Raw genomic sequence first — 144,179 nt, forward strand, 5'->3', positions numbered from 1 at the left:
TACTTCAAAAAGGACGATTTTCTTATTAAAGATTAAAATGGTGCAAAGCCTTTTAAAATGATGAAGGTTCAGAAAATATAAAGTGCACTACATTAACCCATGAAAAAAGTGTGCTTTGCTCCCGTAATTTGAAGAGGCTGGCTGATTTGTGCCGCTTTAGCCAGCAGAAAAAACAAACAAACAAACAAATTAACCAACTCAGGAAAGGGCGAAGAAAGCGCCAAAAGCTCTTTTGAAAGTATAAAGACTTAGAACATATTCCAATAGCAGGAGGTGTGTCGATCTTTTATAAGGCAGTCCTTTAAACCCGTCAAGCCTCGTGTTTAGATGACATCAACTGTCAGAGGCTTCAAACGTACGCCTCGCATATTTTTTTTTTCGGAGTAGAGTGTCTATTATTCCTCAGAAGAATAATGATTAGGAAAACGTTCGTTAATTGTACGGAACGCGATGAAAAAGGAGTGAGCGTAGGAAGCACGCACTCGCTTCAGGCAACCTATCTAGATCACGTTGGAAAATCTAAAAATTAGAGGGACACTGATGATCCGCAGTTAAGACGCTATAACGGTTCGCACATACAATGCTTGTCACTTTCCATTTTTTTATTTTTACAGTATTTACTCACCGATACTTAGCGTCTGCTAACCTTGTCTTTCTATTCTGAGCAGTACACCTCTTAACGCAGTTTTCAGTTTTTTCAACTATTTCAATTACTTAATCGATCAATTGCACACTCTGAAATTTACTTAATTAGCATGATAGAGGATTGGCTTCCATTCTGAGCATCCTGACACCATTGAACCGCCTTTTTTATATACTTTTTCAATTCCTTTAATTCTACGTTCAATTAGCTTCAGTGATTTTGTTAACTCACTATCGTCTACCACAAACCAATCGGTCATCAATCACTAGAACTATAAGGATTATCACGGTACGATTTCTTTTACTCAGGCCCCCTTCTATTTCCGAAGCGCGGTGCGAAATATAACTTCTACGTCGACAAATTTTCGACCGGAGTACTTGCATATCGCTTAACACCTAACGCGACTGTCCAAATTGAATCACCGTTAAGTGTTTGAGTTTGAGCACGCGATGAAATGCACACGCAAAAAAGTGATTATTCTGCCCAAAGCGATAATTATCGCCGACACCCATTTTGTTTCTAAGTGCCAATTGTCCTTACTGTCACGGCACTCAAATCTATAAACCTATAAATCGCAGATAATGACGCCACAAAGCGCGAGAAACGTTTAAGAGCAGTTCGGGAAGCAGAGTGGAGCGCGGCGCTTCTGTAGCAGACGACGCTCTTCCTTGCGCAAAGGTCGACACTAGCGCCGCGGTGGCATGAGCAGCGGCGGGCCGACTTCTCCTTGCAGGCGTGCCGAGGAAATGTGGAACTGAAAAGGATATATAAACGTGTTATAAACGTTATCTCTCCCTCAAGGCAAAACCGTGCTTTCACAAGCAAAAAAAAAAAAAAAAAAAAAAAAAAGACTCCGCGAGATACGCGTTTTTGAAAGTCCGTGACGTGACAGTTACGTCACCCATATGTCACGTGATTGCGCACCGACGATCTGCAAAAACATTCTCCCCCCGCGTCCCGGGCTGCACAGCCAGAGAAGGCTCTCCGGTTCAGCACCTCAAAAAGGGAGCATAGGAAATCCCGTCGCCCCTACGCCATCGTTTTGCAGAATCGGTAAGTCAGGGTCGCACGCCGTAAGTAGACTGCAGCCTCATCTCGTCGTTCATTATGCTGCTGTGATAGACGTCATAATCGACACCGCCCGCGTTACCAGCATCATGTGCTTAAGCTCTTCCTACCAACAATAGTGCTATGATGCGCTGCTTAGTGAGCAAAGAAAGCAGCGCTTTGTTATAGGCGTTGTGGTTGTTTTACACTATTACCTGCAGTATATTGTGTTTGATTGGCATGACCGCTCGTGCAGAAGCACGCATACTGCCGGTTTGTTTTGTAGGCAAGATCTGGTTATCTAACGCAGCATAAGGTTCACTGACAGTCGTGTACACAGTGCCGGGTTTGAAAACTGCCGGAGAAACGCACTGGGATTGTGGCGGATCTTGACCTTTTATGCGCCACGGCAGTCCTTCCTTAAAGTGGCTCGCTCGGACTAGTTCTTCCTCGACTGCGAGGAATGTTAGTTCGTCGCGCTTAGTTTATGGTAGCGAGAGCTACATTGGCCGGAAAGGGATTTTTGCTGTTACAGTGGCCTCCCGTGGTCGCACCGCCTACATCACATCTGGCGAACTACATCAGCGGTGCATTACTAATGACTGATGGCTAACCACCAACCAGTGCTAATGACTATCTAATCACTATCTCGTACTAATTAGTCATTAGTTATGATTAAATATTCGTGAGTAATGACAATTACTGGTTATGTCGTCATCACACGGTGACGTGATGACAGACTGTGACCTCATGATGACGTCACGACTGGTCATGACGCCACCAGACAGTTCACACATATACGAGCTGATCCGCCGGGCGTTCGATCCAAGCAACCCTACGGTGCCTTTGATTTGGCGCTTCCTCGAACGTCGCACCACACAGACCCTATTCACTATCAGGTTTAGCAGGCGGTTGCGGCAACTCTATTGCGGAGACGCCATAACGTTGGGCGGTTCGAAACTAAACGGCGTCTACCAGCGTCCTCCCTGCTGCGCGTTGTTGCTCATTTGTGGGATACTTTAGACGCCGTTTGGAATGCCGTCCAACCAGAGCTCGGATTCCACCGACGCAGTACCTGATTCGCCGTAGGCCCTCTCTCTCCCTTTCTTTCTCCCTCTGATGTTGCGTTATGCGTCCCATGGTGGCCAGGAAGGCTGCAAGGACGTCACGTGAATAAGCTCTCAGGCTTCAGCAGTGTTTCAGATTGGTTTACGGGAAAGAAAAGGCATAGTATCTCTCACAATTGTCTGTGGTTGCATAAACCGAGCCATAAGGAAAAGGAGGAGGGTCGGAGTGAAAAAAGTGAGGTGTCATAGTGGAGGGCTTCGGACTGCAGCAGAACAGGTGGTGGTGGTGTAAACGTTATTTGCCATTATGGATGTATGTATGTATAACTTTATTGAGATGCCGGCAAACGACGGTTTAATGCATGGGGACGCTGGCCAAGCGTCGACCCGGAGTTATGCCCTACTCTGCATTACCTCATTTTGGCACATTTGTAGTGGGCCGGGAGGCTGGTGCTTTTCGAGCGCACCTCGGGCTTGCTGGACGGCCAATAGTTGAATGTCCTTGTCTGTGCTTTTTACAGCACTTTGACATTCTGGCGGGTATGTCTTGGATGTAGCTTCGGTCAGGAACCTGGCACAGTGCCACATGATGTGCCATTGGTCCGCCGGACCCACTTGACCTGCACTGCATATGTCACTTGTGTAGATGTCTGGGTGGAGGACGTGTAGCATGCCGGGATGAGGAGTGACCCGGTTTGTATTTGCCTCAGGATGACCATCTCCTCCCGACTAAGTGCCGGTTGAGGCGGTGGCATTGTCCGTCGAGCTTGGTGTCATTCGGTCCTTTGTTTCGAACCACCACTCGGAACTGTCACTCGGTGGCGCGGAAGGTAAGCGCTCGTGCCGCCGAATGAGCCGTTTCGTTGTGATTCAGTGAGGATGCACACTCTCACGTGCGCCGGGAACCACTTGATGCGGATAGTGTTGCCGAGGTCCTGGAGCTGCAGCTTACCGATAATGGCGGCCGCCAGCGCGCACACTCGCGCCTTGGCGAAATTGTGCACAGCGTTCCTTCCCTATCGAAAAATGCAGTGCCACTGGGATACTGGGCAGTGTTTTCCAGTGTAAAGCAGTATATTTTCTACACTGGCAATACTGCGCCACACTGGCGTTTCACTTGGATCCGCTGGGCCACACTTGGATGGTACTGACGCTCGCAGTTTAGCACTTGGTCGCACTGGCACCTGCTGGACATCCACTGCAAGCTCACTGGTCTCAGCGTTTCACAGTGCCAAGCTACACCTTTCACACTGGGTCAAATGGACGTTCACTGCAAACTCACTGGTCCCAACACTGAGCAGCAAGCTGTGCCAGTGCCACACTGCACGCAGTTTGCACACTGGGACAGCGCCCGTCACATTCCCTGAGAAAATTCAGAGCGCTTATTAATGCTTAATTGCTGGAGAATTCATACCATGCATCTTATTGTAGGTATATAGCAGTTTTTAAAATGGGTCTAAATATGTGTCTGGCGCAAGTCCATGCAGCCAAAAGTCAGTGAATTAAAACGCCGGACGTCAACGCAGACATGTAGACCACGTCCTCCTCATGCATTATGCTATGTGCTCTTCCGGAATGACGCTAAATGCAGGAAAGCGTAGCCACCTGCTACTCTTTCTTTGCCTTGGAATCCAATCTGTTACCCTTAACAACCATCGGTTATCCTCTTTTTGCACTACCTGCCCTGCGCATGCCCTTTTCTTCTTCATTATTTCCTCTAGAATGTCATTTACTCGAGTTATTTCTCTGACCCACTCTACGTGCTTCCTTTTTCTTAACGTTACACCTACCATTTTTCCTTCCATAGCCCCCTTCGTTGTCCTCAACTTAAGAAGAACCCTTTTAGAGGGTATTCAGTGCAACACAAACACGCACAAGAAAGAGTTCAATATGGGTGCCCATGGTGTCCTCTTTCTTGTGTGTGTTTGTATTGCACTCAATACCTTGTAATTATGTGTGACAGCCAACTAGCTTAGCAGTTAACTCTCTTAAAGAACCCTTTTCGTTAGCCTCCACATTTCAGGTGAGTAAGGTAAGATGCAGCTGTTGTATAATTCCTGAGTGATACCAGTAAGCTGTTTGTCATAATCTGCAAATATTTGCCAAATGCGCTCCATCCCAATCTTATTCTCCTAGTTATTTCCCTTCCATGGTCTGGATATGTGGTTACTACCTGTCATAAGTAGACATATTCGCCTACTTCTTCCAGTGCTTCGCTACCTATTGTGAACTTCTGTTCCTTCCCGAGACTGTTGAACATTACCTTAGTCTTCTGCATATTGATTTTGAAGCCTACCTTTCTGCTATTCCTGTTTAGGTCATCAATCCTTCTTTGCAGTCAATCCCGAGAGCTACTTTGCAGATTACTGCGATTAGAGAATTGCAGATTACTGACATATTCTCCAACTGCCCTTATCAGCTGCTCCCATTCCAAGTCTCTGAATACTATCTCTAAGTAAACTGTGAACAGTACTGGGGAGGTCGTGCCTCCTTGCGTAATACCTTTTTTTTTATTGGAATTTTGTTACTTTCTTTATGCAGAGCTATGGTTACTGTGCAGTCGCTATAGATATCTTCCACTACTTTTACAAACGGCTCATCTGCAACCTGATTTCACAATGCCTGCATGATTGTCGAGGTTTTTACTAAGTCAAGTGCTTTTTCGTAATCAATGAATGCTATGTATAAGGGCTGGTTATATTCCTAGCATTTTTCTATCACATGATTGATGATATGGATATGACATTCCTGCTTCATCTTTTGCTTGATTGAAGTCTAAGATTGTCATAATTCTGTTAGTGATTTTGCGATTACGTTAGTAAACACCTTATATTTAACAGATATTAAGCTGATTGGTCTGTAATTTTGAACGCCGGTACAATCCACAATTTCAAACTTCTCGCCGCTCGGCTGCCAATGGTTCTTCTGGTTCCCATTGGTTGAAAGTAAAAGAAAACTTGTGCTTCATTTTTGGCTTTCAAAACCATTCAAAAACAGGCTCACTTTTTATTACATTATTGATAAAATGTTTGTAATTATTGCTGCATTTTTGTATATATATTCACTACTACTACTACTCACAAGTAACTGCTGCGCAGTTCGCATGTATGTGTATCAACCGCCTGTATGGGCCACGACGTACTGTATATTGGGTTATCTTTGTGTTATCTGCCGTATTTTACTTCCGCCTGCGTATCATGTTGGCATCAGCTGCTCCCTGACCACAGCGTGAGTCGTTTACTAACAGCGGTGGATCTGTCGTCGTCTCAAGTGTTTGTGTCGTCTCGGTATGCAGTCGAAGGCAGCGGGAGTACATCAGCGGTAAGCCTTTCTCCACTTCTGTATGCTCTCAAGCAGTGCTTAGGAGCACAAGGAGGTTAAGCAGAACAGTATATTGTGTTTCATTTCCGAAATTTTCATCGAGATACTGTTTGATTAAAGCGAGAAAAGAAATTATTTGAGCTCTATCGCCGCAAGTTGCTTTGTCTCTTGTCTCTTCACCGATGTGCAAGGCGCCGTCGACGCTAATACCGCTGCTACCAGGCGTTATTGTTCTTAATTAGGGTCTGCATGTCAGGCAAACATAGGAAAGATTAGTCAAACAGGTGTTCGTGATACTTCCCCACCCCCCTCATGCGAACGAGGCACCCTCCGCGCGAGCGAGCTACTGACCACAGCTGTGTGCACTTCGCACTGTCGCGTGCTCTGCTCTTCGACATTATTCGGATAAAAAGAAAGCACATGTGTGTTGGTACTTGTCTGGCCTTAAGTGTGCCATGACATGGCAGCTGGGCTCTGCGGTGAAGGGGCGCTAAACGACGACGCAACTTGCAGCGGTGAGCTCGACTTCAAAAATTATTTTCTCTCTTGGAGCAACAGTTAACTCGATGAAAAATTCAGAAATGAAAGATGATTAGCTGCTCTACCTAGCGCCGAACGTTCTTTTTTTACTGTAACCCTTCCAGGCTGACACTAACGTGTTCATGGTTCGACATGCATGTTTTTCTGCAAACTGTTTTTTTTTATTTCGATATACACTGATTTACTAGATGTAACATTGGTTAATAAATGACATCTAGGGAAGCAGTATGGTTATTTCCTAACTCCCAAAAGCCAGTTGACAGTTGTAACGAAATAAAAATTTATATACTTTCAGGATTTCTTACACAATCTTTAAGGAGAGATTTCGAAAAATTTAAATTCTTTATTGGTTATTGAATGTGATACTTGGTTTCTCGCTTTTTCGAAACATTTGAATTTTGCTCAACTCACAAAAATGTTTTGGAGTCATTTTAGGCTTTCAACCATGCCTTGGGATGAGTGAGTCACCGGGAAGTTTTTTGGACTAATCAGGTTGTTGAGTGCAACCTCCGAGACGTTTGGTGCAGAACGACCCTTGTTAGTTTTATATATCGGAAGAGCACAGTCAACCTGCCTGTACTCAAACAAGAGGACCTTTTAAGGAGGAAGTTTTAACTCATTTTTGCCTGTATGCTTATCGACAATCACATGTGGAAGGGAAACAGTTTCAAGACAAGACACGAACTTTATCATGTAGCTGCACACATTTATCCCTTACCACTTATAGTTTTGTGATTGCACATTTGACCTAATATGACAGAGCCCGAGTTCATAACTTTGCCATTACGAACAGCTCAGCAAACTTGGACAATGTGTTGGAGCAGTTTCACGAATTCTATACATCATGCACTTGTGTTCGTTTTGGATATCGTACCATATTAGTTTCTATCCACTTATATGGTTAAATGACATTTTCTTGTTTGCCAGGCATTTAACAAAAGGTTCTCTGTGAGCACCTTTCATGTCTCTTTTGTGTGTTGTCATGCAGAAGGTCTCTGAGAGCTGATGGCTTCTTTTAAGATATCGTGGACCCCAGTGCCAAGGCTGATTCTTGGCAAGGTCACCAAGTCTGCTAAGGTAAGGATTTTTCTGTCATCACGCCATGACCAGCTGCGCTCAAAAAAGCTGTACATAACAGTTTGGGTATTTATTAATTGCAGTTTTATTTGTGATGTGGGCCAGTTGGACAGTCCATTTCTTAAAGCAGTAGCCTGTGCATGCAACACTTATTATCAGGACGAGGGACCGGTTTAAAGTGTTCTGCAAGATGAGGCTATCATTTGTGCAGTATTAGATACATTGTGACTCTCTTAAGAGTAAGTGTAAGTGCATGAGCAATATCACTTGGGGTTGATTTTATTATAATAGTATGATTAGCTACCACCTCCTTGAGAATCACAAAGGTGCTTGCTGATTAACGGTTTTGCACTGTAGGGTCATTGCAAATTGGCTATTTTAGACATAACTATGTCTGCGGAGCAAGATTTATTGAAAGGAAGATAGATAGGTCGGCCGACTACTATAAGGGTGTCAGCAGAACGCTGGAGCTGATCAGCTGAGGGATGATCTATTAAGCTGCACGCTAATCTGTGAGTGACTTGTCTTCTTCCAAGGCCCCATAATGTCCACACGTAAAAGAAAAAAGGAAATGGAAGTGCCAGGCGAATCACATTGAGATGGAGAACATCCTCAAGGCATTCAAATCTTTCAAAACTCCCGATGAGGTATGTTATGTTCATAATTTGTCACCTCCTTGATAGTCAGTAAAGCGTGGTATAGCAGCTTATGGGGTGAGTTGGTGCATAATACTCAGAACTGCGGTGAAGCATAGACAAACACATAGAAAGAAACACGAAACAGGCACGCACTACAAACTAAGACAAAACTGTACCCGAACTTCCTCTTTCACGCTTGGCCACAACTTCCGCCTCTACTCTCAAGTACAGCACACTCGCACACATTTTTTATCCCAAGCAGATATGTCTGGCCAACAATAAATGTTAGCAAGGTAGCATCCAAGCGACAAATACAAGACCAAGACCGTCACTCATATGTCTAACAAGAGTTAAAACTCCCGTCACATAGGCACGAACTAAAAAAAAAAAAAGCACACATCTGCAGCTGCCAAGAATCAGGTTCACATTCACTCACAATACATCTGAACAACGAGTCCGGTTTGTAAGTTTCAACACAAAAAACATATGAAGGGAACCCTTATTTCAATTGCTGATCGCCTTGGCCAATCTGGTCAGCTGCAGTTCATTTCTTCTTCACAAGCATAAAATTTTTTTTAATTGCCTAAAGTCGCCTTATTAGGCAAGAGTTGGGTTAGGATTGCCAGAGAAATTTTTGAGGTGTTATAGATACAAAAGAAAGACAGCACATGTGTCATTGATGCCTCTTTGTTCTTGTGCAGAAATGAAATTTCAGTTCTTGAAGGCTGTTTGAGTTGTTGCGAGGGATGTGTGGTGGATGAGGAACGCTATTTGGATGGGCTTGAAGACTTGCTGCGGACTTCTCTGAAGATGAGCCTGGTATAGATAGAAGGTATTTACAAGTCTTGACTTTTTTTAGAGGAACAACCGTAGTCTTCTTCAAACTGACAAACAACGAGGCTTCGTAGCTCTGGCTGGCCTATACAAAAAGAAGGCGACCCAGGAAATTAAGAATTTTATGTTTGTGAGGAAGAAAGCTAGTGCAAAAGCAGTCATGTTTTGTAATGAACTACAGCTGACCACATTGGCCAAGGTGATCAGCGATTGAAAGAAGGGTTGCCTTGGTGTGTTTTTTTCTGTTGAAACTCAGAAAGCGGACTCATTTAGATGTATTGGGAGAAAATGTGAACCTGATTAGTGGCAGCTGCAGGTGTGATTTTTTTTTTTAAATTTGTGTCTGTGGCGAGAGTAGTGACTGTCTTGTTTGGACGATGTGAGTGATGACCTTGGTTTTGTATTTGTTGCTTGGACGCTACCTTGCTAACAGTTATTGTTGGCCAGACATATCTGCTTGGTATAGACCAGATTTTTTTACCCTCATGCGCAGGCTGCCAGCGCGCTCCTGCTCTAGACACCAGGCGACACATGTCGGGCGGGCCCGGCCAGAGGACTGCAAGACCACGGATCACACAGGCGCCTCGCGTTGAATATGCGTGTTCGTGAGCGATCATTGTTAAATTCTGAAGTTAACGCGCTCTACCACTTATGCATGTAGGTGTGTGCTATGTCTCGCTATTCAAATTTGTCCTTGTTCTACATAATACTACAGCATTTTGAAGCGCACTGTCCTCTCGACGCAATATACGAAGGTAGACTACCATGCAGGTTGCGAACTGTAAATCAGCGTTGATGCGCAGCAGTGGCATGTTTTTCTCGTATTGCTCTTCACAAGCATTGAATGCATATGTTTTGCTTTTTCGATTTTTTGATTCTGCGAATGAGAATGTAGAATTTTGGACCAGACTCCATGGTGTGAAATGTAACTGGATTGGCGGGCTTCACGCTAAAGGTTGCTTAGGCAAAGCATGTTTTCAGCCACCAGTGGTTCGTCTTCGTCTTTCGTTAGCCGTTCCTTAACGCGAGTGTAAGTCAGGCTATAAACAGACGCTTGGGCGAGTTGGGTAATCCACAAGTGCATATAGCGCAAAAGAAAAAAAAAATGTGGAGCTACGTTCTCGATTTTTTTCTGTTTTTGCTTGCGCGGTCTGCACTCCCAGTAACAGCAATCCAAATTTTTATTTCCTTATTTCAGGGAGAAGTCTACGTGAAAAATAATTGAGCGTAGTAGCTTTTTGTGATTTCTGCCTGAGACTTGTTAAATAGCTGTTAAGTAGCTAAAATGAACCTCTGTGTCCTTTTTTTATGCATTACATTTTGTACCGATGAAATCGCTGCGACAAGGCTTCGCACTCGGCCAGAAAGTGCGTTCCCCACAACATACTTCAATCAAAGTACTTTTCTGCGAGTGCACTTCACTTGTGGTGTTTAGCTTGGGCAAAGTGTACTTTTACGAAGTGCACTTACATAGGAAGAGTGACGCTATCGGTGCTCGCTGTCACACGGCAAAATCACGTGTCATTTTGAAATGATAGCAGTGCCGATGCGGACGCTGCAGCCCTATGTTTAAATTAATTAGTTTTCACGAAAATACCTTAAAACTCAATTTTATTTCAAGCACAATTACCTTAAGCTAATATTCAGCTTATTTGTGCATTTCAGTACATGGTTTTCTCTAAAGAAGCATCGCGATGTCGCACGCACTTTTCGCTAACATGCATGGTCACTGCTGTTTATAAGCAATACCGACCTTGTTTATGATATATACAGTAAAAGCTCGTTAATTCGAACTTCACGGGACCGGGAAAAAGTTCGAATTATCAAATGGCCTCGAAAAAACTGACCAAAACCATTTGTATTACGGTAAATGTACCGTATTTAGTCGCGTAACGAACTCGCTCCAACTCGCTCGCATAATGAACCAACCCAGCCCCGTTCGTGCCTATGAATCTGAAAAAAAAAAAATAATAATAATAAATGCATCAGTCGTTAGCGTGTCCGTCCCTCCGTTTCGAGCCGTCACGGTCCACAACACATTTCTTGGCAGTGCGCCAAGATGCTGCGCAGCGATAACGGCGTGTTTATCTTTTGACTTCAGCTCCGGCAGGGGGGAGGAAAGCGAGCTTGGCAAAGTGCCAGCGCTTGTCCAGTTGTGCAAGCCTCCTTTTCAGTACGTTCGCTCATGCTGGGACGGGCGGCGCCGTCTACGTGCGTCATGATCGCGGCTGACTTGCGTGCTTCCGTTGACGACTGATGGGTGGAAGGATAGATGGCTATCGCAAAAAAAAAAAAAAGTTTAACCCATAGTGCCCGTCCCAGATCATAGAGCCTTTTATGGGCGTTGGCTGGAACCGCGCCGATAGTACTCGTTCCTATTTCCAAATTAACAGGGTTGGAATTAACGAGTATTTAGTTGCGAGCTACCATAGTTGCGCAGAAGAGATAGCAGGAAGCCGCCGCTGCGCGGCCATGCACTGACCTTGCCGCGGCCGCCGTCCCCTCCCTCCAATGCTGCCGGCCAGCCGCCACGCCAGTCATGGTGCCATTTAAGTTTTACCCACTCTTCCATAGTTTTACCTGGTTCCATCTTCTGTCCCCGTTTTGGGCGTGCGCAGCCTCTAATTATTAAAGTCCCTTGATAAAACGAAAGTAGCGACTTTCTGTGAACTTTGCCGCCGCTCCGCGCCCCCTCGCAGATCCTCCTCTCTCAACTCTCCCATCGGCGCTCTTCTCAACGGTGATTGGCTCCGCGGGCCGTCGCCGGGAAAAGCGCGCGAAAAGTTCGCTCTTTTTGTGTTTTCATTTTTAGCCGGCGCCATTTTTTAGGCAGCCGCTGTTTGTAGGAGCGAGCTCCCCAGCATTTCGTTCTTGCACTTCGCGCTATTCGCGCTGTTTTAATGCAGCGCTATACCGAGCTGCTGCATATTTATTTGCACAAGCTGTCGTGAAAAAGGCTTCATTCTTTTCGCAATTCCGAGCGGAAAGAAGGCCACCATTCGAATAAAAAAGTGGTTCAACAACATCGGCCGCAAGCACTTCACCCCGACGAAGACTAGTCACCTCCGCTGCCTCTGCGACGTACTGTGCATTTGTTCCAAGCGACATGAAACTGCTTGCAAGCGCATCACAAAGCTGATAATCTCACTTAATTCACTGATCATTTTGCGCCGTTATGCGCGTTATTGTTTTGACTTCATGGTTCCGCTCAACGTGCAATATAATAGCGACAGCTGATGCATACAATGCGCATACAATAGCCGCTTTAATTTCTGAACTAAAGGTCTCGCTTTTCAGCGCTAACGCGTGCAATGAGGAAGATTGTTAATTCATTAATAGGTTTATGTCACAGGAGCGTGTAGAGGACTCTTTCGCAGAACTTGTCCACAGAGTGTATATATATCCGCTCCTCAGAATTTTGTCTCTTTAGACCCTCGAAATTAGACCTCGTCCTGATCTGGCGAAAACCGATGTTCAACCTAATTTGAATATTTACTGGTTACGTCCAAATTTCGGTGAGTCTCCCTCAGAATGTAGCCCCAGAAACCCCTTAAATTTGACCACTTCAAAAGGTGGCAAAATTAGTGACCAACCTCATTTGCGTAGTGCGAATTCAGGGATTACCTCCAAACCTAGGTGGGCCATTGCCAAAATTTAGCTCTCTGGACCCCCGAAGTTTGACCTCGTCCGATCTGACCAAAATTGGTCCAACCTAATTTGCGTATGGCGAATTGAGTGGTGGCCTCCAAACCTAGGTGGCCTATTCCCAAAATTTAGCTCTCTGGACCCCCGAAATTTGTCCTCGCCCCAATTTGACCAAAATTGGTGTCCGACCTATTTGAGTATGGGAAATTCAGTGGTAATCTACCAATCTAGGAGGGCCACCCCCGAAATGTGGCCCTCTGAATCCCCAAAATTTGTCCGAGTCTGACCGGAAATTGGTGTCTATAACCTAATTTGCGCATGGCCAACTCAGTCTTGACTTCCAAATTTAGGTGGGCCTCCTTAATTATTTGCCTAGTTAGCGGGCGTCATGTCCATTTTCGTAGCGTAGAGTAGCCGTCGCCCTTGGACCCGAGAGGTCTAGTGTGTACAAAGAAAACAATGCTGTTTGGTCTTCAGTTGACATAGGAGTATTTTGTACGTGCGCATCCTGTCGCAGTTATCAACATAAGGCCTGTACTTCTTCCACATTTTGCCACTAAAAAGTTGAAAGCGTTGTGGGTCACGTTTCTTTAGTCTAGTCAAAGCAAAGGAAAAAAATATTGGTCATACTAAAATTAGAGTTGACACCAATGTGGATGAACTTCCGACAAGGTGAAGTATCGGTGGTCGACAGGGCCAAATTTTGGGGTACGGACGACGGGAAATCGGTGTCCTGATCTTGGCTCTCGGTTTCGGCTCGACGTCAAATCAAGGCTGCCGACAGCAGGAGCTAGATCCGTTTCATTCTTAACAGAAAAAAGTTGATATTCGATCGTTTTCAAGCACCCGCCAAAATTTTTAACTACGAAAACAACTAAGCAGCTGCATGTGCACTGCGCGGTACCAAACTCAGTCTAAACCTTATTGAAAAATTTTAGGATGACCATCAAAGCATTTGTTCCAGCCTCTTGATAGCAACCATCGCATTAATGAAACTCCGCTCGTTAACAACTGCATAAACTTTAGTTTCGCTAAAATTAGTTTGAGGTGAAAATACATTTAACTCAGCATCGGTATGCTGAGAATATTCAGGAATGTTCAAATATATAGTAAATATTATGCTTAATATGCTATGACTGGTTGAGACACACGGTAATGAAAAGTCAAAAGGAACGTGAGGTGTATGCAGCAAGCGGTTTTTGTTCATGCGGCAAGCGCTCGTAATTTGCACTTTCATTGCGCGTACGAGACGCTAATTTATGTGGCTCGCGGTACAGTCAAGCAAGTCGCATGTCTTATTCGTGTCTTTATTCGATAACAGAGCGTGGAAAAAACGCAAACTTAAGAGCGCGCGCGCGTGCCAGCCAATTTGCCGGACGGCGAAGGAGCGCTGCCCAAAAAAGCGTGCCGTGTGCAGCGCGCGCAGGCGGCGGGTGAGGATATTCGAGGAGGAAAGTGACAGAGTGGAGGAGAGTGTCGCTACTTTCAAATTATCGAGGGACTTTACTAATTATGCCTACCGATCGCGGAGATGTTTCTTTACTTTTTTTTTTTTTTGCCGTGTGATGTGCGCCAAGCCGCCCAGACGCGGCGGCGCGTAGTTCGAATTATCCGTAGCGGAACCGACTCGCGTTCGAATTAACGGGCATTTTTATACACAGGTCTCTATGGAGCTTGGCCGGAATTATCCGGAAAATCGAATTATCGAGGTTCGAATTAATGAGCTTTCACTGTAGTTGTGCTACTAACTGCGGTTATCGTGAACTTAGCTTTGAGACTTTGATTTGCATCGTTAACCGAGAAAATGTCGGTAGCGCCTACTTATAGAACGGAGTCACCGGTGTTCGAGCGCAAAAAGTGCACGAGTTCTATGATTCAGAGCAGCGTGCATTTTTCACACGAAATCATGTACGACGGCGCTTCTATGCAGCCTAAAATGTCCAGCGGTGCAATACCACGCATGGCAGCATCGTCACGTCTTCACAGCATTTGCTTGGCGTGTAGTTGTACACAGCATCGAAAAATGTCCAGTTTCCGCAGCATCATGAAAGTAGGCGAGAAGTTTGCAGCGTTTACAGCACCGGATGCTACTAGCTGATGTTTAACCGGATGATGATGGATGATGGTTACCCGGCGGCACTGGGGATAGAACCTGGTACCTCCCGAATGAGAGGATTGCTAAATTGGTTAATTTACTGGACTATTTGGCATGGTCGTTAACTGAAGGTTGTAATTTTTCCTCTCTTCGGAAGAAGATAGTCGATGGTCGCTTAGGGTGACAAATTGGATTCCAATTAAAGCATTGCAGGGGGCAGCAGAAAGTTAGGTGAGTGGATGAATTTAAGAAGTTCACAGGGGTCAAGTGGATGCAGCTAGCAGAGAACCAGGTTCATCATCATCATCATCAACCTGATTATACCCACTGCAGGGCGAAGGCCTCTCCCATATTTCTCCACTTAACCCGGTTCTGTGCTAGCTGCATCCACTTGACCCCTGCGTAACCCGGTTCTGTGCTAGCTGCATCCACTTGACCCCTGCGAACTTCTTAATCTCATCCGCCCACCTAGCTTTCTGCCGACCCCTGCTACGCTTTCCTTCCCTTGGAATCCAGTTTGTTACCCTAAGCGACCATCGGTTATCCTCTCTTCGCACTACATGTCCTGCCCATGTCCATTTCTTCTTAATTTCCACTAGAATATCGGTAACTTGAGTTATTTCTCTGACCCACTCTGCACGCTTTCTATCTCTTAATGTTACCCCTACCATTTCTCGTTCCATAGCCCTCTGGGTTGTCCTCAACTTAAGTAGAACTCTCTTGGTTAGCCTCCACGTTTCAGCCCCATAGGTGAGTACAGGCAAGATGGAACTGCTGTATACTTTCCTCTTGAGCGATACCGGTAAGCTGCTAGTCATAATCTGCGAGTGCTTGCCAAATGCGCTCCATCCCAATCTTATTCTTCTTGTTATTTCCTTTTCATGGTCCGGATCTGCGGTTACTACCTGTCCTAAGTAGACATATTCGCCTACTACTTCCAGTATTTCGCTACCTAATGTAAACTGCTGTTCCTTCCCGAGGCTGTTGAACATTACCTTAGTCTTCTGCATATTGATTTTCAAGCCTACCTTTCTACTTTTTCTGTCTAGGTCATCAATCATTATTTGCAGTTCATCCCCCGAGTTGCTTAGCAAGGCAATGTCATCAGCAAATCGCAGATTACTGAGGTATTCTCCATCTACCCTTATCCCTAACTGCTCCCATTCCAAGTCTCTGAATACTTCCTCTAAACAAGCTGTGAATAGTACTGGGGAGATTGTGTCTCCTTGCCTAACACCTTTCTTTATGTGAATTTTGTTACTTTCTTTATGCAGAACTATAGTTGCTGTGCGGCCACTATATATATCTTCCAGCACTTTCATGTACGGCTCGTCTACCCCCTGATTTCGCAATGCCTGCGTCACCGCCGAGGTTTCAACTGAGTCAAGTGCTTTTTTGTAATCAATGAATGCTATGTATAAGGGCTGGTTATATTCCGAGCATTTTTCTATCACCTGATTGATGGTATGGATATGATCGATAGTAGAGTACCCTTTCCGAAACCCTGCTTGATCCTTTGCTTGATTGCAGTCTAAGGTTGTCCTGATTGTATTAGCGATTACCTTAGTAACTACCTTATACGTAACAGACAGTAAGCTGATTGGTGTGTAATTTTTAAGGTCCTTAGAATCCCCTTTCTTGTGAATGAGGATAATGTTTGCATTCTTCCATGGTTCCGGTACCGTCGATGACACCAGGCACTGCATATACAGGGTGGCCAGTTTTTCTAGCACGATATCCCCCCAGTCCTTCAGCAAATCTGTAGTTATCTGATCCTCTCCAGCTGATTTCCCCCTTTTCATAGTTTCTAGTGCTTTCTTGACCTCGTCCTTCGTCACTGGTAGAATGTCTGACTGTTTTTCCCTACCGCCAATCTCGTTACGGTCCTGACTACTTTGGCTACTGTAGGGATCTGTATAGAACTCCTCGGCTACTTTGACTATCTTGTCCACATTAGTGATGACGTTGCCCGCCTTGTCCCTTATCGCATACATCTGGTTTTTGCCTGTGCCCAATTTCTTCTTTGCCGCTTAAGGCTTCCCCTGTTCTCTACAGCATGCTCAATTTTCTCCATGTTATACTTCCTTATAACGGCCACCTAGCGCTTATTGATTAGCTTTGATATCTCGGCCAATTCGATCTGGTCTGTTGGATTGGAAGCTTTCATACCCTGGCATTTCTTAATCAAATCTTTTGTCTCCTTAGACAGCTTACCGGTATCCTCTCTAACTATCCTACCGCCTACTTCTACCACGCACTCAGTAATGATATCTCTGAAATTATTATTCCTTGCCTCTAGGGTAATGTCGCCATCCTCAGTTAGAGCTGAATACCTATTCTGTAGCGAGATCCTGAACTCTTCTGCCCTCCCCCTCACCGCTAATTCGTTGATGGGTTTCTTTCTTACTAATCTGCTGCTAATCTTACTTAATTTCTTACTAATCTCTTCAGATTTAGGCTAATTCGGGACCTCACCATCCTGTGGTCACTGCATCGCACTTTCCCGATTACCGCTACATCCTGCACAATGGCGGGGGTTGAACACATTATGAAGTCGATTTCATTTTTAGTCTCTCCGTTAGGACTTTTCCATGTCCATTTCCGGTTCTTCCGTTTGCTGAAGAAGGTATTCATGATTCGTAAGTTATTGCGCTCTGCAAACTCAACTAGTAACTCCCCCCTGCTATTCCTAGAACCCATGCCATAGTCACCTACTGCCTTGTGTCCTGCCTGTTTTTCCCTACCTTGGCATTGAAGTCGCCCATTAGTACAGTATACTGCGTCTTTACTTTTCTCATTGCCGATTCTACATCTTCATAGAAGCTTTCAACTGCCTGGTCATCATAACTACATGTAGGTGCATAGGCCTGTACAACCTTCAGTTTATACCGCTTATTAAGCCTAATTACGATGCCTGCAACCCTCTCATTAATGCTATAGAATTCATCTATATTACCCGCTATATACTTATTGACAAGGAAACCTACTCCTAGTTGTCGCCTCTCTGGCAAACCTCGATAACACAGTACATACCCATCCTTCAGTACAGTATGCCTCATTCGGCCTCCTAACCTCACTAAGCCCTATGATATCCCATTTCATGGCCTCTAGTTCGTCTAACTAGCTAAGGTTCTAGCATTAAACGTTGCCAGGGTCAGTTTCCAATGGCGGCCTGTCCAGCGGAGCCAGGCTTTCTTAGCACCCCCTGCTGCGTCACAGGTCTGACCGCCGCCGTGGTCAGTTGTTTCGCAGCCGCTGGTGACTGAGGGCCGGGGTTTTATGGAGCTTATCATAGGAGGTTGTGGCCAATTACTGCACCAAGGTGGCCAACTCCTGTTCTGGTGAGGGAGTGCGTTGCCGGAGGTGTTCACCGGCATCAGGTCGCACCCCAAACCTGTGTGTGCAATTCCATCGACACGCGGATTTTTTTTTTTTTCATCCGGTGGAGAATTGCGCGGCACCGGGATTTGAACCCCGGTCCTCTTGCATGCGAGGCGGATGTTCTACCGCTACGCCACCGCTGCACTGAGAACCAGGTCAATTGGAAGAATATGGAAGAGGCCTTTGGCCTGCAATGGGTATATCTCTGCTGATATAATTTTTCCAGAGCTGCTACTGGTGTTGATTTACTGTCTATTACATACACCCCATAATGCTTTTTGCACTATAAATACCTTGTTGCCTGTTTTTTGTCCTTTTGTACAAACTTGGCTACTTTATTAGAAGCAGGTGCCGTACATGTTGTTGTCATTGCGAAAGGTATCTGGAGTGCCACTTGCTAATGTCAGTCCAAACAACTATCTCATATTTGACCTGTATTCACCTTCCCTTTCAGTCAACATGGCTCATGTGGAAAGTTGGCAGCACCTTCCCCCGCCCCCCAGTCTCCCAGCCTCGTGTTCAGCTCTTTGAAGTCACTGGAAGAAATGTAAGCCCCCTAACAAAGCTAGAAGGCTGTGACATTTGATCGTTCAAGAGTATTATTTAACGTGAACGTGTGTATGTTGTATGACGTGACATGTTCTGCTTATCCTATTTAATGCAGTTACGTATGGCCTGGAAAACTAAAACTAATTAATATGGTGTGGTGCTAGCACAGATTTCATGTATTTTGACAGGTACATGGCTTTAAGGCATTTGTAAGATGAAACTATCAAGAAGTATCTTGTTTACTCATTCATAATATGCATCCGTGTATCACAGTGAGAAAAAAGTGGAATGGCTTGAATTTTACTGGGCACTGGATTTTCGTGGCCAAATCTCGATATTATGAATCATGTTAGGCTAAAATGGTTCATTGTTTTGAATTATCACGGTACTGAAAAGTTAGTGGTTATGAGGGAGTGACCTAATCTTGGCATGAAAATGATGTACCTTGGCAGTAGAGACATGCAGAAAAGCCAAATCTGAAATGAAAATGTTTCACGGACTTCAAAGCTGCTTGCTTTGAAGAAATAAGTTATTTTCTTCTACTGCGTGCAGCACGCGACTGAGAAAAAGCCTCTATACCTTCCGCTTTGTGCAGTGCTTCATCGGGGGCATACTTCATTGCAGCGACGCTCTCTATTTGCTAACATATATATGTTAGCGTGGTGTTTGTAGTAACGAGATTTGAGTGTACTTGAATGAAAACATAAATCTGGTCACTTGGAACAACCAGATTTATTGCGACCGCTCAACCTCAACACTTACAGTGATATAAATGGCGTCAAGAGATGAATCGCCTTTCTGACAGGTGGCTGGCTTTTCGCCTTCAAAGTGAAGTCCACATTTTGTTATGAAGTTCATAATTAAGAATCTCGATTGGCTTTGAACACTCTGCGTTAACCCTTTCTGCAGTCTGTTCTGTGCATGAAATGTATAACTTAATATCTCGACTCATCGCCCTGCTCCCCTTAAAATATTCAGGCGAAACCATAAGTCATTGCGAACCTCTAGGAAGAGTCAGTCACAGGCTGGATGACGTTCTCGCTCATCGGTTTTGTTTGCTTATTACGCATTTTCTTATCAGCTTTCGGCATAGCCCTTTTGTCTTTTGGTTGCTGTTTTTCTTTTTTTGTATTTGGTATTTGTTTGTGTTTTCTTTTGAACCAACATTGCTTTTTGTTTTTTGTTTGTACTGTGGTCACTTTTGGGCATAAGCTTCCAATTGAGCTCTTCCGGAGCTGCCCTTGCATGAGATAAACTGTAGATTTCGTAGACAGTAAAACGTTTTATGAGTCTTGCGAGCAAGATAAGATCCCATGATTAAGATCGTCAAACTGCACTAGATGCAGAAAGAGAGAATGAGTATTTTCTAGATTTTGCATTTTTATTCAGTCCCCGAAGTTTGAAAAATTAACCTCCTCGGGTTTATGGCTCACATTCCTTTCTTTCTTAGTGTGCTAGCATGCCTTGCAATACAAAATGCTTACTTACAAAAATAGGTACATGCCGGATTTTTAAAGGAAATATACTAAGTGCCGGCGATAGGTGGCCCTTTCTAGATTTCCTTTGGATCACATTCATACTGTTGATGTTTACATCTTTTCATTTTTTTGTGCCGAGAGTAATGTTTCCTCCCTGTTTAAGGGGGGAGGCTACCCTTGAACACCAACTTTTTTATTTCTTGAGGTATTTGAATGCAATTTTCAGGGTATGCTCATAGTACACACATTTGAAGAACTACCAAGTTTCATGGAGCTGGGCTCATCGGTTCTCAAATTAGAGGAGTATATCAAGATTGTTTACATAGGTCCCTAGGGGCGGGCCTGGAGAATTTGCAAAATGTGCTAGCAGTGTGAAATTTGTTATGGTCATTCCTGGATAGTTTCCCCAGGGCAAGACAATTCCCTTTTTCCAAATTTCCTCTCTGAAAAATTTTAGTACAGCCCCAAATTTAGTGTCTAAATTTACACCTGACTTAACGATATTTTAATTCACTGCCCCTAATTACACATGAAATATTTTGAAAAAAAATGAATTGTCTTGCCCTCAGAATTTTACTTAGGCATATAACAAAAAAACCTCATGAAAATCCAATAAGCGGTTCTTGAGCTATGACTTTCCCTAGCAACCACACTGTGCAAAAAATTGATTCTGAGAAAACGGCTGTCAAAGGTTGAGAGAACAATAACTTTATTGTTTCTCAAGTTATCATGATGAAATTTTCAAGACAGACTCGCGACATTAACAATTGAAAAACCACCAAGTTTCATAGGATTGTGCACGCTAGTTCTCAAGTTACAGAAGCATATCAAACTGGTTTGAATAGGTCCTTTATATCAAGCCTGGAGAAATTGTGAAAGGCACTGGCATTGTGCAATTTGTCATGCTGATTCTTAGATAGGTTCCTCAGGGCAAGACAAAGCCCTTTTTCTAAATTTTCTTGCTGAAAAATAGCATAGAATTGGATTTTTGTTATCAATTAGACCTATGTTGATTAACCAAAATAATTATGACAAATTCCAGACATAATATTTTGAATACATGGGCTTGCCTTGCCCTCAAAAATTTATTCAGGTACAGTCGAGCCCACTTATAACGGCCCCACTTAAGACGAACACTCGCGATTATCACGAACAAGTCCGGTGCGACCGTCAAAATATACATAGGGCTATGGCGCTCCATCGATCTCGGCTACAGCGAACATCTGTGCGACTAGCCGATCGGCTACAGCGAACGCCTTGGTGCCGCGGACCACTTTCCACATGCTGAGATCCGTCGATCCTGTGCTCTGCAAGCCGCGACAATCGGCATTCCCGATTCCCCCGCGGCATTTCGCCCTAGCATGATGAGCGGCGCCAGACGCAGCAAGCGGTTTCCCGGTTTATCTATCGCGGCACCTCGCCGGAGGAACGAGGAGCGGCCCAAACGCGACAAGCGACTTCCCGGGTTATCTTCCGTGGCATAAGCGCCGAAACGAAAAAAAAAAAAAAGCTAGCCAAGTCTGCACTGAATGCGTGTCGCACCTCGAGGCATCGTGAGCGACCACGCAACGTTTAACACGTTGCACGAAACCGTTCAGAGGGCACGACGAGAGATCGTAAATCCGGCGATCGCAAAAATGGCGAAAGGCGAACAGAACGTACGAAGTACAAAGGCAGCCTACAACGACAGCAAGCAAAGAGCCGTAGCAGACGACGCAGGGAGGCGGAGACTGACGCGTCAGCGGCCGCAGCAGCCAATAGTAGTCGCCCGATCCCCCGCGTTCTTGCGGAGCGCGCGTTTTGCCCAATCGCAGCCTTGAATTCGAGCGCGGGAAACTTGAAAGCCGCCTTGAGACTCTCAATCGGTAGCAAGCCACGCCTCGACCGCGCCGCCGTCGTCGCCGCCGAGCGCCGGCGCCGAGGGTGGCAGAAGAAAGCGCAAGAATTCACAAACAAAACAAGACCAAGATGGCGGCGCTTAGTTCGGCAGGAGAGGAATGGCGCGTGCGCGAAGTTTGGGAATTTTCGGCGCTTGCTCGCTGCTCCGCGGCTGCCGCCGCTTGTTAAATAATTAATTTAGAGTATTTCTACGGCGAGTTGGGTATTGATAATTACAGAAATGGTAGTTTATAAGACATACTACCGGAATATATAATCTTCCAAAAATCGACTGTTTCGCGATTTTTCGGTTTTCAAAGGTCGCGTCCCCCCTTAATGGCTCCAAAACTTCATGCTGCTGCTAAGTGCAGTTTTTTTCCATTGAGCTGCTGCAAATATGGATATTACTACTCCAAAAATTAGGATTTTTCTGCTCTTAAAATTGTTACAAATCCTATTTCAGCTGTTGCATCTCTGCATTTCTGTACTGTATTCTAACAACCGTATCATTTTGAGTTCATTTTTGCCCAAAAAAGGTGCACTTCACTATGTAGTGAATAAAGTAGTCAAATCCAAGAGGTGGTGTATACAGTCGAACCCGGATATATCGAACTCGAAGGGGATCGCGAAATAGTTCAATATATCAATAATTTGATATACAGAAATCGGCTTGTGACGGCTTTTACGATGCGAAAAAATGATACCGTATTTGTTGCGTAATCAACTCACTCGCATAATGAACCCACCCTCCACTTTTGCACCCAAGAATTTGAAAAAAAAAAAAATGCGTTAAGGCCAGCTCGCTCACATGCAAGCAACTGAGCGATCTCAGCGACGAGCGGCAGGCAGCGACAGAGCGAACATTTTCAAACTTGTTGGAACTGCGTCCCTCTCGCCGCTCGAGCCACCGCGGCAGCTCAAAACAAGGTTTCTGTGTCGCCGCGGCGGCAGAAATCGTGAACATTTTCGCTTGCATGTGGATGGCGCGCGTCAGTCCGTTTCGGTAGTCTCATCTACAGCTCATTGGCAGCGTGGCAAGAGCTGCGCAGCGATAACATCAGGGCGCGTTTATCTTTTGATCGCTCCTGTGGTGGCGGGGAGCGAACTTGGCAGAGTGCCGTGATGGCTTGATTGAACAAGCCTGGTTCGATTTATCACGCCGCGCTTGGGGCGGGCGTCATGATCGCAGCAGCTGACCGCGTGCTTTCGCTAATTCATACATGCGAGGATAAACGATTAAAAAATAAAATAAACATCCTCGCAAAAAAAAAAAGAAAAAACCCTGCCGCTTCTTAACGTCCGCAGCCGCCACATCTTATGCTAGCCGCACGTACAGCACAACGATAAGAAAGAATGACTCTCGCAAAAAAAAAAAGAAAGAGATAGAGAGAGAGAGAGAGCTGCCGCTTCTTAAAATTCGCAGATGCCATAGCCACTTCCGCCGCCGCGCCGCTGCACGCAGAGGGTTCGCAACACATGCTGGAGAAAGCGTCCGACGTCTTTCTGAAAATGGGCTGAGCTGGCTTGGCGCATGCGTAGCGCGTGCTGAAGGAGAGAGATAGCTCAGCAAAAGAATGGGCACACCCACGCACATGGCTTGCAAACTTCATGTGTTGGCACGCAGGAAACGACACCAGCAGATGCGCGCGCCTTTGGGAAATGGGTGCGGCGCTGCCCAGACCAGCTGTCGCCGAACTGTGCCCTCGCATTCCTTCCGCGCGTGGCTTGAAAACGTCACGCGGCAAACGGCCAAGGGTGATGCGATCGTCTTTGGGGCTTTCCAGTGCGTGGTGCGGAGTTCGATATATCGAACGACCGGTGAAATTGAGTTCGATATATGACGCGGCTTTCCTATACTTTTACATGGGATTTTCAAGGGGATATTTCGTGAGTTCGATATAACCAAAATTCGATATATTCGGGTATGATATAACTGGGTTCGACTGTAGTTGGAAATGCTGTATTTACTTATGTATAACTTGCCCCTGCATATAACCCTCACCCCTAACTTCGAACTCCGCGAAAAAAAGTTCTCGCGTATAACGCATGTTTATGTGAAAAAAAGGTACAAGAAAGGTGCAGCTGCGCACTCAGTGATCGCTTTGTTTTCAGAACATTTATTCAAACTATCGCCACAACATCGCTGATTATCTGATTCTCAATCGTCGCCGCTCTCACTGCTACCATCCAAGGCATCATGGCTACTCTCAAAGATGTAGTCATCCTCGAAACCACCCAAGCTGTTACTTACTGGTGGCAGATTTTTTTTGAAGCTCTTGCACACCAAGTCAGCCAGTATCGCTTTCCACGCGTCCACGATCCAATGGCAGTGCAATGAGCCTTCACACGCGTCCTGTCGGTGTGAAGGCGTACAGGCTGTCGACCATTCACTGGGGATATAGCCGCTTCACGTGTGCCCTGAACGGCTTGTTCAGGCATACGTTCAGTGGCTGTAGCATGGACGTCATGCCACCAGTATCACAAGGTCGGTGCTGGTCTCAGCGAGGTGAGACTTCATCACATCAGTGAAGTTGCTTCTGAAGGAATCCAGCACGAGCATCGGCCAGCGTGCCAGCAAGGAACCTGGTCTTTGTTCCCAGATTACTCGGATCCAGTCACCGACTAGGCCACTGTTCACCCAGAAATTTTCTTCTGCATGCATGATTCCTGGGGACAGTGGTGACCTAGATAGCATCTTGCCTTGAACATTACATACGGGCAAAGTTTCGTCCCGTCAGCCAAACCACATAACATCACTGTGCAGCGCGACTTGGCATTTCCACCGGTCAGCACGCTGACTGATTTGGATCCCTTTTTTCCCATAGTCATGTCCATCGGCATCCCAAAGTACACTGGGGTCTGATCTGCATTTCCTACCTGTGATGGCAAATGGCTATGCTGCTTCTGAAGTCCAGTTACGTATCGTTGAAAGCTCAACAGTATTTTCTCGTAAGCCTCAGGAAGCTGCTGGCACATTGTTCGCCGTCGCATCATAAATCTATGTATAGTGCCATAAAGCACTGAAGTCATGCACGGCTTGCACGAAGCTCGTGTGGAATGTTCATTTCCCGGGCCAGCTTCAGGGCTTCCATTTGAGCAATCTCTGTCGAAACGTGGCCAGTACTCCTCTGCTCCTCAATAAACTTGGCAAGCTGTGTTTCAAGAAAAGGGGGAGGGGGGCAGTGGAATCCAGTCTTCAGGCAACGAAACGCTTGTCTGTCTTGAGTAATTGTTTCAAGATTTTTTTTTTTCCTCCACTTGCGAATGCACAACTCTTCGACGTCATTTTGTTGTGCTGCAGCTTTGTTGCAGATTTCTCTGGCAGTGGCTATAGACCGGATTTATAGCTGCTCTCGTGCGCGGCCATTTTTTGCCGATGGGCGCGCTGCCACGCGGACACTTCCTTGGGGACTGCGCCTGTCCAGTAGCCAAATTCGGCTAGCATTCGGGTGCTAGACAATATTGCCAAAAATATTTTCATGCCACGATTGTATTGGAGCAAGTTTATTTGTATTGTCGTAGAGTTAAAATCGACTAGTTATTAGTGGGATTTGTTCAGCCACGTTAACTGTGTTTGATGCTCAGTATGCAACTGTGCTCCATTTTGGTACCTTACTGATGACAAAATGTCTGTGAACAGTTGCAAGCATTACTCTTGCACCCCGCCGGGGTGGCGCAGTGGTTATGGCGCTTGACTACTGTTCCCAAGGATGCGGGATCGTATCCCGGCCGCCGACGGCTGCTTTTCGATGGAGTCTAAAAGCAAGGCGCCCGTCTGCTGTGTGATGTCGGTGCCCGTTAAGAATCCCAGGTGCTCGAAATTTCCGGAGTCTTCCACTACGGCGTCTCTCGTAGCCCGAGTCGCTTTGGGACGTTAAACCCCACAAACCAAACCATTATTGTTGCGTACGACTCGCATATAATTTCACTTTCAGTGAGCTCTTCTTCTTCGTGCCAGTCATTTCGAACTTCATCAATTGCGCTATGTTGTCGTTTGCGTGGTGTGTGCCATTAACACCAACAAATCGCAGTGTGCGCATCTGAGTCGACAGGCTAACAGCAGGCAAGTTTTGTTGTGCTTTATGAATACCGCCACATTAGGATTGTTTCATTTTAGCCCTGGAAAATCTAGTGCCTATCAAATCGTAACGCCTGCGTTTCAAGCATGATACATTCTTTTTAAATCTTGCACGTGCATGCTTGTACATTGTTGTACATGCCAAAGGAAGAAACTGCAGCAAAGAAATGCTAGCTGGAGCATGACAACTCTGTTATCAGTGGTATATGGAGTTTAGTGTCCAAAAGTGGCTACGGCTATGGGGTACGCCGTAGTGAAGTGCTCCGTAAATTTTACAAATACCTAGGGTTTTTTAACTCGCGCTGACATCGCACACTACACAAGTATCTTCATCGAAGAGCGGCCATAGCTTCCGTGATCGAACCCATGTCTTCTGGCTCGGCAATGAAGAGCCCTATCCACAGAGCCACCGCTGGAGGACACAACGCAGTTTTTGTCTTTCAAGCTTTGAACAAATATTAACACAGTAGCAGCTGAATACAAGTATATTCTATTTCAATGCTTTCAGTGTGTGTGAGAGAGCTGTTTAGCCATTTGGGCCAGGTCACAGCATGTAATGAAATTGTGTTGTCTCGGGCAGATGCTAACAGCAAAAAGCTATTACGCTCAACCGTTTTGCACGCAGACTTCTATCTGTAATAAGGAAATAACAACTTGCATTGCTTATAGTCGGATTGCATACAGCACCAAAAAAAAATACAGTTACTTTTTTTGCGAGGTCTGCACTCGTGGATTACCAACTCTCCCATGCGTCTGTTATAGTTGGACTTACACTGCTGTTAAGGAACGGCAAACGAAAGCCAAAGACAAACCACTGGTGGCCGAAAACATGCGCTTTGCCTAAGCAACCTTCAGCGCGAAGCTCTCCGATCCAGTTACATCTCACATCATGGAGTCCGGCCCGAAATTCTACATTCTCATTCGCAGAATCAAAAAAGTAAAAAGCGAAATGTGGGAATTATGCGAAGGGCAGTCCGAGAAAAAAACGCCGCCACAGCGCATAAATGGAGATTTACAGTTTGCAACCTGTATGGTTGGCTACCTTTGTATATTGCGTCAAAAAAAGAACAGTGCGCTTAAAATGCTGTTGTACTTTCTGGAACAGGGACAAGTATGAGTAGCGAGGCACAGCATACACCTGCATGCATAAGCGGTACAGCGTGTAAACGACAGCATTGAAGAACGATCGCTCACAAACACGTACTCAACGCGAGGCATCCGCATGACCCACAGTCCTGTAGTCCCCTGTTCACGCGCGCCTGACAGATGTTGCCTGGTGTCAACAGCAGGAGCGCGCTAGCAGCCTGCGTGTGAGGGTAAAAAAACTGGTTTGTAACCTTTCGCTTGTTTTTCGCTGTGAAAGACTGCTGCCGAGTTGCATTCATGGCTCCAAAACAAAGGCCATCAGTGCGAACTGGGTCGATAGGGTGTTGAAACAGCACCTGACAAAAGGCCTAACAACTGCTGGCGGAACAAAGTGACCAATGGCATGGAGAATAAAGACTATGCTATGGATGTGGATTTGCTTATGCCTTCTGTTGGCTCCTTATCTGTTTGACAAGCGTTGATGACTATGGGAATGGCAGACTACATGGGCAGACTGTGCATTGTTTTGTAATGACCACTGCTCTCCCCCCCCCCTTCCCCCTGGAAAAAATTCGCAGATAACCTGCGCCCCCAAGCCTGCTTTATCGGTAAGGCAGGAACTAGAGCTGGGCACAGGCTGGGGCTGCTCGGAAGCCCTTGGGCTCGGTCCGGGCCCAGGTATATTTATCTTGGGTGGGCCGGGCCGGACACCGTGATCACAAACACATGCAACATCTGCGAAAGTGCGAATACAGCCATAGTGCGATAAGTGTCTAGAATGCACAGCATTTTCCCGCGCCATTCCCAAGCGAGACCTTGAGAGTTCTTTCTCGGCGTTGACCCACCTTCTCGCCACGAACGAATCTTTGATAGCCATCAATGACCGAGCAGAAGGGCAGCTTGTGGGCTATTTGGTTTCGAGTTCGCATCTCAGCTTTGGTAACACCAGCGCTGATGTTTAGGTATCAGTTTTGAAATTCGCTCCACGCTGTCGCCTATCACACATCGCTTGTGACTTACTCCCGCCTCGACATGGCCTCATTTGAAGCGGCACATAGCTCAAAGCATTTGCAGTGCAAGTGTTTCCTCTTGTTCCTGTTGCTGCAAAATGTTCGCGTGAAAGGCACATGGTGAGCCAGGCGAACTCACTGAGCACTTGGCCACAAAATCAACCCCCTTTCTAGCTTTAGAGCTAGCGCACTTTCCAAGAAGCAAACAAGTTGCTTACCGAAATCCTATCAAAGAATGTGTTAGTCGTTCCAGCCACAAGTTGTAGCACTGAAAGAAACTTCAGTGCCACCGGGTTCAATATCCAGGAGTGCCGCAAATGCCTCAATTCAATGGATAACTTTTTTTTTGTGCACTAAGTTAATTCTACGTATGTCTTGTGCCACATATATTCAGCAAATTTGTAATTTCAAATGTGACAACTCATTTAAGAGCTTGGATAAACTTATCATTGTGAAATTATTTTCTTCTTTTTCATCGCTTCAACTGCAATTATAGCATGACGGGCTGGGCTCAGGCTGAAAATTTCAGCCCGTGCACACCTTAGCAGGAACACAGGCCACATGAATTTGTAAACAAAACAGCACCAATAAGTAATCGATGCCAAAAATCAGTACAGGCGCCGACTGATTTTTCGGACTCCAAAAATTCGAACATACTCGATTATTCGGACTGCTTCGCGGCACCGTCACCCTTCCCATAGGCCGTAATGCATAACAAATACCGAAATTTTGGACACTTCGCAACCTCTCATTTGATTTTTCGAACCCTACTCGAGCCAACTTGATCGACAGCAGCTACCCACACTGACGCTGACTGAAGCGTGAAGCGCCATTTCTGTTTTGGAATGAGCCTCCTTACCGCCCCACAAGGTGGCGGTAGGGGTGGAGTCCACTCATCATCATCGTTTTTGTGTGTTCCGGCACAATGGTTAGTTTCGGTCTCACCCATCCAAATCCAGGTCAAATCCAGTAGCCGCTGGCCCAGTCGTCCCTTCTTTCTTCTTTGTGATGGCATGCGGTGTAGTTATAGTGTGCAGTGTTCATTCTACTTGTGTTGCTGGTGTATTGTGCACGCCTAGCAGTGAGACCAACGAAGCACACGGGAATGGCACCAACATCGGAGCAGTCAGCGCCGGGGAATTCAGCTAAGAAGCACGGCAAATACGCAATGATGACAATGGCGAAGAAGATCGTCGTGATCAAGTGCAGAATGGCCGCCTGCAGAGCGAAGTTGCCCGGGAGTTTGGCATCTCGAAGCAGACTGTGTCGGACTATATGAAAAACAAAATGAAGGTTTTGAACGAATCATTGAAGTCTTCTTCAGTGCTGGAAAGAAAAAATTTCAGAGAGGGCAGCCACCCGAAGCTCGAAGAAGCGCTCCACATGTGGCTGTGTGCGACAGTTGCAAAGAGGATCCCAGTGTCGGGCGATCTTCTGAAACAAAAGGCGGAGGCCCTCACACTGCGAATGAACATCGAAAGCTTTCAGTTTAGCGATGGCTAGCTCCGTAATTTTAAGAAGTACGACCTCACTTTCAAGAAGATGTGCGGCGAGAGTGGTGCCGTGGACCAGACTCTTGGTAACAAATTACCACTCCGATAGACTGGAGTCGCTGCTGGACCGATTTTCGCATGATGATGTCTTCAATCCGCCTTTTGTGCGAGTTTTCTGCGCATGTGCGAAGTCGTAGCGGCGACCGATGGAAACACATTGGACGGCGTCGACGGCGTTTCTCGGCGCCGGCAGTGCACGGGGGCTGGCGGCACCGGGCGGCACGGTGACCATCACAGGCTTGGCAAAGCGATGCCAACCACACCTGCCGCGTACGGTTGCCACTCTCTAAGCGTGCCGAGATGCAAGACGCGGTTTTTCAGGTTTCCTTCGGCGAGCTGTGACCAACAACGACGTGAAGCTTGAATTAGGGCCACCAAACGTCAAATGTGAATGGCCGACCATAGCAACCGACTGTGTACGCTCGACGGTGCGTTATAGGCTGGGTACAAACTCCAGTAGGTACTTTTCATCATGTATATTTCCTTTAGATGCATACATACCTGTAATATGTGTTTTTGCCGCTCGGAGCATAGGACGCACTTGACACTCTTGCGCGACGCACAGTATCTTTTTTTTACTTTAAAGGCTTGCCTTCGTGCACGCCAAAGCATTCGGATTTTGTTCTTTTGGTTTACGCACTCAGATGCACTTCGTTAGGAAGCTTGATAATCGTCGTCTTCGTCCAACCATTTGCAACGGCAAGGAAACCGCCCGACACAAATAAGCCTCCTGGTGGGTTCATGCTCGTTCACTTGCAGAGTGGATCACTCTGGACGTGAACAGGGTTGGTTCCTGACCGAGATGCGCATCCGATATGTAGGAGATGCACATGTGTCACCAAGTCGTTGATTCCGCAGAAATCGCGGCGGAGGCAGAAAGGTTATGGATCCTTTCACAACAAAATGACCGTTCGCTGTGCATTGAGAACCTTTTTACCACTGCGACCATATCTGTTCTGACTCCTGAGGGCAGAAATCGGCTACAGCGCTGGATCATCCGTTGCCAGAAAAATGCCGTGCGTTTCCTGCAGGTGTGCATTCTGGCCAGGACAATGCCCTTTTCAGGAGGTGTGTATAAGTGCCTCTCTGCCGAGCTTTGTAGATGAAATCCATGCTTGTAGATGACGCGAAGAGGAAGCGACGGCCATTGCACCATGCCGGTGCCGCGGTGACCGCATTGTGCTCGGTAACTCAAGACACCCCGCGCATATGCGCTGCTCGAAGTCGCAGGAGACGATTCCACCTAGCTGTGCTGCATCAACAAACCCCTCGCTGCTTTGCCCTTTGAGATCCCTCTCTCTGTCGCTCTGCCTCCGCGCTCTCCTGTCTGCCGAAAACCTGCACGCTGAGAGCGCCTCATTCTGTCATGTCGAACACGGCCCGCACTACACCCTCTTACAATACGAAGATAATATGTGCGTGCGTTATGAGTGGATTGTGAAAGCGCTGTACAATCTTCCATACTGCGTGAACATGATATACTTCAATCACTGTCACTACTTTCCGCCCTGAGCCCAAAAAGGGGGAGCTTTCACTTTCTACCTGCGTTGGCGTGGCCTTTCGTATGGTGCGCTTTCGCGCCATCTGCTACACTGCCGTCCAATGTGTTTCTCGCCCGCTCCCACATGATGGCACCACATCCTCCCGCAAAAGGCGGATTGTGATGAAACAGGCCTTTTTTATAAGATGTTACTCGAGAAGACACTGTCCGTGTCTGGCGACCCCTGCCACGGCAGAAGGCATAGCAAACCGGGTCACAGTGATGGTTGGCAGCAACATGTCGGGAAACGAAAAGCTCCCGATTTGTGATTGGGAAATCAAAGAGCCCGAGATGCTTCAAGGGGGTAAAAACATTGTCCGCGTGGTATGAAACCAACTCGAAGGCTTGGATTACGCAGCATCTTTTCGCTGCCTATGTACGCAAGCTGGACCGGAAATTCAAGGCCCATAATTGCAAGGTGTTACTCTTTGTGGATAATTGGGGTGCACATGTGGAATTCCTGCCACCAAGCACAACGAGCGTTCAACCCATGGACCAGGGTGTGATTAAAAATTTGAACGTGCTATACAGAGCACGCTTGCTGAGCCGCATGGTTCTGTGCATTGACGCCGGCAAACAGTATGCTATAACTCTGCTGTCGGCGATCAGCATGCTTGCTGATGCCTGGAAGGCAGTGATGGCAGCCACACTCCGAAACTGCTTTCGGCATGCTGGATTTGTTGGAGTTGGTGAAGCGGATGCCACGGCCCAGGATCTCCCGTCCGACATGCTTCCCTCAGATGGTGAACATGTGCTGCAAGACTTGAGCAGTGGCGGCAGGGTGATCCCAGACGCAGTCACCTTTGAGAACTTTTCAAATGCTGATAGTGCAGCACTCACATGCGCGGAGCTGGACGATGACGAGATAATTCGTCAGGTGTCTGCTGTTCCGCCTGACGACGAATCTGAGTCAGAGGACGACGCACCACCTGTTCCGCTGCCGTCGCACGCGGGCCTTGTGAATGCGGTGACGATGCTTGCAGCTGCCTACAGTGACAGCATGACCCTTTCCGAGATTCAAGCCGATCTGATTGCTCGCAAATGGAGGAGCGTCCAGCAGCGTATTCACGATTTTTTCCATCCAATTGTGGGGCCTGAGTAAGTGCATAGGGCATGCCAGTGCATAGAAATAGTTCTTTTTTTTTCTGATTTTGTTTTTTCGGACTCCTGTTTATTCGAATTTTTCGGTGGTCCCCGTGAGGTCCAAATAATTGGTTGGTGACTGTAGTTGTGAAAAAACGTTTGGCCATTTTTACTCAGCTGTCATGTGTACGCATATGTGTGTCCAGCAAACATCCACTGTCTAGTCTAGTCTCAGTTCTCTGTCGGCCACCTGACTGCGTGCAAGGAGCTAAAAAGCTGGGTTAGTTGCATTGATGCCAAGCTGCATGGGGAATGTTAATGAAATAACATTAAGCCATTTAAAGGAGCTAACATTTAAGTCGTAACCACGTGAAGCGACAATCCTTGGCGATGCGTCATGCCATCACTATGCTAACGCCTGTCATCACGGGTGCACACCGCACAAACAACGGTACTGCAACAGAGCGGCGCATTTTCAGCGTTGCTCTGTTACTGCTGCCTCGCGGTTTGGTCTTGGGAAGTACAGTTTAGGCTAATACTCTATTTCTAGCACTTAACAGCATGTAGTATGATATAACACTGATGAAATTTCATGTAACACATCGGGTTTCTAATGGAAACACCACATTAGTGCGTGGTGTGCTCTTACACATCGATGCAGACTTGCATTGCAAGCAGTGACTTCCTCCGGCTCTTTTCAAAAGTTTAAAATATCAAGCCACTCTATAACCTTTGTTTTCCTTTATTACCCTACCAATCAACAGACTCAATGCCCTTATATATGCATGGACGAAATGAAGTGATTGTTTGCAGGATCTTCCTTCGTCCAAAGTGGATTATAGAAAAACTTCACTCGCAAAAAAATCCAGAACGGAAGTTGAATACCCCAAAGCCTTCTGCAATTGGCTGTCTTGCGATCTGATTCCGGGCAACATGCAAAATTTACTAAAAACCCAGAACCTGAGTAACAGCAATGATCAGCATTGGTTGGCTGCCCTCAGCTCACTGTGCTATGCTTTCGCACAGCGTGTTGCCGCGAATTGTAGCCTCATGCGGTTACTGCTTAACGCAAGCATTTCAGAAGAATAATGTGATTGAATGCTCAAGTAGCGCTGTTGCAGTAACTCGGTGGTTAGGGTGCACGACTGCTGAACCCAAGGATGCAGGATCGAATTCCGGCGGCAGTGGGCACTTTTCGAAGTTGGTGAAAAGCAAGGCGCCACTGCGCTGTGCGATGCTTTCCATGTGAAAGAACCCTAGGTGGTATAAATTTCTGGAGCCTTCCACTGTGGTGTCTCTTATAGCCTGAGTCACTTTGTAACGTTAAATCACATAAACAGCCACTGAAGTACTTTTTGCAAGCATCTTAGTGTCGCAAATGTTCCTTATGGATGACTGTGCCTCGTTTTTCCACCCTCTATATGCATATTTTGTGTGCCGATTTTGTTTGCAGGTTGTCTTAGGGTCAGACCTGTACTTCGATGAGGGAAAACTTCAATTGATCACAAGCAAGAAAAATGAGGCAAAAGTGGAGCGGGAAATGGTAACGGTATTTCTGGACACCTGCGGAGTTGAGAGAGAAGCCTCACGGGCCAGCATTGCAGAAGGACTGCACGCAGTGTTCCAAAGAAGCCGGCAACCCCCGAGAAGAAAGTGACGGTAATCATGACTAAGTTTTGTGATATGCTTGTTGCTGAAATCAGGGGTGCAACAGCTGTGCCAGTTGCACCATTTTGATACAGCAGTATAATTCTGCGCCAAAATGCGCCAAACGGCCACAAAAGTTTGCCATGCTCAGGGACAACTTTCTGTGACCGTGATATAGCCAGTCGCGATGTTTCAGACACTCCAACGCGTCACTGGCCTTTTATTTTTATTTTGAGATGGCTTCATATTTTCCTTTCTAGCATTCACATGCTTCCTCCACTCTGAGTACGCTGCACTGTTGCGGTTTGAGGATGCTTCAATGCACGGTGCACTGTTGCGGTTTGAGGATGCTTCAATGCACGGGTCACGTTTCGTGCAGGGAAGTATCCTTTGAATGCAAAGGGGCTGTTTGTAACAAGGCACCACTGCTACTGCGTTGCACTGCGAAAAGGGCCATGGTAGTATTTCTGATTTTGGAGTAATACTTATATGCTTTGTTTTAAGCACCGCATGCTTTTAATGAGTGTATCTAGTTTTTTTTTATGTGGCTTTTGGAAGTTTTCTGTATTTTGTTGGGCCATTCATGTGCAGCAAGGTTGTTTTTATGCGGTCTAGTCGATAGATTCAAGACTCACTTTCTCGTCAGATAGTGCAGGAGAGGCATCAGTTATGGCTTCTGTTGTTGATAATATAACTTGAGGTGGTACATGTGTTATTTTCTTGCAGCACAATGCAGCCCAAGACTCAATTAGCATTTATGGATGCCGGAACATCTAAACACTGTAAAGTCTGCTCTGTGGACGAAATATATAGCCTAATATCCTGAGTCATTGCCCACCTCCCCATAATCAAAATATTGAGTCAAAACCAGAATCATCGCTAGCCCCTACAAAGCATATATATCACCAACCGAGGACACGTTTGCTCATCACTTTTCTTTGCTTACAACTTTCTTCCCTATCTGCTTTTGGCATTTGCCTTTTGGTCGCTATTTTTTGTTTGCTTTGAATCAAGATTTTTGTCTTTGGTACTGCGCTCACATTTAAGCACAGGCTGATAGCAGTTATGGCTTTGAATTGGGCTCTACCGGAGCTGTCGTCATGCGACACAAGCTGTGGATTTCGCAGACAGTAAAATATTGTTCTAAGAGTCTTGCAAGCAAAATCTGAATGAGATTGTCAAACCGTGCTAGATGAAAAAAGAGCACATTCTCTAGCTTTTGTATCTTTATTTTGTGCCGCGAAGTTTGAAAAATTAACCTTGGTTGTATGGCTAACACTGTTTTTTTTATACCACGCCTTGTGGTACAAAACGCTTACAGAAAGAGTCACGCCGAATTCCGGAACAAAATATGCCAAGCGCCTGGGATAGGTGGCCCTTGCCAGATTTCCTTTGGATCACATTCATTCATCCGATATTCATATTTTTTTGTTTGTCCCGAAGATAAGGTTTCTTCCCTGGTTAAAGGCTCCAAAATTTAAATTAATTCTGCAAAGTGCAGGTTTTTTTTCTCCGGTGAGCTGCTCCAAATACCAAAGTTTAATATTTTGCTGCTCCAAAAATTGCTACAAATCTTATTTCTTCTATTGTGCCCCTGTGAAATGAATGTTAAAATTAGTAGTGGTAGATCAACAGTGTAATTCTGAACCATGACCTTAAACACCACTTTTCTTCCATTACTTATGCATATCTTCTCTTTTTTTAGATCTAATACAAAAGGTGGTCACAGGAATCCCAAGTGATTTGTCGACTGCCAAAAGGATCTGGGACCGAAATGCCATTGGTAATATGTTTGAAGAAGTCAGTCGCGCAGACTGTCAGAAGGAAATGTGTGAAAATAAAATTGCCTATATCAGGCAAAGCTCTATGTTGGAGTCAATGCAAACAGGGCATCACCTGCTTCTTCGGTGCAGGGTGTACTCTGACCTACATGCTAGTATCATGCGTGGTCTAGTATCGCGTGCTGGCTAGCTACTGCCAGTGTGCCACTGCGCCAGCACAGTGTCGCCCAGTGTGCCAATGTCGCCCAGTACGCCAATGTCACCCAGTGTGCCAGTACCCAGTGTCCCAGTATCCAGTGCCACACTGGTCCGATGATCGGGTATGGCACTGGCCCAGTGTCTCCCAGTGGCATTGCATTTTCCAATAGCGTCGAGTCGATAAACACAGTGTGGCACTTGGCCTCCGAGATCGCCTGAGTGATGGCGACCTTGGCGTTTGTGGCATCCGTGCACCGCATGCTTGCTGCCGTTGCCTTGATGCCGGTAGTCATAAATCCAATGTTTCCTTTGCGGGGCCCCGAGAGCTACATTCGAACACATGCTCAGATGCCCAATTTCAAGCACCGGCCAAATGGGGCCTTACGGACGAGGGTTGGGAGATCACGGTCTCCAGATCAGAAACGGCTTCACATAGGAGACTGGTTGATGGGGCTGAAGCGGTCACAGTAAGCATGGCCTGCTGGCCAACACCCGGGATCAGGGGCCTGCCCAGCCCTTGTAACAAGTATTTCGCGGCTCCACCAAATAGTTTTTCATCACCACCACCAGCTGCGGCAACGGCCACTGCCACCAATCGTTCTCGCTTGTATTTGGCTGCGTCCACGTACCGGGCGTGCAGGTCCTCAGGGAGCACATGCCATCGGCCCAATAATGGGGATTGATTGGGGATTACTAGTCCACAAGTGGCCTAATGGTTCCAGTGAGCTACCAATAATGTGCAGCTACGCTATATCATCCCTTATTGGCCCAGTGAACTTCACCCATATCCGTTATTGGCATTACACCGGCTAACAGCGGTCAACAACGGCTTCTCAGTATTGAATATATCTAGGCATATAGTGGTCAATAATATCCAACCAACTTTGGCAGCTTCCTAACATTGTAATATCTAGTGGTCGATATTGTCTAATGAGCCTTAATGGCTGGCCAGCATTGCATATATCATAGCATAGGTTGGGCAACAATGCTCTGCCAATATGGCTGGCTTGTCAACTTTGAATATATATTGGCATACATTGGTCAATATTGTTCTGATGGTCGTGGTGGCCTGCCAACAACGTATACAGATCGTCTTATATTGGTCAATATTGTTTGATGAACTGTGATGGCTAGCCAGCATTGCACATATGGCAAGGTTGGCTAATATTGTCTGGTAATTATGGTTGTCTTGTGAACATTGAATATATCTTGGCATACATTGGTCAATATTGCCCCACCAGCTTTGGTGGCATCCTAACATTGTATATATCTTGGTTTATAGTGGTCAATATCGTCTAATGAACTTTGATGGCTGGCCAGCATTGCACATATAATTTCATAAATTGGTTAATATTGTCCAGCCATTATGGTTGTCTTGTCAGCAATAAATCTTGGCATATATTGGTCAATAGTGACCTGCCTGTCATGGCGGCCTGCCAACAATGTATACATATTGCATTATATTATTTAGTAGTCTTCGATGGTCTGATAACTAGCCAGCATTGCACCCTACTGGCGTAGGTTAGGCAATAATGTTCTACCAATATGGATGGCTTGAACATAATCAACATAGATTGGTCAATATTGTCCCATCAGCTTTGGTGGCATCCTAACATCGTATATATTGCCGCAAAACCTTCAAAACTGTTTTTTAACAGCCGCCGGCATAAAGGCTTATCACTCTGATTCTGGATCGCGTATCAGTTCCGTATTTGTCGTTTGTTAATGCTCGATGTCGCGAGTCATAACTTTATCAGTTTCGTAGTGCAAGATGCACCGAGATCTGTCTCGAAGATTCCGGCCACTCGTGTGTCTTTCTACAGTGTTCCAGCCTGTGCTGGTAGCGGTTTGCGACGTTATCTAGATTGTTCTGAGCAGCCTTTAAATTGACCATTGACGAGTGCGACGAGCATTCTTTGTTCAACGATCGACGAGCACGTTTGTTGCTATCGCCACCGCCGAGTTTCTTAGTTCTTTTGCGGGCGTAAGTCAGCCCAATAAAGAGTTAATTTCAGTACCATCGAGCCTGTGTCTTCTTTTGGTGTCAACAGCCTTGTCACCACTACGTTACAATATCTTGGTTTCTAGTGGTCGATATTGTCTAGTGAGCTTTGATGGCTGGTCATCATTGCATATTTCAAGCTGCTGTGGTGCTGAAAAAAACAGCAGAAGCAGCTCTGACCGACACACATTTTTCAATGTGCCTGTACCTAATATGACTGTTTTTGGGCTAATTTCGTCCCAACTAAATTTTTCACTGGCCCGGACGTCAGTCAACGTTCAACTGTAGAAGTTATACATACGCCATGTGTAATTTGGGCCAGCATAATGTTTATTGGGATTAATGTATAAATTGTCCTAAAATTGTTTGACTGAGCTGACCACAAAATGCACAGAAGCGCCCATCACAGAAAATGTAAAATATATTTTTCTGAATACATTTTCCGTGATTCGCTATTGCTGTGGATGACCTGCGATTATATTTGACAATTTTGGTAGAGAATTCTTTTATTTACAATTTTAGGCACGATTGATTGTTATGTAAAATTCTGCATACAATATCTTCGAGACAATTCCTACAGACTAGAGGGCCGGATATCGATCACTAGTGTGGACGTAATGAACACAGTGTTACAAACTTTAGCCAAGTGTTGAAACAATTCAGACAGTATGTGGAATCTACACTGCAGAAATTCGCAAAGGTGATGCACCATATGCTACTGCATACGGTGCATCACATATTATCGTTATCAACTAGACACAGTGCCATTACCATTGATGTCATCATTGTCATTATCACTAATTGCAGCGTCATTCTTGTCGCTATTCTCATGGTAGATAAGGAGAACTATATATGGTGCTAGTTTCGTGATCCAGGGTTTAGCGCAGTTAGTTAAAGCACTAGCTAGGCTAGGAGTTCGATTCCCGGTGGATACAGAATGTTTTTCTGATCTCGTCAAATCAGGATGATTGAAAACGATTGACACATCAGTGCACAGATCCGATGCACATATATCCATGCACAGATCCTGAACACATCTCGTGCACAACTCTCGCGCATGGGATTTCGTTCCACGTGCCTATATATACGCATACGAGTGCACAAGCATACGCGCACACTCAAGCACACCTCTGACAAGCAAAAGTGCGTGTCTGCGAAAGAACTCCAGCGCAGTCAAGAAACGCAAAGTACTCAAATGCAAAGAACGCAATAGAACATGTGTGTCGCTTGAACGAACACTAGTGGTTACGTTTGGATAGTAAACGCAAAAACAATCGAATATATCCGGTGAATCCACATCCTGTAAATGTTAGTCCATGATTCGAAACACGCACGCGCAGCATCATTATTTCTGCCTTTTTTTATGGGATGGAAAGAAACCCAACATGTTCAAGCAATAGCTGTGGGGGGTAGAGATCGATCGCACTAGCCAATCAAACACGCACTGCATGATTTACCATTACGCTAGCTGTTTCGGGTATTCAGCATCAGCACCGACTATACCACGCCTCAGTACTAGCTGTTCTTATAGACAGATATGTTGGGCTGCTTTCAAGGCCTTCGAGTTCTAATATCTACTAAGCACAAATTTGCATCTTATTCCTGTACTCTTTTTCGCTCTGCTGTGGGCTTCAGCAACAAAGACTGAACGACTTTGGCCATCGGTGCAAATATTTCAGCTAAAAAAAATACAAACAACATATATTCTACACTATGTCTAATAATTTACTTGACAAGAAAAGGAATCTGAACTGTCCTGGAATGGTTCGTATTCTAATGCGACGTAAATTGCACACTGCCAAAACGTGTGCATGTGGAAGATAAAAAAAAAAAAATCAACAGCACTACATGGGGCAAGGCAAATGAAAAAAAAAAGCAATTACCTACAGTGCAATGAATGCACACTCGTGTCGCCAGCGTATATTGCAAACAAAATTGAAATTGCATAATAACGATGTTCTTTACGGAAGTTATTTTTGTTCGAAAGCTGCAATATATGGCTCAATGATGCATTTGACTAGAGCATTGCAAGCACTGTTCAAAAACTATTCTTTAGGCATGCATTGCCTTATTATCCAACCATATAATCACTGGACTGAAGGCGTTTCACTCTAGACAACTAAATTCTATCCCATTGTGTCAACCAGGCAGATAATGGCAATTCATATATATTGCTCCCTGTGGTTTGAGTGGGCAATATTAAAAGTAATGCAAGTGAATTACTTTATCAGTTTTGGGGCATTGTTAGAGAACACCACTCTCGAAGAATTTAACACGATTGAGAATTAGGCTTCCTTTGTGAAATATTCTGCCGCTTTCACAAGCGCAGCTTCCATGGGCTAAAAGATTATACCGCGCTTTCTGAGGTATATGTATATCTTGTCCCAAGTTTGTAGATATAGTTTCAATGTTGACCCTTGCTTTTCATTTTTCTTTACTGCCAATTTAGTTCTTCAGATCTTAGCTCAAGTGTTTTGTATTTCTTGCTGCTTTATATGCCCACGCTTAGTTCTATGCAGATTTTTTCTTGCTTTAAATGTTGACCTGATTTGAAAAAAAAATTAATAACATTGGAATTTTTAACCTTGAAGTACCCGTAGTTATGATCATGTTCTTTTCTTGTCCTTAATAGGAATACAGCAAGTATACGGGCTGTTGCATCGCTCAGTTGCTCTTGACGTTTCAAGATCACTCCGTCATGAACAGCGACCTGTGTGCCGTATTTAGTAAAAAATGGGTTCATTTGTTTGAGCCGAGAACGATTCCGTGAAAACTGAAGATTGTTTTACGTATGGGATTATTATTTGGAACACTAAGGTAAAACGCATTTTGCATTAACAAAAAAAAAAATGTGGCGAAATCATCATGCCACTGAAAATGTTACCGAGCCAGCAGTCGAGGCGACCAAAAAGCTCCGAACGCACTCCTCATTTTAGCGAAGCCAAGAGCAAAACTTTGGGCATTCCTCCTCGCAAGCTTGGTGCTAAGAACATATGGTTTCCATTCTCTCGTCCTTTCGTTGCCTCTGCCCGAGGGCCTTGATTAAAGCTATTCTCCAAACCGCTTTTAACTTCCCGTCTTGTAGCCTTTTCTTCCCGGGAAGCAGTCATCACGGAAGGGCAGCGACCTTCACTGCCCTCTCTTTCCTCCTAGCTAGGCATGCGTTGCTCACAATACCCCCCCCCCCTCCTGCTCTACCCCCCGCACTCTTCCCTTCCTTCCCGCCAACTTTCCTGGCTGGCAGCTTTCTGGGCTCGTGCGGTCCTACGGGAACTCTCATTTCTCTCACCCTCTTTCGAGCTTTATGCCTGCTCTTTCGACAGAACTCAAGCAAAAAAAAGAGAAAAGATCCTTCTGCCCCCTTCCAGCCATGCCTCGAAACTCTACACAAGCGGCTGATTCAGAGGCGTCCGGCCAGCCACACAATCCCCACCCGCTCGAGCTGCTCGAGCTCCTGCAGCTTTGAGCAGCAGAATCGAAAAACCAAGCCCTGTGAAAGTTTCGATTCATTTTAATGGCCATGCCTGAAAGAGGATATCTGTGAGTACACCAGCATTTTAAGTTGTTTGTTCATAACTCAGCCTTGAGATTATTTCTTGCTTTGTCTCCTTGTAAGATCGCAACTTTTTCTTACCAGGTGTAATAAAGCATCAAATCACTGGGATGTACTTTGCATGGCAACATTCATTTTGGATTGTTGCAACTGAGGTCTGCAAGTCTGCGCTAGCCGTACGGTAAGATACCTAATTTTTTTCCATGATTTGGTGCGGTATTTTGTCAGCCTTGATCATGTCAATAACCGATATGCTTGCGAGAATGGAAAGTCATTTATTTCGACCGCACCATGCCAGTCAGTTCTGAACTGTATTTTCAGTGCACTATTGTGTATGCATAAACTCTGGTTACAATGACAAAATTTACGGCACAGAGGTGGCCAATCTATTGCGAAATAAAAATGTGGTCCTGTAAAACATGACACATGTTTTATATGATTTTCAGGGTACACTTTATTGCGTGTGTGTTGTGTGTCTGAAGTGATCAGTTTCTTTTACATACTATATTCAAAACTCAGAGTTAAGTTGAGCTTTCTGGGACAAGATATTTAGTTGCGAGCGAATATTTAATATTGTAATTTGCCGTTATGAAAGCGCTATTGGAATGGTCTAAACGACGCATAGCTTATTCACGTGTATGATATTTCTCCTGTGCTAATCTGAGTAGTAGAAGTGTCATAAAATAGCCAACGGGTGCAGTTTTACTATCGATTGCAAAAAACTAAAAGCGTCCGGAAAGACCTGCCCACGCACTTATTCTTACTGCTAAATTTTATTATTTGCAGAAATAATAAAAACTTTTCGTTCAAAAATGCACTTGTTATATCGCGCAGAGAAAAGGGACTTGCCAGAAACATGACACTTCTACTTGCAAGAGCTTCTACTGTCAGCGCAAAGAACTATGAAAAAAAATTCTGAAAAGGGGATTCTTATTTACAGTTGCTACCCTTAGTTGTTATACTTTACCACACGTACAAACTTGTTCCCACAACAAACGTGATGCTAAGCTACAGATTTCTTTACTTTTCAATTTGAGTGTATCATACAAAGCCCAAAGCACCTGTGTCATACGTTGTTTTGGCTGCAGCCTTGACAGCTTTTCAAACATTCTGGTTGCAGTAATGATGCAGTGTACAATAATTTTAGCAGCCGCGGTAGAGTGTGACTGCCATTTTTTGCGTCTTTTTTTCCTTTGTAGCTTCTTTTTAGTTCTTTCGGCAATCTATCCTATTGAAAACTATTCAAAGGAAAGCTATTAATTTGAAGCATGCAATTATGACGCCTTTCTTCTACAGGTGTTTGATCACAAAGAAACCTCAAGTGTAAGGGGGCGAGCACTGACTACCGTTAAATTAGTAGATTACAGCAAATATTTTGTTTTATGTTTCTAGCGTCAGCGACACATCCACATGGGAAGCCGTGCACTGCAAGATGTCGCAACCAATGTAACCAAGTTAATACGGCTGGCCTCATTGAGCATGCAGCTTATTTCAACCTGAGCAAACCAGACAAGAAAGTTGCCTGTGGGCCAACAGGTGGTGCTTTGCATTTTTTCATGGTCTAGCTGTACTTCCACTTTCCAAAACTTTTCTGTCGATGGGATTTATGAATGTTGCTTTCATTTCCAGGTGCCATCTGCAAAAGGAAATACATTGTTGTGCAAGCTGCTCAAGTCCATATCTTTGAAGGCTGCTGGAAGCTGCTGCCCTTACAACCGACCACAAAATCTGTGATGAACTCAGCGCCTTCCTCCAACCTGTTACCTGAACACCTTGCCAAGGGACTTAAAAACAGGAGGAGCACTGAAGTCTAAGAGTCCTGCCTAAATTTTTCCATGCCTTGTACCACTTGCATACCTAATAAATCACCATGGAATGAACCTTTCGGCTGTATTATTTTCTTTGCATGGATATTCTCGGCATGTTTTATTTAAATTAAAAGCTGCATGAAAAATATCTGCACTGCATTGGTAGGGGATGGCTTTGTAGTTGCCTATTAGCCATAGCACAAAAAAGCAACTAGCCATGGTAGTGATTATTGAAACATTTAGCACTATAATGTGCCGGATTGCCAATTTGCTCTGGCTGGATGCCAATATTACAAAACCAATGGGTAAGATTGAATTGAAAATATTGGGTAGCCGTTCAATCTGGCTGGATGCCAGTTGTGAATATAGAGTGAAAAAGCATGGATGCAAGATATTTTATGGCCAGTGAGCTTGACGGGATTGCCATCAAATAACAACCAGTGAGTGAGCTTGGGTGGAAGATAATTGAGTGCCGTTGAATGCCAGTAAACAAGGTAGTATGCCAATACTCGTTTTTATAGGTGAGCTACTCAAATTGGTTGGCATACATCCTGGATCTTTGTGTGCCCCAATCAGATGCCAATACTGACCATTATTGGGACTAATATATACCAATATTGGACCAGTGGCGATCCATTGACGGTGTACTGCTTAGGTCCTGAACGTGTTCGACGAGGCTTTGGCCCGCGCCTGCCGCCGTTCTTGGTTGTATTCGGGGTGGGGTGCACGTTCTTCGGGATGGGGTCCATGTGGATGTGTGCATGCGCCTCATCGCTGATCTCGCACGATTGCCGAATGGGAGCACGGGGATTGTTATCCAGGGACGTCGGAATACTGCGGCCTGTCTTGGCGGTAGAGGCTCCATTTGTGTAGTGAGCTGCGCCTCGGCTATTGGCGCAAAGCCCCCTCATGTCCCGTGGGAGGGGCCCACGCTCAGGGTCTTCAATTACAAATGGTGTGCAAGCCCCTGGAGGGCGAGCCTGGTGGTGGCATCGGTGAACGTGAGTCACTGAGCTTGCAGCGATGAGCTGGACATGATCTGTTCCCAGTAACGGAGTGCCACATCTGGGGAGGGAGTGAGTGAGTAAACTTTAACAAATGCTTGGGGATCTTTTCGCTTCTTCAGTCGAGGCTGACGAGCGGTTGGCGCCCCCATTCGAGGCCACCACCGGCTCTCGACAGCTTGCGAGCTCTTGTGACCAGGAAGAGCTGAGCCTTTGGGTCAGAGCTGGTTAGCAAGCTTTCCGAGATACGTTCGAAGCTGAAAATTAGGATCGCTGTTTAAGAGTCAGATATAATTTTGGCGGAACCGAGGTAGAGATGGCTAAAGTGATAGCCGTCTCCTCATTGTGGTTGTAGAAGGGACATAAATTGTTCCTGCTGTACAGGGCAGCCGTCGCTGAGAACATTCGTTACCGCTACCTGTGCGCCTGATGTATGTGCATGGCTTGCACATTGGTCACTTCCGCCTTCGCCCAGCGCTAGCGGCCATGCTGTTGAACCAGTGCCGAACCATTCGCCTACTTCACGCTTGTCGTTCTGTTACGCCGCAGTACTGTACAGGTGCTTTGGCCGATATTTTCGTATTATTTTTGGCGCAATGCCTCCTCAGAGGAATGAGCAATTGTATGCAAGCTGTTACCCTGAGCTAGTTGGATCGGCGCGCATATGCTATGAAGAAAAAAATTACAGGGCCTTTTAGATGTCTCTTAAAAGGAGAATGACGAAACCTTACCCTTCCTCTCGTATCATTTGCCTCTCAATGTTTGCCTTTTCTCAGTGTTCGTTGCAGTGCTACATGTAATTCTATCAGGTTTATAGGAAAGGAAGGTGGTAACAATAATAATAATAATAATAATGGTTCACAGGAAGGGAAAGGCGCAGTATCTGTCACACTTGTTGCTGTGGACACCTGAACCGCGCCGTAAGGGAAGGGAGGAAGGTGGGAGTGAAAGTGGAAAGAGAGAAAGAGGAGCCGTAGTGGAGGGCTACGGAGTAATTTGGACCACCTGGGGATCTTTAACATGCGCTGACATCGCACAGCACACGGACGCCTCTTCGTTTCGCCTCCATCGAAACGCAGCCGCCGAGGTCGGGATCGAACCCGGATACTCCGGGACAGTAGTCGGGCGTCTTACCACTGCACCACCCCGGTGGGGCAAGGAAGGTGGTAAAAACGTTATTCAGTGAAGGCCAAAAAAATAAAATTATGTTGCCGCCGTTCTGTGGGTGGCCTTCCCGCTGCTGGTCGTGGCCTCCAGGTCATGCCTGGCGGCGACCTCCGCTGCCCAGGTCGTAAGCCGCTGTTGAATATGCGGCTCTGAGCTGGCCAAAGCAGCCTCCCACAGCTGCGGGCTGTTTATTTGCCAGGAGACGGGGGAAAGTGCGCTGGACAAGAGTACAGAATGTGAGCATAACTGCTCGGGGAGAGCTGCAAAGCGTGCATTGGGGCGAGAAGGCACCGGGGTGAATAAGGGCAAGACATGCAGGGGAGAGGAAAGTGGGCCTGTAAATGGCGGGCCTTCCCGCTGCTGGTCGTGGCCTCCAGGTCATGCCTGGCGGCGACCTCCGCTGCCCAGGTCGTAAGCCGCTGTTGAATATGCGGCTCCGAGCTGGCCAAAGCAGCCTCCCACAGCTGCGGGCTGTTTATTTGCCAGGAGACGGGGGAAAGTGCGCCGGACAAGAGTACAGAATGTGAGCATAGCCTGCTCGGGGAGAGCTGCAAAGCGTGCATTGGGGCGAGAAGGCACCGGGATGAATAAGGGCAAGGCATACAGGGGAGAGGAAAGGGCCTGTAAAGGGCACCGCGTATTCTGTTCAGTTTTAGATAGAGACTTGTGAGGGGGAGGAAGGGATAATCGGGAGTTGCGGTAGTGGAGGGTGATGTCATGGAAGGTGAGGAGGGAGTCACGAGTGTCCATCATGGGTGGAGAGTGCCAGCTCGATCGGTCATCTCGCGATCGATAGAATTTGCCGCCTCATTTCTAGGGTGCCCCGCGTGAGCCGGAACACAGAAGAATTAGATAGGACGGGAAGGGGAGGAGTGCTTAAGAATATTGAGCGCAGAGGAAGAGATTCTACCCCTTGCAAAGTTGCGTACTGTGGTCTTAGAGTCGCTAAATATGAAAAGGGCCGGTTTGCTGGCAATGGCGAGGGCGATGGCTGCTTCCTCTGTGGCAGTGGAAATGAGAGCAGGGATAGTGGCGACGGAGAGGCGGGTTCGTGTATTGGAAACGGTGGCCTGGGCATAGGCGAGATGCGAGAGGTAGGGTGCCGCATCAACATACACGGCGTCAGACCGTGTACTGTACTGACACCAGAGGGTGGAAACGCGGGTAGATCGGCGAGCGGAATGATGCTCAGGGTGCATGTTCGGAAGGGGCTTGACAGTGAGCATGGAGAAGAGGGAGCTGGGCTAGGGATGGGTGACACAGACAGGGGTCAAGCGAAGAAAAGTAAGGGCTCTGCCATGGGTGGTGCGAGATAAACGATCGAGTTGTGCTCCGCGATGGGCCTCCACAAGTTCTGAGACTATTGTGGAAGCCCATCGCCAGCAGACAAGAAGTGGGGGTGAAAGTGGGAAGCCCGAGAGCCGACTTATAAGTTTGGCGGATGATACAATTGACCTTGTCTTCCTTGGCATGAGACAGAGAGGTAGGGGAGGGAGTAGACAAGGCGCCTTAGCACAAAGGCCTGTGCAAGATGGCAGAGATCATGCTCGCGCATGCCATGGTGTCGTTTAGCGACCCGTCGGATCAGCCGTGCCATTGCTGGATGGTGGTACTAAGGCAGGAAAGGATAGTGTGTTTGTCATTGGATTGGAGAAAGAGACAGAAGAGATGGGATGTTCGTCGATAGTGACATTAAGATTAGGAAATGTAGTTGGAACTATGCCTCGAGCCAGGAGGAGCAGGAGCTCCGACTTGGACAGGCAACAAGCTAGCCCGACCGTGCGAGCATAATCGGCGACCGTGTCCGCGCCCACCTGGAGAGCAGCTTAATTCCACCTCTCCAAGATTGCCAGTAGTCACCCAGAGGGTGATATCATCAGCACAGAAAGCATGGGAGACATTAGGAATGGTAGCTAGAGCATGTGCCATTGGGAAAAGGGTGATGTTGAAGAGAAGGGGAGAGAATAGAACCCTGGGGAGTACCTCGATTTCCAAGAGGGAAAGCGGGAGTGGAGAGGGGGCCGAATGAGACCTCAGTCGTACGATGGGCAAGAAAAGCCTTGATGTAATCATGGATCCGGGAACCAACATAAGAGTAGAAAGGGTGTCTAGGATGGCGGTATGGAAGACGTCAAATGCTTTTGTCAAGTCCAGTGCCATGATCGCGCGAGTGCGCTTGATGTGAAGAGGCTGAAGGACCTCTTTGGAGAGCTGGAGCATGACATCCTGGATAGAGAGGGATGGGCGAAAGCCGAACATCGAATCTGGGAAAAAATACTTGTCCTCGAGGAAGCTTTGCAAGCGGTCTAGAACGACGTGCTCAAAGAGCTTACCGAGACGAGGTGAGGGAAATAGGACGGAGATTTTGAATGACTATGGGTTTGCCAAGCTTGGGGATGAAGATTACTTTAGCCTGGGTTCACTCATAAGACAGTGCTTTCGTGCCAATGTTAAAGAGGTCCGTAATGGCCTCTCGGGATGATGTGTCCAGGTTACGGAGGGCCTTGTTAGAAATTTGGTCTGTTCCTGGTGCGGAAGTGGTGCGGAGCTTATGTAGCGCCGCACAAACCTTCCCCAAAGTGATATCTGCGTCAAACGCGGAATTAAGGGTACCGATGTAGGAAGGGAGGGGGGACATAGGGGAAGTGCAGAGATAGCGATCTCGAAGTGCAAGAAGGAAATCGGAATCGAATAGTAGTGAGGATTGTAGGAGGCGCGTCACATCCCTGCATTCTGTGGCCTTGCTATGCGACGGGTCAAGGAGGACACGTAGGAGCGTCCACGTATCCCTCAGAACGAGGTTACCGGCCATGCGGTCGCAGGTCTGGCCTCACTGCTGCCTGGTGAAATATGAGCCGTGCTGCTCAATTTCCATAGCCAGGCATGCAAAGCAGAGGCGTAGAGAGCGCTTGTGCTTTTGTGAAAGCCAGCGGCGGTGCAGGGAACGATGCGGCCCCCATAGGTGAAGGAGGCGGCTGTCAGCCGTGGAGAAGTGAGTAGGGGTAGGGACGGTAGAGGTGGCGGATGAGAAAGATCTGAGATGGAGGTGGGGGTAGGTTGCCGTGAGTGGCGGAACCGATCCCAGTCGACTACCTGACTCAGATGCTGGCGGGAGGATAGGGTAGGAAGGCGCTGTATCTCACACTTTATCTGACAATAGTGCGTTTAGACGGTACACCATCGATTCTGTTGCTTGGCGTTCTTGATGCGCTTCGAGTGTGTGATCGCAGATGGCAAGACCGCTAGAGAAGATGAGAATTCGGTTGGTGGTTTTGAATTCGGCGGCTTGTGAAGTCACTTCTGTGTCGACCAATCAGTGCCTCACTCACGCGGACAGCTTTTGTAGAGTTGGTGGTCGTAGCTCTAGGAAGAAGGAAAAGAAAATGCACGGGCCTGCTACTGGCTCTAGCTGAGCCACCTCCGCTGCCTGGTGCGGACAGAAAATAGAAAAACTCCAATGAGGTTTGCTGCACTAGTGCAGGTGGCATAGGTTAAAATAGCCCTGTTGCATTAAACAAAAAATTACCGACGATTACGTTACTTCCTAATGCGAAATTTGAGCGCAGCAAATAAGCTGTTTCACCTTTTCGATAGATTGAGGCAAAGAAATCGAGCAACACATGTATGCGCTATCACAGAATATTTTTTTTATTTTTCGCACGTATTCCTTTAACAAAGACTCCACTAACAGTTCTTGACAGTCATGAAGGAAGCTTTGTGGTCGGAGAAATAGACTGATATATGTTCGACTTGGTACACCAATGCTTGATTCTCAAAGACGAGATCTATACAAGTGCCTCGCGAGGTTGTCACAGCCGTGGGACGCATTACGAGCGAGAGGAACAGGATACAAAGAGGCGTCCGTGTGCTGTGCGATGTCAGCGCACGTTAAAGATCCCTAGGTGGTCGAAATTACTCCGTAGCCCTCCACTACGACTCCTCTTTCTCTCTTTCCACTTTCACTCTCGCCTTCCTCCCTTCCCTTACGGCTTGGTTGCGGTGGCCACAGAAAACAAGTGAGACAGTTACCGCGCCTTTCCCTTCCTATAAAAAATAAATCAGTTTTTCTACGTGGTCATGCCCCGCCGGGGTGGTACAGTGGTAAGACGCCCGATTACTGTCCGGAATACCCGGGTTCGAACCCGACCTCGGTGGCTGCGTTTCGATGGAGGCGAAACGAAGAGGCGTCCGTGTGCTGTGCGATGTCAGCGCATGTTAAAGATCCCCAAGTGGTCGAAATTACTCCGTAGGCCTCCACTACGGCTCCTCTTTCTCTCTTTACACTTTAACTCCCACCTACCTTCCCTTACGGCGCGGTTCAGGTGTCCACAAACTCGTGTGACAGGTACTGCACCTTTCCCTTCCTGTGAACCAATTATTATTATTATCTACGCGGTCACGTCTTGACTCGCTAGCGGCGGCAGCGGCATCAGACAGTCGCTGCTAGCGCCTCCTCCGGCGACCCCTCCTTCGGTTGCCAAGCGCCGGCTGTAACTGGGGGATGAGTTGGGAGGCGCTGGTTACGAGGCCGACGCCGACGCGAAACCCAGGAACGAGCGCAAGAGCTGCGCTCTAAAAAAGGAAAAGAGGGAGAGAAAGACGCGCACCGCAACAACAGCCGTCGTCGACCACCTAAGCGGTGGCGGGTGCAATGACGGCCTACAACATATAAAAATTCGGTGGATGGCTAGCTCCCGCCGCAAACGGCGTTGACCTACCACCCCAGCCCCGTAGGGCCAGGAACTGCCACCCCCTCGTGTTGGCGGTTACTCCTGGCTGGTGGAAGTCGATTCTGAAAAATAATTGCTGTAATAGCTTGTAAATAAGTGCCTAATTCACAAGCTATAACACCGAACATTTTTCAAAATCAAGACTTGCACATTCTGTCAGTTGTTTTCAATATTTTGCAATTTGTCGCATTGAACGAGACATTTTCAATTTACCCTCGAGTTGGTGGTTGCTCCTGGCTGGGAGTGGTAGGTCAACGTCGCTTGCAGCGGGGGCTAGCCTTCTACAGTATTTTAGAGCGCAGCTCCTTGGCACCCATTCCTGTGTGCTCCGCCGGGGTGGTGCAGTGGTAATGCTCGACTACTGTGCCGTTGTCCCATGTAACCAGCTCCGCAGCCGAGGCAGGGCCCGCTCCCGCCACCGCTCGACGCTAGTGTATCTCCTCCCCCTCCCTGGTGTTCTCCGGTTGCTGCGCGCGCTCCTCCCACCACCGATCATCGCGGCGTGTACCCCTCCCCCTGCCTCCCTCTTCCTGTGTGGCGGCGACAGTGCTCTCCGGTTGCCGAAGCGCCGGCTCGGCGTCAGCGGACCACGGTGCATGCATCTCAAGCCGAAACGCAGAGCCACGTTGATTGACCTGCTAGCGGCATCGGTCAGTCGCAATCTCTTCGCCGCGCAATGTTCCTATGGGCCCACGCGCCGCCTCCCGTGACCTCCCGATCCACAAAGCTTCCTTTATGACAGTCAAGAACTGTTAGTGCAGTGTTTCGTTAAAAAATATGTGTGAAAAATAAAAGTTGTCTGGGATTGTACGCACATGTCTTGTTTGAATTCTTTGCCTTAATGCATTGAAAAGCTGAAACACCTAATATGCAGCGCTCAAATTTCACATTAAGAATTAACGTAATTGTCGTCAATTTTTTATCTGTTGTAGGCTGTCTTTGCAGCCGCTACCATTTCGGTGGTGGATGACGGCTGTTGCGACGCGCGTCTTTCTCTCCCTTTTGTTTTTCTTCTCTATTTTCTCTTCTGTCCGCACGAGGCAGCAGAGGTGGCTCAGCTACAGAGCTAGTAGCAGGCCCGTACATTTTCTTTTCCTTCTTCCTTCAGTCGCAACAACAGTATGAGCCATTAAAGGGTTTCGCCTTAAAAGTGGAAATGTGCGGTGGTAGGAGCATACCCACTACAACAAAGAGTCGAGACGGCGGCCGACGCGGTGTAATCCGACTGGCCGAACACGACGCCGGGTCCAAGGGCTCCAGGCCGTCATGTAGGAGGGTAGGTTGATGCCTACTCTGTATCTGCTGGAAAATGAAGTTTTTACCACCACCACCGCCATTCGTAAATTCGGGTTATTGGGGTCCAGATCCCCTCGATAAATGCAAGGCAGCCACGAAATTCGCGGATCTGTGCTCAGCGTCTTGGTGCGTTCGCGCTTGTCTGCAATGATTCTCGATAGTGGAAGTGAGTGTTTGTCGGCTTCTTCGCCTCGAACTGTTCCTTCGGTTGGAGCAGACAAGTATAGCGCAGAGAAAATTGGCAGTAGTTCACCTCCGGTTAAATCTAGTTGAGTTGCGAAAAGCTGTATGGCTATGCTTATGATTTGCTCTCTTGCTCTCATTCCTTCTATTAGCGGCTGCCACCAGCCAGGAAACCTACTCGGGATCGGATCAGTTTAACTTCTCCACTCTTCTGCACCGCTGAGCAGCCGCCGGGCTGCGTATTTGGGTTTGCTCGGTACGGTGGCTCCGCAAGGGACAAAACGACAGAAGAGCCGAAGAAAGCGTGCTGTTCTGACTAGCATCTACCGCCCCCAGGAGCCGAGCAGCCTAGCGATTAGCGGCGCATGCTTTTTCAATGGGCGTCACGCTGGACGCGGCAATAGCTTGAGAAAGCCTATACTACTACTACTACAATTGCTACTACTACTACTACTATTATTATTATTATTATTATTATTAGTAGTAGTAGTAGTACTGGTAGTAGTAGTAGTAGTGGTAGTAGTAGTAGTAGTAGTAGTAGTAGTAGTAGTAGTATAGAGGAAGACTCGTTTCACGAAGTTGGCACTGAATTGTCTGTATGTAACGGGAGAATTAACTGGCTTCTATTATCTTATCAGAATATTATCTTCACAGTTTTAATTAATAATAATAGTAATTGATTCACAGGAAAGGAAAGGTGCGGTATCTGTCACACTTGTGTCTGTGGACACCTGAACCGCGCCGTAAGAGAAGGGATGAAGGTGGGAGTTAATGTGGAAAGAGAGAAAGAGGAGCCATAGTGGAGGGCTTCGGAGTAGTTCAGGTGTCCACAGACACGAGTGTGACAGATACTGCGCCTTTCCCTTCCTGTGAACCAATTATTATTATTACTATTAATTAAAACTGTGAAGATAATATTTAGCCAGTTAATTCGGCCGTCTATACTACTACTACTACTACTACTACTACTACTACTACTACTAATAATAATAATAATAATAACAATAATAACCATTAGCAGAGAAATATTACTTTGTGTATTATTATTATTATTATTTAGTAGTAGTAGTAGTAGTAGTAGTAGTAGTAGTAATAGTAATAGTATTATAGGCTCTCTCAAGCTAGTGCCGCGTCTAACGTGACGCCCATTGAAAAAGCATGCGCCGCTAATCGCTAGGCCGCTCGGCTCCTGGGGGCGGTAGATGCTAGTCGGAACAGCCCGCTTTCTTCGTCTCATCTGTCGTTTTGTCCCTTGCAGAGCGTCCGTACCGAGCAAACCCAAATACGCCGTCGGGCTCCCCTCTCCATAGTTGTTCAATTCTCTTGCTGGCACTCAAAGAAGAGGAAAAGAAAATGCATGGGCCTGCTGCTGGCTCTGTAGCAGAGCCACCTTTGCTGCCTGATTTATAGTAAGTGGAGGGCGCAGTAACTGTCTCACTTGTTTTTGTGGACACCTCAACCACACCGTAAGGGTAGGGAAGAAGGTGGGAGTGAAAGTGGAAAGAGGAGCCGTGGTGGAGGGCTACAGAGTAATTTCGACCACCTGGGGGTCCTTAACGTGTGCTGACATCGACATCGCACAGCACACGATGCCTCTTCGTCTCGCCTCCATCGAAACGCAGCCGCCTAGGTCGGGTTCGAACCCGAGTACTCCGGCACAGTAGTCTGGCATCTTACTACTGCTCCACCCCGGCGGGGCCACCTCCTTTGTTGTGGCTGTAGGAAGAAGGAAACGAAAATGCACGGGCCTACTACTGGCTCTGTAGCTGAGCCACCACCGCTGCCTCGTGCAGACAGAAGAGAAAATAGAGAACAAAAAGAGGAGGGAGAGAAAGACGCGCGCCGTAACAACGCTGTCGTCCACCGAAGCGGTGGCGGGTGCAATGACGGCCTGGAACAGACAAAGAATCGGTGGTAGGCGCTAGCCCCCGCCGCAAGTGGTGGTGACCTACCTGTCCCAGCCCCCTCAGGGGAGTCGAAGAAGAAAGAAAAAGAAGGAGAGAAAGACGCGCGCCGCAACAGCCGTCGTTCACCACCGAAGCGGTGGTGTGTGCAATGATGGCCTCGGACAGATAAAAAGTTGGTGGCAGGCAAGCGCCTCTGGAAGCGGCGGTGACCTACCTGTCCAAGCCCCATTACAGGGCCACCTCCTGATTGATTTGATTGATTTACAGGAAGGGAAAGGCGCGGTAACTGTCTCACTTGTTTTCTGTGGACACCTCAACCGCACCGTAAGGGAAGGGAGGAAGGTGGGAGTGAACGGGGAAAGAGAGAGGAGCCGTAGTGGAGGGCTTCAGAGTAATTTCGACCACCTGGGGATCTTTAACGTGCGCTGACATCGCACAGCACACGGACGCCTCTTTGTTTCGCCTCGATCGAAACGCAGCCGCCGAGGTCGGGTTCGAACCCGGGTACTCCGGCACAGTAGTCTGGCGTCTTACCACTGCACCACCCCGGCGGGGCGGGGGGCCACCTCCTCGGGCGCACAGAAAAAAAACTGATTTATTTATAAGTAGAGAAGGAAGAAAAAGAAGAGGGAGAGAAAGACGCGCGTAGCAAGAGTCGTCCTTCACCGAAACGGTAGCGGGTGCAATGACGGCCTATAACATATAGAAATATGATGGCAGGTTTGCCCTTGCAGCAAGCATTTTTTCCCTGCCTTCCCCAAGTCATTGCTATCATCACCTGCCTATCGATGGTTGCGACAACTGTAACTTCACATTCGAGCATTATAAATCTAACATATTTGTTAACCCACCCTTTATGTAATACCCCGAAAGGGGTCTTTAAGGTATTAAAATGAAATGAAAAGCAGCAGTGACCTATCAGTTCCAGCCTTGTTGGGCCAGCAACAGCCCACTGCCTGTTGGGGCTGTAGGAAGAAGGAAAAGCAAATTCACAGGCCTGCTGCTGCCTCTGTAGCTGAGCCACCTCTGAATTATAGAAAAGAAAAAGCGCTCTGATTGATTTTATTGATTTATAGGAAGGGAAAGGCATGGTAACTTTCATTTGTTTTCGGTGGACACCTGAACCGCGCCGCAAGGGGAGGGAGGAAGGCGGGAGTGAAAAGGGAAAAAGATCGGTTGGTTGGTTTGTGGGGTTTAACCTCTGAAAGCGACTCAGGCTATGAGAGACGCTGTAGTGGAGGACTCCGGAAATTTCGACCACTTGGGGTTCTTGCACTGACTTGGGGTTCTTGCACGTGCACTGACATCGTACAGCATACGGGCGCCTTGCTTTTCGCCTCCATCGAAAAGTGGCCGCCGAGGCCGGGATTCGATCCCGCGTCCTTGGGAACAGTAGTCGAGCGCCGTAACCACTGCGCCACCCCGGCGGTGACAGAGGGGGAAAGAGGAGCCATAGTGGAGGGCTACGAAGTAATTTCGACCACCTGGGGATCTTTAACGTGCGCTGACATCGCACAGCACACGGACGCCTATTTGTTTAGTTTCCATCGAAATACAGCCGCCGAGGTCGGGTTCGAACCCGGGTACTGCGGCACAGTAGTCGGGCGTCTTACCACTGCATCATATAACGATAATAGTATGACAAGTCAAAGATGCATACGTGGGCTCGGGAGGAGGCCTGAGACGTGATTGATTTATAGGAAGGGAGAAGCGCGGGAACTGTCTCACTTGTTTTCTGTGAACACCTCAACTGCGCCGTAGGGGAAGGGAGGAAGGTGGGAGTGAGGTGAAAAGAGAGAGGGGCCATTGTAGAGGGCTACGGAGTAATTTCGACCACCTGGGTATCTTTAATGTGAGTGCGCTGACATCGCACAGCACACAGACGCCTCTTCGTTTCGTCTCCGTCGAAACGCCGCCGCCGAGGTCGGGTTCGAGCCCGGGTACTCCGGCACAGTAGTCGGGCGTCTTACCACTGCACCACTCCGGCGGCGCGGGCCTCCTGAGGCGTATCTGCCTCGTGCAGACAAAGTAGAGAACGGAAGAGGGAGAGAAAGACGCGCGCCGCAACAGCCGTTGTCCATCCCCTAGGCAGTGGCGGGAGCAGTGACGGCCTACAACAGATAAAAATTCGGTGGCAGGCTAGACATCGCCGCAAGTGGCGGAGGGTAGGTAAAAAACATTTAATGCCAATGATATAAATAGTGGGGGCGAAGCCCCCTACATGGCACTTGGGTGCTCCCTCATTGTGAGGAGGGCACCCTTACAAAGCGAAGGATAGCCCTTGGAGCGCTATCCTTCTCATAGCACTGGAGATGATCCGGCGCTGGTCTTGAGCAGAAGGGGTGGTCAGTAGAGTTTCCCAGTAAGACTCCGCCAGTGTCGGTGATGGGGGATGAGGGAAGGTGGGGCATGTGAGGAGGGTGTGTAGGAAATCTGGTTTGCCGCAAAGTTTGCATGAGGAGGGAAATTGGTCTGGGTATCTGGCATGTAGTAGTATGGGGTATGGAGCAGTGCGAGTTTGTAGTCGTCGCCAGTGTGCGGCCTGCGCTATGGTGAGGACCGGGGCTGGGGGTGCGTATTCTCTTCGTTTGTTCCGGTAATATGAGAGGATATCGCGGAAGGAGAGCAGACGCTCCTCGGCCTGTAGAAGGGGCTCATCTCCTCCTGCCCGGAATGTGAGACCTCGGGCTAGAGAATGAGCCTCTTCGTTGCCAGGGAGGCCGGCATGTGCTGGCGTCCAGATAAGGGTTACAGGGTGCCGGGGCTGCCAGAAGCGTAGTAAGCGAGCAGCGGTGCGAGATATGTACCCATTGGCATAGTTGAGAATGGCAGATTTGGAGTCAGAGATAATTATGTTGGCAGATGTAGAGGTCAGAGCAAGCGCGATGGCTGCCTCTTCTGCCTCTATGGCCAAATTGGTGATGATTGAGCTGGAAGTTAGAAGTTTTGCTTGATTGTCGGCTACCGCCAGGGCCACACGGTGGACTGACGTATATTCCGCTGCGTCCACATAGACCACCGCATGGTCCTCGCTATACTGTTTGTGGAGGGCCCGAGCCCTTGCTATTCTGCGGTTCCCATCTCGCTCAGGGTGCATGTTTTTGGGGAGGGGGGTATATTGAGATTAGAGGGGAAGATAGAAGAAAGGGGGACGCCCTTGGTAGTGTGTGTAATCGGGTTTAGGTTTAATTTGGATAATAGAGCGCGGCCAGCCTCTGAGTTCGATAGACGGTATATTTGTGCTGTAAAGGTGGCTTCTGTAAGTTCCTCAAAGGTGTTGTGGACACCGAGTTTGAGAAGCCGATCGTTGGATGTGCTGGGGGGAAGGCGTAGAGCCATCTTCGTGCAACTCCGCAGGAGCGCGCTTACCCGGTCTCCTTCTGTCGGAGGGGTAGGTATGGAAGGGCATATACGGTGCGGCTTATGATGTAAGCCTGGGTGAGGCGAAGGGTCTTTCGCTCGCGTGACCTGCCTCCATCGGGGCCAGGACCAGCCACCCCTCATCCCTCTCCTCGATTCTGTTTTGTGGCTGTAGAAAGAAGGAAAAGAAAATGCACGGGCCTGCTACTGGCTCTGTAGCTGAGCCGCCTCCGCTGCCTCGTGCGGACGGAAGAGAAAATAGAGAAGAAAGGAAAAAGAAGAGGAACGGAAAGACGGGCACTGCAAGAGCCGTCGTCCACCACCGAAGCAGTGGCGGGTGCAAAGACGGCCTACAACAGATAAAATTCAGTGGCTGGCTAGCTCTCGCCGCAAGCGGCATTCACCTACTGTCCCAACCCTGTAGGGCCTGGAACTGCCAGCCTTCACCATCACCTCCCGCTTGATACTGGCCTCGCGCTCCTAGCTATATATACATCACACACCTCTTCGCACAACCAACGGAAAGGGTGATGCGCAGCTGGCGCCGATTGATTGATTGATTAAAAACTAATTTCCACCAATTTAGGAGGCCCCCTACTCCCTGCTCCTGGCACGCAGGCCTGAGGAACGGGGGCTGGAACCTCCGCGACTAAGGACTGGCGAATATACATTGGTTATTCGCGGCCTCAGCCGCCAGGCGGACGGCTTTCTGCTGGTCAGCGGGGACGTCGCTTCGCAGCAAGGTTACCCAGGCTTCTCTACTTTTGATGTCCCTAGCGCCTGGTGACTTAGGGCATTCCCAAAGTATATGGTCGAGGGTCCCCCTCGCTTCGCAGGCTTTACATTTATCATCTTTTCTCTCATCTATCTGGGTGTGAAACAACCAGACAGGGTTCGGGAAATTTCACGGCTTGTAATCGCCGCCAGGCTATGGCCTCTATTATTTAAGCTAGGATCCGGCGGTGGCATTAGACGTCTTCCTAATCTATAATTTTCGATTATTTCTTTATAGGTTTGCAAACGTTCGTCCATCGCCTGGCAGTCGGGCGGCTCCGCGTTTGCCCGGAAGTAGAGATCTCGGGCTAAATCACGGGCCGCTTCGTTGCCGGGGACAGACGTGTGTGCTGGGACCCAAATTAGGGTGATTTTGCGATCGTTTAGCCGCAGCTTTTATAATTCGGGCGGCTTCTTGCGAAACCCTGCCTTTTCCGATATTCCAGAGAGCAGTTTTACTATCGCTAAAGATCAATCTAGCCTTCGTGCCGACGCAAGCGAGCGCTATTGCGACCTCTTCAGCCGTGTCTATGTTTCTGCTTCGGATGGTGGCGGAGACGACTGGTGCGCCGCTACCATCGACTACCGCGGCGACTGCCGCCCCTGATCGGCCGCTTGCAGCGTCTCCGTAGGCAACTTCTTTTACTCTGAATTCTTTTGCACTTTTAACCAGTGCTTCTGCTCTCTTCTCCCTTCTCTCCTTGTGATATTCTGGGTGCATGTTGCGGGGGAGAGGACGGACAATGATGTTCTCGCGAGATTGTGGCGGTAAGACAACCTTGTCGGCTGTACCCCTATCTATTTTCGACCCACCCATTCTAGGATGGTTCGACCCGTGCTCGACCTACTTAATCTCTCATGTTGGGCGATTCTCACCGCTTCAGCAAGTTCCGTCCAGCTATTATGCACTCTCATTTTTATCAGGCGTTCCGTAGAAGAGGAGATGGGTAGACCCAGCGCCCTCTTGACGCAACGCCTGATGAGTGCGTCTATCTTATCTTTTTCATTGGTCCTGATGTTGAGGAACGGTGTGGCATAGCATATTCGACTTATTACGTACGCCTGCATCAGTCTCTTTGAGGCGTCTGCCTTTGAATGCAATCTTCCTAAATATCCCCGTTACTTGCGTCGCGTAGGTAGTGAGTTTTTTTATTGTTCCGTCGTTATACCCGTCCTCTTGAATAAAAAGTCCGAGGATTCTGATTTGCCGCACTTTTGGTACGGTTTTGCCGTCGACCTTAATTTCTACGTTTAAGTGGCGCCGACTGCTGTTATGACGTCATTGCTCCGGCACTGCTGCAGCGCACGGCGGCGCGCGACCGCGATGGTAGCTCTGACGCACCAGCTGCTGGCTCTCATATGTAGCTCCTCGCGCATGCGCAGCTTGGCCTATGCTGTGCCACCTGAAATGGCTCGTCGACTAACATAGTGAGGTGGTGAAGGGTAGCAGTTCCTGGCCCTACGGGGCTGGTCAACACCACCTAGAAGACTGAAGGCCCCCGCACGGCGGCGTGACGTCACGCAAGTCAGATCGTCCTGGAAGTGGACTTCACCACACTCGCTCTCTCCCTATAAGCTGCATGTTGGCGTGAAATAAATTAGATTCGCTCGCTCGTGTTACCAGTAGGAACTAATATACTGCGTCTACAGTTATTTACGAAGCTTGGCCGGGAATTCTCACCCCAGTTTGTAGCTTCGTGCCTTAAGGAGTCGGTTTGCATGCTTACACATATAAGAACCGTTTTCTGACTGATTGGAAGCGATTGATGTAAAATTTTGTCATCACTGTGGTGCATAAACTCTATTTGATCTAGTAATAAGCTATTCACGTTGCAAGCTACCGCCATGATTATATTACATATATTTAACACTTCGGGGCTTTTTTTTTTACTTTCAAAAGCCCTATCAGGCAAGTTACAAAAATGGCAAGAAATTGGCATTACATGAAAGTAAAATGTCAATAGTTCAAAGTGGAATAAATCAACTCATAAAATGCACAAACTCAGTTTTGCTCAGCAGCAATACAGGATCATTTATTATACAATTCGTCGAAAATAAATAAAAATACAATGCTTGACAGTCTCTTCTTTGTACAAGAACACATTCTTCGTAAAAGTGCACATAAATGCGATGCATGTCAGTGTCAGGAAAAAAAGTTGGTAGAGTAAATTTTCTGCAAATACACTTTACTGCTTTGGCACACAGGACTGCTTCAAGTAAAGAAATTCAGGCGTGCACGAGTTTCCGTGACACGGAACAGACAGAGATTACAACATCAGAAGCCTTCTTGAGAATGAAGGTAGGATGAAGGACATTTTATTTGACATTGATGAAAGAAAAAGTTATTTTCTTTTTACAAACAATACTGTGGAAGCAAAACTGCACAAATGACACCTCAACTTTTAACAGTTGCAAGTTTTCGCTTTGCCTTTGTGGCAGACAACTTGTCGCTTGCTAACTTGTTATTTGCTGCTTTGCACAAGTTGTTCAAAAGGGTGTTTGCTGCTGCACTCAAAATGTAATGTATGACTTGTTGAGGAGTATGGCCATTCACACAAACATCCAGGTCATCATTATCATTGATGATGCCATGCACAAGGGCCACTAGCACTTCTTTCTGCTTAGGAAGTGCAAAGAACTGTTTTGCAAAGCGTGGACTCCTAAGCTTGTCCAGCACTCTTTCTGTGGTAAGGACAGCATTCACAACAAGTTCGCGTGGGAACTTCAGGCCACCTCTTGTCATGCTGGAAATAAGGACATTTCTAGCAATGTCTATCTCTGTATCATCCATTATCAGATTTTCTTTACATGACTGGCACAACAGTTTCTTTACAGCTGCATGAGCACAGTAACCGGCAACATATGTCACAGCTGGTAGCCTTGCCACTTTCTTCTCAATATCGCTGTCCCAAACTGCGACATCAAACTGGCTCAGCAATGAGTTGGAGCTAATGACAGGAACATCGCACACCACATCAATGTCTGGTAACTCGAGCACTTTCTGTAGCCGCAACTTTGTCTCAGACTCGTAAATCTGCCTAATCGACACATGATAGTTGGCACCAGACAACTGACGGTACCGACCAAAGCGATCCTCAAGGGAATCTGTTTGAAATTTGCCTAGCAAAACATACTGCATACCAAGTTCTTCAAGGCAGTAGATAGCGACCTCATGGAGCGCATGAGTTGTGTGACATAAAGCTGAGTGAGTTTCTTTTGTTAAATGTCCTGCATCGTGCCTCAAACTTTCCCAGTAGTCGAGCCACTGCATCATTTTCCCCAGAAACTCTAACTGGGGACAAGATGTCGAGGTTATGGGTTTTTGCAAGTCATCTAAAAGCCGCTGGCCCTTTCGGGGAGTTTTAACGTTAACAACATTCCACCACGTTAGCACCATGCTGATATACTGAGCAGTACCGTCAGCATGCTGAATGTTGCTATTATTAAGTGCTGCCACAGTTGATAAATTGAATATTCTCAGTGCTAACTTTACATTTTGCCTCTCCATGTTTGAAGGATTCAGTGCCTTCAATGACAATGTCGGAGCAATCTTCAAAAGCTCATTTTGTTCGGATTCATGCAGCTCACATAAAGTGTTAAATGATGCTGCCAAGATTTTGGGTTTGGGGTCTGTACTTTTTGGATCTGGGAAGTACATGCACCTTCCTGCATTGCGTTGATTTAACCAGTTATTTCTGACACATTTCAACACGTGGACAGGGTCTATGACAAAAAACAAAGGTCGTGATTTGTCAGCTGGATGCTGATAAACTATCTTTAGTCTCGGAGGGTCTGAAAACAATGACATTGTCTTTCTGTTGATGGAATTATTGTCAGAGATGATGGCAATTACTTTAAATCCTGTATCTTCAAGCTTCATGACTAGCATTCGCAGAAAATCATGCAAACATTTTGCATCGATTGTAGCCACTGGCAATATATGCACAACATCTTTGTTATTTGAAAGCAGACTCTGAATCATAAAGACAAACGCTGTTTTTGCCGGGCTTGCAGTGTTGACTGCTGCACCGGCAACTGACCCAGCTTTAAAATCAAAGTATGACTGAATGTGGATTTCATCCATCATTAAAGTTACTGTCTTTTCATGCTCTTTCAATGTGGTAGCAACTTTCTTAGCATATGACAGGAAACAGGAGCCTTGCTGTTCTATGGCCGGGCTTACTTGCTGAGCAGAGCAGAGACGTCTTATTGTCTCTGGATGAGGCAACTTTACCTTCAGTGAACCTCTGAGGAATTTGTATGCATGCGGTGAAATGGTGTAAAGGAGGCTTGCAAATACGAGAAGGTCCGACGAGTAGCGTGCAGCGTTGTTGAGGATTAGGTCTACTTGGGATTTTATAAACTTCACGACTTCGAGGTGCCATTCGTGTAAGTGGGGCTGATGATTGCATATTAACTCTTCTAACAGCTCCTCCACAGTTTCAAGCAGATGGCGAGCCCGCAGGTCATTGTAGGGAGAATGAGCACTACGCAGAGACTCAACATGTTGAAGGATGTCACTCAGTTGTCTTAAGTCCTGCAACACTGCAGGCACACTGACACCATGAAGGTCCATGATGCGTGTTTCCCCGTAATACACTTCTACACACATGTTGTCACAAACTACCACTGATGAACGTACAGAGGCGCCCTGATCAACAGTCAAATCCAGGAATAGAACTTTGGACTCCATTGTGATCACAGACCAAAACGGCGAGGTGTTAAAGCTTGGCAGAGCATGAAGAAATTCAGAAAAGCTTGTTACTTCGTTATGCTTGTCTTCTTGATGTTTTTCTTCTAGAGATTTTTCCATGGCAATGCGGAGTGATTCGTCCTCAACACGTTTTCTTTTATCCTCCGGAGCCTCCCGAGTGCACGCATGTTGCCGTGAAAGGTACTGGGGACAATTCGGGAACACACTTGGTACCGCATCCGGCTTCAGCCTGGAGACTTTCAGCGGCACTTCAATAACGTTTCCCGTCTTCACATCTGTGTACTTAGATGTTTTGACGTAATCGCTTGCCACAAAATGTTTCTCGCAAAGCTGAAATGAAAAAAAAAAAGACATTCTGTACAAATATGTTTTATACTACCAGAAAGATAAACGGCTCGGTTCGGCTTTCGATACTACAAAAAGAATGAGCACGTTTCAGGCTCCGACAACGCAAGCAACCCGATTCGGCTGCTGCTGAATACATTTAGCCGGAAAAACGCACATTGCTTTAATAAAAAAGCCGCGAATCGACTCATAAGCCATAGCTTACCACTGTGTTTTTCGTAGGAGTAAAATCCTTCCGGGGAACCGCTCTTGTCCATGCCGCTCGCCGCACAGGGTCACAAGGAAACACGTGCACGCGCACACGCGACTCTCCAGCATAGTTGGACTTGCAATTGGGAGCGCAACAGCAGCCCGGCATTCTAGCAATTTGTTTACGAGCACAACCACAGCACAAAATCGAAAATATGCAGCTTGCAGACGTAAAAACGACGCACAATCATGCCTGTTGTACGGACAGGCGGCATCCGATACAAACGACTGCAAGCAGCTCCGATCACTGTGGCCAGCACAAGTGAAACAAAATCCGCTAGAGGCGCATGAAAATGTGGCTGCCTAACTACGCCAAACGATGCTGTGTGCCATTCTTTAAGAATATAGCTGTCGAATGAAAACCGAATAGCTCAGTACTGCGGCCTTTGGTATTATTTGGGCTCTAATTATACTAAAAACTAAAAAAATGACTTGTTTTGGTTGTAGTAAAAGTCACCGCTGAAGCCATTGCGAGCCATTCATAACTGTTCTTGTCCGGCTTGTCCATGTTGCCCCCTCACCCCCTACCCTCGCCACGCGGACGTTCGGAGAGGTTGTCGCCGTCCGTCCGAGCGGCGATCTGAGTGTGGTGACGTAGGCGCTTGGGCGAGGAGGCGGCGCGGGGGCCTTAAGTCTTCTAGGTGGTGTTGGGCTGGTACGGTAGGTCAATGCCGCTTGCGGTGGGGGCTAGTCAGCCACCGATTTTTGTCGGTTGTAGGCCGTCGTAGCACCCGCCACTGCTTCGGTTGTGGACGACGGCTGTTTTTGGAGCATGTCTTTCCTTCCCTCTTCTTTTTTCTTTTTTCTTTATTTTCTCTTCTGTCCTCACGAGGCAGCGAAGGTGGCTCAGCTACAGAGCCAGTAACAGGCTAAGGCCCGTGCATTTTCTTATCCTTCTTGCTACAGCCACAACAAGAACTATAGCATAGTGTTGCTATCGCAATAAAACCATTTCGCAGCGGCGGAGAGACTCAAGCGAACACGAAGCAATCAGACCTACACAGCGATGCACAAGCTATTCCAGGGACCATACACAAGCGTTCAGCCTGGCAGTGGTTTGCCAGCATGGCCGAATCGCGTTCGCCACTCACCGAAAGTGACGTGGGTGCAACCCATCTATAGCGAGGCATCGGTGCATACAACATTGGGATCCTCTCCATATGGTCTGTGTAGTGCCAAGGCCCGAACCTTCCTGCGTTTTTCATCGCGTACCGGATGCATGTGTTTTTTGACGCGGGTATTTGGTGTGCAGCTCGTGCGTGAGTGGGGATTGGGTCGGTGCCGGATATTCCACCAACGAATGATAGGTGTAGCGACTGCAGCAGAGCTCGTCCCGCAGGGGTTCGTGTGAGTTTTGGTCCTCGAAAGGGTTGTGCATTCCTAGTCGTAGGAGGCGCTCCGCGGAAGCACTCGGGGGAAGGCGTAAAGCGGCACGCGTGCTGCTCCTAATCAACCCATCTAAGCGTTCCCTACCTTTCGTTAAGGGGGAATGTATGGTAGTGCATACGTGACGCTGCTGGTAATGTTAGCTGTGTAAGCAGTTGTGTGTTTGATTCCGGTAAGAAAGTTTTCATGTGTGGCACACATTTGATCATCCTGATTGTCTGTTGCTGTTGGGTGCGTTTTTGGATTATTTGCATTATATCGGTATGATATTCGTGGGTCGAGAGAAACATCCCTAGTATGCGAATGTTTGAGACTGGAGGAATTGATCCTCTTCCCAAATTGAGCTTAATATTAGGTGGCATGCCAGGCAATTTGTACGTGAAAATTGTCGCTTTCGTGGGTATCATGACAACCTGATCTCATTTACATAGGCAGAAATTATATTTAGCGCTGTTTGTATACGTTGCTCTATCTCCGCCGACGACATTACGCTCTGGGCTTGCCGATGTAGCTCAAAAGACGCATGTACCTCATCGCACTTTTAAAGGTCCAAAGTGCCTCTTAGAATTTTGTAGTGAGACCTGCACTACGTCAGGTTTTCTGGCCATCACGGTACTGACCAATGGAGCGGCTTCATTGGTATGAACAAAAAATTCAAGCCGGCAAATAAATCGTGTGTCTTACTTTCAAGCGAAACCTAACCGTAGCCATGGTTATCTAGCTTTCGCTACTCTTCCTGGTTTAGGCAGAAATAAGGCATAATCATTGTTCATTGTTTTTTTACTTCATTTAGTTACCTAACGAAACCATATCAACCAGTTTGTCACTTGCACACTTTTTCTTGACGCTCAATGCTATGGTGCCATTCTTTCGCCGATGTACCAACTGTTGGTCTTTTACAGCGCCGACAAAGTTGCCCACGGGAAACCCGCATATGTAGCCATACAATGCTTACGCATCAATAAACGCTTGCGATGAACCAAATATGGATGTGCGTGTTAGGGCATCGAGCTTTCGCTACTCTACCATGTTTAACCACAGCTAGACCAAGTTTTTTATCCTACCTGCTGCTGTGTCGAAATGCCTACTTTGCATGGCTAGCTCATCATCATCATCAGCCTGACTATACCCACTGCAGGGCGAAGGCCTCTCCCATATTTCTCCACCTAACCCGGTTCTGTGCTAGCTGCATCCACTTGACCCCTGCGAACTTCTAACCTCATCCGCCCACCTAACTTTCTGCCGCCCCCTGCTATGGTTTCCTTCCCTTGGAATCCAATTTGTTACCCGTTGGAAAGGCGCAGTCAATGGAAACGCCACTGTTGAAAAGGCGTAGTCAATGGGAACGCCGCTCCCGAGTGATGCATCTGACAGCGTAGCCAGGCCAAAAGTACGACGGTTTATTTCCAGATCAAGGAGTGTTATATGGTCAGAGGGGTGAGGGGAAAGAAGGAAAGAAAGAATGAAAAGGTTGGTGCCGTTGCCGGTTCATAGATGGCGATAGCATCCCTTCCTCCTAATAACCATAGCGATCCACAGGTTTCTTGACCCGGGTAGACCTGTGCAGCTGTGTCTCTTGGTGAGCAGGGTCTGCGGGCTCTGACGTGGATGCGTTGTTCTGAATAGCCAGCGGGTGGTCCACTGGTTCTGCTGCTGGACTGTCTGTACCCGTGAGTGTGGATACCTCGACGTTGCGCTTGCGGATTTGATCAGCATGACGACGGACCACCACATTATCCTCCGTCTTGACGGTGACTAGTCGAGCTCCTGTTGTTGACTTCACCTTTCCGGGTGTCCACTTGTCTCCAACACCGTAGTTACGGACTAGTACAGGGTCCACCGGAGCTAAACTCCCGCTGGCGTCGTCCGACTCTGGTGTAGCTGCTCTGCTGTGGACAGGTTTGTTCCTGAGAGGAAAACACATGTCAAGTCTGGTGCGTAGTCGATAACCTAACAGTAACTCTGAAGGTGATAGGCTCGACTGCCTTGGGGCATTCCGGTATCGACACAAAACTCGTGCGAGTGCGGTTGAGAGATCCACGCCAGGCATCTTCTTTAACCCATCCTTAACCGTTCTGACCGCGCGTTCTGCCAGCCCATTGCTTTGTGGGTGGTAGGGCGGTGTTCGAATGTGGGCAATGCCATTCCTGTTCATGAATTCGGCGAAATCCGACCCGGTAAAGGGCGTGCCGTTATCAGTTACTACAGTGCGCGGTAGTCCGAACTGGCTGAAGAGCGTACGCAGCGCGTTTACCGTGCTGCTTGACGTTGCACTCGAGAGTGGAATGGCCTCGATCCATTTGCTGTGGGAATCAACCACGATCAGCAACATTTTGTCCCTCATAGGTCCAGCGAAATCGAGGTGCAATCGGGACCATTTTTCTTCTGTAGCTGGCCAGTTTACTGGTTCACGTGCTGGAGGCACTGGTAAAGCCTGGACACAGTTTCTGAATTCATCGGCTATTCGGCTAATGTCCCGGTCGATCTCCGGCCACCAAAATTTGGACCGTGGTACCTTCTTCATGGTGCAGACGCCCTGATGGGCTTCGTGCAATATCATCAGCGGTCTACCGCGCGCCTGTTTGGGGACTACTACACGATGTCCCCACAGTAGGAGGCCATCCTGAACAGATAATTCATGTCGCTTTTTGTAGTAATGTAACATCTCAGTGTTACCGGAGCAACATGCTTTGGGCCAACCCTCCTGGACGTACCTGCGGACAAGTGCTAGTACCACGTCCGTTTCTGTGAGTGACCGCAATTCTTTTATAGTGATGGCCGACTGGTCCCACTGGTCGATGGTGAGGACAAACTCTCCGTCTCCTTCCGGCGCGGTCTCCGTTTCCTGCAAGGTTTGAGGTAAATGGCTTAGGGTGTCCGCGTTAACCATCACTTTTCCGGCTTTGCAATGCAGCTTGTATTTGTACGCTCCCAGCAGAAGAGCCCATCTTTGTATTCTCGCGGCGGCCATGATGGGGGTCTGACGATCCAGCCATCGTCTAAGCGACCATCGGTTATCCTCTCTGCGCACTACATGTCCTGCCCATGCCCATTTCTTAATTTCCACTAGAATGCCGGTAACTTGAGTTATTTCTCTGACCCACTTTGTACGCTTCCTATCTCTTAATGTTACCCATACCATTTTTCGTTCCAAGCCCTATGGGTTGTCTTCAACTGAAGTAGAACTCTCATGGCTAGCTGCTTATAACATAAAGGAGGTTTGCTCGGTTTAGTGCCAAGAGGAATGTTGAACACGATGTTGAAGACCAGGCTGGCCTTCTAGCAATCCAACTGTGCGGCGCAACACGGGTATTACAGTGTGATATTAAATGTTGTACGAGATACGTTGTGTGGCATTTTGTGGCACAAAATGTTATGACGACATCTGTGAAATCATGTGTGTGGCCACTCTGGGGAGGTACGACGCGAGGCCATGCTCTACGCCTTTATTAATGCATAAGAATTATATGGCTTCGGAAGCAGGCTTCGCGTGGGCATCACTTTGTCGGCGCTGTAAATGAAGAAATACTTGGTATATCGGAAAAACAATGCTATCATTGGATAGCGAGTTAATGAAAAGTGTGCAGGTGATAAAATTGATGTGGGGTATTAGGTAAATAATTAGAGACATTTATGTGTGTAATTAGGTGCCAAGATGGCCGCCAGCCAACATCCGGTCTTGGTTCTCAGCTTCCGGTCACGTGTCTCACTGCAGAAATGAGAAAGCCTGATTGTTGCTGCTGCACACGGTACAACACGCGCCCCTCGTCGAACAAAACCAACGCTCCCTTGAACGCATAAAACTTCACCGACGTTATTTAATTGGTTTACATGAAAGGAAAGGCGGTGCATTTGTCATTCGCGCAATTCCGCTAACACATCGCGGATAACAACGCTCAGGCTTGCGCATTTCTCCGTCGCCTCGCATTCAGAACTCGTACAAGTGTACTGAGTCGGTAAGCTGGTGGACTTTTCATGATACCAGACGAGGAAGGGAAGTATATAGCTTATCGAGGTGTATACTGCACCCAAGGCATGCCGGTGCCTCCTAGGTCAAAAGCAATAGTAATAATAATTATAATTGGTTTACAGGAAGGGAAAGGCACAGTCACACTTGTTCCACGGAAACCTGTACGCGCCGTAATGAAGGGAGGAGGGTGGGAGTGAAAGAGTAAAACACGTTTTTAACGGGGCGCTTGCAATTCGCCAACTACCTGCTAGAAAAACCGGAAAACCACGCTATACCGAACTATAATCCGTAATTAACCAGCTAGGCCCATTTATAGAAATTTTGCCAACTCCGCTTTTTTGCGAGAGAGTAAAGAGCCGTTTGTGGAGTTGAAAAAAAAATTAAAAATTGCTTCGTAGGAAACAAAAAATACGCATGTAGGCTTCATACTTTTCGGTGGACGCTTGAACCGCGCGCCGTGAGGGTTGGGAAGAGAGCAGTATAAAACCAAAAAAGGGGGAAAAGTGCTGCAGTGGACGGCTGCGGAATTATTTCGACTGCGTGGGGATATTTAACATGCGCTGCCATCGCACAGCGCGCATGCATTTTGCGTTTCGCCTTCATCGCAGCGCGGTCGGGTTCGAACTCACGTACTACCAATTAGTAGTCGAGGCTCTTAACCACTGAGCCACCGTGACGGGTTGTGGAGCTTTGCTGACAATTGTTACGTATCATTTGCCACTCTTCGTTGGTATTGGTTGTGTGCTGAGCTTTAACGGAAGCTTGGTATCTGTGGTGAAATGAGTATAGCTACGTATAAGACCTCAATCGATTGGCATTGCTCATAAAGAAATGATGAAGGGTAATTCGTGGCTATCGCAGCGTATGGAAAGCATGGTACTATGTTTCGCAGCTGTGTGTGTATGTAGTATGGCGTAATGTGTAATGTAGTATGACGTATGATGCGTAATGATGACAATCATGCGATGTTAGAATCCATCAGTATAATTCAGTGGCGGTAGCTATATTATGAAAGCATCTAGTAGCAGTGTGCATGAGCCATGCGGTAGGCGTAATTTTAGCGATGCGCTTCAGCAACCTCCAGTATTAATTAATAACTTAGCTCGCGCATTTGAAAAGCACCCGGCGTAGTTGGAATAGTCGTCACCGAGTGTCAAAAATAACTGGGGGCTGCGTAAGAAAATCACGTCATTATAACTTGTGGCTGCAGCGGTTGGTTGTTGATTGGTTTTGAGTGACAGGCAATGGCTAGGGCCCATAACTTTAGTCATTTCCTAAACATGCGCATAAACGCCTAATCGTGGTTTTTGCACTTGCCCGAGTTTTTTAGTTTGTGGAAATAATACCCGCTTAGCCGCATTTGTTGCCTATAAATGCCGCAGGCCGCGTTCGCAAATCGCATCAGCAAAATCGTGTCTGCAGCAGTTGAGTAATTGAGAAGCGGTAGAGGTTGACAAGTGGTGTCAGTCGATAGAGGATGACGTAGTGTTGTGCCCGAAAAATATTTAGGCCAAAAAGGTAATTAGGTAATTAATTACAGGCAAAAATATAAAAGTTATTCGCAGCAGTTGTGAAAGTGGTAGAGGGTAATGAGTGGTGTCAGTAGACAGAGGGTGGCGTAATTCTGTGTCTGAAAAGGTAATTCGGCCAATAAAATGATTAGGTAATTACTTAAATGCAAAAAGTGTAAAAGTAAAGGCAAAAACGGTCTCATTAGCCATTGGCTGGGCGCCACATTTGAATGTATCAAATACTAAAATCGTTATTTAAATAAGTCAATTAAGGTGACGTCAGATGTGACGTCACGCAATCTGAATTCGAGCCAAAAAGGGCATAGGAAGTGATTGGCGCGCAATTTGAATACCCCAAAGACTAAAATAGTTAATTAAGGCAGTAAATTAGTGGGATGCCAAGGTTGTGACGTCACGCAACCAGAAGTAGACCCATCAACCAGAAGTAGAGCCGAAAAAGGGCATAGGAAAGTATTGGCGCGAAATTTGCATGTACCAAACACTAAAATGGGTAAACAAGAAGTGAAGTAAGCAACTAGAAGCAACCAGAAGCAACCAATAGCAGCATCCGTGCTTTCGCATTACTCAATGAAGATTCCGCAGTGCTCTTTAATTTTTCTAATGTTCGGTGCTACCTGAGTTGTGCTCTCCTCGCATGGGGCTTTATTAGTGCATTGGCTTTGATAGAACCGATTTATAGAAAAAAAGCAAAGGTCTAAAAACAATTTCCCAAGCCGAAAACCTTCTGCATGGAAAAGATACCGCCACATCACCTGAAAGGCTGAGACCTTATGAACTTGCTTCTTTTAGGTTCGCGCCACATCATGCGGCGTCGAAAGTTTTTAAAATTCAAAGCTATGCTTAGCAAAAGTGGTAGGAGCTTCAGTTTCAAAAACCTGAGAACCTGATTTAAAGTGGATTGCTTCGAGAACTGAGTGCCTGGCTGACAAATCTCGTTCTCTTCTTCGGTGCTAGCTTGATGAACAGTTCGAACTTATCGGTTCTTTTGAATACTACCATTTGAGTTATTTTGCGTTATTGAGAGAAAGTACACAGTAATTAAGATGTCTTGATAATAAATAAGTTTTTGCTTTACACGGCCCATTTCAATATCGTTTAGAGCCTACATGCTTACCCATTCTTTTTGGTTCTTTAGTGCCTAAATTTTTATGTACTAGCAATAAAAAATTAACGATGTCATTGTAATCGAGTATACAAATTAATAATAAAAATAAAATTGTAAGGGGGTTCGAAGGTGACAAAATGCACAGAATGAATATCAAATGCTTCATGATGCCAATTAGAAAAATTAGTTTGTAAATGACCAATTTATAATTGAAATAACTGGAAAAAAGAGAAATTGGCGATCTAATAGAGATAACAGCTCTAACATCCTAGCCAAATTTACTATAGCAACGTCGTTCCTAGCTGGAACATAGTTCAAGAGAAGAGTTATTAAACTGGACTTCCGCTCTCTGCACTGTCGCTGCCGCCCCTGTCACTACAGAGAAACCTTCATCGGCCGCCGCTACTAGGTCATCCAGTCGGATTACCATCAGAAGCAAGCATAACTTGGTCTTGTATAATCAAGCTTTAAGCCTCAAGGACGCAATAAGTCTCCGGCTGCGCTGTGGCACAGAAGCTGTAGCGCCATCCGCGCTCAGTGGAATTCTCGTTTACTTGGCCTCCATGTCCGCGAGAGGAGGAATCCTGATTTATCCCCGTTTTGCCTTCTATTCCTTGCTGCAGCCGCTCGTCAAAAATGTGTTCATCAAAGAAGCGTGTGCTTTCCGATGTCAGGGGCTGTTTAGGAAAACTTCCTTGCCTCAGATACAGCATAGCCCAGTGAACGCATGGTGCTTCTAGCCTACGTTCGTATTTCCCTTGACCCACACTCCACCGACTGTTTTCTTTTCTTCCCAGATGTGATGGATATGCCTGGAGGACCTGCGCAGACCTCGCTGGTGCCCTCTGGCTCCGTGTTCGCGGGCCAAGTTGGGACATCCTTGGAACTGGTAGGCGCCGGATTTTCTGGGGAATCGGCTTGCACCATTGGGTTCCCTTTGTGCTGCACAGCGACATTATCCAAGAGCTGCCAGATTACACCGCATATTTCTAAGTTGAATGAGACCTTGTGGATGGCACGACTCGAGCTGCGCAAACAGCCCGGCAGTCCAGCGCATCTCTCCCTCGTCAGCGTCGACACACCTTGCCTTCCGCATCCCAAGAGCAGCCAAATACTACCGGCAGCCGTACTTGCCCGCGCCCTGCTGAAGACTCATTCCTGCCTGGCTGCTCTCGACATTAGTTCTAGCAGCTTCAAGGGATGCGAGGTGCAGCTCCGCGACGCTCTACAGGACAATGCTTCCATCAAATCTTTGAAGATATATTTCAGCGAATTCGTGGAGCCCGACCTTTTCTGGTCGGCCATCCCGTCGCTGATTAACATGGAAGAACTGGAATGCAGCGCAGCCTCGAAGTGCCCTCTTTCGTTTTGCGTTGCGATCGCAGAGATTCTAGAGGAATCAAAATCCCTTCGGGCTCTTAGGTTGGTGAACCTAGCGACCGGGAGACGCGGGGCCGATTACATTTTAGCAGCAATGACAAGAAACTCTTCCCTTGAAGAGCTTTCGCTGCATGATTCCGTAATCGGCGAAGCTCACAAAAAGTACCACAACATGTTCGGAAAGTACATAGGCGCCAGTAAGAGCTTGACAAAACTCAGCATTGAAGCGTGCAGTGAAGTGCGCCAGGGCTACCTCAAGTGGATACTTCGAGGCCTTATAGAAAACGAAACGGTGACGGATGCAAGTCTTACAGGTTACATTATCAATCCTGAAATTGTGGCGCTCGTGTCAGAATTACTGGCTGGCAACAGCGTACTCAGGAGACTGAACATTGTAGCTCGAAATTCCTGTGCCCGGCCAAGCGGACAGGAAAATGGCGAAAATGCGATTGACTGTAGTCGCTGGTTCGAGGCTTTGGCAAAGAACACGTCTATCGAAGCGATCACTTTACATATCAGCATTTGCAAGCCCGAGTCTTGGAAGTCGCTATTCAAGATTCTCTCGGCAAAGGACAATGATTTAAAGCTAACCATTACGGGAGAGGACAGTGAGCTATGCCAGTGGGAAAATGTTTGTGAGGCCCTTGCTGCTAGCGGGGCTGAAAAGAGCGTCTTTTTCGACACGACTGTTCAGCTACCTGACAAATGCGAGATTCTGAGCTGCAGATCCTTCTCACGTGTGTACGCCAGGCCATGTGCTGGTAACTTGCGTTATGTTAATAGCCTTCTTGGCTTACCATCTCTCACACACATTACTTCCGGCCGTTTCGAGATATGGTTTCCAGGTCCTGACGAGGCTGGTATTAACGCCACAGTCAGTTATTTTACACATACGACAGCACTTCAGAAGCTAGAACTCACTGCATTGTTTCGAATCATGCCCAGAGAACGTGCCACGAAACAATGGGGGGCCATATGTGAAGCTCTGAATCAGAATGAGAGCATAAAGGAGCTACACGTCATTGGCAGATGGTTGCGTGAAGAAGATGTCGAGCTTTTCGCCAACGTCGTCAAGTCCAGCCGAACAATCCGGAGGGTTTACGTGAATGTGGAGGAGCAGCACATGGCCACAATATTTGTACGACGCTTGCGCCAGGGCATTGAAGATAACTACAGGCTACTCAACGTATCCGTAGACAAGTGTGTTCGGAAGAAAGCGGAGCTGGACGAAGACCTTTTTGCTGTTCGTGCCACGACTCGGAGAAACACTGACATCATTGCCTGGTCTTCTCAATTCTTGACCGGTACAGTATATGACAGGTAAGTACCCAGACAGCTCATCGGGGTAATAACATGAGTGGTGGCGTGCGCACATTTTTCTTTGGAGCATCCTGGCAACCTTTTTGGTATCTGGACCGGGAACCAGTGAGGGCCATGATTATTAGGTGTACACGTATGGGTATACATGTATTGTAGCTTTCGTGCTTTTGAAAGCCTCGACAAGAGCACTTATTCTTGTCCAGGTTCCTATATTCTGTGAACACCCATTATTTGTTGCACTGAATATGTATCAAATTTCTATGCAAGGGGATCAACAGGTTCTCGGAACTCTAGCTCCAAAGATGGGTGTATGCGGTAGGATATGATTGCAGCTTTGCACAAAATCCTGGCAGTGGCGTCCGGTGCCTGACTTTGCACTTGCCATTCAGCGAGGTCAACAGCCATTCATTGCCTGCAGAAATTGGTGCATAAAAGAGTAAACTCCTACCTACCTGTTGATGTAGGTAGGCGACAAAGAGGAGAGGGGAGCCTCTTATTCCTAGCGAGAGCAAGGAATGGCCGGAAAGTGGCTTCTAGAGAGAGAAAACTTCTTCCCCTAAAAAAAGTACAGGACTGCACTTAAACCTTCTCAAGAGCGGAAACGCCGAAAGCCAATTTATCGGATTGTTTTAGCATCATCGGTATTGCTACTATCATCATTATCATTGTCACTGACAACATCTTCATTGCTATCGCTATTGTTTCCTTATGGTAGAAAAGGAGAATTGCTATCGGATTCTCGCGAGCCTCGTTTGATGTGTGTAGCAGCGCGAATTTGTACTAGGATTCGATGCTGCCCTGGAAAAGCCATCCAGTTGGCTACCATGTTTTGATGCTTGTCTTTGCCACCCTGAATTTTACCGTTTGTTATGCTAGGGTATTAATTAGTTTTAGCGGGCTTGCATTACGCATCCCAGTGGTTTGAGTGACGAGGTACTTTTCAGCTGGACGTTTTGCCATTCAATAAAGAAAAACAAAGTCCGGCGTTGCCTAGGCAACTCACCAGTAGTCTGCGCCGCTGGCTTGTGATCGAAGGGAAGTGGTTCGATTCTCGGATGAAGAAGAATTTTTCCTTAACTGTACGTTTGTGAGAACATTTTAGGAGCCCATCAGCCTAGGAACGTGTTCGCCATAAAATGAATTTAAAGCTTCTGCTATGTTGCCTGACTATGACATATAAATATGTGACGTCTAAGCATTTGGCACATTTCTTGCAGTCTTGCTAAATGTGACCAAAAAGTATTTCATTCTTTGTACAAAAAGCAGAATACAAAATCTGTGTAGTTTTTGTCTCCTATTGAAATTGGCGTAATCTATTTGCTTATTATGAATGCTTCATCTAAAAGCTAATAGGTACCAAATGGTAGCTAATGTGCGCAGGACATCAGTAAGATACTTATTGGACGTTTATTTGTTATTCGAATAGCAGTCATTCTATTTAGCAACGACTGCCTAAATTAAGGGTGCATGTGTAGCGCTAATTAATGCTGAGGGTGGTGTTTTTTTTTTTCGTGAAACAAGACTGGAACACTGCGAAATGGAGTACTGTTTTGGTCACTGCTAGTCACGATACTAGTATACTAGGGTAACTAGTGCATGCGTTTGCGTATGTATTTTAAAGAACTGTAGCTATGATACAACATCCATTGTGTTCATATTGACGGTTGCGCATAGATGCAGAGAACTGTTAAAAAATATAGAACATCTTCGTTTCCAAAATTACCTATGCTTTTCCCAACGTCGGGGGCTGAGATGCTATGTACGGGTGCTATGTACCTGAACACAGCGCGCAAATTCCCTACGCAGGTTCAGCGCTGTGGCACTTGAGCAAGTTGCCCGGCATCCCACGCTGCTGGCAGAGCTCGCCGAGCAGCTGTCGGTTAGCGCAGGCGAGATCTCTACGTTGGTGATCCGTGGGATACGATCCTTCGAGAGCATGGACAGCTTCATGCAGCTAGCAGGGGTCGTCAGGAAGAGGGTCCAGTGTCACGACATCGAAGGGAGCCGCAAGCAATTGGACAGTCTCAATGAATACTGCTGGCGTGTGGTGAGGAGCCATCTTCGTCTGGAAGACATCAAGTACTGAACAGAAGACCTTCGAGAAATGTTTCTCTGCCACTAAAGTTTTTACTGAAAATGTGTGCCTGATTGATGACCCGAGGTATGCTTGTTATGACTATGTGGGCCATTGATAAGGCGAAGTGTCCGTTTTAGCGAACTTGTCGATGTCCTACCAATGACAAATGAGTGTCAGTTTCTCACTTTGCAGCTTACTTCGCGCGATGGTCAACCGTGACGAAGTTGGTGTGCTACATTTACGTCCCAATATGGACCTGCAAAAAGTATACTGAATCAAGGTGTCCAGTCATGCTCACGTGTCATGTCATACTGGGATATGCTTTTGTTTTTTTGTGCTTTGGGTTTATAAGTTGGATTCCTGACGCCCGATTTCTTTGAATATTGCCTCTCATAAATCTTTAATTTCAGAGACGCAACTTCCTCGTTTCTTTAATGTTTCCTAAGTACTTTTATTTCCACTCAGAAAATATTTCCTTTATAAGGCCGTGTGGATATGTGGAAAAAACGCAGCGGCTGAGATATGCCTCTATCGACCTCGACACTGCACGGCGCATCATACACACTCCTCAGAGCCTCGGTTATATTCGTGTTAACCCTGTAAAGCTTTCCTCTAGTACCCCTGGTCACTGGGCTCTTTGAGGTATTAGAAATCCATATATAGATGGTTTAGTTTGGGGCGTTTAACATCCCAAAACAACTCAGGCTATGACAGACGGCACAGAGGAGCATTCCGGAAATTTAGATCACCTGCGGTTCTTTAACGTGCACTGACATCACACGGTACACTTGCGACTATTTTTCCGCCTTCTATGAAAAGCTGCCGCCGCGACCAGGATTTGATTCCGCATCCCTAGGAACAGCGGTCGTGCGCCATAACTACAGCGCCACTTTAGCGAGTTAAATAAACTCTAAAAAAGAAAAAAAAATGCCACGTGTTCCGATACTGAGGTGAAATCATGGCTGGCCACCCGCTTTTGTTCCGGCACAGTTTGTCGCGGCGGTGCCATTGAGAACGAGGCGCTGCACTGCTATCTGGCCCGACGAGTCGTTCTCGCTATAGCTCATTGCACGTCTACCAAATCGGCGTGTTTGGAGAGGCGACATTCCTACGCAGCGCTAAGTAAAGCCAGAATAGAATGTCCATATAAGCAAGTGTGCATTCGCGGAACACTTCTAAGCCAATCCTTAACGTGTGCTTGCGCTATACCTTTGCGCTGCAGCTCGAGAATAGGATTCGCTACTGATGCATGCGCTAAATTGAAGTTGCAAACGCGTCGAAAAGCTGCGAAGTCGGCCGTTCGTCTTGGAGCGATCATTTGAAATTGTGGGCTTCCCACTGTGTTCCTGGGTCCCAAATGGCGCAACAGGATTTATTTTTGCCTCATCTGGCCTACTACAACACGTTTGCAAAATTGGTTATGAAAAGGAATCACATCAATTACCATTTACGTCTTTGAAAATCGCCAAAAATATGATGAAATTGCATTAGTAGTAACTGATCCCCAATTTTAATAATATTTCAGTTACTTCTGCAGAGTAATGCGACTACTGTTAAATTACCTACCCATTTTCGGGGAATCCATGGTACGAGAGGAAGATGACTGCACATTATGAAAGATTCACTGAACAAAGTATGACGGGGAGCCTGGGCTCGCAAGCCGAGCCAACATTTTGTCAAATGGACTTTTCTTCATCTGTGTCTTCAGCGCTCTTCGTTCCCGTTTTCTGCAATATAACATATAAAGGTATTAAACACAACAATCTCTCTTCAGACGCTACTCACACATTCTTTCGTCTTGCCGCCAAACTATGGTGCTATAGAATAGAACACTGTAGCCAGAATTCGTCGCAGACAACTATATTCTCCCTCCTTACAGCTGACTGTATTGAAAAGTAGCGGCAACTAATCAACCGAAAATGAAGCGTAGCCGAACGCTAGACGATTTGCGTGTGGCCAGTACAAAGAGCGGCGAACCAGTTGCCTTGTCGCAGAGTTCCTAAATACAGTTCTTTATAGAAGCTTGCTGCCGAGAGCTGTCTCCACCGTTTAAGATCCTGAAGCTAGTTATTTAATGCTGCCGTTGTACCATGAATCGACCTCGGCACATGCGCAAAGATGCATCTTAGATAGTTACATCTGTATACAACTGCACTAACATCCATCGTATGTCTCACCTTTAAAGGTCAACTCCGGTGGTTTTTTCATCATTTTCTGTTTTTCATTGAATAACATTCCTCGGCACGTCCCGACTCCAACACAAAAAGCCGTTTTTCGAAATCCCAATTAGAAGTATTTTTAAAAAAAGAAAAAAACAGCAAATCGAAACCGAAACTGCTTTCGAGGCCAGAAACGACGTCCCAGGTGACGAAATGATGACGTCACACTCAGTATTAAAAAAACACTCGTACGTGCATTGGATGGTGAAAATAACGTATGGAAATCATGAAGCATTGCATAAAATGTCTGAGGTAGTTCAATATAAGCCTCACAATTTCATAATCATGCGGGAAGTGGACAGTAACGCCGGTATACTGTTCGTGACGTCAGAAACTTAGTGTTGCCGGCAGAAATAGTCTCAACTTAAGCCATGAAAACAGCATATTTTAAAGTCGTGTTGCGCGCGAACGGATTATCGTACGGCACCCAAATTTTGTAGAATGCGTCAGGACGGAGAGGAGAATATACAGTAAAATTTTTATTAGAATATTCGAATGTCGAAAAACCTCCGGAGTTGCCCTTTAACGATCGGAAGCGGGGCCCCGCAAGGTCCTCGAAAATAAACAGGACACCTGGGACCAGAAGGTGGAGCAGCCATCCCGAGGCTTACACTGCCTGCGAACCTAACTATACAGGCAAAGTCAATGGCGGAGAATACAGCGTACATACTTCTGGAACAAAAATAAACACTCTATTCTTCCAGCAAATCGCCTTTCTAGAAGCCACTCTTAAGTAAAACAGCCGCGGACACATCTCTTTCTTCCTCACTCTCTCGCACTGCTCGTATCCATCGCCATACTGGCAGCAAGCTAAGTGCTACCTCTGGGTGGACATACCACCCTTCCTCACTATCTCACTCGGCTCCTATCGACACTGTGAATTCTGTTTTACATGCCAACAACACAAAGCCCCCCAAAAAACCACAATCCTGCCATCCCACGCTTTCACGTGGGCTAGGAGCCCAATTTCGCATCGTTATTATCTCGAGCAGTATCGCTATAACAGTAGAACTCTCTCGGAAGCACACCTCCAAGCACGGACCTATCTTCCTAAAACAATTTTGTTGCTTGGATGCAAGAGCGCAATTTCGTACGTCACTGGAGTCGCTTGTAAAATATGGTAGGGTCCTGCATAACGGGGCAAACGTTTTCCGGCGCTCGCCTTTTTGAACGTATTAGAAGACCATATGTAGCAAAGCTAGAAGGAGCATGTTCACAGCAAATGGACCAAATATTCGTTCAGATCTCTACAACATGTCATAAAGCACTGGAAGAGCTTCCAAAACGCAGGGCGCGAAATTTAAAGAAATATCAAGGATGTTTTTCATTGTCACCCCTATTGCAGGTAAAGACAAAACACCAGGACAACGGGACACCTCGACAACGAACATATATCAGACTTCCCCATCATATCGCAAGGCACTTCCATCAGTCTCACGTAATAGTGTGTGTGCGTGTGTGTGAAGAGTTATTTTATTATATGTATAAAAGGAAGGAAAACATTGTTACGGGGGTAGTTCAGCTTGAGGTTGCAGAGAGTGGAGACTGAAGACAAGGCTTTCACACAATAGGCCTTTCCTGCAGGCAGCAGCCGACACTGCTCGAACGTCGTCGTCGTCTTTGCCAAAACTCCCGAGATTCTTTTTTTTTCTTCCTATGCGCATATTAGTGCATGCAGCGCCTACCGTAACACTACCCTGCCGGCTGAAAAGCACCGTCCCGGTTCATAGTAGCCTCCGAACCAGAGTCCGTGTAGTACGGCTTTAGGCTGCAACATCGACCATCTCGGTACGTGGTGTAGAGGTATGGCGTGCGGGATGCAAGGGCGCAATTTCGTACGTTACTGGAGTCACTTGTAATATTTGGTAGGGTCCTGCATAACGGGGCAAACGTTTTTCCGAGAGGCCAACGCGGCGAGCTGGGGTCCAAAGCAGCACGAGAGACCGGCAAGTCGGTTGCGAGCAGCAACGCGTGCAGGATCAGTTCGGGCTATGTCATCACGAGCATATGAGCTGGCAGTGGCGACAGAAGGAAGCATACTGTGAAAAGGAAGCAGAGGGTCACGGCCGTATAGAAGATAGAAGGGGGAGTAGCCGGTAGTGTCGTGAGTCGACGAATTGTATGAAATGTCACAAACGGCAGTGTTATGTCCCAGTCGCTGTGGTCATCGGATACGTACTCTTTGCCAAAAGTAACCAGGCAGCGGGTTCCGCTTCTTAGTCGGGAAGTAGAGAATTCCTACCACTTCTGAAGCTGCAAATATGTGCAAAGTAAAGACCAGCTCCTGTCCTCACCTTTTAACAAGTTGTGATGCTCTGTAAAACGATGTTGGCTTTACAATAGAAGCGAGAAGCAAAACGTGCAGCCTGGGTACTTTTGGAAAAGACGGTACATAGACAGCATGTCAGTCAGTGTCCGGTTAAGGCGTTCGCTAAGCCCGTTCGCCTGTGGATAGCAGGCAGTCGTGAAAGACGAACGTTGCACAACCATAGGATCTCGTCGACTACGCACAAGAAAGGAACGGCCATGACCGGTGAGAAGTTGGCGTGGAGGTCCATGGACGAGTATAACGTCGTTGAGGAGGAAATCAGCGACATCACTTTCACAACTGGTTGGTATTGCTCGTGTGACGGCGTAGCGTGTGATGTAATCAGTGGCCACCGCATTCCATTTGTTCCCCGATGCGTACAGTGGAAAAGGCCATAAAAGATCCAGACCAAGTCGAGAAAAGGGGTACATGGAGATGTCGATCGTCTGCAGAAGGCCGGCTGGTAAAACCGATGGGTCGTTCCGGCGTTGACAGCGGTCACAGGCAGCCAGGTAGCGGCAGACTGCACGGTAGAGGCCTGGCCAAAAGAACCGACGGCGCACACTGTCATATGTGCGGGAGACGCCTAGATGACCGCTGTGGGAACTTCGTGAAGCTGTTCAGGGACAGCTGTGCGTAGGTGCTGAAGGACTACTAGTAGAAGGTCGGGGCCATAAGGTCGCATATAGTGCCTGTATAAGGTGCCGTTGTGGAGCACAAACAAACGAAGGGAAGGGTCATGGCGATCGGCGCTGAGGCGATTGATAATTTCGCGAAGCTGAGGGTCCTGGCATTGCTCACGGTGAATGTTGGAAAAGCGAGAAATAGAGCGTAAGTGTCAGAAATAGAGAGCAAGTGGCTTGGCGGGCCGACTGAATGACGGGACAGGCAATCGGCGTCTAGATGCAACTGGCCAGACTTATAGACCACTAAAAAATTGTACTCCTGAAGGCGCAAGGCCCAACGCCCAAGGCTGTCAGTAGAGTCTGAGTGTAGAAAGCCAACACAATGCGTGGTGGTCAGTGACTACTGTGAATGATGGCCCATACAAGTAAGGGCGGAACTTCGTAATGGCCCAAACTAGGGCTAAGCACTCACGTTCAGTTATAGAATAATTTGATTCGGCTGCAGATAGGAGTCGGCTGGCATAGGCGATGACGCGAGGGGAACCGAGATGACGTTGTGCGAGAACGGCGCCAATTCCATGACCACTTGCGTCGGTGCGTACTTCTGTGGGCGCTGACGGATTGAAGTGAGCCAACACTGGCGGACCGGTGAGGTGGCCAATAAGAGTGGCGAAGGCGGCCGATTGTTTGTGGACCTAGGAAAAGGAGACCTCTTTTTTCAGAAGCTGCGTAAAGTGGACGGGCGATTTCCGCGAACTTTGGTACAAATCGCCGGAAATATGAGCAAAGTCCGAGGAAGCTACGTACGTCGCTGCGAGATTTTGGTATAGTAAAACCACTTACGGCGCGAAGGTTATCGTGGTCCGGCTGGATGCTTTGGGTGTTGACCAAATGCGCCAGGACCTTGATTTCCCGGCGACCAAAGTGAAATTCCTGGAGTTCAACTGAAGGCAAGCTCGTTGGAAGACGCCGTGAATAGCCAAAACACGACGGAGGTGGCCCTCAAAGGTTGATAAAAATATGATTACGTCATTGAGGTAACATTTACATGTGGTCCATTTCAACCCGCATAGTAAGGAGTCAATCATGCGCTCGAAGGTCGCAGTGGCACTACATAAGCCGAAATGCATCACACTGAAGTGGTAGAGGCCATCCGGGGTGCAGCGGTGGCGTAGCGGTAAAACATCCGCCTCGCATGCAAGGGAACCGAGGCTGAAATCCCGGCTCCACGCAATTCTCCACCGGATGAAAAAAAATACGCGTGTCGATGGGAGAGAGAAAGAGAGAGAAGGCAGAGAGGTTAACCAGGAAAGCGTCCGGTTTGCTACCCTGCACTGTGGAGGGGAGCGTGTCGATGGAATTGCGTAAACAGGTTTGGGGTGCGACCTGATGCCGGTGAACACCTCCGGCAACGCACTCCCTCACCAGAACAGGATTTGGCCACCCTGGTGCAGTAATTCGCTACAACCTTTCGTGATAAGCTCCACAAAACCCTGGCCCTCAGCCACCAGCGGCTGCGGAACAATTGACCACGGCGGCGGTCAGACCTGTGACGCAGCAGGGGGTGCTAAGAATTCCTGGCTCCGCTGGACAGGCCGCCATTGGAAACTGACCCTGGCAACGCTTAATGCTAGAACCCTAGCTAGTGAAGCTAGTTTAGCAGTTCTGTTAGAGGAACTAGAGGGTATGAAATCGGATGTCATAGGGCTTAGTGAGGTTAGGAGGTCAAATAAGGCATATACTGTACTGAAGGATGGGCATGTACTGTGTTATCGAGGTTTACCAGAGAGGCGACAACTAGGAGTAGGTTTCCTTGTCAATAAGTATATAGCGGGTAATATAGACGAATTCTATAGTATGAGAGGGTGGCAGGCATCGTAATTAGGCTGAATAAGCGGTATAAACTGAAGGTTGTACAGGCCTATGGACCTACATGTAGTTATGATGACCAGGCAGTTGAAAGCTTCTATGAAGATGTAGATTCGGCAATGCGAAAAGTAATGACGCAGTATACTGTACTAATGGGCGACTTCAATGCCAAGGTAGGGAAAAAGCACGCAGGAGACAAGGCAGTAGGTGACTATGGCATTGGTTCTAGGAATAGCAGGGGGGAGTTATTTGTTGAGTTTGCAATCATGAATACCTTCAGCAAACGGAAGCACCGGAAATGGACATGGAAAAGCCCTAACGGGGAGACTAAAAATGAAATCGACTTCATAATGTGTTCAACCCCCGCCAATATGCAAGTTGTAGAGGTAATCGGGAAAGTGCGATGCAGTGACCACATGATGGTGAGGTCCCGAATTAACCTAAATCTGAAGAAGGAACGCAACAAATTAGTAAGAAAGAAACCCATCAACGAATTAGCGGTTAGGGGGTGGGCAGAAGAGTTCGGAATCTCGCTACAGAATAAAAATTCAGCTCTAAACGAGGATGGCGACATTACCTTAGAAGCAATGAACAATAATTTCAGAGATATCATTACTGAGTGCGCGGTAGAAGTAGGCGCTAGGATAGTTAGAGAGGATACCGGTAAGCTGTCTAAGGAGACGAAAGATTTTATTAAGAAACGTCAGAGTATGAAGGCGTCCAATCCAACAGACCAGATCGAATTGGCCGAGATATCAAAGCTAATCAATAAGTGCAAGGTGGCCGATATAAGGAACTATAACATGGAGAAAATTGAGCATGCTGTAATGAACGGGGGAAGCCTCAAAGCGGTAAAGAAGAAATTGGGCATAGGCAAAAACCAGATGTATGCGATAAGGGACAAGGCTGGCAACATCATCACGAATCTTGACAAGATAGTCAAAGTAGCCGAGGAGTTGTTTACAGATCTCTACAGTAGCCAAAGTAGTCAGGACCATAATGAGATTGGCGGTAGGGAAAAACAGTTAGACGTTCCACCAGTGACGAAGGACGAGGTCAAGAAAGCACTAGAAACTATGAAGAGGGAGAAATCAGCTGGAGAGGATCAGATAACTACAGATTTTTGAAGGACGGGCGGGATATCGTGCTAGATAAACTGGCCACCCTGCGTACGCGCAGTGCCTGGTGTCATCGAAGGTACCGGAACCATGAAAGAATGCTAACATTATCTTCATTCATAAGAAAGGGGACTCTAAGGACTCTTCAAAATTACAGACCAATCAGCTTACTGTCTGTTACATATAAGGTATTTACTTAGGTAATCGCTAATATAATCAGGACAACCTTAGACTGCAATCAAGCAAAGAGTCAAGCAGGGTTTCGGAAACGGTACTCTACTATCGATTATATCCATACCATCAATCAGGTGATAGAAAAATGCTTGGAATATAACCAGCCCTTATACATAGCATCCATTGATTACGAAAAAGCGTTTGACTCAGTTGAAACCTCGGCGGTGATGCAGGCATTGCGAAATCAGGAGGTAGACGAGCCGTACGTGAAAGTTCTGGAAGATATATATAGTGGCTGCACAGCAACCATAGTTCTGCACAAAGAAAGTAACAAAATTCCCACAAAGAAAGGTGTTAGGAAAGGAGAGACAATCTCTCCAGTACTATTCACAGCTTGCTTAGAGGAAGTATTCAGAGACTTGGAATGGGAGCAGTTAGGGATAAGGGTAGATGTAGAATACCTCAGTAATCTGCGATTTGCTGATGACATTGCCTTGCTAAGCAACTCGGGGGATGAACTGCAAATAATTATTGATAATCTAGACAGGAAAAGTAGAAAGGTAGGCTTGAAAATCAATATGCAGAAGACAGGTAATGTTCAACAGCCTCGGGAAGGAACAGCAGTTTACATTAGGTAGTGAAGCACTGGAAGTAGTAGGCGAATATGTCCACTTAGGACAGGTAGTAACCGCAGATCCGGGCCATGAAAAGGAAATAACAAGAAGAATAAGATTGGGATGGAGCGCATTTGACAAGCACTCGTAGATTATGACTAGCAGCTTACCGGTATCGCTCAAGAGGAAAGTATACAACAGTCGCATCTTGCCTGTACTCACCTATGGTGCTGAAACGTGGAGGCTAACCAAGAGAGTTGTACTTAACTTGAGGACAACCCAGAGGGCTATGGAACGAAAAATGGTAGGGGTAGCATTAAGAGATAGGAAGCGTGCAGAGTGGGTCAGAGAAATAACTCAAGTTAGCGACATTCTAGTGGAAATTAAGAAGAAGAAATGGACATGGGCAGGACATTTAGTGCGAAGGGAGGATAAGCGATGGCCGCTGAGGGTAACAAACTGGGTTTCAAGGGAAGGTAAGCATAGCAGGGGGCGGCAGAAAGTTAGGTGGACGGATGAGATTAAGAAGTTCGCAGGGGTCAAGTGGATGCAGCTAGCACAGAACTCGGTTAAGTGGAGAAATATGGGAGAGGTCTTCGCCCTGCAGTGGGTATAGTCAGGCTGATGATGATGATCCGGGGGACAAAAGCCGTCTTTTTATGATATCTTTCGTCAATAGAGATCTGCCAATATCCAGAACGGAGATCGATGGAGGAGAAGTATTTGGCACCATGCAGGCAGTCGAGGGCGTCATCGATCTTTGGAAGAGGGTACCAGTCTTTCTTTGTTATCTTGTTTAGGTGCCGATAATCTACGCAACACTTCCAGCTGCTGTATTTCTTTTTGATGAGTGCTACTGGAGACGCCCAGGGGCTGCTCGACGGCTCAATAATGTTACTGGCCAACATTTTCTCCAATTCTTCCAGAATGATCCGGCGTTCGGAAAGAGCAACTCTAAGGCCGTCGGTGAATAGGGTGGGTATCTCCAGTATCGATGCGATGAGTGACGACGAACGTTTGGCCCAGGGATCCGTGACCGAAATAAAAAATGTCGCTGTAGGACCGCAATAGGCAGACAAGGGTACTGGAATTTTCGGGATGTAGGTCAGAGGCAACCATGGCTGAGATGCGGTCCTCCGGACTATGTGACGGGACAGGTTGAGCAGGTACCTCGGTGTGACGGTAGGACAGCACTGCAGATAAAGTGAAACTGGACAAAGGTGTCAGCTCGGCAAGGAAAGTGCCCTCCGGGAGAATTTGCGAAAAAATGCAGACGTTGAGTACGGGAATGTAGGTGAGGTTATTCTCGACGTGTATGATGTTATGAGGTATGACGATGTTGCGCTCTAGAGCAACATCGGTGATGGGGTTGACAATGTAGTCGCCGTCAGAAAGGGAAGGAAAAGGTGTCATGGGCACGTATACTGCCGCCTCGGGAGGTAGGCGAGTAAATGTACTGGAGCGGAGGCGAGTCTAGGAATGGTCAGCACTAGGGTTGTGAACACAATGGAGCAGGGCTAGGCGCAGAAGTGCGGAGGAACAGTCAATGAGAGCGGAATGGGCTGTCAAATGTATAGGCCTAAAATGACGCCTTTAGGACAAGTAGTAAGGACTGCGAAGAGCACAGGGACGTGGTGGCCGGCGATGCTAACGCGCGCAGTGCACATTCCGATGATGGTAGCAGTGTTTACATCAGCAACACGAACTGTAGAGGTGTTAGCGGGTGTAAGACCTTTTTTGAGGCGCTGGCGGAACGACGAACTAAGGACTGAAATATGGGCTCCAGTGTCAATGAGAGCGGGCACAGGGACTTTATCTACGAGGACATTGATCAGGTTGCGGCGTGGTGCAATGGTCGAAACTGTTGGCTGTGCGGGTTGATAACGCAGCGTCACGTGCGGGCGCGGCGTTGCCTAGTTTCCAGAGTAGGGGCCTTGGTACGTTGGGGACAAGCTGCAGCGAGGAGTAGGTGATCGGGAACGGTAGGTTTGGGGCGATGGCGAACGGCTAGGACGACGGGCTTGCTCAATGTTTTAGGTACGAAGCTGTGCTGGGGTGACAGAAACGCGCCGTGGTGTATATTAGTCATGGCGGACAGGGCTATAATAGGGGCGAGAGGGGGGAGCTGGGCGTATGTGGCTATAGCCGGAGGTATGGCCAGCCCGACAGCAGACGAAGCAAATAGGCCTATCGTAAGACGTGGGCCACTCCGCAGGATTGCGGGTAGGATAGTGCGGTGTGTAGGGATGGGATTATGGCAGGAGCAGCAACCACTGGTATTGGCTGTGGTGCAGAGGGTGGCGTGGTAGGATTGGAGACGAGGCCCACATTCGCGAATTCTTGGCGGACGACAGCCTGTATCATAGCTATTGTTGCCCTGGAGGAGGTGATGTAAGTGTAACAGGAGTCAAGGCCTCGATTTCCCTGCGGACGATGGTAGGGAGGTTATTCTGCCTTGAAGGCTGCTGCAGAGGGGGCAGATCGTCACATGAGGATATAGTCGCCGTGTTGGGAAGGCGCTCAAACCGATGGACGATGCGGCGCTGCTTCGTCTGTTCGAAACGGCGACAGACTTGCAGGAATGAGTCCACCGTAGAGCAGTCTTTGCAGAGAAGTATGCTGAATGCATCATCAGCAATACTCTTAATTATATGGCCCACATTATCATGTTTGGTCATGGATGTGTTCACCTTTCGACAAGGGCGAGGACGTCCTGGGTGTAGGCGAGGTATGATTCGGTTGAAGATTGAGCACGAGTAGCCGGGTGTTTTTGGCTGCTAGAGCTCGCCCAATCGGCTTGACAAATAAGTCCTGAAGTTTTTGTTTGCAGAGTGCGGCACGGGAGAAAAAATGGGGGAGGGGGTGGTTTATTTTATTTTTTTTCAATTTTGGCCCAGATGGAGTAACAGCAGTAATATGCTACTAGTTCCAAGGCACTGGTTCCAAGTATGCATGCATACACTTGGAATCAGCGCCCGGCACGTCTTCGGATACGGCCCGCGTAGAGAGCACGGGGCCTTCCTGCCCAGCGGAAGTTTTTTCAGTGCGTAGCCCTGCTAGCCGCAATCACGGATTTCGCCGATGTCTGTCTCTGTGTCCCAAGTAGGCCTCTCCTGTTCGTGGTTGGTAAACCAGGTTTTCGCCATTCCCGCTAGATAGAAGATGATGTTGGCAAGCATTATGCTAGCATCCTACCGGTTGTTCGTGCTGCACCTTTCGTATTCATCCAGCCAATCTTCAGCACTTGTCTTGTCTTCGCCATTAAAATAGGCGGATGGTGTATTTTGGTTCAGACCATGGGGGCAAATGGAGTTTGCGTGCGGGTGATGCATACTGGGATGCCATGCTTACTGTGGCAGTCGGTGGGGTTAGCTCGAGGAGATGGCGTCCACTGCGCGAATCCAGGTTTCTGGCGCGGAAATACGAGGAGCTGTGGCAAAGGGATCGAGAGCGCCTCCACCAAGATGTTACGGGTGTTCAGCTTGAGGTTCCAGAAAGCGGAAACGGGAGGCAATGCTTTCATACAACAGGCCTTTCCATCAGGCACCAACTGACACTGCTCGAACATCGTCGTCGTCTTTGCAAAGCTCCTGAGATTCTTCTTTTGCCTTCTTATGTGCATATCAATGTATACACCACCTAACATAACAATATCTTTGCCAGCCCCGGTATCTGCTGTCTGATATCTAAAGCACCTGAACTGGAGCGGCTGAAATAAAGGGATAGCAAGGAAGGAGCAGAGGAAATCGAAGAGGTCAGCGATAGGGAGAAAGGAGAGGGTAGGTAAAAATAAAAAGATGCGTACACAAAGGCACAATATACAGTATTTTGCCTGAGGCACACCCTCAAATGTCTTTGGTCACTAAGAATTCGGCACATAGGGCGGGCCTCCAAAATAGCTCTGCGTCCATATAAGTGTTTACTACGCACGCATGTACACACTGTACAAATCACTGATGGTCGACGTGGGGCGATCGGCCATTATCTTCCGGAATAGCACATCCGGAAAGTTCGGTCACAGCGCGCACTATCTGGCGAGGTGAAACAGACGGGTCATCAAGCACGACTGTTCGATGTACTCACACAGGCTCACGTGTGTTCGGTCGTGGACGCACGAACTGGCCTGCGGCCACAGGAGCACAGCTACGCTGTCCAGGATCACCCCCTACGCTCTGTAAGCTACCGGAAAATCACAGCGTGGTTCGGCTAGCACGGCACATGCAGTAAAATATGTTTGAGAGTTTCTACCACGCCACAGCTGTCACACACGTCACTGGTGGCAAGTCTGTGGCGCATCCGTCGTTCCCCCAGGCCCCACACATCCAATGCGTGCACGGAGGATCATTGCGCGGTGCAGCCGAGTCAGCGAGCGGCCGCTGAAACTGTGAATGCGCTCACCTCTTGCGATGCGTGGGTCGGGGTGCTACGTCCGGAGGTAGTCATCGATTACCGCACGCGCGTCCTCCAAAGTGAGGTGCTCGCCGCTAGGAGGGAGTTCATGTGCTGCGGTCGCGAGCTCTTCGGCACGTTCGTTGCCCTTGATGCCGCAGTGTCCGGGGATCCACTGTGCCCCTATAGCGCAGCCGCGTGCCGCCAAGCGTTCGATAGGCGCGCGAATCTGACACAGCAGCGGCGTTACCCGGCCGGTTTTTCAAAGGTGGCTGAGGACGGCGCGGGAGTCGCATGTACGGCACATCTGTGTAACGGTGGAGTCAGTTTAAGCAGCAGATCCTGGCCTAGGCGTAGGCCCACCAGCTCTGCCATGGTGGAAGAACCCAGGAATGACAGGTGCAGCTGTCTGTATAGTTGCAGAACGGGAATGGTAGCCGCTCCTGCAAGCGAGCAACTACCTCTGGCCACGGAGCCGTCGGTGTAAACGAGGAGGTGGTGTTGGAGTTCCTCGTAGATGACGGCTTCAGTCAGCTGCTGCACTGCACACTGAGGTGTAGTGCATTTCCCGACGGTGCCGACGATCACTCGCAGAACCTCTGTAATAGCTGGCCAGGGCGAGCAGAGGTCGTAGGGGGGCGTTGCATTGATTAACTGTTCGTACTGGAGCAGCGCCGCTCCCATGCTCGAGTGGCGATGTTGTCGTAACCGATGCAACAGCGGGCCGCCGTCCGCTGCGCGCTGTTGGCGACCGATGTGTGGGAGCGTGCGCCGCGTGGCCTGAGGCCACGCGCCTTCCTCGGGTTAAGCAGCTGTGTATGGAGCGTTCTGAGGAAGGCCGAGGCCCATGCGGAACGCCTTGCGATGCTCAACTTCCAGCTTCTTAAAGCATGGTTTGCGTAGCGTGACGACCGGAAGCGCGTAGAGAATTTCCCCCCCAGCCGCGGAGTTGTAAAGCCGCAACACAGCTTGCTGGGATGTGCCCTGGCCTCGAGCAGGGTGCCTGTGTACGGCGGCTGTGCTTCTCTTCATCTGCAGGCATGCTTTGGTCGCCGCGGATGGAAGGAGAAGCGCTAGCCTATGTCCACTCCCAGGTACCGCACCGAACGTCACTACGCAAGGAGTGTCCCGTCCAGTGTGAGCGGTGGTGGTCGCTTGCGCAAGCTCGGAATACATTCCATTGCGACGAACTTGTCCGCGCTGAGCGAAAGACCTAGGCCACGCAAACAGTCGCTCATCACTGTCAGACCTCCCTGCAGGCAGTCGCACACTTTCGCGGCCTCTCCCGGCTGTGCCAGGCACCACACAGCAATGTTATCTACGTATATGGAGATGCACACGTGATGCTGGCTGCTTGCGGGCAGGCACCCGGCACCACAACCGACATCACCGCATTGAACAGAAAAGCTCACAGGACAGAGCCCTGCGGCACGCCTAGCCCGACCGCGCGAATGCGCCTGGAATGCGTCTGAAAAAAGCTCCGAACGTATTGTAGCAAGCTTCTGCTCACGCCAGCCTTCTCAAGCGTCGCGAGATTGGGAGAGCGGCAGACGTCATCAAACGCACCTGACAGGTCCAGCAGTAGAAGCAGCACAACCTGCCTTATCGCCTTCGCGTGCTCGAGCACACTCACAACATCGGAGATGGAATCCGTAGTTCACCACATTCTGCGAAAGCCCGTCTGCCGCTCATCAAACAAATCAGCCGCAGCTCGCTCGTTAAGGCGATTTAAAGCAGTGTGTTGCATAAGCTTACCAGCCGCAGATGTTAGCGCCACTGGACGGTATCTCGCGAGCTGGGCTGGTGGGCGTCCTGGCTAGAGGATGGGGCAGACGACTGCCTTGCGCCAGTCCTCCGAGAGGGTCCCTTGTCCCCACACCAGGTTGACCTGCAGCAGGAGACCCAGCTGGTGATCCGCGTCCAGGTTGCTGAGCATCTGGTAGGTCACCCCACCCAGCCCTGGCGCCGAGTGACGGTGGCAGCGCTGAAGCGCGCTCTTCAGTCCCGCAACTGTGATGGGGGCGTCACAAGGGGCACCAGTGGTAAGGGCACTGGCGCTGCCTCCAGGGTTCACTGGAGAAGTTTGGCTGCCTGTTTTAGCAGGGCGTTGCGGCGAAAAGCGGTCCGCAAACCGCTCAGCTAGCTCCTCGTTGCGAAAGCCGCTCGAGACGGCGACAGCGGCCAGCGGCTGTGTTTTCGTTTATAGCGTTGTGATGCGACGCAGGGTGGTAAAGAGCCACCGTGAGCTGCAGTCCTCCTCCATCTTCCTGCAGAGCGATGCCCACTGGCGGCGGTAAAGTTTGTTGGGATGCCTCGTCGCCGCCGCGTCCAGCCGATTGTATACTGCCCAATCAGATGGTCGGTCCGTCCGCCGCGCTCGCCGCTCAGCTTTGTCGCGCTTTTCTCTCAGGTCGAGCAGCCTTTTTGTCGGACGTAGGTTGCCCTGCCCGAACTTTCACGCGGTCAGCGTCTGCGAGCGCGCTACGGTCGAGACTGGAGAAGAAATCCCCACCGGACATAGTGGCGGCTTCTAATTCGCTGTGAAAGCGGGTCGAGTTGACAATGGAGTAAGTGTGCGGGGTGCGCGCTTCCTTGGCAGTGGCCACAATGAGGATAGAGAAATTATCTGAGCCTTGGAGTGATGGTGCACGATGACAGGTCGCCTTAATGCCGCTAGACGCGAAGGCAACGTTCATGTAGGAGTAGGGTGTGCGACATTACCGGAAGCCGGGCTCACCGGTGTTTAGCGGTGCGAGTCCCAGCTGCGTTGTCGTGGCATGTAGGTCATCTCCTCGCGATCTCTTTCGGGCATTGCCGCACGCACAATGATGGGTGTTGAAATCCCCGGGAATAATTTGTCGGGAGGCACAAAACGAAGAGAGTGCACTGAACCACTAGGCGTTCCACTGCACAGTTAGGTGCACGTAGGCACTAGCCAAAAACGCGTCCACACCGCAGACGTGGACAGTAACGACACACGCCTGCACATCACACGTCGCCGCCGCCGAGTCAACGAGAACTTGTTGGATATCTCGCCGCACATAAACCACACAACGAGATTTCCCTGGCTTGTGCTGAGGATCATAGCACGGCACTGCAGCATAGATAACCTCCTCACAGGTTGTCGGGGAGTGCTATCCGACGTAGCCTGGTAGCCGCGTTCGGGTCGCCTCCTCTTTTGCAGGAATGTACGTCTCATACGGCACTGCAATCTCAGGAGACTCGTTAGCCACTCATGAGCGCACCTCTGAGTAGCGCGCCGCAAGAGAACGTACGTTCCACTGCCGGATGGAAAGAATTCGTGGAGGTGTTCGGCGACTAGCCATGATGTTGCACATCCTGTAAGGAGGGGCCTGCTGCTTCTAAGCAGATGCGGCTGTCGGGAGAGTCCTGCGAGGTATACCGTGCGAGTGCACGAATTGCAGCCATCAGCTGTCCGATCGTTTTGTCTCGCTCGTCCTGAGAGGTGCTGTGGGTGTTGCCCGCATCGAGAATGAGCTGTGCGGTGCGAGCTGTGGTCTGGGAACCCCCGGGGTGCTGCTGGCGTTGCTGTTGATATGGCTGCTGCTGACGCTCCTGCTGCTGGTACGGTCCCTGCAACTGGCCTTGGTGCCGTCGGGGCTGCTGGGGGGGGGCACTGGTGCGTGCCGCGGGAGGGCACATGCGCATAGCTGGGATCACGCTGGTGCTGCTGGTCGCCCAAAGGAATGGTTACCTTACGGTCAACCGCGCGAACGGCGGGCCTGTAGAGGGGCACTTCTGACATCGCGAGGATGGTAGCCACCTGCCTCTCTCCCTGCCTAGCGGGGCAGACTGGATTCGTGGCAGCATGGCGACCTCCACAGTTTGAGCACCGTGGCTTAGCGCGGGCGCATTCCGCACTTGGATATGGCCCGCCGCAACGGGCGCAGCGCTACATGGTGCGACAGGCTTCGGTTGCATGGGCCAGGATTAACACCGAGCACATTGCAGCTGGCGAGGACGAGACGGTCGGACCTGCAGGACCCGACCGTGGATAGAGATATGTGGCGGCGGACAGTAGCGGCAAACCTGAGTCTCAGGGTGCTGCCTTCCTATGAGGCTGTTTTCACTGAGAACTCTGCCAAGCGGAGTGGGAGGCAGAGCTGGCCCACACGGGTCTCTCTGAGCAGCGCAGCTTGCTCACCAGGGCCCGAGAAAGAGCCCATCCAACCACCCACGCTATTTTGTTAACCCATTAAAGTTTACTCTCTCTCTCTCACTGTCAAAGCAGAGCCCACCGCGGCAAGGAGCTGACTGTCAAAGCAGAGCCCACCGCCGCAAGGAGCTGTTCGGCCTTGCGGCGGGCGTTGACACCAAATACCAGCCCGCTGCACTCGTTGAGCGGGGCTGGTTCCTTGGCTCGCACGGGCAGGCCATGGATGACCATTGTGGTCAAGAGGGCATTGCAATGGCCCTCGTCGGCCATGTCCACGACCACTTCGTTACGGCGCGTGTTCACTCGCACTGCTAGCACGCCAGGACGTGGATGAAGTTCCTCCGCTAGGTCCCGGCCTTGTTCTCCGGTGAGCACAGTGCCGCGGAGTGCAGGGCGGAAAAGCACTGTCTTGTGCGGCAGCGCATTGGGGACCACCACAGCAGATGCCTTCCTATGGAGGGCCGCCTGTCGGCGTCGATCAGCCATGGTTGTCTTGACTGTCCAGGGCACCAGGCTGGTAGGGTCCACTGCTGCCTTGACAGGCGCAGGCGCGTTTGGCAGCTGCCGTTTCATGCTGATCTTCGCTATGGAACAGGTACTTGAGGCTGTCGGGCGCTCCTGCTGCACCAAAGGCACCGGAACATCAGCCAGCATACTGGACGTGCCCATGACTGGATGTACTTTCACTGGGACTGCAGTTCGCTCCGGTGGGGCAATGCGGGAGAAGGGCCCAGAGTCAGGGGGACATGATAGTGCTCTCTAAACATTTTCGCGCAACCTGGTAGTGCACCCGCTAGAGTTTCGAGATAAAAGAGGGATCCTAAGACTGTTGCTGAAATTTCGTTTAGAAATGGACATCTTGGTGCTACAGGAGCCCATTAAATGGAAAATTTCAATTTCAGCTATTTGGTTCATGTCAAAGGTGAAACCAATGCCTAAGGGAAAAACATCGCAAGCCCTGGTCTTTGTCCTGTTCCTTGTCCAGTGATTCTCTTTTGTTAGGCTGTATTTTGTTTCTAGTAGGTGACACTCAGAGATATGTTTCATCTAAATCCCCCTAAACAGGGACTCCCAATATTCGACTGCCTTTTCTTAGCTCCGAACACGAGCACAAACGACCCTGGTTAATGTTTTAGGATTTGAACTACCCGCACAAGACATGGTGGCACTCTACAGGCACTCCCAAATGAGGCTGAGTCTTCCTATTTGCACAGCAGGATAACAAGGCTATCCCTTCTCATTATTTCATATCCCCCTTGTCGTGTGGGTAAACGTGTGAGCAAGGACGCCACACTAGGTCGTCTATTCGCACACTCAATCTCTTATGCCAAATGGCGTGACACTAAGAAAAACGCAGGCGGGCATCACTATAATATTGATATTGCGCTCAAAAGCGCAATCGAGCAACTCTGCCCCAAGCACCCAGCTATCACGAGTTGGGAAGCTCTCATTATATGTTGGAACAATGAAGTCCACACTTACATCACAGACATCAAGGCGAACACCACGAGACTATAAGGGAATGTAACGCGCTCTACACCCCGCTCCCCTGTTCCCGGATTTCCCCATCGAGGTGTAGAAACAGGCCTCTGCAGGGTGTTTGTATTAGGCAAAGACAGTGCTCAAGAACAGCTCTCATGCGTGGAGTGGAGCCGACCCCTGAAATGATTTTGCCGACTAAATTCAGAAATAGGAAAGCACGCAGCCACACTAGACAGGCAAAATTGGGAATCGATATGGACTCTGCTCAGTGGAAACACGTCTCTCCTAGGCATAGCGCCTATTTAGTCCCCTTCTAGATCTAACGAAATCAAAAGCATACCAAAATCACTAACTTGACTCATTCAGGCTAGCACGGTCCAACCATAGGACCGCGTTCAAAAACCTGAAGACCTCTACATTTCCCCATTTCGACATCAGATTCAACCAGACTAAAGTGAGGCTTCAAACACGCTCTTAAAACCGCCCAAAGGTTGAATTAAGGACGGAGCTCCACAAACAGAGCACATCATCGGAACGCCCTGGACGCTACAACCGGCAGCCCGAAGGCCGCCCGCAACGCTGCTGTATAATTTTTTGGTCTTCAAAATAAAAGTTGCTTACCCCCACCCCCGCACCGGGAATTGACGGCACCACCAACGGTGTACTACAAAATCTAGACTACACCCCCACTGAAGCATTTGCAGACAATTCAGCGGGTGCTGAGAAAAAAAAAAGAGAAAGTTATTTTTCAAAATTATACAATTAGGGTCTATACGAGACTAATCTCCTCCCAACTTCACTTCATGTGAAGCAAAAATCTTAAGGCATGATATGCAAACGCGACTGAATTATTTTATGGAAGATAATGCACACTTCCTTGGCAGCATATTCATTTTCAGATTAGAATTACCAATGACAGTTCCTAAGCGATATCTTTCTCAGTGCCCGGGGCACATTACAGGGAGTGGTCCTCTCCCCGACCGGTTAACATAGCCGTGACGAGGCATCCGAAATCACCTAATTAGATACCAAACCTACACTTTATATTTTAGGCGTTGACATTACAGTCTCGACATGCTGAGGTAGCGACTCGGAGACAGAGCAACGCTTACAATGAATGATAAATTTCATAATTAACTACATCAAAACCCAGAGGGATTTTATGCTCGCACACGAAATCGGCACTTTTCTTAATAAGCCGCACTGAACTTCCGACACACCAGATTACATTGAGCTTACCTCCAGCACGAAATTTGTTTCCAATTCCAGAGATTAGCATACAAAGCACTTTCCCAACGACCCACGGCTCTTAAATTGGTGCATTCCAAACACTCCAAAGCCCTGTAGTACTTGGGCGCAGGCTAGTTGGTATCCTTCATGTTTCCATCTTCTTTTTCATACCACAAACAATAGCCAGTTGGTAGTGTGCGCCTCACAGGTGTGAACGTCTTGCTGTAATCTCTTGTGCGTGTTTGTGTTTGTGAGTGACTATGCAGCGTCAGAATTCATCAGACTTTGAAACTGCACACAACAGAGAATCAGACTCACTAAACGAGCGGCACACAAGAAAATGGGCCTACGGGAACGAAACGCGCTCCGGCTAACACATGGCTGACGTCGCAAGCAGAATCACGTATGCACTATCACACCTACCTTTTTTAGTGAAATATAGTAAACGCTAATTCCGCCTCATCAGGAGCATCACGTGCACGGCTTTACGAGTTCTTCCATGCGCTTCCACAGAGCGCTTCATACGATTTGAAATACATAACACTTTTGTGAAAATGTGAAATAACTAAAACCAGACTAATACACACATCTCTGCGGGACAAGCTCTTCTGCAGTTATCTATCGGCAAAATTATTATCTTTATTATTATTATTATCTATCGGCAAAATACCCAGAACTGCACCAGTTCCAACTCCCACAGAAGATGAACTCCAGATACACCCCCACCCCCTCTTAATGATATGCATCCAGAACGCGACGAAAAGCGCAAGGAGACGCGGGGATTAGCGCTGCACAAAATATGAGTAGGCATCTTGATGGCATAGACTGATGCTTATCTCTACGCATTTGGCGCACAGGTAGCGATAGTGGCTGTCCGCGGTGACTACGCAAAGGCGTGAACTTATGTATGCTGTGCACGCGACAACCTTTGCCGATATAGGCAGTTTGCACTATAGTAAGGTACTGACGTAGAGAACTGTCGACGCTCGCGCGATATTATGAAAAAGAATGAAGCAGTGCTTGCCACCTTCCCAGCAGGCAAGCCTTGTTTTTCTGATTATTTATTTTCGCATTGTCCATTTGGGGATCCATTTTATTATTTATTATATTCCACCATTTCGTTGAACTTTTAATAAAAGTTACTGTTCAAATGCGTCCTGTTAGTATTGTGTATCGAGGCACATTTGTGCGCAAAAGGGCTTCTTTTGCGTTTGTTTAGTTTTACAAAGCTTTCTTCGCACCACACTTTCGGGACTGTTCAGAAACTCCACCCTTTTCCTCGATGTAAAGAGTACTATAATGTAGTGGGTTCGCGGATAATATTGACACATGCCATTCATAGACGACGAAGATTTGAACGGGCGATTCGGAAAAGACGACGAAGAAAAACGGTGCTCCACTTTTGTGCTGCCCTGACTGGCTGTTGGTGCTCTTCGGTGCCAGAGTGCCAGAGCGCCTTCTGTGTAACGTTACGTTACAAATCTGGTGGAGGAATTGCCAGGTATCGATCCAGCCTGCATAATCAACATGTCAATACGGAGCTTACCCCCGTACATCAACGCCTCGGCCGCCGCCTACGTGGACAGCCCATAGAGAAACATATACGTAAAGAGCGGACACTTCCATAGGGCCCTGCGGCCGAGCAGCGCCAGCGCCCCGAGCGGCTGGTCAGACCGCAAATTTCGTCCTCCGAGATTTTTGGCACGTGATTTGCTCTGTTTCGGTTCCGATTTCGATAGAATGCTTTCAATTCTGACTTACCTTCAGCAATAAAATATTCAACTACATCGTCTAGAGTTGCGCGCAAGTGCTTTAACGATGCCATGCATACGGACGTATTAAAGTTGTGGATCGCAACCTTTTTACTGGAAATACCGGCAAGGTTCACGGAGAACATAAGCGTGGCTGACTTAGTTCATGCAGGCTAGAATAATGCGATCAGAGCTGTTATTGTAATTTTTTTCCGTTATTGAGCCGCTTTTTTGAGTGGCACACAAGGAGGCAATGGTTCCATACAAAAAAGTTTATTTTCTTGTTTACATATTGAATGGCACAGAAAGAATATTGAATCACACACTTTATAAAATACATCATAATACAAAGAGCAACAATATTGAAGGTATGGTGAAGCAGGCGGAAAAGTGTCACGATGAAGAAATTTCGCATACCGGCTGTGTGTCTTTCCTCTAAAACATCACCCGTGAAAATAACAGGAAAGGATTTGTGAACTGGTAGACACAAGTAAGGAGGGAAAAATGCTGGCACAGCCCGCGCGGAATTTCTATAAATCAGCCTAGATCAGTAGTCTGTTCAGAAATTTAAACACACCATACCGAATATATAATAGTAACCCAATGATATGATTATACTCAAGATCGCGGACAAAATTGCCCTCTGCCCGTATGGCAAAGGTATTACAGGGAATCCACTGTTAGCGATTAATAGCAGTAGGTGTCGTCAAAATGTAAGCCACGAACAGGCAGCAGCGCTTTTTAGACCCCAACGAGAATGCTTTAGCCATGACAAGAAATTCGGCATGTAAACATGGTGCTTACGAAGCGGCAAAAGCCCATTCATTTTGCAAACACAGCAAAGTAAACACTATTCACAAAACGATCCCAAATGCACAACACACACTTCTTGTACTGCTGAATAAAAGTTTGTGTTAAGATACATCTGAGCCATCGAAAAATTCTTTGTCTTAAAGCTGCCTTAGAAAATTACGCAGTCGAAGGAATGCACAAGTTCTTCAGAAAAACACGACCCAAAAACATACACTGACTGCACACTAAAAACGCGTCACATCTCCTATTCTATGTTACACGTGCAAAATACGTTCACGTTGCGTCACAAACGACTTCTTAGCGTTCTTAGCTCAAAAACAGCAACATTATTTCTGCAGGCAAAAGGAAACTAGTTACCGGCCAAACAAGGCGACGCATTGAAAAGCACGGTGAGGTGGGCGTAACCGGCGGCACATGACCGGCTCAGCATCAACGTTTATATTGAAAGAGCAAAGAAAGCATACGCTTTGATGCAAGCCGGTGTACGTATGATAAGCTATCTACCTTTGATGCGGAGTGGAACCGAACATCGCTACGCCGCCTTGCGGGTGGTCAGACCCTTACTTGCTGGGCCGCGAAAAGGCTCGAGTGTCCGCTCTTTACGTAAGTATGTTTCTCTATGGACAGCCCCCTGAATTCGGACCCCTTCCTGCCGCTACCAGAACGACGCACCCCCAGACGGCCGTAGAACCTGCTTCAATGACATCTGAGAGCAGGCTTCCCACCCACATCCTGTGTCATCAGCTGCGAACACCACCCTCTTTTCATGGCGACGTGTTCGAGGACGCCGAGGACTGGCTTGAGAACTACGAGCGAGTTGCTCGTTACAACGGGTGGAGTGATGAGCGTAAACTCCACAACGTGTACTTCGCACTTGAGTCTGCACGGACATGGTTTGAAAACCATGAGGCTTCCTTCCCATCCTGGGCAGCCTTCTGTCGTGATTTGAAAGCCACGTTTCCTAGCGCCGACTGCCGGGAGCGAGCAGAAGCTGCGCTACACTCGCGCATTCAGCGCCAGAACGAGAGCGTGCGTATGTTCTTTGAGGACATGACACGCCTTTTCAAGCGTGCAGACCCACAAATGCCAGAAGATAAGAAGCTGCGTCACCTGATGCGGGGCGTTAAACAAGAACTGTTCGCGGGACTGGTGCGCAGTCCACCGCGCACTGTGGCGGAGTTTTTCAGCGAGGCAGCGACCATGGAGACAACGCTGCAGCACCGAGCCCGTCAGTATAACCGTGATGTGAACATCATTGGGTTCGACGCACCCCCTGTCCAGGTCGGCAGCGACATGGACGCATTACGAAATCTCATCCGTTCTGTCGTGCGGGAGGAACTGCAAGCGCTCCGGATGCCTTGCAACACAACTCCTTTTCCTTCACTGGCTGAAGTCATCCGGGACGAGGTGCGTATAGCAGCTGCAGCTGAGCAAGTTGCTGACGTTCCCCAGCAGCGCGTTTCCCACCAGGCGTTCGATGCGAGGCCCACCTACGCGTCCGTCCTACGTAAGGCTCCCCCGCGGGACCATAGTATTAACGCCGCAGCTCCAGCAATGGAGCCGCAGGGTCCTCGCATGGAGGACCTCGCATGGAATCGCATGGAGCCTCGCTACTCCCCTCCGCCAATCTACCAGCGACCCCCTAGAAGTCAAGTATGGCGGCCGCCCCGGGACCGTCGGCCCCTGTGCTATCATTGCGGTGAAGCCAGTCACCTTTACCGGGCGTGCCCGTACCGCCGCGTCCACATGCGGGGTTTCACCTCGGAGGGCCTCTACCCTCGGAATGCAGAACGGCCTACTGAGATTGCAAGCGACCTTGCAGCGCGACAGTACCCCGTCACATCCGGTTACCAAGAGCGTCGGTCTACGTCCCCGACGAGCAACCGTTCGACAAGTCCCAACTCTTCCCGACGCCACTCTCCCAGCCCTGGCCGGGAAAACTAATACCAGCGGCCTTCGGAGGCAGAGTCGCTGATGTCGGGAAATGTGAAGATCCTCCGTGATCGTCAGGCCAAACCGACGAGATTTCGCTTGTGTCAGGTAGCGACAGCATCCGGCATACTACCTCCGATTTGTGTGTAACGATTGATGGAGTGGATGTCACCGCGTTACTCGACACTGGTGCCGATCATTCAGTAATGAGCCGTGGTGTCGCCCGAGGATTGAAGAAAGTTTTGACACATTGGTCCGGCCCGAAAATTCGTACGGCGGGAAGTCACTTGATTGAACCTGCAGTCAAGCGCACAGCGCGGGTCGGCATCCGTGGTTTTGTGTATGTCGGAGAATTTATCGTGCTTCCTGAGTGTTCGAAAGACTTGATCCTTGGTCTAGACTTCCTGCTGACCAACGGCGCTGTCATTGACCTGAAAGAAGCGCGTGTTTCCTTTTCGACGAAACGAGCCGTGGCGCGCATTGAAAACGAAGATCCGGGTCTGAACGTTTTGCGTATAGTCGACGATGACGTGAGCGTTCCGGCACGTTCTAGTGTGCTGGTTCTTGTAAGGCATGATTTGCTCCACGATTACGAGGGCATCGCGAATGGGCACCTTCCGCTACTACTCGATAAGGAATTAGTCGTTGCTCGAGGACTCGTACAACTCCAGAACAGTTGTGCTACTGTCCTCCTCACAAATTTTGCTAAGGAGATGCGGCATCTCGCCAAGGACACGGCTGTTGCCGTTCTTCACGATGTTACTACCTTACCTCATTTATGCAGCGATGGAGCGAGCCCTAACGAAACCGCACCTTGTCATGCTCTGCAAACCGTTAAAATTGGCCCCGACTTGAGGCCTGATCAAAGGAATCTTCTCTCGGCTTTTCTGAGCGATTTCGCAGACTGCTTCGCCACAGGCTCTAAGGTCGGTCGTATTCCTGTCGCCATGCACCGCATCATCACCGATGAGACCACGTTACCGGTATGCCAGCGCCCATACCGGGTTTCTCCTAAGGAACGTGACGCCATTAAAACGCAAGTGGATGAAATGCTTGCGGACGACGTGATCCAGCCTTCGACGTGCCCACGTGCGTCGCCAGTCGTCCTTGTCAAAAAGAAAGATGGCACCTTGAGATTCTGTGTCGTTTACCGAAAGTTAAATAACGCGACCAAAAAGGACGTCTATCCGCTGCCCAGGATTGATGATGCCCTCGACCGACTACGCGATTCCAGGTACTTCTCCTCATTAGACCTCAAAAGCGGATACTGGCAAATCGAGGTGGATCAGAGAGACAGAGAGAAGACTGCATTTGTGACGCCCGACGGCCTATACGAGTTTAAGGTGTTTCCGTTTGGTCTATGCTCTCCACCGGCCACGTTCCAACGTATGATGGACACGGTTTTATCAGGTCTGAAGTGGCAGTCGTGCTTGGTGTACTTAGATGATGTTATTTTCTCGCCTACTTTCGAGCAACACTTGGACAGGTTGCGCATCGTGCTTCAAGCACTCAAAGGCGCGCAACTAACGATCAAGCCTGAGAAATGCCACTTTGCTTTCAAGGAACTACGCTTCCTCGGCCATGTTGTGAGTGCACAGGGCGTTCTCCCTGATCCCGAGAAGACTACCGCAGTGTCAAATTTTCCACGCCCCACCGACAAAAAGGCACTTGCGCCGTTGAAGAATCCGCTGCTAAACCCCGACGATGATAGTATACGGCTTATATGGGTGCATTGGTGCGTGGGGTCGACTAGCATAACATTAAAAATAATAAAATCCCATCGTAAGCTCGCCACTGGTTTATTTTGAGCAGTGTAGTTCACAGTGATCATGACAAATCTTGCTATATGCATGAACGATTCCTAGGTCTGTGTTCATACTACCGACGCTCCGTCCAAGATTTTTCTAAGATAGCTGAACAACTGACAGCACTAACCAGAGAGGACATACCCTTCCTGTGGGGAGAAGATCAAGAACAAGCCTTCCAGGAGCTTAGAAGCCGCCTACACAAACCCCCAATACTCGCTCATTTCGATGAAGACGCCGCAACCGACGTACATACTGATGCCAGCAACGTTGGCCTCGGCGCGGTACTCATTCAGTGGCAAGGCGGAGTAGAACGGGTTATCGCCCACGCGAGCCGAACACTCTCACGATCGGAGGCGAACTATTCGACAACGGAGAAGGAGTGCCTTGCGGTAATCTGGGCCATCAGCAAGTTTCGGCCATATTTGTATGGACGACCCTTCCGTATTGTCAGCGACCATCATTCCTTGTGCTGGCTGGCAAGCCTTAAAGACCCGTCTGGACGCTTAGCTCGTTGGAGCCTCCGTCTTCAAGAGTATGACGTTACTGTTGTCTATAAGTCGGGACATAAACACCAAGATGCGGATTGCTTGTCACGCGCGCCATTGGACTCCACTGCTGTGGAAAACGCCGACGATTTTCCCTTTATTGGGGCCATTACCCAATCCCATATGGCTGACCTTCAACGCAAGGACCCGGAGCTGGCGCCGCTCATCAATTATCTGGAAGGACGCGATGGTAGAGTACCGCTTGTTTTTCGTCGTGGCTTGCAGTCATGCGCTTTACGAAGTGGAGTTCTCTACAAGCGCAATTTTGAAAGATCAAGAGAGACATTTCTACTCGTAGTACCTACGCACCTACGGCCTGACATCTTGAGCGCTTGCCACGATGAACCATCCGCCGGCCACGTGGGAGTTAGTCGTACGCGTGCAAGAATTCGGGAGAAATACTATTGGCCGAAATTATTACCTTCAGTACGATCGTGCGTTAAAACCTGCCGTGACTGTCAACGCCGAAAGACTCCACCCGTGAAACCAGCTGGATTTCTTCAGCCGATCGCTCCACCGCAAACTCCTTTCCAACAAGTGGGGATGGATCTTCTTGGTCCTTTCCCGAAGTCAACTAATGGAAAGCGTTGGATTGTTGTCGCGACAGACTACTTGACCCGATATGCTGAGACCACGTCGCTCACAAATGGAACTGCCATCGAAGTAGCAGTTTTTTGTCCACGACATCGTGTTGCGTCATGGCGCTCTGTTTGTTATCATTACCGATCGCGGGGCAGCTTTTACGGCCCGCCTGACTAAGGCTGTACTGAACCTTACACATACTAGCCATAGACGGGCCACGGCATACCACCCGCAAACTAATGGCTAGGTGGAACGGCTTAACAGAACTCTGGCCGACATGCTGTCTATGTACGTGGATATAGAGCATAAGACCTGGGACCAAATCCTCCTATATGCCACGTTCGCATATAATACGGCACTTCAGGAGACGGCGCGTCTGACACCCTTCGAGCTTGTCTTCGGTCGTCGAGTGACCACTTCACTGGATACAATGATACAATGCTGCCTGTATACACCGACGACGAACATGAGCTTGACCTGGACATTGCTAGTTTTACTCAGCGTGCGGAAGAAGCGCGGCAGCTGGCAAGACAGCGCATATACCTACAACAGCAACTAGACGCTGACCGTTATAACAAGGGACGACGCTTCGCTGCTTACGAGCCTGGAGACTATGTCTGGATATGGACGCCCGTTCGTCATCGTGGGCTCTCCGAAAAATTGCTGCGTCGGTACTTCGGCCCATACCGTGTCCTCCGCCGCCTCAGCGACGTTACTTATGAAGTTGAATCCGCGACCCAAGATCCCTCAAGCCGCAGACGACGCAAGTTCACTGATGTACACGTCGTCCGGATGAAACCCCACCACGATCGCCCCGCTGACTACTCTTGAGACTGATGGCGCCCCGTTTTGTGCTGTGGAATCCCATACCAACCTAGCATACTATCTGTCAGCTCATCGCATCAAGCAGCATTTGCAGCATCGAGGCGATGCTGCCAAGAAGGGGGGCAATGACATATGCCATTCATAGACGACGAAGATTTGAACGGGCGATTCGGAAAAGACGACGAAGAAAAACGGTGCTCCGCTTTTGTGCAGCCCTGACTGGCTGTTGGTGTTCTTCAGTGCCAAAGTGCCAGAGCGCCTTCTGTGTAACGTTACGTTACAATATTACTGTGAGCTATTTCGCGTCAGATACCGCGAGCAAAATTGCAGAGAATTTCGAATACTTGTTTTCAGGTCTCTTTCATATAGCAAACCACAGCCTTCAAAAATCATTCCTTCCCTTTGCATACAATGACATTAAAAGCATGCCGCAACCTTGTTTCATCGTCTTTAGTTCTTCTCCATCTGTGTTCAAATTAGTAGGAACCCCCCTTCGTTGGAGGGAGACATTAAACACCCCAACTTGTTCTGCTTGTCTGTGTGCTTAGGAGATGCCCCAGTTATAAAGCACTTTAGCCTGCTTCCTAGATTCCCTATTGTTGTTTCAGGTGTTATTTGTTCATCCTTTGCCCTGCGCCTGCAACCATCACGGTGGTTGCATTTTTACACGCTCCGCTCACAACAGAGGCTTTCAACCGAATTCGAAGGAAATAGTCTACTGTAATATCCCGAGCCATCGCCCATTTACGAGGTATCGCCCACGTATCCTATAAGCGAAATATCAGTCACGTGAAAACCAAATATTCATTTCCCGCGTCTAGGCCCGTAACGCTTTGGGCCCACAGTTTGAAAAAATACCTCCCGAGCATATCGACTGTAAAGAGAGGGAGGAGAGCGAAATAAGGTGTTTTATATCCGATTCATTAGAAAGTTTCATGACGTCAACATCTAAGGATGATCATGCATCGAAGTGACGAAGGCAAGCATCCTTTTGTTAGCAAGGTCAAGGAAAGAGAGCCAGAAAGAACTTTCTTTGCAACAGCAACACGGGCAGGTGGTCTTGTGTGGCCCCCAGGTATAGGTCAACGTCCTAGGCCTATGAAATGAGTTTGAATTGAGCGGTCATATAGCTGGTCATGTAGAGTGGTGAGTAATTGGTCCCAGCATTGAGCAAATGAAGTTGGCAGGACGGCGCTTTGGGGCGGGGTCCAATCACTAGAGGGCATGAGCTTGAGGGCGGGTTTTCCGTGCCTCCAGTTTGGGAACGTCTTGTTATATTAATTGCTGTAATTATATCTTGGAGTGGCTATTAATTAGGTCCACCTGCAATCTGCAGACCAGGCAGGCTTGCGCGCGGCCGAGGGTTGTGTGGGGAAGCGAGAAACGGCGCCTTGTCCTTTTATGCAAATTCGTGTTTTAGGCAAAGTCTATCGGTTCATCAAGAGATTTGCAGCCGCGGGGCCGCCTTCCCGCGTTATTATTCCCACAAAAGTGTTCTTTGTTTCCTGAGTTGCTCGCGTGCACAGGTATCATGATTGGCAATTTCGCTTTCGGGGGTGGGGACACGTAGGAGACTTGCAGCGGGAAGATAGTTGAAACCTGCCGAATAATATAGGATTGCTTCGGTCACTGAAGGCCTAAGCGTGCGCATTTCAGAGATAGCCAGCGCTATCTTTGTCTCTTATGTGGTGGTGGTGGCAGGTTGCGCGTATCTCGGCAGTGGAGATAAGGGTATATTTCACGTGGCTCAGATTAAGTAGGCTGTTGTATTGTGCCTTGAACAAGTAATCGCTATAGAATTACGACAACCAAAGACCAACCAAGAATTAAACCAAATTTTTTGAAAGGGCTGTTCGCCTTCGAAAATATCTATGCTATCGACCAGGTGACACATAAATGCTCGAAACAAACACCTCTTATACATAGCATTCATCGACTACGAGAAAGCATTTTACTCTGTTGAAACCTGAGTGTTTATGCGGGCATTGCTGAATCAGATTGCAGATGAAGCATATATGAAAGTACTAGAAGATATGTAGTGGGTTAAGTGAAACCATAAATGTGCATAAATAAACTAATAAAATTGCCAATAAAGAAATATTTTAGGCAAGGAAACGTAATCTCCCCAGTTCTTTTCGCAGCTTGTTTAACGGAAGTATTGAGAGACATGGAAAGGGAGCAGTTAGTGATTACTAAGAATATCTTAGTTATCTGCTACTTGCTGATCATGTTGCCACGCTAGGTAATTCAGGGGACGAAATGAAGAGAACGAATAATGACTTAGGAAAAGAAGAATGCTAGGCCTGAAAATTAAAATACAGAAGTCTAAGGTACTGTTAAACATTCTGGAAAAAACGTTTTCAATACGTAGCGATGCACTGAAAGGGTTGGTAGCGGAGTTAACAAGAAAGTGGTAGCTGAACAAGCCTGCTAGTGAAAGATGGTAATGGCTGATCCGAACCACGAATTGGAAATAATAGGAGAATAAGTGTTGAAGTGTTGAAAAACTGACCCTGGCAACGTTTAATGCTGGAACCCTAGCTAGTGAAGCTAGTTTAGCAGTGCTGTTAGAGGAACTAGAGGGCATGAAATGGGATGTCATAGGGCTTAGTGAGGTTAGGAGGCCGAATGAGGCATATACTGTACCGAAGGATGGGCATGTACTGTGTTATCGAGGTTTACCAGAGAGGCGACAACTAGGAGTAGGTTTCCTTGTCAATAAGTATATAGCGGGTAATATAGATGAATTCTATAGTATTAATGAGAGGGTTGCAGGCATCGTAATTAGGCTTAATAAGCGGTATAAACTGAAGGTTATTCAGGCCTATGCACCCACATGTAGTTACAATGACCAGGCAGTTGAAAGCTTCTATGAAGATGTAGAATCGGCAATGCGAAAAGTAAAGACGCAGTATACTGTACTAATGGGCGACTTCAATGCCAAGGTAGGGCAAAAGCAGGCAGGAGACAAGGCAGTAGGTGACTATGGAATTGGTTCTACGAATAGCAGGGGGGAGTTACTAGTTGAGTTTGCAGAGCGCAATAACTTCCGAATCATGAATACCTTCTTCAGCAAACGGAAGAACCGGAAATGGACATGGAAAAGTCCTAACGGAGAGACTAAAAATGAAATCGACTTCATAATTTGTTCAACCCCCGCCATTGTGCAGGATGTAGAGGTAATCGGGAAAGTGCGATGCAGTGACCACAGGATGGTGAGGTCCCGAATTAGCCTAAATCTGAAGAAGGAACGCAAGAGATTAGTAAGAAAGAAAGCCATCAACGAATTAGCGGTGAGGGGGAGGGCAGAAGAGTTCAGGATCTAGCTACAAAATAGGTATTCAGCTCTAACTGAGGACGGTGACATTACCCTAGAGGAAAGGAACAATAATTTCAGAGATATCATTACTGAGTGCGCGGTAGAAGTAGGCGGTAGGATAGTTAGAGAGGATACCGGTAAGCTGTCTAAGGAGACGAAAGATTTGATTAAGAAACGCCAGAGTATGAAAGCTTCCAATCCAACAGACCAGATCGAATTGGCCGAGATATCAAAGCTAATCAATAAGCGCAAGGTGGCCGATATAACGAAGTATAACACGGAGAAAATTGAGCATGCTGTAAAGAACGGGGGAAGCCTTAAAGCGGTAAAGAAGAAATTGGTCATAGGGAAAAACCAGATGTATGCGATAAGGGACAAGGCGGGCAACGTCATCACTAATGTGGACAAGATAGCGATAAGGGACAAGGCGGGCAACGTCATCACTAATGTGGACAAGATAGTCAAAGTAGCCGAAGAGTTCTATACAGATCTTTACAGTAGCCAAAGTAGTCAGGACCGTAATGAGATTGGCGGTAGGGAAAAACAGTCAGACGTTCCACCAGTGACGAAGGACGAGGTCAAGAAAGCACTAGAAACTATGAAAAGGGGGAAATCAGCTGGAGAGGATCAGATAACTACAGATTTGCTGAAGGACGGGGGGGGGGGGATATCGTGCTAGAAAAACTGGCCACCCTGTATACGCAGTGCCTGGTGTCATCGACGGTACCGGAACCATGGAAGAATGCAAACATTATCCTCATTCACAAGAAAGGGGACTCTAAGGACCTTAAAAATTACAGACCAATTAGCTTACTTTCTGTTACGTATAAGGTATTTACTAAGGTAATCGCTAATAGAATCAGGACAATCTTAGACTGCAATCAAGCAAAGGATCAAGCAGGGTTTCGGAAACGGTACTCTACTATCGATCATATCCATACCATCAATCAGGTGATAGAAAAATGCTCGGAATATAACCAGCCCTTATACATAGCATTCATTGATTACGAAAAAGCATTTGACTCAGTTGAAACCTCGGCGGTGATGCAGGCATTGCGTAATCAGGGGGTAGACGAGCCGTACGTGAAAGTGCTGGAAGATATATATAGTTGCAGCACAGCAACCATAGTTCTGCATAAAGAAAGTAACAAAATTCCCATAAAGAAAGGTGTTAGGCAAGGAGACACAATCTCCCCAGTACTATTCACAGCTTGTCTAGAGGAAGTATTTAGAGATTTGGAACGGGAGCAGTTAGGGATAAGGGTAGATGGAGAATACCTCAGTAATCTGCGATTTGCTGATGACATTGCCTTGCTAAGCAACTCAGGGGATGAACTGCAAATAATGATTGATGACCTAGACAGAAAAAGTAGAAAGGTGGGCTTGAAAATCAATATGCAGAAGACTAAGGTAATGTTCGACAGCCTTGGGAAGGAACAGCAGTTTACATTAGGTAGCGAAATACTGGAAGTAGTAGGCGAGTATGTCTACTTAGGACAGGTAGTAACCGCTGATCCGGACCATGAAAAGGAAATAAGAAGAATAAGATTGGGATGGAGCGCATTTGGCAAGCACTCGCAGATTATGACTAGCAGCTTACCGGTATCGCTCAAGAGGAAAGTATAAAACGGTTGCATCTTGCCTGTACTCACCTATGGGGCTGAAACGTGGAGGCTAACCAAGAGAGTTCTACTTAAGTTGAGGACAACCCAGAGGGCTATGGAACGAAAAATGGTAGGGGTAACATTAAGAGATAGAAAGCGTGCAGAGTGGGTCAGAGAAATAACTCAAGTTACCGACATTCTAGTGGAAATTAAGAAGAAGAAATGGACATGGGCAGGACGTGTAGCGCGAAGAGAGGATAACCGATGGTCGCTAAGGGTAACAAACTGGATTCCAAGGGAAGGAAAGCGTAGCAGGGGGCGGCAGAAAGTTAGGTGGGCGGATGAGATTAAGAAGTTCGCAGGGGACAAGTGGATGCAGCTAGCTCAGAACCGGGTTAAGTGGAGAAATATGGGACAGGCCTTCGCCCTGCAGTGGGTATAATTAGGCTGATGATGATGATGATGAACAGATTATGAGTAGCATCTTACCGAGATCGCTCAAGAGGAAAGTATACAACAGTTGCGTCTTGCCGGTATTCGCCTACGAGGCTAAAACTTGAATGTTAACGAAGAGGCTTTTTCTTAAATTGAGGACAACGCAGATAGCAATGCAACGAAAATTGGTAGATGTAATGTCAAGAGAAGGGAAGCGTGCAGAGTGGGTCTGAAAAATAATTCGGTCTATTGATACTCTTGTGGAAAGCCAGAATAATGGGCATGGAAGGACATGTGGTGCGAAAAGGAGGCTAAAGCAGACGCTTGGGCACGTTGGTGATCAATTGAGGGTAAACACTTTGTGCACTTCTTATGGTTTGTGCACTTCCCATGTCCTTGTCTTTTTTGCGCTGTTTACCCTCAATCAGCAAAAAGGAGATAACCGATAATCTGTAAGAATAGGTAATTGGATTCCGAGGAAGCAAAAGAGTGGATTCCGAGGAAATAAAAAAGCAGCAGGGGCGACAAAAATTAGATAAAGGTGTTCGCAGGGATGAGGTGGAGGTAGCTTGCTCTGGAACGGGTTAATTAGATTAATATGGAAGAGACCACCGCCCTGTAGAGGGTATAGTCCGGCTGATGATGACGATGTCTTGCCATGTGCTCGTATGTTGCGTGTTTGAAGGCACGACAGGTGAAATTGACTGCTCGGGCATTGTGCTGGCAGCGTGGGGCGTGTCGGACAGGGAGCATGTTCATTTGTAGCGGTTTAATAAAGAGGCGGCTACTTACGCGTGTCGGGAGGAGGGCTGGAAGATAGGAATCTCCGATTAGGCTGAAGTTTAGCCTGTCAGTGAGGAGACTTCCATACTTTGTTCTGGAGAGGCAATGGATTTGAGCTGTATCGTGTGCCCCTATGAGTTCCTAAAGAGTGCTGTTAATATCGATTCGGAGGAGGTGTTAGTGGGCGTATATTGCCTGCAACCCTAGCGTATTGTTGCAACATTGGGCCATCTGGATGACTTTGGCATGAGGGGCGGAGCTATCCTTTTCCTGCGTGGTTACGGAGGTGAAATTTTCGGCGTTCAGGAGCAATGAAGATGTCCAGGCATCCAGGTCTGCAATAAGTATGGGTACGCTTTCAATATGTACGTACCTTGAGGTGTCACAGTTTTGTGCTTCACTGCGCGGTCTGCACTCTTGTGTGTGGTTGTGAATATCATGCTGATGATGTGGTTGTCGCTGCCTATGTTTATGCCGATGTGTTTCTTGTGCGTGTCAGCTGTTTCGAGCGAAACTGAGGTCAGGACATCTGCCCCGTGTGACTCTTACCGACGCGGGTGGGGCTGTCTGAGTCGAGGGGTAGTGTAATTTGCAACGCCTGGGTGGTCTCCCACACTTTGGCTCTGTTACAGAAGCATGTTTTCGAAGGCTAGCATCACTCTCCATTTGGTGCGTGAAAGGCATCAAGTATGAGAAGAATTTGAATTGCTGCGGGAGCGCCCTTGTTGGCTCTGCTGTCAAGGGTTGCTCCTCCTGTGCTCTTGTAGCAGAGGGGAGGGGAGGTGTAGACATTGTGAATATAAATTGGGGCTTGTGATCTGGTGTGCAGGAAGACGTACAGTTAGGTGGGCGGGAGTTCGGAATAGTTTATGTCCAGTTTATTGTCTTATATTTCAACAGACCAACATGGTGGGGCTGGGTCTTTAACTTCGGTTTTCGTTGGTTGTTTGCGGCGTCAATGGCATGTCTGGTGTGCGTGTTTCCCGGAGTGCTATTATGTGAGGGGTACTGGACGGTGCCTTAAGGACGCACTTCATGGTCTGTCGCTTTGCCTCAAAGCCCCTGCAGTTCACGGCTAGACCGGGATGAGGTAATTAGTGATCGCATTTTGTGTGCGCCTCGAGGCACTGCTATCAATCTACGGGCTATTTTAAATTACCTATGCCACGTGTTGTGCTCAGAGCTTTTAGCCTAATATTTGCGGTGAGCACAAAAGAGCAAAATTTAGCCTCCTTTTCATTGAGTTCGATAGTTATTTTCATTTCGTCAACAATTCGACAGTTCCTGCTACTTACCTTTGGCGGAAATTCGTACTCGTATGCACATCCCTTGTGTTTATTACTTTCTTTGGGATCGTGTCCTTTTCATTAACATTGGTTTTGGGCGTCACAGTCAGCCAAACTTTCGATAAGCTGCTGATGTCTCAAGCTTTCTTTCTTTCTTTCTTTCTTTCTTTCTTTCTTTCTTTCTTTCTTTCTTTCTTTCTTTCTTTCTTTCTTTCTTTCTTTCTTTCTTTCTTTCTTTCTTTCTTTCTTTCTTTCTTTCTTTCTTTCTTTCTTTCTTTCTTTCTTTCTTTCTTTCTTTCTTTCTTCCTTTCTTTCTTGCTTTCTTTCTTTCTTTCTTACATCTTTCTTAGACATTAAGCGTACTGAGAATTCGTCTGGCTGGACGTACAGGGGAGGTCAAAAGTTCCCAGGCCGCAGGTTTTGCTTCTGGTCAGCATATTCCAACACGGGAGATCCCATTAAAGCTATAAATAATGTCAGAGCTTAGAATAATGCTTCTTCTACCCTCTACATGTATTTTGAGATTTGGGGTCGTCGTAGCTGCCTGACTATACTTCTCAGAAGCAGACTGTGTGGCCTGGGAACTTTTGACCACTTCTGTACGTGCCCTATATCATGTCTCCTCGTCATATTCGCGGCTTCTTTTGCGCTGTATCTCACCTCTCCGTGTAGCTCGTTGACGGACTGATGACTCTGCCTAAAAGCTGCGTTGTTTCAGTGGACTCAAATCCCGTGATTCGAGATGGTATTTTCACTGTAGCGGTGATCACTAAGTTAGCTATCGCTGCTTCGGTGCCTCTATCAGTATTCTTCGTACTAGTGGTGCAGCAGGTTCATTAAACAAAGATGAGACACGCCTGCTTATGAGCAACAATGCAAGCATTTTCGCAGTAATGATAAACTGGACTAAATTTTCAGAAATATCTTTATCTAACGTTTTGTTTGTATTTTCACTAAACTTGAATACGTATGTTGTCTCAAGTACTCTGAGAGCATAGATATAAACAGGAGCCGCGTGGTGAATATGATTCCAATATTGCGGCCTAGAAGAAAAGACACCGTCCGCGACATGCCAGCTCTTGTGTTACAGTTCTAGAGAGAGACGATGTAGATCTCTATCTCCGGATATTTTCGTTTGCTATGTGGAGTGCTTGTTATGATGTTACGAGGTTTTGGCCCTTTGCACCATATTGTCTTGTTATATCAAACGTGATGTACAAAACGCGCAGTGTCCGGATATCTGTGCTGTTGCCGTGTATCCGAGTAAACAACACGATGACCTGCTTTGCTCGTCTTGGCATTTGAGGCATTGATGGTACTTCTGATTCACGCAGTCACAAGGTCACAGTACTATGACAATCCTACTAAAATCACTAGAGAGATCAGAAATAGCTGAAATAATTCAGATGGGAGAGGGTTTTGACGGTACTCACTCTAGTTTTATCGACTGCGCACATCTCAAAGTGTACTGCCGTTTCCTCAATCAAAAAAGTAAATTTATTGCAAAATATATTTGCACAATGGGGAAAATACTGCCGTAGTTGCTTGTGGTTAGGGTGCTTTATTGCTGAGCAGGAAGAACCACAATCGACACTGCGGCGGCAATTTGAATAAGGAAAGCGCAAAGTGCCTGTGGATTGGGAAATCGCAATGAACCGAATATAATATTAGATGGATGAAATTATTAGTACTTATTCACTCCGACATCTCTTACAGCCTAAACTGGGCAGTACAAATAACGTGCATATAACAGCGGAAGGACAGCGAGACACAAAGATCTTTCAAGTTAGCTTTATTAAAACCTATTTAAGCAATTTTATATTTAACATCACCGGAACAAAGTTTAGCACAAGTAAAGCTAAGGAGAATAAGGCACGCAGAACCAAACGAAATGTGTGAGGTAAATGCTTTCAAGTCATACGCCGATGTGTAATTCATGTTGGTTTGCATTTGTATCTACACTGGCTCCTTACACAGGACTGAAATGAACAAGCAAGCATGAAAAGTCTAAATAGTTTCACGCACCTAAAAGTATGAAACGAGAATGGAAAAACTTATTTTTGTAATTTTCACTTGAATTTACTGACTCAGCTAACTGAAATGAGAAAATCTTGTATAGCAAACATTTTATTTACAAAAATAATTATAGCCTACTATTTTAATGAAAAATGAACATTTTCGGTTTAAAAAAGAGCTGAAAGACAGATTCAGAGCCATGAAAAATGAAAATGAAACAAATATTTTCACATTGGTGATGTTTACTTTTTCTTGCAAATAATGTATCTTCATATCATGTGCGCCATCTTCTACCGACTTGTGTTTGATTATAAAATCAACAGAACATAGTATCACATGTTAAAATAAAATATGAAATAGGATAACCTAGGTCACTGCATGGTAAGAAGTACTAACCAGATTATATACTTATTAAATTTTTTGTAACTAACATGCTCGCACCGCTATTATATTCTATAATTGAATGTTTAAGAGGGGGAAACGTAGGGTAGGACATTTTACAGGGGCCTTTTTTAGGTTGGTTTTGTTGGGTTTGTAGGGTTTTACATCCCAAAGCGGCTCAGTCTATGAGAGACGATTCTGGTAATTTCTATTGCCTGGGGTTCTTTAACATGGATTGTCATTGCAGAGCACATGGACGCCACTCCGTTTCGCCTTCGTCGAAATGCAGCCGCTGGCGGTCGGATTCGGGCATTTTACGACTGCCTTCCTGGAGACAACAGGGTATATTATGAGAGCAAACATATACGTAATTGAATACAGCGATCTCCAAGAAATATGAAAAGGAAGCCTGTGCTATGGAGTAGAGGGATTTGATGACTTGTGTTTTGTTACGGTGAGTTTTATGGCACATAAGGAACTAAGGCTACCATGCGCCAATACCCAGGGTAAAATATGCTTTTGTTGCAAAAGAGAAAATGGATGTACTAAAAATCTAGTTTGTTTAGAAACTTTCAAGCCTTGAGGACTTTAAAACACATGCTAGGTCTGCGATTTCACTCTCTCCTAAATATAAGGGGGCCTGGAATGTGATGGCATGATTAAAAAATAATAAGATGCTTTCTCCGTCGTGGCTAAAATTTTGAGCATGCAATTAAAATGTGTTTCACAGTGAATGTCTGTCCACATTCTTCAAAGGTGGTTTTTTAATGTTTCCTTAGTAAAACATTGTGTACAAGATGTGTCTCCGATGCGGAAACGGCTTACTATCACCTCTATAAAACCCTGCTGATGTTTGCTCTGCAGCTCGCGTAATATAGATTTTATGAGACGTAATTATTATTTTGTTGGGTATTGCACATACGTTGCTATTTGGCCTTATTTTTATGCTTTATTACCTTCACGCAATCTTTATGCGATATGTTTACTTTCTCAATAGCGTTGTTGCGAGACAGATTAGCACACGTGTCTGCTCTCTCATTGCCATCAATGCCTACGTGATTTCGGATCTTTCGGAATATTATGTTATGTTCATGTGTTGTTTATATGAGGTAACGTACGTCACCATTAGTGCATTGCAGCATTTCTGAAAATTAAAGCTCTGACTACGCCCAGCGAATTCGTCAGGTAACACTGTTCTCAATGCCCTCTTTTGTAATTTCATTAATGTGATTACGTTCATGCCCCTGCAGTTTACCCTAGTGGCATTTTCTACACGGCGTACAAATTCCGCAGGGTACAAGACACATGAGAGAAGCAGACAAGACGAGCTCGTCCCGTTTGCTTCTCCCCAGTGTCTAGATCCTGTTCAGTTTTATGTTTTGTAATCGTGTCATACCAACTAGCCCTCATCGCTCACTCTTACACGGCGTCGAACTGTTTCTATTAGAGGGTAAGCATATCTGACAAAGCGTGTCTTTTGACGGGATCGATGATATCCATTCACCGGCTGTGGTCACTCGTTGCCAAGACAGCAAAAAAAAGTTATGTCAACGCTAGCGTCACGTTGCCGCACTGTGCTTGCCAAATGTATGTCACACAGCGCACGTGACGGCCACGCCTTGCCAAAACTTGGACAATGAGGCCGACACATGCCGAATATAAAGCCAGCGTTTGACCATTGGCTTTTCTGTTGCTGGTTACAAAGCTGATACATGATACGTGTACCAACGCACACATATATTTCTTGCAATGTGCATATCCCTTGCAAATATCTCAGTTCAGTTCAGGCGTTCAGTCGTGTCCGACTCTTCGTGACCCTATGGACCATGTCACGCCACGCTTTCCGGTCTCTCACTATCTTCTTAACATCACATAGCTTCATCTGCAATGCCTCGAGAATGCCATCTAACCATCGCGTTCGCTGCCTACCCCTTCTCCGGCGACCCTCAACCTTTCCCAACATCAAATCTTTCTCCAGCGACTCCTCTCTTCTCATCAGATGACCAAAGTAGCTGAGCTCTAACTTTAGAATTTGACCCTCCAATGAGCAGTCAGGGTTTATGGTCGACAATATCGACTGATTTGATCTTCTGGCAGTCCAAGGAACTCTTAAGAGTCTTCGCCAGCACCACAATTCAAACGCGTCAATTCTTCGGCGGTCAGCCTTTTTCACAGTCCAACTCTCGCATCCATACATCACAACTGGAAAGACCATAGCACGGGTTATACGGATCTTGGTTGGCAGACTAATGTCTCTGCTCTTTACTAGGCGGTCAAGGCTAACCATTGCTCTCTTTCCCAGAAGCAGGCGTCTCCTAATTTCATGGCTGCAGTCTCCTTCCGAGGTAATCTTGGCGCCCAAGAACAGAAAATCTGTCACAGCTTCCACTTCTTGTCCATTGATGCTCCAGGACTTGATAGGGCAAGACGCCATGAGTTTTGCAAACATTGCGACACATTTTGCAGTGAAATGCCGAGAAAATAAAACTCAGAGGGGTAGCGAATAATAAGAAGGGAAAGAAAACAAACACAGAGGAGAAATTGCGTCATTGAAACAAAAGTATGCACGCAGTACCTTCGATATTATTTCATTGGCTTCAACGTTCCAACTGTTTCTAGAATGCAAATTACAGGTTTAATCAAAACGTTCGGATTGTTCCTTCGCTGCCACTTCCTGTATCTGTAATAATTTTTGGTTTGGCACTCAGTGTCTGTCATTTTGTCACCATGCTTCACAGACCTTTTGAAAGGCCTAAATGAACATGAGCGTTAGAGTAGTGCCTCTGATCTTCAGGCTGTGGTCAAAATACTAACACGCCATTAAAATCTGAGAATTTTCCGACTTGCCATATGCATGGTAATAGTAAAAATTACTGTCGTTTTAAAGAGATGCGCATTGTTTGGCCATGTTTTGCATCGTTTTGCAGTCTTGCATGATAAGATGACATCAGTTGCTATTCCTCATGTAACGTCGAGGAGACCGGACGTCTGTTGCTCTTTTATCTGTCAGCTATAAGTGAAGCACAAATTTTACTAGAAAGCAATAGTATAAACGTTTTCGTAATTCTTAAAGTTAGCTTTTCTATGTTTCATGCTACTTTAACAATGACCCCGCCGAACACAAATGATGTCTAGGTAAAGTGCTAAAGTTACTCATTATTGCTTGACGAGTGCACTTAGTTTGGTTCCTCGATTAGTAAGGATATTAAATTCAAGTAAAGGCGACTTAACATCGATAAAATGGATCGATTATCATTCTGCTCTTATTTCAAAACTTTTGCACATCGTGAATCGGACACATCAGCATCAACTCTTGGAGGCCTAAAACTCTATCCCCACTCATCACTGAATAAATCAGGCGAGGGACCGCGTATGGTTTGGCAAACACAAATTTCAAGTTTTTTTGGCAGTGATTTTGTTGTTCCGAGGGGTGATAAGGGCTTGTACAAACATTCTGCGGTAAAGATGTCTGCACACACCACTCTGAGGAGAGCACGTGCCAGTCACATGTGTTGTGGTCATCTGCAGAAGCACTCTCACTGTCCCTGTCTTTTGTTCCCTTCCTGTCACCTTGTGCGTAGCTGCATGCCAATAACTGTTATTCAGCAAGACCTTCGAACTTTCATTCAATAAAGCATTCTTCTCAGATATCTCTCTGTTTCCCTCCGTCGCACACACACACGGACACAAACAGCGCACGCGCAAGTACATAGTACACACGGACACCCGGGGGGGAAAGCAAAATGAGCAAAACAAGTACTGCTAGCCTATCAGCTTGGCGCTGAATCCGTCAAACATGGTTGAGGCTTACACGGAAGAGGGACATGGAGGTACACGTACTCGCCTAAAGCCTATAGGAGCAGAAGACAGGTTGCCTGCCTCCTCCTTCCATAATTATTCCACCTGTGATGCTTTAGCGGGTGATTACGGCATAATTATAATGTTTCAATTGCCTTGCGTGACATCTGATTTCGTGCTATGGCAGTGGGTGCCCGAATGAGCAAATAAATAAACTAAAAAATGAATGCGTGTTTTAACAGCTGCATTTTTTTTTTCTGTTCCAGCTTCAGCTTAGTCAGGTTAGGCATTTTTCACAATTGCCAGCAGTAGAGATATTTAGAATAAGGACCCTATCGTGTAGAGGAATAGGGTAATAGGGGAAGCGAGTGCGCATGCCCAGAGTTATTACCGCATATCTCCTCTCATCTATTCATCGCTGCACTCCGCGCGTACGCATTGTCCCCCGCTATAACATTTGGATACCCCTATTGTAAAGCTCCTATTATTAAAGTGTAGCTCACGCAGCTACTGCACTGCAGTAGTGCAGGTAAAATTACTGCTAATGTTTGTTTTGGGGTTTAAAGAAGATGACAAGCTGCCTAATCACTTATTGAGACAATATACAGCCATACTCCTCTGGGATTGTTGCAAATATACGCAGCTGCATCTACTTTGTCTTTAATTGTAGACGGCGGTATGCAAGCCTTATCGGAAACGTTCTTCGTCAACTTTTAAATTGAGAACGGCGTTGGAGCTCTGCTCCCCGAATAATGCCAAGCCCACATGTAGCCGTCGCTGAACTATTTACACTTCCTAGCGTGCTGATCTGGAACCGTTTCGCGCTCTTCCCGTTTTCCAGACTGCCGTAGCCACATTGACACATCTCATGCAGTTACTTCATCATCGATTACCAATATGCCAGAAGATTCAACCTGGCACGCAGCCAAGAGCCCCGGTTCTCTTCTTTCAATATATAGCCATGACAAACGCCAGCTTTTCTCAGCCTACCCTGCAGGGAAGTGACTGGATGAAGGACATTTATTTTTATGTACAGGGAGGGTTTCGGCAGCGGTACATAACTTGCCGCTCTTTACAGGCACTGAATGGGCACGCTTTTTCGGGAGCCCATTGGCGCCGGCCGCGGCCCGGGCCTGCTCGACCAAGGCCCATTGTGCAGTCAGGTTAGAGCAGCCGAGCAGGGCCGCTTCGCGGTCCTCCCGGGAAGGGCTGGGTAGGGGTTAGAGTGTTTTTTTACATGCCCACACCATGTGGAAAATGTCTGATGTCTTTTCCTCACAGTGCAGACATTTATCCATGCAAGCGAGGTAAAAATAGTTTTGCCGCTTAGTGTAAAGTTTTGCTGTAAGGCGAATGAGAATGCGCTCTTTCGCCTTTTTGAGGCCCTTCTAGGGCTTTGGATAGGTGAAATGATAAGATTGGTGGATTTGAATGATTGTTTGAACGTATAGGTGGGACTGGGTTCGCCCGTAAATTGTGAGATGAGAAGAAACAGTATTTGAACAGTAGTGATCGAGTAAAAGGTTGAAGTATGATGGTCAGAGCTACAGGCGGTACGTCTTTGTAACGGATGAAAAACGCGAATTGATAGCAAAATTCCTACACTTTGATGCTAACCTGGGACGTATGGAATAAATTAAAGGTCACTGATAAAACTACATTGGTAGAATGGGAAAGTATTAACGCTGTGGCGACGATCAAGCAAAATTTACTTTTTTACTTTGTGGGGAACGATCTCCCAACGTCCCCTTTAAAGTCGACTTTCCCTCGCGGTAGTGACTCTAGCTATCGCGAAATGGCGTCCGCGCTGATGGTTACCATTAAATATCGAGTAATGTCGCCAGCGTCGCGGTAGTTGGGAGTCACGGGAGCCTTTGTCCTTCTCCCCTCTTTGCGGAAAGCGTTTGATAACTGTTCTCCCGCAGATTAATTTTCTTTATTAGGAATCCTTCGAATGCCTGTCCCCTTTCAAGAAAGGTGTGTCAGCACCGAACCTGCTTTAGGTGCTGATTCACCATCCACCCCGCATTGTATCTTTTCCTTGTGCTGCCGCCTTTTATTCCCTTTTTCTGGCCACAGGATCACCAGTTTCAGGCTGAGAAATACATATTGAAGAAACGTTTTTCACTCCTTGATCTACCGTATTCTCCACGACTCTCCCCCCCCCCCCCCCTCCCTCTGGCTTTCCTTCATCCGAAGCAAAAACGTATTCAACCCCTGCTAGTGCTGATCGCCGTGCCCAAGCAAAGATAAGTCCACTTGTTGAAATTTGGGCTTAACTTGTGAACCAAAACTTCCCTTCCCCCCTCCCCTTTCTATCCTTAGAATTCAGTAGGGCTCTTTCATACTTTGTAGACATCATATTTCACTAGTTCTAACGAAGTGCTACACTTTCACTTATGAAAATGCGTTACTCGTTGGCTCAAGTCGTGACCAGAAGCCCACGTTCCGTCAAAAGAGGACGTGAAATGTCGTAAGCGTGACGGCAAAATTTTCATCAAGCTGACGCACGTTGAATTGGGTTATTTGAACACCGTGCTGCAGTCCTCAAGCGGCACATCTGAACTTCGCGACGAAGTTTGATGACTAAACTAACAGCTGAATGCATTGTACGTCTCGCGTATGTAGGGCCGTTGGCACGACTCCGTTTGAGCACGTTTTTAAGTCGGGCGGAGTTCCACTTATGTGATAGCTAACGGCTGTATGTTGTACCGTATATGTGATATAGTGGAGGAAAACATTGTTATGTTAATGGTTAGGCGAACAGCAAAGTTCATTTCGCGGCCAGAATCCGCAACGGGAACCCGTGAATGGAAGCGATTAGTGCGCAGACGCTTAAAGACGGCTCATAAATGTCCAAAACTTTTTGTCAAAAGAATAGTCTAGTGGCTGTTCAATGCAACAGCGCAGCATCCCATCTAATACAAAGTGCAATGGATGCGCTAGTGACAGTGAATGAATCGAATGGAACCAAACAAAAATAATTATTAGCAAACTGCAGAACGCGCCGGCATCTCCTTTACGATAAGGGGCTATCGTTAAGGAGATGGCGCCGCGTTTTACGACCGCGCCTTCATCGTACATCACAGTTATGCGTCAAGTACACTTGCTGAGAAATGGCAGCCCACCAGGAGCCGGCTCTTGCTCTGCATGCCTACTGTTCACTAAAGCCTCAATGTTTTGAGAAGAAACGTTATTTTTTATGCACTGTAGTTCCGTTATTGTCATTATGCGGGTTTTCTTCATTCCAAAAAGTCAATATATATATCCCAGAAAGAAAGAAAGTGAACGAAAAGCTGTATTCAGAATAATTTCAGATTCTACCACCATAGAAGAACTTCACTTACGGTTGGTCTATTTTCAGAGATTCAAAAGCAGCCCTGCAAGCCTTAAAAGCGGCTCTTCGCCGTGGAGCCCATGAACAACTTGTTGTGGAAACACGACCAATTCATCACTGTGCAATTAATGGAGGACATGACATCATCTTCCAATGGCGTCCAGGACACAGCGGCATAGAGGGAAATCTTCGGGCGGATGAGGTCGCACGAACAGCCCACCAAGACGGCGATTGTGTGTTGATTCCCTTTTCCAGGGCAGACGCAGCGGGAAGGCTTCGCGCGCTTGCGCGGGAACACACACTCTCCTTGTGAAATTCTGGCCAGTTTGTGAACAGCCGCTTAAAATCCCTGAAAGCTCCGCCTTCCACCTGGCCTCCCCGACGCGAAGAAACTTTTCTGTGCCGCCTGTGGGTTGGTGTAGCATTCATAAACTCGTATTCTTTTATGATAGACATGGCAAACAGCCCTGCATATACAAACTGTGGTTGCGACGAGTCTATAGGCCACATTCTTTGTGAGTGCCCGATATACAGTGAGGAAAGGTAGTGTCTGTGCCGTACGCTGGAGCATCTAGGTGGACGCCCATTGACTGAAATTAAGATTTTAGGTCCCTGGCCACGGAGATTGTCTGCGGTGAAGGCCTCCCAGGCACTGCTCCGCTTTATGAAAAGCACACGCCTAATCGAAAGACTATGAGTTTGCTATGATATGACTGTGACTTGATGTGATGTGGCGTGTCTGTTATGTGACTGTAATAACTTTAACTATCCCTCTCTCACAAGTTTTATATCCACTCATCCCCTTCCCCCAGTGGAGGGTAGCAAACCGGTTGATTTTACTGGTTAACCTCCCTGCCTTTCCTTCTCATATTCCTCCTCCTCCTCCTCATCTACAGTGGTCTAAACACCCCTCTGGTTAGAAGTGATTGCCTCCGATTTAATCTGAGATGTAAAGCTTAGACAGAATTGCTTCTGATAAATATTTTCATTTTTATGTAATGATTTCCATTTCAAGAAAAAAAAATTCTAGAAGTGCAACACGCATTAAATGCAAATCTAATGGAATTAAGTAGGCTAGGAATTTTTTCCCAAGTCGAGGTGGTTTCACTTAAAACGTACTTGTTAACACACCCAACGGCAGCACGTAGGAGGGTAGAAGTGCAGATTACGGCTCGACATAGTAGATGCAGGGGGGGCAGAAATCTGGAGGCTAACCAAAATGGTTCTACTTAGGTTGAGGACGAACCACAGAGCTATGAAACGGGACGTAGTAGCTGTAACGAAAAAGATATAGGAAGCTTGCTGGGTGGGTCAGACAAATAGCTCAGATTAATTACGTTCTAGTCCACATCAAGGAAAAGAACAGAGCATGAACAGCACATTTAATTCAATGGGAGATTAATAAAATGGTAGCTAATGGTGACAAATTTGAATTCCAAGAGAAGAAAAGAGTTGCAGATGGCGGCCGAACATCTTGTGGGCGGATGAGGTATAGAATGTTTCAGGGTTCAATTGAATGTAAGTAGCAGAGGACCGGGTAATTAGGGTAATATAGCAGAGGCCTCCCAGCAGTGGGCATACGTGTGGACCATCGTCACATTTGGGAGCCCAGGTCATCAGACGATCATGCTGACGAATTCTAACAGCCCCATTGCCATCCGCTGTTCCCATCGTGATAGTTCTCGTCCGCCCGTTACTTCAATATAGCTAGCTGTGCTGTTTTTTGCTACTTCAATCATAACTAAATAAAAAAATTTGACAAATATGATCTTGCATCATATTTTGAAAATAGTCAAACAAATACAGTCAAAGGTAAGTGCTATCGTACGAAGACGCTCAGTACAGATCAGGGTCGGTTGTGACTTGCACATATTAAGCACCAGTTGCGACTCTGAAGACCATTACGCAGCTGCGTGCAGAGCTTACTTCTTAATGGCGAACGTCTGGCACGTGTCGGGAACTAAATATGGCAAAAACGTGAAGGCCGAGGCAAGCTGCAATGCGTGCGCACGTGTCACCAGTGCCTTGTGTCCGGGCGAGCTACCCGGATACCGCCCAACTGAACGGTGGGCTTCTACTGCTGACGCCCTCTTCGTCGGCTTTGTGCTGCTTCTCAAGGCAGCGGCGTATTGCTAGGAAGCATTGGGCGGTCAACATGATCAAACACGTCTGGAATGCCAGACACCCGGAAGCCGGTTCCCTGGCGGCGAGTCACCTTGGCACCGCGGGGGATTTGAAGCGAGCGATCAGCGCGCTCGTTGATTGGACCTCTTGGGCCGCCATCACGTGCTGCCTCCGGATTAGACATTTTGAGTGCCAACAGCTTTTCCACGCTATATAAGCGAGCGCACTGCCGCCGGAGAGCGAGGCAGCAACGAACGTTCGTCGAGTGCCGTGCCGCTCGCGAGGAGAGAACGCATTGTAGTGTCCCCGGCCGTCGCTGTGCAACTAGTTGCGTGTAGCTGTTAGTCCTTGCCCCCGTGCCGGCTTTGGTGTAAAATGCCCTGTACATAATGTTTAAAGTCGCCTTTGTTCATCTCTTCGACGCTGGCACGGTTTCATTGCTACCGCTATGAGAGCAGGTAGCTCTCGTTCAAGAAACTGGAGACGTGTGCTACGGGCCATACTCCTTTCGGCACAACATTGGTGGCAGCCGTGGGATGACCTAGACTTGACCGTGGTGCTACAGTGTTGGGAAACGTTCGGATGTCCCAGGCGTGACCGTGCTACTGGCTGGTCTGGTGACCTCGCAACGCTGGGTGAAAGCTGCGGATCAATCGGCGTCAGGCCCATCGGCGCTGTGAGTCCCCGATGTTTCCCTGAAACGCCAGACTTTCTCTGACTCAGGTTAAGATAGCTTAGAGAAAGGTTTGGGTATATCATTGCGTTAGCCTTGCGTGTTTGGAGCCAAGAGAAAAGGGTTTGAAAACCAAGAGATGCTAAGGGGGTAAACAAGGTACTAATGTGTGAAATATTTGCGCGCGTTTTGCTAGAGTGAGTTAGCGAACGTCAATTGTATTCCCAAAAGGCCAAACAGCAAGAGGCCGGTGTGAAAGATGGAGAGTTACAAGGTCAGACAACTATCCAAATTTGTGAGGAGTTGGCCATTGATTTAGGCTAAAAAAACGAAAAAAGAGATCCTTTGGGTCATGCAGAGTAGGAACGTGACGGTTGAGGAAGCTGCGGAGGTTGGGCAATATCAAGGAACATCACGACGAAAAAGAAAAGGGAACGAACTTCGCGAGCAGAAACGTCGCGAGGAGGAAAGGCTCGAGCGTGAGGCACCTAGAGATTTTGAGCCTAAAAAGATAGAGTTGGTGGTCCGCCAAAACTCGCCAGCGCCTAGCCACCCTTTACGACAGTTCCCTCTAAAGGTCCAAATATCCGCAACCAACTACCGCCTTTAGTCTCTGAAATGCTTTGTGAAATTCGAACATGTGTGCGAACGGAATGAAATCGACCAAACCCTCTGCGCGCAGAGTCTGTTAACAATGCTTCCTGGGGAGGCATCTGATGTAATTACGTGCCTGTCAAAATCGGCATTTGAAAGCTACGGTGACGTCAAGGAAGCGCTGCTGCGGAAGTACAGATTGCCGCCTGAAGCTTTCCGGTAGAAGTTCTGGTATGCACATAAGGGCAAGGAGTCTCAAGTCGACTTCGCGTTTCATCTAAAAGCCGATCTAGTTGAGTGGCTCAAGGACGAAGAGGTCTACGACGACCGCGATAAAATCACAGAACGTAGCGCGCTAGGGCAGTTCTGCAGCACCATCAATGATGATGTCCAACTCTGGTTGCTAGACAAACTAACGGAGGTTAAGCTAAACAAAGCAGCAGAGTAAGCTGAAGAATAGTACACCTGTCGAAGAATCCACAGCAGGGCAGTTCGCGTAGAAAAAGCAGACAGGAAAGTTGTTTTTTTTCGAGGAAGCCCGACGAACGAAAGTCATTAACGCGTCACGAGTCTCAGAAAGACTCGTCTCTCACGAACGAAACGGGGTTGGAAGGACAGAATGACTCTCAAAATGATAACGATGCCCCCCAGCACAACAACGATACGACACTTTCCTTTCAGAAATGGAATCCTTTCAAGTGCTAAAACTGAAAAGAGCAAGGGCACATCGCAAAGAACTGCGAAGAGAACGTTGTATTTGCAACAATTCAGCAAACGGACAAAAACCTGACACTGTTGGAACCGCATATGCAGGAGCGTAAGGTAAACGACAAGAATTGTAGAGCACTTCGAGATTAGGCAGCAACTATGAACGTTGTCCATCCTTCTTCCGTCTCCCCGAGCGCGTTTACGGGAAAGTGCACTTGGATAAGGCAGGCTGTCGAGGAGCAGAGTGTCTGTTTACCGATTGCAACGGTTACACTTGAAGGAGTTTTTCGAAATTGAACTCGGAAGGTGTTGTACCAGCCGCTCTCCCGGAACGATGTTCCTGCTTCTTTTCGAACAGCTCGAAGCAGCTGCTGAAAGGGCAGGGCAAGTCATTCTTTGCCGACTTTCCGTATCAGGAAAAAACCGCGGAGGAAGTTTCAGAGCAAATTGAGCTTGAACCAGACAGTGAAATGCAGCTTGGGAAAGCGGCCGAGCAACGTGACCGCAGCAGGGAGATAGTAGCAGCGAGCCGACCCAGCCCTGGATAGAATTGTGTCAGCCTCAGGTTACCTTGGTAGAGCTGAAATGGTTGGCGCAGGCCCCATTGGCGAGAAATCCACAGCGATGCCGTTAAGCGAGGTGAACAGCATGATGCCCCACGCAGCTGTAAGCGATCCAATCCAACCTAACAAGAGTGGGGAACTGGCAGCAAATGAACCGCCTCTCGAGTCAAACTCAGAAAGTGTAGACCATGGCGGAGATGTAGTCAGTCTAGGAGATGACAAAAGTGCAGTTCCCAAAATCAGTGTCGTCGTAGATCATTACACGCAGCAAAGCGAAGTGGCGCTCATGGAAATTGCGCAGCTTACAAGTTTTGATCAGCCAAGGCAGACCATGACGCGGCCGCTGTCGAGAGCCTCACTTGTGAAGTCGGCAGCGAGCGACTAGACAGGAACAAGGAATTTTCGTTTCCTGACGCGCTCAGTAGTATTGGTGAAAGCAACAACCCTAAGGCGAGCATGAAGCTCAGCCGATCCGAAACGCCCCAGCTGTCGGACGAACTTGATCGTGCGCCGGTTAGGGTTGAGCGAGGCGGCAAACCGGCAGATCGGGGTAACCTGAGTGGCAGGCGTACACAGGAAATGTCTAGTGCGGGGGCTGGCGTGAGCGAGCTTTGTTCAGACGCGACTGGGAGCCATGCGCTGCTGGCCGCGATGTTGACGCAGCGCCGCACTCAGGCAACGCCGGCGTCATACCCGCTCCGGATACCGCCGCTGTCGAGAGCTGGCATGAAAAAAAAAAAGAAAAAAAAGAAAGCGAGCATTGCCATGCTGGTGCCGAAAATAGCGGAAAGTCAGACGCATGAAAGAATGAAAGAATGCAGTAATCAAAAGGTGAAGAAATTCAACCGATCGCGAGAGGAAAAGAAGCGATGTAACGCCACAAATGCGCCCGTGCTGAGAAAAAACACGACTGGTGTGCAAAGCATAAAGAAACCCTGATGGAAGCGAAAACTTCTTTTGCCTGCTACATTATTCCTTTATCCCACCCTATCAGTGCAGGGCGTTACGTTATTGAGGACACTTAACCTCAGCCTTTAAGGGTATGACGCGAGAGCGTAAGCTACCAGCCGACATATAAAGGCCCGCTTTAACTAAGCCGTATGGGCGTGCCTGCGGGTTTTATGGGTAATGGGAATGCAAGGCGTTCTGGAAGGCTGATTCTGACATCACCCCCCCGTATGAAAGGAGCGACCCGAGTTGGCAGCTCCTGTCAACAACGGAGCACACGCGAGACTCGGAGTTGACTAGCCTAGTGAAGCTTTTCGCTTCAAAAGTTGTTCAGAGAAATGAACAGCCGAAGCAGCAGTGGAGGGAGGAGAGCCAAACCGCCCGATTACTGCTAGGCATTCTGCCGCTTGCGGAAGAGAGATGCACAGTGCGAACTCGGATGCTTTGAGTCATGCATTCGAGACATAGCTACCTTTGACGAGTGTTACGTCGCTAGCGGAACGTTTGTAGGCAGATCGCGGCAAAATTGAATGACCTCCTTGCTGCCTCAGTTGTAGTTAACGGCCCAAATGAATTGAAGGGGTCTATTGTCATTATTGCTGACTATTAATTCTGGTGGTCAATAATGCGACAAACTGTTGCTTCATCGTATACGCCTGTCTCAATTGTTGCAGCGGGAAACAAAAAGGGGACAACAACCTAGTTTATTTGCATTGAATTATGAATTTACCTGGTGTTTGAGGTGTGGCAAAGGGTGCTTGCTCGTCTCGGGTGTTGCCTGTTTTCGGTCGGATTGGGAAGCTGCAGAACGACCAATCGTGAGCGGTGGTGAGACGCAAGGGCACTGGAGCGACCCAAGCGAAGCTGGTCGAGGCACCTTTGTAACAATGCTGTGAACAGACATCCCGGCCTGGCGAGTGATATCTGAGGCACGTGGAGGTACCTGCCGCCTGGACACTCGACGTGGATATGGGAGGGCCTTGAGAACGAGCGCGCCCGGCATCCGAGCCACGTAGAAGCAGCTCGTCTCCCCGGTGCAATGTCTGATGACGGGTGTGCAGTTGTGGACGGCCGAACCACCCGGATTCCGCTCAACTGAACGGCGGGCTTCTCCTGCTGACACCCTCTTTGCCTGCTTTCGTGCTGCTTCTCAAGAGAGCGACTCATTGCTAGGAAGAACCGGGCGGCCAACATGATAAGACACGTCTAGAATGCCAGACACCCGGACGCCGGTTCCCTGGTGGCGAGTCACCTTCGCATCGCGGGAGATTTGAAGCGAGCGATCAGCGTGCTCGCTGATTGGACCTCTCGGGCTGCCATACCGGGCTGTCTCCGGATTGCACATTTGGAGTGCCAACGTTTTTTCCACGCTATATAAGCGAGCGAACTGCCTTCGGAGAGCGAGACATCAACGAGCGTTGGTCGAGTGCCTTGCCGCTCGTAAAAGGGGACGCATCTTAGTTTCCCCGGCCGTCGCTGTGCGACTACTGTTATGTATAGCTGTTAGTCGTCGGCGCCTGTGCCAATGTTGCTGTATATATGCCCTGTATATAATGTATAAAGACGCCTTGTGTTCATCTCTTCGACGCTGACTCGGTTTTATCGCTACCGCCAAGGGAGCAGACAGCTTTTGTTCACGAAACGGTGACGTGACCTACAGGCCATACTCATTTAGACACAACATTGGTGGCAGCGGTGGGATACCTCAGACGTGACCGTGGCCCAGCAGCCCGTCATGCAGATGCAATGGACATGCTAATTGCTTGCACAGAATCCATGCCTAAATTAATTGGCCACCGAGCCATTGTGACTCGGTTGCCTGCGAAGACAGACTGCCGTGTTGCAGCAGGCAAAAACATGCAGCTAGCGCTCATACAAAATACTCTTACGAACACCAGCTAAAGCAGTGGTGGACGGAATGAATTTTTCTTTTCTGCTAGTGAAATGTAAAGAGAAATGTAGTGTAGCCTCATTTTAAATAAATTTACATACCACAGTCGACAGAGATGCTGTGGGCACTTCTTTGAGCAACCAGATGCGCGTTTGAAGTGGTCCGAAGTCTCGGTGAATGGACGCCGGCATTTTTGCGTCATCGAAAGCAGCTGTCGATGCCTATAACTTTGCAGAATGCAGTTGTTATTATTTTGTAATGTCAACTGAAAAACGCGCTGAAATGGTTCTTCTCTGTGCGTTTCATCGGGGAACACGGCAACATTTATTATTCTGCCCAGTGGCAGCTTATATTGATTCGCGCGTCGCACCTTTTCTTCACAGCGAAGGCGGGCCGATGCCATAAGTAGAAAGTGATAGCATGCTCGTCGGGAAGGTGGAAGAATGGCCGCCGAAGCAGCCAGGAGCAGAGGGAAGTGACATCATGTGGAAGATACGTATAGTAGTGCGCCTTATGATAATCAGTATGGGCTAATTATAATTACACACTTACTACTCGATTGTTTTATATTAGCGGAATTCTTTGCTTGGACACCTTCCTCCGGTTAAGGCTGCTATTCAGAGGGCAGCGCGGGAACGAAGACTATATCCAAAAGTGTGCCGCCTGCTTTCTGCTGAAAGCAGAAAAGCCATCGTGACGTCTTTCTCGTTCTTTTAGTCTCTTCGGACAATGCTTGCGTCTTCGCTTTAGTGCACGCGAAAAAATAATAATATTGGCAGTTGAGCCTTGATATTGCAATTTCGCTTTCCTTAAATAGAAGCTTTTCTGTGTTTTTATACTACGTGGCTCTATTGCTGCTTGAGTACAGTGAAAGAAAAAAAAAGCAGGCTTTCAAATGGTCAAAAACAAACACCATCTTTTCAATCTTTGGCGAAAAAAATCTATCAATCAAATTCTATTCTTCTTCAGCCTTCATGAAAGTTAACAGTTCCATGGAAATTGCCCTAAATTGGTTCTCAACTATATCTCTATGATGATGCGTCAATATTGCTCGCAATGCACATTACCGCTCAGATGGGAATAAGCATGTATTGAAGAGAACGCGCCTTTAAACCTTATGCGCACCTTTAGTGAGCAAGATTTAAGGCGCTTAACACACTATGCTAAATTGTTCGCAAAGACTTATCTGAACCGATGTGCATTCGTGCACATGAAAGAAGACTGAAATAATGTACAACTCGAGGTCCATGTCATGACTGTTTTCATTTCAAAGATGATCACCGCGCCAGTACTGCAAACAATTTAAAAGCCCTTCTTACTCATATTCCTGCATTTCCGGGACTCCTTGTTAGCCCACATTCACAAGTACAAATTATACCCCCCCCCCTCCCCCCCATGAGACAACGTGGTGCAAGTACCATGGCAAGCGCGAGCGGAAAATATTATGCCGCGACCTCATGCACATCAACACCATTAGCTCAGCAAATACTGGCGAACGAAATATAATACGCTTCACCATTGTTCCTTTTATGCGCAAGCGTTTAACGATGATGACGCTCAACCATCTAGTGTTCTTCATATCTTCTCACATGCCAGAGACCTGCGTAAGACGCGTAATTCTGCCAAGAACTTCAAATTCAGCTGCTGTTTTCTGGTTACTTGCCAGTGAAAGTGGACGTACAAAGAGCATCTTCAGATAATCTTGGGCTGGACACAAAGGAAACCGTTTATCAGGAACACACCTTATCTTTTTCGTTTGTGCACTAGAAATCTCAACAGCCCGCGATGAAGCGATCGCAATCGGAGAATCCGCGACCGCTCCTCACCGGATGTATATAAGCCGAAGCCCTTTAGGAGAAAGAGAAGCGCCCTTTGGTTTCGCCTATCGGCCTGCAGTGTAGGCTGTCCGCTACGTAGGCAGCGTCGAGGAAGCCGTGTTGGACGTGCTGCGAGAAAAGCGCGCCGAGTGCACCGTCAGAAGAAAGGCAGGAGAAATACCGTTGGATGTAAAGATAACTCTGCAAGCTCTTGCGCACACGTAAGTAGGTTTGCAACAGTAATATTTGCTTAATCTGGTGCAAATTACACGTATAAAATGTACCTTTTAGATCTTGTTATTTGCTTGTATGCATTCACTAGCTTTATTATTATCTCTCGACAATTTCGAGGTTGCGCGTGTGGCCTTATGGCGGCAATCAGCTGTCAGTACGACAACCTCTGAGTGCTTGAAAACGTCCTAGGGGCTGCAATGTGAGCCTTTTGTGCATGGATACGCGAAGAGAATGAATAAAGACGCAGATAGTGCCGTTATGCAGAGCACTGCTCAAATTAGATAAGAAGGCGGAATGGAAAAAATTACAAAAAGCCAGAATTAGCATTCTCAAAGCGAGCACGAGTTAGCACTCTCGCTATCGACTACCCGGCTGCTGTCATTTTCAGATAGCACAACCGGCCAGGAACTTTCCATGGAAAAAAGCGCAGCTCACAGTGCATTTTAACAACTGCAAAATTGTGTCAATCTTTCGTCTATACAATTCACTGAATGCGTAGCAACGACTAAAGCTTTTCCACGGTTCATTGGGTGGGAAATTAATGGCGTACGGTCTGATTTGGAAATGAAGGGCTACTTATTTCAGGTATTTTGAACGGAATCCCTTTGCGCGCGTTCTCAGACACAAAAAAGTTTGGGTTGGTTTGGTCTATGGGGTTTAACGTCCCAAAACGACTCAGGCTATGAGAGACGCCATAGTGGAGGGCTCCGGAAATTCGACCACCTGGGGTTTATTTACGTGCATTCACATCGCATAGGAAACAGGCGCCTTGCATTCCGCCTCCATCGAAAGCGGCCGCCGTGGCCGGAATTCGATCCCGCATCCTTCGGCACAACAGTCGAGTGCCCTAACCAATGCCCCACCTCGACGGAGCACACACACAAAAAAAAAAACGATGCAATGTTCTTAATATTAAGGAAACGCTTCTGTAGTGCACCCATTTTGTTGACCTTCAAAACATCACGATCAAGCGATAAATTTACGTTGAAAACTTTCGGATAACATGTGCTGTCCTTGTTTTTTTTTTTTCGTTATTAGATATTCTGCAGGCCACTAAGGTACGAAAGTGCTGCTTTTTTGTTCAATTTGTAGCATTTTTAATCTGTCGCGGTTCCAGTGCATAGGTATTATTTTGTAAAGAGAATTTATTGGGTACATACATACATAAAAAAACGCACATTAATCACAGACCAAAACCAGTATGCAAAACACTCTATGGCACATATACATAATGAAAAACATGATTCCCCAGAGAGGGGAAAACAATAGAAGGTGGGGGGGAGGGGGTTCGTATGGCAAAGCTGGCACAACAAACCTGCCATCTCGAACGACGAAAGGGACAGTTGTGCCAGCGCTGCAGAAACTACACCTCTACATCTCTGTCCAGTTGACCAGACAGATACTTCCACAATAGCAGACGCAGTCTTTGCAGCGCTGCGTACATCAGGCGACTGCAGAAACGCAGTACCGCACAGAAACACACGCAGAGCAGGCCCCGTTCGCGGAAATGAGAGCAATTTAATCAGATTCAGTATATTCTCCTGAAAGTTGAGCGTCTGCTTTGAATAAGCGCAAAAACCAGTAGCACCTTCGGTGGCATCTGATATGCTTTATGCAAAGAGCCTGAAGTGTTGCAAATGAACAAAATACAGTAAAACTTAGCGTTAAATGCATTGAACAAGTCCCTTTAGCGCCGCGAAGAAGCTCAGGAAAAGCAGAAATGTTGTGACAATTAACTTGCTGCGGCTGACCTAAATATGGTTACTGGAATATTTTTTCTGCCCATATTCTTTATTTATGTGCAAATAGTTTGTCGTTCTCAGATATACATGCTGGAACTCTAGTTAAGCTTAGAGTTGACATAAACGCCCCCCGTTTGTAATAATTCTGTTTTGTTTTTCTAAAGCATAGCAGGGGGCGGCAGAACATTAGGTGGGCTGATCAGGTTAAGAAGTTCGCAGGGGTCAAGTGGATGCAGCTAGCATAGAACCGGGTTAAGTGGAGAAATATGGGAGAGGCCTTCGCCCTGCAGTGGGTATAGTCAGATGATGATGATGATGATGATGATTTCACTCCCACGAGCCCGTTGCCTTTAATTCAGTGTTTTCAAATAACAAGAGAGAGATCGGCAAATTTTTAAAAGTCTTCGAAAGTGAGCCCCGCCGGGGTGGTACAGTGGTAAGACGCGCGACTACTGCCTGGAATACCCGGGTTTGAACGCGGCCTCGGCGGATGCGTTTCGAGGAGGCGAAACGAAGAGGCGTCCGTGTGCTGTGCGATGTCAGCGCACGTTAAAGATCCTCAGGTTGTCGAAATTACTCCGTAGCCCTCCACTACGGCTCCCCTTTCTCTCTTTAAACTTTCACTCCCTCCTTCCTCCCTTCCCTTACGGCGCTGTTCAGGTGTCCACAGACACAAGTGTGACGGATACTGCGCCTTTCCCTCCCTGTGAACCAACCAGCCAACCATCTTCGAAAGTGAAAAGTACTGAGTTCTCGAGAGGCCCTTTTTGATACGATTGCGAGTTCGAGTACTGGAGAGAAACGAGCAGCCATCATGCTACACTGGCTTTGTGAAAGTTGTAGAAAAAAGGAAAACACAGCATTTACACTATGATCATAAGTTTTGGGATTAAGTAAATTTAAACGGGTGCAGAAAGGGGTTCGAGCGGCAAGCAACAGGGATTTTTTGTTCACAAGGCTGTTTTTTGGCTAGCTGCTGGCGGGAAACAATTCGTACTTTTCTGTATTAATAACAATATTCTCGGCGACCCATGTAATCTGGTATTACCGCTCTAGGACTAACCAAATACTCGTATTCATCATACCACACGTACATTGTCCAAAAAGGGAATAGTCAACATGTGCTTTACCAACGTCAGAACTTCATCGGTGAATTTCTCAGATACGAAAATTGAGCTCCTTGATGGTCATTGCATAAAAAAATGCGCTTCAGGCTGCGATAAAATAAGCTTTGTTTTCCGCTTGCTTATCTCTCTATGAAAATGTACTTTTCTCATTTCGTGCTTGTGAGTGACATATGAATGGTTTCAAGCCAAAGTCCAAGCTTTACGTAAGCATTCATCATAAGTAAGGATTTTTCTGCTTTAAGGTTTAAATACGGCAGCCTGCTTAAGTCTGATCAAGCTCCTTACTTTTAAGCCTCGGCCCTTCAATGTTATTCTCCTGAATATTCCTAGGACTTCCAAGATCTCACCAGAAGCGGTGTGAATCCTGATTGGAAAATAGCTGAATGGAAAAGTGAGCTTAATATGAACTCCGAAATTAAAGATCCTCAGGTGGTCGAAATTATTCCGTAGCCCTCCACTACGGCTCCTCTTTCTCTCTTTCCACTTTCATTCCCACCTTCCTTCCCTTACGGTGCGGTTCGGGTGTCCACAGAAAACAAGTGAGACAGTTACCGCGCCTTTCTCTTCCTATCAATCAATCAATCAGTTTAAATCAATCAGTGCACGCGTCTGTTCAAGGTAAGGAGGCGGCACACGAGTTAGCCGGAGCTCTCTACTTCCGGGTAACCGTGGAGCCGCCTGATTGCCGGAACATGGACGAACGTCTGTTAAATTACACAGAAATAGTCGAACATTATAGACAAAGCAGAAAACTGATGCCACCACGAGATAAGCGTCTGAACAATAAAGAGGCGATCGTATGGCGGCGTCTACAGGCAGGGAATTAATCCATCCGGTCTGAGCCTATCACGTCCAGAAAGATGAGCGACAGGACGATAAATGCAAGCAATGTGGGGAGAGAGGGACCTTCAACCACGTAATTTGGGAATGCGCTAGCTCCCCAGGGGCTAAGACAAAAATAGTAGAGAAGCCTGGGAAACCCTTCTGCGGAGTCAGGACCAAACTCTGCAGAAGCAAGCCATCCGCCTGGCGGAAGAGGCCGCAAGGAACTAAGACCTCTTTACCTGCCTCTAATCGCGGAGGTCCCGGCCCCCGTCCCCTAGGCCTGAATGCCGGGGGCGGAGAGTAGGGGGCCTCCATTCTGGTGGAAATAAAAATTGTTCACACACACAAGTAGAGATTTTCTGGAACGCCAAGGACTCGTCTGCTAACTGTCGGAACACACAAGCTAAGGTGATATACCAGTTTTTAGCAATAATAAAACTATTGCAAACATGTTTTGACTGCATGCAACCTTATTTTGCTATAAACATAAAATAGTACCCTGAGACGTTAAGCTTAAGAACGCTTCTTACACTACTTTAAGAAGTTACGTCTTTTTAAGGAAGGTAGCCAAAACACGAACGCGATTGCGAGTACTTCCTAGGGGGCAATAGGGTTAATCGTAAACTGAAGACAATGAATATGTTTTGGTACTTGACTTTCCAAATAATATAACGCAAACGTCGCGCCTTATAAGAACATTATTTGTATTGGGGAATAAAAAAATTTTTCAACTGCTCGTTCATAGCAGAAATCATTGGTATTAAGTGCACTATATATGTGACACAAACCTTTCCGGAATTCGGCGTTCCAATTTGCATCTGTAGTATTAAGGCGTGTTGGAAAATCGTGCCGGTTAGTATACTTGCACCATCAATACTTTCCAAAATTTTTCAATATTAATTATTATGCATATATTATCCCGGTACGCATTGCATTGACAGGAAAAGAGAAGAGTAACAAATGTGCGAAATGGAAATGTATTGTCTCAACAAAGTCTCTTTTAGGAACTGAACATATCTACAGAACAGTTTTGAATTGTTTATTTTATGAGAAGCACAGTGGAAAGCCTCCAATGAATTAACTTGCTATAGTGCCTAGAATAAACTTGCCACGGAATTAAACAGCGACAACACCTTTGATAGTGCCAATCGTTGGCGATAGTCGGGTCATCTCGGCGTTTCAACTGCGTGCCTAATTTCATTAGCCACGCATTAGTGTTTGATTGATCTTTATTTTTAGGAAGGATACAATAAATCCATAACTGCATAAAAGAGTTTTGGCTCAGACTTCAAGAACATGTCGGTCATAGCTTCAGGAGGTGCCCCGCCGCGATGGTATGTCGCCCGACTATTGTACCGCAGTACTAGGGTTCGATAATTGGTTCACAGGAAGGGAAAGGCGCAGTATCTATCACACTTGTGTCTGTGGACAGTTGAACCGCGCCGTAAGGGAAGGGAGGAAGTTGGCAGTTAAAGTGGAAAGAGAGAGAGAGAAAGAGGAGCCGTAGTGGAGGGCTACGGATTAATTTAGACCACCTGGGGATCTTTAACGTGCGCTGACATCGCACAGCACACGGACGCCTCTTCGTTTCGCCTCCATCGAAACGCAGCCGCCGAGGTCGGGTTCGAACCCGGGTACTCTGGCACAGCAGTCGGGCGTCTTACCACTGCACCACCCCGGCGGGGAGCAGGGTTCGATTCCGACCGCCGGCGGCTGCGTTTCGATGGGGGCACAGTGAAGAGGCATCCAAGTGTTGTGCGATGTCAACGCACGTTAAAGATCCCCAGGTGGTCGAAATTAATCCAAAGCCTTCCACTGCAGCTCCTCTTTTTCTCTTTCCACTTTCTCTCCCACCTTCTTTTCTTCCCTTACGGCACGGCCAATGTGTCCACAGAAATAAGTGTGACACATACTCCGCCTTTTCCTTCCTGTGAACCAATTAGCAGGTTGCGCGCGACAGCGTCCACCTTTTGTTTAAAGCGTGGGCAGTGTCACGCAACGCCTGTTCGAACCCGACCTCGGCGGCTGCGTTTCGATGGAGGCGAAACGAAGAGGCGTCGTGTGCTGTGCGATGTCAGCGCACGTTAAAGATCCCCAGGTGGTCGAAATTACTCTGTAGGCCTCCACTACGGTTCCTCTTTCTCTCTTTCCACTTTCACTCCCATCTTCCTCCCTTCCCTTACGGCGTGGTTGCGGTGTGCACAGAAGAACAAGTGAGACAGTTACCGCGCCTTTCCCTTCCTATAAATAAATCAGTCCACGCAACGCCTGTTTTAAGGATGCCTTATTAAGATGGACTTTGTTGCATACCAGAACATACCAGTTGCGAAACTCCTTTCAAAAAGGTTGGTTGGTTGGTTGGTTTGTGGGGTTTAACGTCCCAAAGCAACTCAGGCTATGAGAGACGCCGTAGTGGAGGACTCCGGAAATTTCGACCACCTGGGGTTCTTTAACGTGCACTGACATCGCACAGCACACGGGCGCCTTGCTTTTCGCCTCCATCGAAAAGCTGCCGCCGAGGCCGGGATTCGATCCCGCGTCCTTGGGAACAGTAGTCGAGCGCCGTAACCGTATGCATTTTCATTTTTCAGGTGCTTATAAATTGTTATGCCATCTGGAAGCGCTCATTAAAAGCTTTTTGCAATTAGTGGCATTGCCTTTTAGAAATCGCATTTTTCTCTTCTTTTCCGCCCTAATAGACTGAATAGCTGTTATCTTTAGGAAAGTTTGCTACTGCAAGTCTTCAACTAATTTTGTTTTTCATGGTAGTTGTGACTTTATCACCATTGTGAGAGTTTACAATTTAGAGCAGTTTCCTTTAATGGCCGCGGGCGCCGCTATCATTCGTATACACCCGAATTTGACCAATCAAAACCGCCGTTTTTTGATACATGGACCCCATGGGAAGTTTAGGAACTGGTAGTATTGAGGCGCTTTGCTATGCACAAGAGGAATCAGCATAGCAGAGCAGTTTTCGAGCACTAAGACGGCATAACACCCGCGTGTGTGGGGACATTCACCCTAACAGCTTGGCTCTGCAAAACGTAGTCTAGTAATATCGCCTCAAAGTGATGGTTTGGTTTGGGTAAATACAAAATCAATGAATTAACCCCAGTTCTATTACCCCAGTATACAATAGTATGGTTGAGTTCTTTGACTTCAGAAAAAGAAACAAATTATCAAAAATTATTTTATTCCCCTTTTTATCTGAATCAGCCTACAAAGTTTACTTTCTAAGACCTAACTGCTCACATTTTGTCTTCAATTAATAATAATAATAATAATAATAATAATAATAATAATAATAATAATAATAATAATAATAATAATAATAATAATAATAATAATAATAATAATAATAATAATAATAATAATAATAATAATAATAATAAGTGGTTTACAGTAAAGTAAATTCGCAGCATCTGTCGCATTTGTGAACACCTGGCCCCCTCTGTAAGCGAAGGGTAAAGGTGGCAGTGACAGTGGAAAGAGAGAAAGAGCTACAGTAGTGGAGGGCTCTGGAGTAATTTCAGCCATCTAGGGATCTTTAACTTGTATTGACATCTCGCAGCACACGAATGCCTCTGCGGCTCGCCTCCATTGAAACACAGCTGCAGGTGGTCGGTTTAGATCCCGGGTATTCCGGCTGAGTAGTCAGGCACCTTAACCACTGTGCCACCGTGGCGGGGCGTCTTAATATGTGTGCCCCTTTGGGGTGTTGCAGTGGTAAGACGCCCGACTATTGGGCCGGAGTACCCGGTTTCGAACCCGACCTCGGCGGCTGCGTTTCGATGGAGGCGAAACAAAGAGGCGTCCATGTGCTGTGCGATAGCCGTAGCCCTCCACTACGGCTCCTCTATCTTCCCACTTTCTTCCGACCTTCCCTTACGGCGCGGTAGAGGGGTCCACAGAAAACAAGTGAGACAGTTACCGCGCTTTTCCCTTCCTATAAATCATTCAATTAGTATGTGGATGAGAACTCTTCATCTGAAAAGTTTATCTTCGTTATCGTCTTAACGCTGCGTTCACAAATAATCTTATCATTTCGTTGAGGAGACGTAAGACATCCTTACTGCGAGAAGTGCGACGGAGTTGAAACAATGTTATTCATTTTGAATTTTTGCTGTGAAGGAGGAAGTGCAAATTAGAACCTCTAATGCAGCCGCTCACTCAAGCGCCTCGAAAAGTAGATTGTGTATTAGGTACCTTAGTCTGCCAAATAAAGCAGGGATGTGCATTCAATATTTTAATTTTCTAATAAAGTGGATATTGCAGGTCGAGGTATATTTTATAACCTTTAAGTTGCTCCTTCTTGCACAGTTTCTTAGATGTTATTGTCAGTCTATTTGTGGGGTTTTCACGTCACTTATATTTTCTGGAATACCACTTTGACACATTTTAATAATACATGTTCCCTTATATTCGCTATTTTATTCCTAACACATATTTCCTTCCGTCAGCTTAGCTCCCTTATGCGTGAAGTGTTCCAAATCAGCGGATGCGAAACTGCGGCTCCACCCAGTCGAAAAAACTACAGAACTGTGTCAAAAATACGACCAAATATTCTATAGTTCGGTTGCAGGCGTCAGATTATGTAGTTCTGTAGCTTTTCTGTACTAAACTTCTGTTGTCTGTAGTTCTGTAGCATGTTTTCGTTGTAACTACCGAAATTTCTGATACACAGAACGTTTTGTTGTCACAACAGGTTTTCCGTCCAAAACCGCAAATAAATTCTATTGTAACAACAGGAAATGTTCTGTAGTTTTTTTCGACTGGGCAATCCCTGCTTTTTTCATTAAGCAGTTTGCCTCTCTGCTTCTCTTTGCAGATAACCATGTTTCTGAGGACGTTAACATTGCTTGCTGTCGTGGTTCCAATGACCTGGAGTTTGGATGCTTGGGTGAAACTCAACAAAGAGCCTACAAGCTTCGAAATCGTGCTTGAGCCTCCGGGAAATGACCGCGTAATAGCAGCGTGGGGGTCCTTCAATGATTCCATCAATGCAACAGGGTATGAAGCAATCAATCTTTTCATGTGTATTAGGGCGAAAGCCTTTAATGGATCCTACCGTCGCTCGCTGAAGGTGTTACACTCGCACGCATTCGAAATATGGGCATATTTAGCCTTAATGGTATCTAACAGGAAAAGAAAAGCGCAATATCTGTCACACTTGTTCCGTAGACACCTGAACCGCACCGCAGAAGGAGGTAGGAAGGTGCGAGTGAAGTGGAAAGAGAGAAATAAGAGCTATATGAACAAATGTGACAGATACTGTGCCTTTCCTTTTCAATAAACGGAGGCGAAACGAAGTGGCGTCCGTGTGCTGTGCGATTTTGGCGCACGTTAATCTCCAGGTGGTGGAAAGTACACCGCAGCCCTCCACTACGGCTCCCCTTTCTCTCTTTCCACTTTCGCTCCCCCCTTCTCCCTTCCCTTACATCTCGGGTCAGGTGTCCACACAGCCAGCATGACAAATACTGTGCTTTTACCTTCCTGTGAACCAATTATTATTGATTGATTGAATGTCCTTTGTTGAATGGGAAGGATCATAGTCATGGATGGGGGTAAAGAGGAGTAGACAGAATCTTTATTGTTTAGGTCATCACTCAAATCATATTGCTCTGACCAGGTCACAGAGGAGCCATACTTGGCAAATATCATATGTGTGTAAGCATCAGTTTCTAGAAGGGAACGGTAGTTCAGGTGGCAGGGTTTGATCTCGGAGCGCCCAGTAGAAAAAGCAGAACAGTCCCAGAGTAGATGAGATAGGCCGCCGCGGGAAAGAAGAAACAACCCCTCTCCCTAGATCGGAAAACAGCGCTTGTCACCTTCATCCCTAAGCCGGGTAAGCCGATCAGTACTGATAACCTCCGACCTATCTCCCTAATGTCTTGCGCTGCCAAGCTCATGGAAGCCATGGTTCGAGATCGCCTCTCTGAATATCTGGAGGCCCGCAATACTTTTGCAGACATGATTTTCGGACTCCGACCTCAGAAGCCCGCACAGGACATTCTGCTTCAACTCAGCCACGAGGTACTCACGCCTGTCGAGCACCCTCACAATGACAAGGTGGTTCTCGCCTTGGATTTGAAGGGTGCTTTCGACAACGTGAAACAAGTGTTAAGGTGCTTCATGGAGTAATGGTATAAAATGAAATGCCTGAGGGAAACATGCAACGTGAATTTAGAGTTTGTCAAAGAGTCCAATGTCTTTCAAGTACGTAAATAAAAAAGTTCATGGCAAGTCTCTGTTGCCTAGGGCAGGATAAGGAACATAAAACACTGTTTATCGTTAAAGGCACTGGGGAGAGGTGGTGTTGTTGTGGCTTTAGGAAGAAAGAAAAATGCACGGGCCTGCTACGTGCGGACAGAAGATATATATATATATATATATATATATATATATATATATATATATATATATATATATATATATATATATATATATATATATATATTTCGATTTATTAAAAAGGGAAAGGCGCTGTAACTGTCTCACTTGTTTTCGGTGGACACCTCAACCTCGCCGTAAGGGAAGGGAGGAAGGCGGGAGTGAAAGTGGAAACAGAAAGAGGAGCCGTAGTGGAGGGTTACGGAGTAATTTCGACCACCTCGGGATCTTTAACGTGCTCTGACATCACACAGCACACGGACGCCTCTTCTTTTCGCCTCCATCGCAACGCAGCCGCCGAGGTCGGGTTCGAACCCGGGTACTCCGGCACAGTAGTCGGGTGTCTGCCACTGCACCACCCGGCGGGGCCGGACTGCTTAATGACCATGACCGTGGTTTTCTTTCCGAGACCATCGAAGCCCTTCGTCAGCAATGCCGCATCGTTCACCCTTCTACCTCGGCCTACCATACCCAAACAAATGGCATGACGGAACGTTTCAACCACACCTTGAGTGATAAGCTGCTCATGTATGTCTCGTCTGCCCACTCAAACTATGACCGATTTCCCCCGTTCTTCAACTACGCCTACACTACTGCCCCACAGATCAGGACCGGCTTCCATTTTTACCATCTATACGGCTATGAACGCACCTCTACTTAGGGACACGGTACTCCCAGTCCCTGATTGCCCAGATGCTTTCGAATCGACCAAAATCTCACAAGGAGCCGCATATGTAGAACCATGTCTCCAGCTTGCCCGTTTTTTCAGAACTCAAAACTAGATTCACCAGATATTTTTTCGCGTACAGACTAGTCCAGCTCCATCTTATAACACTCCATCGTGCGGCTCTCAGTTCCTGATAGCGCCTCCGGCCTCTATATCAGATTTGTTTCCTAACATCATGGTCCAGTAATGTGCTATTTACCAGACATCTCCCGTGAACTACGTTGTCGAACGGCTCAGAAAAGCGCTGAATATGCGTCTCCGTGGGCGTGAGAGAGAGCATGTTGACCGTCTCAAGCCTTATTACGACCCGTCAGTTGTGTGTACGCCATGAGTTGGCAGGATGCCTCCTTCTTCTCCTAGGAGGTAATTGTAGTGCAGCACCCACGCTTGGTGACAGTTGTTGAAGGCGACGAGCATAAGTCGGAAGTGTGTGTACTTGCTTGCTAGTTGAGCGCTCAGCTTGAACGCTCTTTACCTATTTTAAGACAGTGCCTTTATTTTCTCCCAAACGCCAGCTTGAGTTTGTCGAGTCATAGGTACGTGCAGCAGGCTTCATCAGCACCTACCTGTGGCCAGCTTCTACAGAAAGAAAACGGTCTCTTCTATTGATATTCAATTGCTTGTCAATGCCTTTATTATTGGGAATACCTCATAATAATGCAAGCTAACGTGACCAGACTCTTTCTCTCTCAAATCTTCACTCCTTAATTTTGTTCTTGTGGTGCCAGGCTGTTGACCTATTACTTGAGCTCTTAAGTCTGGCTGTGTGATAGCAAGCCTTTGGGAGAAATATGTAAGGCTATGGACGCAAATGACCCTTTTCGGAATATTTCACCTATACACACCACGTCAGAATGAGACGGAAATAATTTATTACCGACCACGCAGGCCATGCCATTGAAGAAAATTTGATTAATTTTACAGCTTTCTATTTTTAATAGTGTATAAGCACCTATCACAACTGCTGTGAAAAGCACCCCGCATGTAATGGTAACAAAGTGTATTGTAACAATCATTTCGTTTTCTTTACACGCGTGGGAAAGCTTATCTCCTTCTAAGTCAACAGCAGCAACACCTATGCCGATCCACCACGCCCTCATATTTTCGCTGCTTTTTCTGACAGCTTCAGCTTTCTGGAAGTATACACCAACAAATCCTTACCTGACGAGGACCAGGCGTTTGCAGCTGGATTCTTTGAAGGCTTCGCCACAAGAGAGCTGATCGCGAAGCATTTCCGAAACCAGTGGACAGACTACTGTAAGAATGAAACGGCATACTGCAAGAAGCTATACAACTTCCTGAATGACAACCTGCACTACATAAATGAACAGGCGGTGCGGTACCGAACCACAAGCCCATACTGGCATCAGGTACGTAGTCAATTACCTCCGTGACAATTTTCTCCTACATTCATGAAACGAATTCCGGTATGCTTCCTTATGTGTCAGTGGAAATTCTCTTCCATTTTATACAGATCTGTGTAGGGGGGCACAGCTTGCATTACATGCTGAAGTTCCTTTCATTTTATGTCAAATCCTACTTCAGGTGAATAAGCTGTTTCAATAACGGTAGCCAGTGTCATTTTCTCTCTAACTCGCGAAGCACTATCTACAGCATTGCCTAATTAACTTGGGCTTCTTGCCACGTATGTGTAATTAATTACAGCAAAAAAAGACGAGACGAAGCGGTTTTCTGCTCTTTGAATATCTGCGCTTAAGTGCTGGCCTTTTTGATAAACGTTCTTGTGCGCGTGAGTGCTTCAGCAGTGTTGTAGGCCAGTTTTACGTAGTCGTCCCCTTTTTTTTTGAACGACAGCAGAGAATAAATTTTTCGGACTGGCTTCATCCTGTTTGGGTGCAGTCCATGTAGGTTCAACTAAGTATTCTGGATTCTGCTGGGCGTAGGCACTCTCTGCATGTATTCACTCCTCGATCATTACGCCATCTGTCACATGAGTGAAAGATTTTTGCATAAAATTTGTAAATTAGATAGCCGATGGCCATTTTTCTTCCGCATCCGCCTTTAATCAGGCATGGTTATATTAATATTTTTGCAATACATGTCGCAAGACTGTGAGCACCTTACTCAATATTTTCCACTAAAAAGGAGTGGAGGAGGTTGCACACGTATGGTACATTCAAAAACGGCCATTCGAGCACTGAGGCAATAGTGGCTCATATGATAGCTACGTCTGTTGTTCTTACAACGGCACTTTTTTTAGCAGATTATGCACCTACATTTACAACCTGATGTGAAGCAGCCATTTCGAAAGAAGTCTTTTATTAATTTTCTGTATTGCAGGTTGATCTGGTACTTCAGCAGCTGGCAGGAGTTGAGGAAGGGAGAAAAGGAATGGTAACACAT

At 47.3% G+C, this 144,179-nt stretch overlaps 3 protein-coding genes and 1 long non-coding RNA gene across 12 annotated transcripts in view; all 4 read left to right on the plus strand.

Moving 5' to 3' along the window:
- Positions 1-1,549: 1,549 nt before the first annotated feature.
- LOC146188572 (uncharacterized) lies at positions 1,550-76,091 on the plus strand. Its single transcript, XM_084603851.1, has 3 exons — positions 1,550-1,696; positions 72,052-73,954; positions 75,761-76,091. Exons 2-3 carry the CDS (start codon positions 72,057-72,059, stop codon positions 76,038-76,040), a joined length of 2,178 nt encoding a protein of 725 aa, XP_084459977.1. The 5' UTR covers positions 1,550-1,696; positions 72,052-72,056; the 3' UTR covers positions 76,041-76,091.
- Positions 1,716-36,598, plus strand: LOC146188573 (uncharacterized). Of its 9 annotated transcripts, XR_014707553.1 has the most exons (8): positions 1,724-6,078; positions 7,607-7,695; positions 8,232-8,342; positions 9,035-9,165; positions 9,661-9,768; positions 18,743-18,835; positions 33,997-34,202; positions 35,896-36,598. XR_014707553.1 is itself a non-coding variant. In XM_084603854.1 (5 exons), the coding sequence occupies exons 2-4, from the start codon at positions 7,624-7,626 to the stop codon at positions 34,198-34,200; spliced, it is 369 nt and encodes a 122-aa protein (XP_084459980.1). In that variant the 5' UTR covers positions 1,726-6,078; positions 7,607-7,623; the 3' UTR covers positions 34,201-34,202; positions 35,896-36,598. The 9 variants fall into 9 exon arrangements, 3 of the variants coding, with proteins under 3 accessions (XP_084459980.1, XP_084459978.1, XP_084459981.1); XR_014707550.1 differs by having other exon boundaries at positions 1,716-7,695; positions 9,661-9,772; positions 35,896-36,597; XR_014707552.1 differs by having other exon boundaries at positions 1,725-7,695; positions 35,896-36,595.
- LOC146188574 (uncharacterized) lies at positions 41,331-43,589 on the plus strand. Its single transcript, XR_014707556.1, has 3 exons — positions 41,331-41,905; positions 43,117-43,260; positions 43,354-43,589. It is a non-coding gene; the product is annotated as an uncharacterized LOC146188574 (long non-coding RNA).
- Positions 76,092-130,830: 54,739 nt separating the features above from the next.
- The window catches only part of LOC146188575 (putative aminopeptidase PLBD2), a 33,145-nt gene continuing 19,796 nt past the window's right edge, over positions 130,831-144,179 (plus strand). Inside the window, exons 1-4 of the mRNA XM_084603856.1 lie at positions 130,831-130,991; positions 139,527-139,708; positions 142,939-143,185; positions 144,117-144,179. The exon at positions 144,117-144,179 is cut by the window's right edge and continues 41 nt beyond it. Of these exons, the coding sequence (XP_084459982.1) occupies positions 139,533-139,708; positions 142,939-143,185; positions 144,117-144,179 (486 nt within the window). The 5' untranslated portion in view covers positions 130,831-130,991; positions 139,527-139,532. The remainder of the gene's footprint in view (positions 130,992-139,526; positions 139,709-142,938; positions 143,186-144,116) is intronic.

The sequence above is a fragment of the Amblyomma maculatum genome, chromosome 5 (genome assembly GCF_055883805.1).
Source record: "Amblyomma maculatum isolate TAMU_Amacu chromosome 5, ASM5588380v1, whole genome shotgun sequence".
NCBI lineage: Eukaryota > Metazoa > Arthropoda > Arachnida > Ixodida > Ixodidae > Amblyomma > Amblyomma maculatum.

Excerpts from the sequence above, each read along its gene's own strand:
- LOC146188573 (XM_084603854.1), top strand. The coding sequence starts at position 7,624 with ATGGCTTCTTTTAAGATATCGTGGACCCCAGTGCCAAGGCTGATTCTT. Across the intron at positions 7,696-18,742 it reads AGGTCACCAAGTCTGCTAAG|TCAACATGGCTCATGTGGAA; the intron begins GTAAGGATTTTT and ends CTTCCCTTTCAG. Across the intron at positions 18,836-33,996 it reads TTGAAGTCACTGGAAGAAAT|GTTGTCTTAGGGTCAGACCT; the intron begins GTAAGCCCCCTA and ends TTTTGTTTGCAG.
- LOC146188572 (XM_084603851.1), top strand. The coding sequence starts at position 72,057 with ATGGATATGCCTGGAGGACCTGCGCAGACCTCGCTGGTGCCCTCTGGC. Across the intron at positions 73,955-75,760 it reads ACCGGTACAGTATATGACAG|GTTCAGCGCTGTGGCACTTG; the intron begins GTAAGTACCCAG and ends TTCCCTACGCAG.